The sequence below is a fragment of the Chroicocephalus ridibundus genome, chromosome 5 (genome assembly GCF_963924245.1).
Source record: "Chroicocephalus ridibundus chromosome 5, bChrRid1.1, whole genome shotgun sequence".
NCBI classification, from domain to species: Eukaryota; Metazoa; Chordata; class Aves; order Charadriiformes; family Laridae; genus Chroicocephalus; species Chroicocephalus ridibundus.
In genome coordinates, this window is record NC_086288.1 from 2,811,751 (window position 1) to 2,954,208 (window position 142,458).

General features: G+C 44.2%; 3 protein-coding genes across 13 annotated transcripts in view; all 3 read left to right on the forward strand.

The window, feature by feature from the left end:
- The first annotated feature begins 5,227 nt into the window (after positions 1-5,227).
- Positions 5,228-25,238, forward strand: QRFPR (pyroglutamylated RFamide peptide receptor). 2 transcript variants are annotated; one of them, XM_063336547.1, is made up of 6 exons: positions 5,228-5,808; positions 17,077-17,235; positions 17,779-17,840; positions 18,617-18,852; positions 20,439-20,536; positions 22,495-25,238. In XM_063336547.1, exons 1-6 carry the CDS (start codon positions 5,469-5,471, stop codon positions 22,896-22,898), a joined length of 1,299 nt encoding a protein of 432 aa, XP_063192617.1. In that variant the 5' UTR covers positions 5,228-5,468; the 3' UTR covers positions 22,899-25,238. The 2 variants fall into 2 exon arrangements, with proteins under 2 accessions (XP_063192617.1, XP_063192619.1); XM_063336549.1 differs by having other exon boundaries at positions 20,492-20,536; positions 22,495-22,632.
- Positions 25,239-42,194: 16,956 nt separating this feature from the next.
- TNIP3 (TNFAIP3 interacting protein 3) lies at positions 42,195-105,665 on the forward strand. Of its 4 annotated transcripts, none has more exons than XM_063337090.1 (12): positions 42,195-42,288; positions 59,510-59,595; positions 68,771-68,903; positions 78,845-78,934; positions 80,086-80,151; positions 81,490-81,621; positions 85,551-85,679; positions 88,997-89,113; positions 92,161-92,286; positions 94,277-94,432; positions 97,842-97,902; positions 104,834-105,665. In XM_063337090.1, the coding sequence occupies exons 1-12, from the start codon at positions 42,274-42,276 to the stop codon at positions 104,863-104,865; spliced, it is 1,143 nt and encodes a 380-aa protein (XP_063193160.1). In that variant the 5' UTR covers positions 42,195-42,273; the 3' UTR covers positions 104,866-105,665. The 4 variants fall into 4 exon arrangements, with proteins under 4 accessions (XP_063193160.1, XP_063193157.1, XP_063193159.1 ...); XM_063337087.1 differs by lacking the exon at positions 104,834-105,665 and adding an exon at positions 102,061-102,452; XM_063337089.1 differs by lacking the exons at positions 42,195-42,288; positions 104,834-105,665 and adding exons at positions 42,297-42,359; positions 102,061-102,452.
- A 17,817-nt stretch (positions 105,666-123,482) lies between these two features.
- Positions 123,483-142,458, forward strand: part of NDNF (neuron derived neurotrophic factor) — a 25,080-nt gene continuing 6,104 nt past the window's right edge. Inside the window, exons 1-2 of one of the 7 annotated variants that reach the window (XM_063336763.1) lie at positions 123,483-123,506; positions 123,822-123,973. In XM_063336763.1, coding sequence (XP_063192833.1) covers positions 123,954-123,973 — 20 coding nt within the window. In that variant the 5' untranslated portion in view covers positions 123,483-123,506; positions 123,822-123,953. Of the gene's footprint in view, positions 123,507-123,635; positions 123,974-124,294; positions 124,449-124,640; positions 124,674-125,684; positions 125,731-126,234; positions 126,262-141,918; positions 142,049-142,458 lie in introns of those variants that run through there. The other 6 variants (XM_063336760.1, XM_063336758.1, XM_063336765.1 and 3 more) reach the window with 6 other exon arrangements.

The window sequence follows — 142,458 nt, forward strand, 5'->3', positions numbered from 1 at the left end:
TCTTAGGAGAATATACAGGGCAGTTGTGGCAGGCATGCAGCAGCTGCCTGAACAAACACCCTGCATTGTGGAGAGACAGACTGTGCAGTATACCACTATGACAAACACTGGTGGATCTATGGTTCCTCTTCAAAGACAGCACTAGTGAGGCTGGGCTTCCCTACCTGAAACAGAGAGACTCATGCATGTAGTAGTTCTCGTTTAATTGCTGTTATCAAATGTGACTAGCAAGCTGTATGGGGCTGTAAGGTTTTTCTCTCTCACACACCCGTGTACGCGTTGTACATTAATATCACTGATAGATGGGGCTGGGTTATAAAACTAAGAAGTGGGGATCACTAAATCTAGAGGTGCACATGAACCCAACCATGGAAACATAAGGCTTCACAAGAATAAAAATTTTCAGCCAGCAGTGTTTATCAGCAGAGTCACACAATATGAGACAAAAGATTTTGGAGTTAACCCGCACACTAGGTTAATGTAATTTATTTTCTGTTCAACCACTCCAGCGTACTTTGCAACTGTATGCAACTCTATTTTAGATATTGATGCTTTTCTTAGTAAGTATTGTTTTGTGGAGGCTGCCTGTCACCACAAGCGACGGAAAGTAAAGCATGCACAAAGAAGATGAGACAATAGCCAGAAATAGCTATACACTCAGAAGACAAACCTTGAGCTGTATCCTTAGTTACCAATTAGTGTAGAGTTTTCCCTTATCTAAGAGAATTTACGGTTTGTTTGTCTAAATGTATAAATGCACGTAAACCTAAAGATGAGGATTTAGCCTCAGTGCTCTCCCCGAACATATGTTCTCAATAAACAGCAAAAAGTCTAACTAAATTTATGTTTCAGAGGCTGCTTTGACAACTTTAATAGCTACTTTATTTTTGACTCAACCTAAAATTACCTAATGACAATGGTAAGCTCTTCCATTCCTTTGAAGTATGATCCTAGAAGCTGTGGTACTAATATGGATTAGAGGCAAGTGCATCCCCAACATATCTACCAAAGGATCCAAAGCTAATAAGGTTTACTAGCCATTAGTTGCAGTGACTGTTTAAAAGCTGGTAACATGGATCTGCAAGGAATTACCTCTTCCAAAGTCTTTTGAAATGTCACTGGAGTAAAAGAGGAGGGGGAAAGGCATTCTTTCCATTAGTAGTTTTGTCATCTATTTCTTTTGCCTATGGAAATTTCTTCCAATGGAAATTTGGAAGGAAAAATTTTGTTTTATAATTTCTGTTTTAGGAATACACGATAAGTATTTGCTTTCTCGATGTTCAAAATGTGCTGTTGACAGTTTTTACAAGCTTTACGCTCAGTTTACAAAACTTATGCAAAGATATGTATGCACGTTCCTTGTTGCCGGCTTTTTTTCACAGCAGCCATACACTGATCTTATTGCTTGCTGTTAAAAGGGAAACAAACAGAGTGCAATTATAGCCTCTTTTAGTTTTGTAAGAGAAAAGGTTACCACCTGTGCACAAACTCACTGGCAGTATTTTTCAGTCTACAGAAAATTCACTGTCCTTTTTGAATGAGAAGAAAGTGTCATACTGATGAACCATCTAGGCAAAAAAAAAATCAGCATATGGTAGCATGAAGAAATGAGTGTTTTTGACAGAGTACAATCTGGTACAACTCATATTTCACCACTTTTCATGCTTATCAGTCTGTAGGTTTGTGACAAAAGAATATATAATTGCTTTGAAGTCAAAGTAAAATTAGTGGCAGACCCAAGACTTTATCTGTGTTCAAGTTGTAAGGCTGCTTCACTGGGACTCTAGATACAGAAGTAAAATATTTCTAGCCATTTAATTAGTTGGATGCTTAATTTTTTCATTCAAGAATAATGAAAAATGCACTGTTTCTGTATAGTCAATGATTTGTTAAATATTTTGTTTTTTTCAAACCCTGCTTTGTATTTGTAAACACATCAGTTTCACAAATAATAATCAGAGGAACTGGAAAGTGCCTTGTAATTTATTATTTTCTATAAAGGTGTGTTTAGGCCAATAATCATCTTTATTTTGCAGAACACTACAGCTTCTCAAATTTAGAATAGAGAATAATTTAAGTATTACAAAGATTATGTAAGGGCATGACCCGTGTCCCACTGACGTAAATATCAAAACTCCATAGATATCAGTTGGAAACAGAAGTGGATTTGGAGGTAAATGATAAAAGATATGGAAGACCATCATTAAAAACTGAAAAAAAGTCATGCAGGAGAATACAAGATACGTGTGTATATATATATATACATCTTGGCAAGCAACGCAGCAGTGAAGTTGCCCAAATCTACAAAGTAAGAAAGCCAATTAAGGAAAAAGAAACCTGTTTGTTTCAAAAGGCTGTTTTATACCTCTTCTGTTAAGAACCAAGGCAGGACTGCCTTCATACACGTGCACGCCCTCTCTTTCCAGTTCTAGAAAAAACACATTTACACAACAGGTCATTTTACTGAAGAGCTGAACGACAGTGGGGAGAGTGAGAGCAGCCCCACATTGCTTTGCTCTGTGGGCTGCAGGAAGCAGCAGGAGCTGGCAGCAGCCATGGGACGCAGGGTAAGGCAGAACAAGAGTTGCCCGCCCTGAAAAGTAAGCAACACTTTTCCTACTTACCGATCATTTGTAGCCTAGGGAAGCAGAGAAGTTATTTCGGTAATTTCAGCAGGTTTTAGATGAGGTCACTTTTTGTAACTCAGCCCTTTTTACTCCAAATATAATTTTGTTCAGGTCAAGGAGCTGGGTAATACGATTACTAGTGATTTGCTGTATCACTTGTATGATGTCCATGCTGTTATTGTTTCAGCCGAGAGGATCATTAATGCTCATAGAGAATGAAAGTTTCTGTAAATCCTACATTTATCTTCTTCATGTGGGTAAATATTCAAGATAAATGTTATCTGTAAAATTACCTGCATCATGGCTTTCTTTGCACGCAAAACCCAGCTAAATCTGCAGCAGATGTAATGGCACACTTCCATAGCCTACAGCTTCAAGATTTGTTTATATTACGTAGATTAACCGTTCAGACATTTTTCATTTTTAATGCTGTTTGATTACTTGTAATGAGCAATCATAGTAATAAAATAAGGATAGATGCAAAACAAATGTCCATATTAACCATAAACCCTGATTATTTGCAGTATTTAGGTGAGAGCTTATTCCTGTTTGTTTGTTAAGATCCTGATACACTTGGATGCTTTTGCAATGAATAACATAACACTGCAGTCCACGATGACAAAGACAGGCCTTTTCCATGTTTGGCCCTTCTCTATGTATAATAGGAATGAAATCTGCTGAAATGCATCAGGTTTGTTTGTTTGTTAATAGAAGAGCTTCTAAAGGAGGTTAATCATTGTGTGATTAACACAATGAGGGGGATGAAGAGGGAAAAGGAAAAGAAAAAGATGTATAGGAAAGGGTGTATGAATAGAGTACGTGAAGGTGGCATTAGGCTATACCTGCTGCAGTTAGTGTGTAGTCCAAGGGAAGGTGTTCGGAAAATTGAATCCATAAGTCACATAAGTTCAGTAAGATCATTATTAGTCTAAAAGAGTGAGCTTTTCTAGCCACCAAGGCAGGCCTAAGAGAAGGTGAAAGGGGCTGTCTGAATGTCAGGAACTAAGTCGGTCTGATGAGCGTTTACCTTCCAGAGCAAGGCTTAGAAAGCCTGTCAGAGAGGGAGCCTGATTACGTTGGTCTCGAGAGGAGAGCAGTGTCACCAAGGAAGGGTGACACGACCTTTTCACGACGGGATAATAAAAGGAATCTTAATTCTTTGCCATGGAGCTATATCTTAAAAGAGGATTGTCAGCATTTGGAGGACTGACTTGTGCACATTGGCGTACATACATAACAGCGCAGGCATGGGAACTTTTCTCCAGTGATTTCCACTTAACACAAATATTTCCTTTCAAAGATGACACTAAATATCTTTGCTCTTGTTGAGAACATTCATTTTTCTGAGAACTACTTGGTGCTGAACTCTTCCCTCTCCAATTTTCCTTGGCAAACCAGCAACTTAATACCTAATAAACAGACAGCTTTTGCTAGACTTTTCTTCACTCTGTATTATACTTCCCTGGTAACGGCAAACACATGTCCCCAGGGCAAGGAGCACCCTTTCTGTACAAAATCTAATTTTGCAGCAGTTTCCCAGGTGATGTTGTTTCCTTATGAAACATCTGTCACTGTGGGGAGGAAGAATTGTTGACAGAACAGTTTTCCATAGTCACTGCCACCTCTGGATAATTTTGATAATTTATTGTGTGACTGATTAAAAACAGGGTGTTGCTATTAAATGTATTATCATACAGTACAAAGGGGGTATACCGGCGGTAGCGAGAAAGCCATACTGGGCAATTTAAAACAGGCTGGAAGACAAATTAATGCGTATTTTCAACTTGACCTCTCCCTTAGACCTTAACTCCCATTATTATCCACATTTAAACTGCAGTGGCATTTTCTCGACTATTGTTGCAGCCAGTTAGCTAAGTGTGCCTTAGTAGCCTACGTAACCTTACCTAAGCAGCCTCGCCAGCTAGGCTGAGGGGAACGGGATTCTGTCAAACCTCCTCCAGCAAGAATGGTTATACTGTTGGTGAATGTCTGGCTGGGAACAGAACTTTCAGAAGCCTCCTGGCACCTCAGTGAGCTCAACAGCCAAAAGTTTGGAAAGTTGCTTTTCTGTTTTGAGCTTTGTCTCATCATCACGCGAAAGCCTGCGGCGGCGTTGGTGTGGAGGGGGCTGGAAGGGCAGATAAAATCCCCTCGCTGCCTTCTTTGGGCCGGGCACGGACCAGCTGCAGCGTGACCGGCTGTGGGCGGCCAAGCTTCCCCTCAGGCAGAAGGCCACGCACCTACTACACAGTCTTTTGTTGCTCTCTCAGCCTGATCCAAACGCGAGATAAGGCTGGCTGGCTAGTGCCAGCTCCCACCTGGGGCGTTTCCAGCCTCCGCTGGGGAGGCGCCCGCCGCGAAGGACGGCCCGCCGCCGCCGGGATCCGGTGGGGACGACGGGGTAAGGCTGTGAGGGGCGGCGGGCGCTCCCTCGGCCGTTTAACGGTCGTTGCGCTCCCTCGGCCGTTTAACGGCCGTCCCGCTCCACAGCGGCGGGGCCGAGGCGGGCCCGCTCTGCGCGCTGATTGGCTGCCGGCCAGCCCCCCCCCCCCCCCGCCCCTCCTGGCAGCCGGCGGAGGCTGCGGGCGGCGCCGCCGCTGCCGCCTCGAAGTTTGTCGGCTGGCGGAGCTGGTCGCGCTGTCGCTGCCCCGGTCCCCTCCCGTGGGGCTGGTCCCGGCTCTGCGCCCACCCTGCCTCCGCTTCTCTGCGCCGGGTCCGGTCCGGTTCCTTCGCCGCGCGCCCCGGTATGAGCGGCGGGGCGGGGATGGCGGGGCGTGGGCGGTGGCGGCGCCGCCGCCGCTGAGGGGGCTCGACGTGGGGGGGAGCGGGGAGGACGGCGCCATGCGGTCCCTGAACATCACCCCGGAGCAGTTCGCGCAGCTCCTGCGGGACAACAACGTGACGCGGGAGCAGTTCATCGCCCTCTACGGGCTGCAGCCGCTGGTGTACATCCCGGAGCTGCCGGGGCGCACCAAGGTAGCCTTCGTCCTCATCTGCGTGCTCATCTTCGCCCTGGCGCTCTTCGGCAACTGCCTGGTGCTCTACGTGGTGACCCGCAGCAAAGCCATGAGGACCGTCACCAACATCTTCATCTGCTCCCTGGCGCTCAGCGACCTCCTCATCGCCTTCTTCTGCGTCCCCTTCACCATGCTGCAGAACATCTCCTCCAACTGGCTCGGAGGTGGGGGCCGGGGCCGGGGCGGGCAGTCCCGGGCCGTTACGGGCTCGGACGTCGCTGGAGGGAGGTGGGGAGGCGGCGGACGAGTAGGCGCTGCGGTGGGACACCGTGAGGGACCCCCGGCTCCCTTCCTCCCGCACCCCTGTGAAGGGACCCCGAGGGCTGTGGGCTGTCCCCGCGGTGATCCTCGGGCAGCCTCGGCCGTCGGGGCCTGTCCTCCCGCTGAGGAGGAGGAGGAGGAGGGAGGGGGCTGCTGTCCTCCCTGAGGGCAGCGTTATTCCCGCGTACCCCTGCGGAGCGTTTTGTGCTTAAACTCTTGGGTGAAAACCTGAAACCTCTGCTCTCCCTGGTCGCGTTCAGGGGTTCGTGGTCCTTTATCGCAGGACTGGGGTGCTGTCTCCGCGTGTAGCCAGCTGCTTCTCCTTGGAGTGAAATAATGGCCCCGCCACTCCCTCAGGTTACGTTAAACCTAGTGTACTTTCATGCACTTGTGTTAAAAGTCGGGGTATGTGTGTGTGGGAAACTATATATCGTGTGGTGCTGATGAGATAGTCTTGCGGCGCTTTCTCTTTTTTTCCTCTAAGTAATTGTAATAAATAGCCAGATCCCTTAAACAGAAATGGCACTTATTTTATTATAGGGACAAAGTCAATAAAGCAAAAGCACAGCGCTGGGTGCATGACTCAAGTCAGAGGCACACCAGCTAACACTTTAACCATGTCTTATATACATTCAATATTGCATACGTATTCACTATTTTAGACAGAGTAATTGTTTATAATGATTGATTATTATTAGTCCTTTTTCTTTTTGTGTGTTTCCTTCTGAATTGTTTCTGAGGATCAATGATCTTCAGTTCCCTTTTCCCATGCATCTGTTTCCTTCTGGTAGGATCAGCTCCCTTTTCCCATGCATGTGTTTCCTTCTGGTAGGATCGATTATCATCAACTCCCTTCTCCTGTGTATCTGTTTCCTTCTGTTAATCACTTGTGGAGTCTTTTGGAGAAGTTCTCTTTTGTTTCTCTCGGTTGTTTTTCTTCATGATGTTTTTCTTCATAGTTGCTGTTAGTTGTTATCTTTGAGGTTTCTCATGTTTCCTAATTTACTAAAGGTTAGTTATCCTTATAAGTCAAAGATTTATAGCCTTATTATTATGGCGAAAGCCAACAATACCTTCACTATTTTTCACAGTAATGAAATCTGTCTGGCAAGTGAAATATCAGTCTTTAGTCAGCCTAAGTTCCTCTGACAGCGGTCGACTCCGAGTCAGACCTCTTTAACCTTTCGTGAGGAAAAAGAACGCGTCCTTGGAGAAATAGGGGAGTGAGACAACACGCAGAAATTATGTTGAAATGATGCATTATTTTCAAGATATGCTTGGGAATTACGTTGTATTTCTGTAGGTGTGAAGGACCTTTGGGCAAGCCTCCCTGATGCTTAGAAAGAATTATTATTTTTTTCTTTTTTATGCATCCTAGTTCCAATGTAGTAAAGTAACAAAAAGCCCAAAAGTGAAGCAGCACTGCAAATGGTATTTATCTTCCTTTTCTTGGTCTTAAAACAGTGTTTGACAATTATAAGTGGAAAAATAAGAGGGATGGTTTTGCAGCAAGTAGCAGACATCTTGTACAACCACAAATTGAAATATTTTTCGGAATATTTCAATAGGAACAGAAAAGATGTTCATAAAGTGACACGATTATGTTTCAATTTTCAAGGCTTCCTGTGCTTCTATTGTTGGGAGACAGTGAAGGTTACCTTCAGAACATGGAGATTTAATTCCAGTACATCCCAGGGACTAGAATGTAGGATGGGAATGGACAGGTCAGAGGAGATTTGAAAAGCACACGGATACCTAACCCAGTGAAAAATGGGCTTTATTTTTATCTGAAAAAGAGGAACTTAGTGGGGGAAGTGATGAATACAAAACTTCACGGGCTACTGATAGTAAGGACAACTGTTTTATTTTCTTACGAGCTGTCTTTGGGGGAGGTAACCACTGTTTTAAGACAGTACAGATGTTGAACCCGAAAACTAATAAGGATGTGTAAATAAAAATAATGGAATAAATTGATAGCTATACTGCTCTGCCTTCCTTTTGACTACTGTAGTTCCAGTTCTCCTTCCTCAGAAAAGAATATAGTAGAAAGTTACTGGTGGTATCAAAAGATCTCAAAGGGGAGAGGACTGAATTGAGTAGCTTTCCCTAATGACAGCAGATGTGATTATTCTCACTTCTAAGACCCTGGTCTGTCAGGGGGACCACGCATCTGACCAGAGTGAACTAAAAGTTGGGTGGGATGAAGCCTCCAGCTGAGGTGAACTACAGCAGATATGGCACAGGCATATGGAACGGTATGGGGCAAGTACGTATGTTTGCATTTACCTTCTGTTACTGAGGACGCTTGACAAAAATCTAGAAGTAGTGAGTGTAAACGGTTGCAACAAATACCTTCAGGTATTCAGTAGTTGGATGCTTTAAAGTATACTATTTTGTGGGTTTTACTGTACTTTTTGTCTACCTTTTTTGCTGTGCTAGAGCATCTTCAATGCAAGTGGATCCATAGGTCACATTGATTTTGATAGCAGCCTTTATGGTCCTGGTAAGATAATTAGCTTTAACTAACACAGTATTGGGAGGACATAATAAGTAACATGACTGATGGCTGTTACCCTTCACTGTTGGGGGGGGCGTGTGTGGCGGGGGGTGGGGCAGTAAAATGAGGTGTAAACTGATGGTATCCCAAGGATATCTAATTCCTGAGGTTTACAAATCTGAGCCTGCCAGTCTGGGAGGAGTCTTTTTCTTGCTAGCTTTACTGGTTTAATTTTCCTTTTGCTTTTCATTTTGTAGTCTGAAAAAGCTTATTCTCATCCACCTTAATTCAACACCTCAGAGCAGTGCAAGCTCCACGTCTGTTAAGAAAAAGGTGATTCGACTATGGAATATATCCCTGCTGGAAAAAGCGGTGCGTCCTGAGACACTTGATGCTAGAATTATCTTTGGGTTTCTGAGCGTTTAGTCACTTTATATCTTGATTTAGCTGTACTTGCATCACTAAAACAAGCATCTGTACTAGGTGATGTGAACTGAGATTAGTGTATTTTGTACTTGTCTTTGATTTGGAACTGGTTCTTTTTTTCTATGCTTCTGTGTTTGTGTTTCTTTCTCTTCTTTTCCCCTTCAGAAACCCAGAGTAGAACGTGAGAGGTGAGGGGAAAACTGCAAATGCTGTGTATTGTAGAGGCAGAATATACAAACATAAGAACAGCCACAGTTTCAGAGTAGCTGTTATCTTTTAAGATGTTATGGGAAGCTATCGGAAAGGACCCTTTTGGCCTTCCTAAAGTGAAGGGTGAAGCACTTTCACCCCAAAGGGTTCCAGGTGTGTGTAGTTTACAATAGGACTCCAAGGAGAATGTTGATAGCTGGTGATGTTAGGTAATTCAAATTGTGGATGGTAAAGTGGCTCCTCTAATAGGTAGTGTTATACAGAATTCTTTAGAAACAGAAGATTTCTCATGTTCGTTGCATTACACTTATCAGAACTTAATTCAGGACAGACATGGGAAAAACTAAAGCACTGGCATGACTTTTTTCTACTGTAGCAGCACCATATTGACCAAAACTGGGTGAATTGGTCTCACTTTTGATTCTCTGATCTCTTAAGAAACTGTATAGCTGTGTGAAACTCTAATAGTGACAGTATATTATTTTATTTCTGAATTTATACTTTGCAACTAAAATGACTGTAATTTCTAGGGGAACTTTTAATAAAAATCCTGCAATATAATTGCTCTCTAATGCGGAAGATACTGCAGAAGAAAATGAAAATTGTGGCTTTGGCATCAATAAACACTGGGACCGTATTTATTGGTAAGAGGAAAATAAAATGCGAACTTGAGTAAGGGGTAAATTGGTGCATAAAGCAGAGGTAGTCTTGGTGCAAACAAGCAATTGAGGATTTGCTCTCATCGTAGGTAGGAGGCAGCAGTGGTGGTCTCATTGTCATACTGATGGCAGCTTTGTTAAAAATAAATTTGGGCTTTCGCTGCTGGGCCAAATATTTACAGAATCACTTTATTTTCTGAGACTGTTTAGTTAGCTGAGTAACAGCAATATCTTTACAGAACTGCCTGGAGCATCCGGTCAATTACTTTTAATGTTGTGTAATATAATAGCCCTGGCAAAAGAGAAAGGCAAAACATCAGGTGATGGTAGACCTAGCACTATGCTACATCTTTGTTAGTGAATTTTGCATCTTACCAGATAGCATATGTGTTCTCAAGACAGGTGTCAGAGGGTGGCTTTTTCTGTCGTTTAGAGTGGAATGAATCATCTGAGGCACTATTTGAACACACGGCAGCATTTGAGATGCCCTTGTATATCTTGCCTGGCCTCCAGCTGCCACTCAGGAGCCGGGGTGAGCTGCTGTCATATCTGGTGCTCCTTAATATGGCAGTTTCCTCTTCTCTAAAGGCTTGGTTGAAAACCAAGTGGCATCTTATACCCAGTTGAGTATTTAGGGTGTTTTCTGTTCTTTACCAAACATCTTGTATGAAGCAGTGTGTTAACCTTACTTACAACTTTCCTGTATGAGAATGCATAAACATTCCTTACTGACGGATTAAAATTCAATCTTAGCAATGAAAATCACTGGGCCTTTTGTGTCTGTTATTCTTGGATACCTCTGTAAAATCTCATTTCTGTTCTTCAGTGAGACATTTGAAATTTCTTCACTCTGAATTGCTTCTGGAATGTTCTTTGATACTGAAGAGTTTCCAAATACTCTCAAACTCTGCTGACGTGCTATTAGGGTTAGTACTGGACAGTAACGCTGGACGTGAGAGATACAGTTATTTGAATGTTCAGTTTCAAAGCTTTTTTTAACCTTTCCAATTTAAGTTGTCTAGACTTGCTGTAAATCCAGTTGGGGCAAAAGAGCACTCCGCATTTGCCTCCTGCGGTGTGAGAGGTTATGGCTCAGGATTGATCTGCTTCCATAAGAGCAGAATGATTTTTGTAGTTCTGTCTGTAATGGTGAAAACTTGCCTTATCCTTCATTTTCCATGTCCTGCTATTGTGTATTTTGGGGTATTTGCTTGTGAGTAGGGTCAGGAATAAAATTCTTTATGAAAATGGTTTGAGAAAGGCGTATATGGTGAATGCCTCAGTAAAGGAAATAATAGGGGCTTTTTTATATATAATATGTTGGCAGGGTGTTTTGCTTAAAAGCAGCAAAACAATGCTGATAAAAGGAAACTTATTCTACTCACATGTTTGGTATAGGGAATTTGTTACTGCAAGTTCTGCAGTCAGTAATTAGTGTAAATATTAAACACAATGACTGACAGGAAATATTTGCTGTTGCATTAACTGGGCAAAGAAATAAGGCAAGTTTTAGCATGCGGATGGATTGGTTACTGTTTCATGTGAGGTGGTGTTGATGTCCTTTTTCTGGGTAAAAATAGCTGGGAATCTCTGCCTTGCATCGAGTGAACAGGACTGTTTGCCATGTCCTATTTTGTTCCCTGCTAGCGAGTCCCCTTTCTTTCTTCAGAAGAGATGTGGATCTCTAACCTCTATCCCTGACAAAAATACCCACCTGTACTACTCATTGTTTGTACCACGATTGCAGACAGTATTTTACTGCGGTAGTTTTGTGTTCTAGTAGGAGTGCTGTGCTGCACAGCTATCCTTCATCTTTACATATTTGTATTTGTTTTTACTCACCGATTGCTGCATTTTGAAACAAGCTGCTGATCTGAATTTGCCTGAGGACCGTGGCGCCCATTTCAGCGGCTTTGTAAACCCAGAGGCAGAGTAGCTGCATGTGAGCCTTGGAGAGGGAAGGGGAAAGGAGGGTAGACAGTGTGAATACCTTGGTCAGCTGGCCCAAGGTTTGTGGTTGATACTTTCAAATTGCAGGATAGAGGTGTGGACTCCGTCTTGCATCGATTAAATTAACTATAGGGTATTTGAGGTGCATGTTCTTAATTCCATGGGCTCATGCTATACTGTTTTCTCAGCTGCTGTAGTTGACTGTAAATAGACTTAAACTACCACAGGTCCACTACCAAGTTGTACACACGTGCTTTTTCCTTAGGCAGATGTATGTATAATGCTCTTTATCCTCTATATAGGGTAACGTGTGAGAGATTTGCGCATTGTGGATGGTAAACTACTAAGGATGCAAAATGCCTGTATACCCAAGAATCCATCTAAAACAATGCATTGCACAAGTATGAAAGACCCTTAAGGATATCATCTGTATGATGATGACTGGCTTGTTTTCTGCCCTGAAGTTACAAAGTATAAGAAAAGTTACCTTGCTTGCATCGAATGAACAAGCTGTGATACAGATTTTTAGTGCAAGGGCTTGGTCAACAACATTTTAACAGAAGAAGGAACAACTTAACTTTTATCAGAGAATGGTTTTAGGAGTTCGCCTTTGTTACCCTAATAAAAGAAAAAACTGGTCTTTTAAATGGTTGATGAAATGGCTAAATGATAGTTACAGGCACGACATCTGATAATGAAGACTTGTTTAAGGGAATATACCATTTATATTTGCAGCCTTCTGAATATGTTATCGTTGGGGAAAACTAACCATTGCTCATATAATCTATGCAGTTGCTAGGACTGCATAAGGAATACTTTTGGGAACCTCTCAGCTCCTTGAGAAAGAGAAGCAATTTGTTATTTTAATTCCCAGTATTCCTCTGCAAGTGATTTTCTTTCCCAACTGGAAATTGTCAGCATTAAATGCTGCAGTGCTGTCTTCACTAACAATCTATTGGAAGTATTTGCTGAAAGCCTTAGAAATCGGTAGACAGTTAAACATTTTGATACATATTTAAGACATTAGGTAAAGTATTTATTATTTAATATATTCAAAAAAGTCACACATTTCTGTACTGGGAGGGTGTAAGTGGAAAATGAGCATGCAAAAAAGGAGATAATTTTTCCGCAAGTCTTTCCAACAGAAAAAAAAATTTCTAAAGAGCTTTTAGAAAGTCTTTGAAAAATACTAATCAGATTCTTTCTGATTTAGGCATGTTAGATGCCTAAAACTACTTCATAGATTGCAAAAGAACTGAAGCAAAATTCTGTTCTGAAAGATTCAGCATAGCCACAGCCGGGGAAAAAAAAAAAGTGAACCAGAATCTGAAAAATAGACTAAAGTGTTCCCAGTGCCTAGTTTTAGCACAAGAAGGCTTCAGTGCTGGGATCATATCAGAATGCTTAATGTCCTGGAGCTGTGTTTATCTCTGCATTTGGAAGAATTACATGGGTGTTATGTATTTTGTGCAGTATAGTATAAAAACATCCCAGGTGTCTCAAAGACCTGGAATAAGTCTAGCTGTGTGTTTTGCATTGGGAAGCAGAAAGTAGCACTCTTTTTTTCCCCAGGCTCCACCTGTCTAGAGTTTGGCTCATTTAATGTTCATTAATGACCTCAGGTGTGGTGTCCACACAAATTCTGGAGTCAGGGTCAAGAATTTAAGCTTCAGTTTAAGTGAGGATCCAGCCAGACTATTCATAGGAATCAAACTAAACATCGTTCTCAAGAGTAAGTCGGTGATTGCATTAATCCTGGATTTTTAACGTTATGTCACGATTCTGATTTAGGGGCAGGGGAAATGCCTTTTGTTCTGAAAGTGGCTGGTTAACTCAAGGACGGGATACACATAAGCAGGCAACAGAAGAGGAATTTCTGTTTGGAAGTCACTCTCACTTTTTAATCCTCTATATTGTATTTACTGTGTGATCTATCGTTGTGAAGCCTGAGAGGGAATCTAATTTGGGTCAATTAACAGCAATACATAGGGAAGCAGAGTGGTCCATGCAGGCTGTTTTATCTCCTGAGAGTGGGTAACTAGGACCGGGAGCACAAGGATGTGAGGGTTACTGTGTTGGGTGGGCTTTAGCTGCAAAATCCTGCTGGAACTGTATATTCTGCCTGCTTTTTTTTTTTTTTTTTGCCTGCTTTTATTGCATTTCTCTTCATTGGAAGAAGAGACAAATGATGATTTTGATTTGTTTTCAATGATTTAAAGGCTGTAGAGGCTTAAGAGAAACAATTAGCAGGAACAGAACACGATTGTCAGCTTGGGAAAGAAGTGAATGATTGAGCTCGTCTTAAATTCTTTCACTTGATACTGAAGGTGGCTTTAGTAATTAATGATTTAAGTCAAATAATCAGCTAAGAAACATTTGGTTTATATAAATTTTCATGTTGTTTGGAATCTGCACTTCATAGATATTTCACATTTGAATGATTAACTGGAAAAATGTAACCCCTTTCTAGAAAAATATCTGTGTAATTAGAGATAGTTCTTTTATAAGGTAGGAGACTACTTTTTGGTAAGTAAGAGGACATTTTAAATGTAGCACTGGCCCCCTTTTCCCCCCTTCCCTTGTTCAGTGATTATAGCATTCAATCAATTTAAGGGACGAAAGAAGAGTTGCACCATCTGTGTTTTGGGAAGGCTTAGATCTAAACCAAAATGTGTGCTAGGTGGCTTGGAGCAGGTGTTTCTATTTCACCCAGCTGTGTCTAAGGAAAAACATCCTGCTCTTTCACATTTCTGGAAGTGCTACTGTCACTCCTCATTCAGCTCAGTAGGATCGATCTGTAGACATTATGTAAATTCTTCCTTTTATTACCTTTTTAATGGTTAGTTTTATATAGCTTAGGTGACAAGTCATTCTGCACTTGTCTTCAAAGAGATGAAATAAGGAGTTTCTGTAGGCTTTTCTCTTGGGGGTTCAGCTAAAGGCATAGTGGTAGCCCGTGCTCTTTGACAGTGTGGTGTTTGGAAAGAAATTGAGAAGATATCAGTAAAAGGCAATGAAAATCTGGGACTTACTACCTGATAAACTCAGGTATTCTGTTTGCTCTTTGAATAGTTGGGCACAAGCTCCAAATTCTACCAGACTCATATAACTTCAGTGAAAGTGGCTGTCTCATTTTGTTAAGTAGAGTGATAGGAGTCATACTTCTTTGCTTCCTAAGAATACCCTGGAATGCTGGGACTTCAGTGAAGGAATAGTGCATTACAGGCAAACCCCTATAAGCGGAGTATAGTTGAAGTGGACTTAACTTTATTTAACTCTGACTTTTTTCAAAGTATAAGAAACAGCATGTGGTGAAAGGTGGGGTTTTTTTGCCACAGCTCCAGCACTCAAACTCATTTCTTTAGTGAAACAAGAACTTAAACATTTCTTTCATGTACAAATTTTGCTTTTCTGTTCACGTTATTTGTATCAGGAGTCACTGCTACCTTAGTCAGCAAAGAAAAAACTTGAAACCGATAGTGGAAACTTTCCTTTTGATTCAAAGGAGTAGGATTTGTCTGAAGATAATTTTCTCTGCTTTACACCCGGCAGTAAGCCAGAGATTGTGTCTCATAGCCGCCTCTTTGGTTGTGTTCAACATTGGCCATGTGCAAAGAAGGTGTGATTTGAGCTTGCTTTTTGCCATCTCACTACAGAAGTTTCAACTCACTGGTTGAAGAACTAAAAATTTAAGGGATCTGGTGCTTATATATGTAACACACTGTACTGGGTATAGTGAGAAACTGATGAGATGCTGAGTTAATAAGATATTTGCTGTGTTTCATGAGGCATTTACTTCGTGTGTACTGAAGCCAAGGAAGAAGTGAGGGGAATTTTATTGTATAAATTGTAGTTGATGCCAGCTGCCGAGATGTCTTGTCTTGCTCTTTCTTACACCCTGGCAAAATACATGCTAAATGAGAAACAGACGTGCAGCCCAGTGCATCTTCCTCCATGCAGTTCCTACTGACCGTGCTAAAATTTCATTCACATAGCTTGAAATTGGGCTACGTGGTATATTTTTAGTCTATTTTCAGCCAGATCCGTGTGCATGTTATGGTGTTGCTGGTGTTGAATAGGTACTTGACTTCCATCCTTTGCCCCCCTGTCCTCCCCTTCCTTTTTTGGAGCCACAGAGAAAGTGATTTTTGGGGTAGTTAGAATTGATAAGACTAGTAGCAAACCTGTTCCTTCTTGTAAGATGCGGTGGCTTTTAGCCTGGCCTAGCAGATAGAAGTTTCCTTTTTCCTTGTGCCCTTCTTGGAGGGCAGGATTAAGTTTTGATAGTTTCCTGTTTGTTTTCTTTCTGTTTTCTATGCTTTTATTGCTTAAGATGTACATAGCATTTTAAAGCTTGACTTACAATTGGATCAGGTATTCCTTTGGCTATTTTGAGTTTATGGATTATAGCTGGGTAAAGTATAATCAATGATTAAGTCAGGTAAATAACCTCAGCTGTTGCTGAAATGAAGAGCTGATATTGAACTGTAAGAATGTGAGAGAACTGCGAGAATGAGGGCATACAAAATTATCTTGGGGTCAGAAATATGGTCAGAAAGTGAGTAAATGAGATGTGGTTTGGGAAAGGCGTTAACATAAGGTTTTTGAGAGAGTAATTTACACCACAGTTTCTGAGATGGTTGCGACTTGAGGATGAGTAATGGAGAATGACTAATACGTTAAGAGTTGAATGTGTACTTTTGGGAAGCTATAGCAGCAATGAAATCTAAAGATCTGAGCTAGCTGTGCATAAATGCTCACAGTGGGAACCTATGCAACTGAAAACGCAGTCAGGAAATTGCATTTAATTTGGACAGTGTCATTAACATAATGTGTTAATTAGGAAAGTGGAAGACTTGGAAAATGGAAAGATGATGAAGAGGTTTAATTTCTCCTCTTAGATTACACCTTTTAGAGGACTCTCGTATATATATCGTTTGGCAGAATGATGCATTAAGTGCCAAAGTATACAAATAGAGTGGTATTTCAATAAGAAAATGGAATGTATTTGCAACAGCAGAAAAGGTAAACTTTTAAACAGGTAACACTAAGACCTTCATGAAACTGGAGAGTAATCTGCCAAGATAAAATGATAATAAGTATCCCTGTAACTTTGCACGTTTGAAAACAAATGATGGAAGACTTGGTCAAAAGTGATATAGGAATAAGTCTCAGACTAATACAGAGCAAGCAGATGTGTCCTTAGAAGTCCAGGTTTTGCAGATGTAGTGTGTACAATAGAAGAATGACTACTGAAAGTGTATTTGATGAAGAGCTTAAATAGGTGACTTAGCAGTTTAAGTGTTAAAATAAATCCAAGAATATTAGTATATTCTTTTTGTACAATAGTACTTTAGCGATGAAGTCTAGTATTAATAGCTCTTTCATGAACTGCAACAGTTGCATACCTTACTTTCTGACTATTGCAGGTGCCTTCGCTTGCAAGATGGTACCGTTTGTTCAATCCACTGCTATTGTAACTGAGATTCTTACAATGACCTGCATTGCTGTGGAAAGACACCAGGGAATTGTGCATCCACTAAAAATGAAATGGCAGTACACCAATAAAAGAGCTTTCACGATGCTTGGTAAGATTTTAGGCATCTCCAGTAATCATGTGTATAGAGAAATAATCTTCAGTGTAGATGGCAAGATGGCATGACAGAACAGAAGGTACTGATATGACCAGTGATTCAGAGGTAGAGTTAATGATAAGTCTGGTAACATTTCTAAAATAGTTCAAGGATAGTGCCTATATGTATAATAATTACTAGCCAAAACCCTGACAATAAACTTAAAATCTGAAATCAAAGATTTACTTAACCAAGACTGTGATAAACCTTTGGCAGCCTTTGCTTTCCTTCCAACATACATAATGCTGCTCATGAAAATTAGTTGCCTTTACACTTAAATACCAATAAGTGAAGGTAGTTTGAGAGAAAGAAAACTGATAACAAAAGAGCTTGCTGTTATTGATGTGACTGTTGACTGATATGCCTCTTATAGAAAACTTTGTTCTTTATTTAAATTGTCTGCTTTGCCTGACTTTTGAAGATGAAGCTGTTAAACTGTTCATACCAAAAATTATGTTGCTTGTTTTACAAAGTATTAAAAAATGTATTTGTTTACAGGTATAGTCTGGTTGCTGGCAGTTATTGTTGGGTCACCTATGTGGCATGTGCAACGGCTTGAGGTATGTTAGGTGAAATGGGGATTTACGTTTTAGTATTTATACATTCTGTCCTTGCTGCATCTTTTTGTGCATTTAGCAATGAAATTGAATGAACTCCTAAGAAATGAGAGCGGGAGAAGAGAAATGGAGTTTTGGTTCTGTGTGCCAGCATGAGAAAGGCTAATCATTAGGGCTTGCATGCACTGGAAGAAGGACTACCAGCAGGGACTAGTCATGTTTACCCTCCCCAATTATGTCAAACAGCAGTAATTACATCTATGACTTCTAGTGTGGTTTCTTTTTGGTATATAGGTGCACTGGCACACAGCAGCGTAGGGCTTAGATTACTGTGGCAGGATGACATGGTGTTCCCCGAGATTTGGAAGAACTGTAATTACTTGAAAATGTAATTAGCTGTACATTTGTCAGAATCTGCTTCTTGTGAGTCTGAATGTTAACAAATCTTTTTTTTTTTTAAGTGACTTAATATGTGAGGTTTCTGTACACTCATCTTTACTTGTGAAATGAATAGCCAAGGTCTCCTTTCAAAATCCTTGGTAAAAAAAAAAAAAAAATTATGAGGAAGAGTGCAAATCAGAGCCTCTCCTGACCTCTGTTTGTCAACTTGGATCAACCCAACACTTGCTGTGTAAAAGTGCTTGGAAGAACTTTGTCACTTTGAAAAGTCTCTGTTGAATTTTGGTTGTTGCATTAAGAGCAAGGAATATTTGAATGTGCTTGGTTTTTATACTTGGGGTAAACACTGTAGTGACTCATCTCCTTTACACTTGTTACAGGTTAAATATGACTTTCTGTATGAAAAAGTGTATGTTTGTTGCTTGGAAGAATGGGCCAGTCCGATTTATCAGAAGATATATACGACCTTTATTCTTGTTATACTCTTCCTTCTTCCGTTGATGTTGATGCTTTTTTTGTACACTAAAATTGGCTATGAACTCTGGATTAAGAAACGAGTGGGAGATGCTTCAGTTCTTCAAACCATTCATGGGAGTGAAATGTCAAAAATATCAAGGTTTGTAAAGTAAAATACAGTTAATACAGTTGGAACTTTGACTTCTAGAAAGCTTTTTTTTTTTTTCTGACAGTTGTTGAAAACCAGTGCAAAAGAATAAATAAATCTGTCTTTCCTTATCTGTTGGGAAGTCTACAAGCATAGACCAGATTTTTAAAGCTAACTAGTTATTTAACACTTAGACATGCAATTTAAGGCAACTTAAACAGATTGTTTTCTTCAAAGTATAGTGTAGCCACACCTTAGAAGTCAAGCTCTTTCAATAAATCTCGTATTATACATTGTGAAATTCTTGTTTTTAAAAGGTGCAGGCCATGAGTTAGAAGATGAGTTGGGAAAAATGCTGCTACGTTATTTCCATATGTTCTATGGAAAGTTCTTTATATAATTCTGAGACTGTGAACACTGCTTTATGATCCTGTTATAAGTTAAATTTGCATACAGGGAAAAATATCAGAATTCATTTAAAAACTATTTTAGTGCTTCCGAAGAGTTTTCAGTGTTCTCAGATGTGTTTGTGTGAGACTACCCAGATGTTAATGCTCTATCTGAAAAGTTATGAAAATCATTAATTATCAACTTCGTTATTTAGCACTAAATATGGGCTACCCCTAATATTGCCTTGTGTTTTTTCTTCCTTTCATTTGGCAAATTGACCTGTTGCCTGATGTGCTAGAAACCTCTAACAGTTCTGCTCAATAAGGAGAGTATCACCTTAAGTATCGACTCTAAGGAGAATACTGACAAGCAGCTGAAAGATAAATGATTCCTTAGACATTTGTCTAACAAAGTGCCTAAGGAAGCGGATCCTTGTAAGTCAAAACTGAAAGAGGGTACAATCTCACAGGAGTGAAGGTGACATGTAATCTTCAGGCTATTCCTCAGCTTGTTTTCACACACTGGGGAGAAGATCCTGTAACTGCTACCTGTGAAGTGCTACTGCTTTAGCTTAAGTGAGATCCATCTTGGGATCTATAACCATAGTTATATGAATTATATATCAGTTTGGGGATAACAATAAATTCATGCATACCTTGAGTTCATGAGCTATTACAGTGGAGGCAGGGACCATATTTCTCTCTCTTATTCCAGCACTTTACCTCCTAGCAAAGGTTGAATGTTGCAGGCGTAGTTTCACTTACTGTCAAATTCTGTGTAATCAGGTGCTGCAGGTCAGTGCTCCCAGATCTAGGAAGAGATTCTTGTTTTTTGACCTATTAATGGAATTTCGTGTGCTTGTTTGTTTTTGTTTTTTTTCCTCCTCCTATCTCTTACTATTGCAATTGCATCTGCTTGAACAAAGTCAAAATGCCTTGCAAGAAATGCTAATGTCATTGCACCCTGCAGCTGCAAAGTGCATTGCCTTACCCCAAAAGAGAGAAATAAAAGGTGTTAATTGATGTGCTACATTTATATGATGCTGCATTTTTTGTTTCAAAGGGAATTGTGTACTTCTGAGCATTCTTCCAGGCTTTATTTGCATCTGCAACCATCAGAACACATTTACAGATCTAACTTGAAGCGACACATCTAACTACCAGTCAATTCTCAGTGATTCAGCATGGAATGTCTTGATGCAATTTCAGGAAGAAGAAGCGAGCAATTGTTATGATGGTCACAGTGGTGTTTCTCTTTGCAGTCTGTTGGGCCCCTTTCCATGTGATTCACATGATGATAGAATACAGTGAGTATCTGCCGTGTGTTATACAGTAAAACCTTTCTTAGTTTGTGGGTTTGGGCTTTTTTTTGTTTTGTTTTGTTTTAATAATGGAATTGCAGGTTGTGAAAAGCTAGTGCTGCTGCAGCATTCAGCTATAGAATTCCTTCTGCTAGCGAAGGTTAATGTTGTGCTTATAAATCCGGGATCACTGTCCCGGATACATAGCCAACAATGGATGAATTACTCTGTAGTCTATGAGTGATAGATCTGCAGTGCTCAGAGAAAATGGGTACATTTCAAAAACCCTCTTATCAGGTGTAGTGTTTGGGAGATACCTTATATCTGTGATATACTTGTTTGTCAGCCCGATCTCTTATTCACTGCTGTGTGAATAAAAAAATGAAAAAAGATAATCTTTGTGTCATGCTGTAGACCTTGCTGAACTTTGTTGCAGGGTGTGTGGGAGGGAACCCAAATTCTCTACCAGCTCTTTTAGAATGCAAGCTCTTTAGAAAGGCGATTGTCATCGCTTCTTAATTTGTACAGCACGTAATCCAGTCCTGAAAAGAAGGCTTCCTAGGCCTTACAAGACTCAAGAAAAAGGAAGACTTGACTATTAGGATAATGAGCATATCTCTGTAGATTCTTTTTCTTTCTATGTCTGTCATTCTACCCTTATTTGCTGAAAGGTCAAAAGTACCTGGCTGGAAGGTAAAAGTTATTTCCGAGTATAAAACCTCTTGAACAAGTAGCTTTTTGGTTCAAATTTAGTTCTAATTTAATGTGTGAAGACTTCTGCTTGCACCCACTTAAGCGGTCATACTCCTTTGAGTTGAACTGCTATGAAACAGTCACTTTACTTGCCCTGATTTTAATGAGGTAGACAATTTTAATGAGGAAATATAAATACTGGACAATACTGGACATCAAAGTGATAATACCCAATGAAGTCAGTTGAACTTTTTCAGTGTTCTGGACTGGATACTAGTTTGGAAATGCCCTGAAGTCTTGTTTTCTTTGCTTTTTGCTATTTGCCCCATTCTGTGGGGTCTTGCACTGTTCATCTCCCATCTCCTGCATGGGTACTGGGATAAGCACGTAGGACTATGCAGCAGGCTACGTGTAGGAAGAAGGGGAAGTTTTCAGTAGTTGTTGTACTCTGCTTGCCAAAGGCAGCAGCTGTTTCTTTGTCTTTAATCACAAATAAGGTTGTAGCAGATAAATCAGCAGTCCTGCAGCCAGTCAGCTGAACCAAAATGATGTTTATGCCTGGGCAGAATCAGAAGTTGTAACTATTAAAATTGTTTGGGTTGTGTACCATGTGAGGGTTGCCCATAACACTCCCATGAACTGTTTGCTCTCTTTTTCATTGCCAATTTCAGGAATTATTTCAGTTGCAACAAGGTCTTTATTTTGCTTGCCATGTAAACTTCTGTAGTGCTTATCCAAAGTTTGGTTGCTGAGTATTTGATTTCAAGGAATTCAGTCCTCTGAGATCTCAAGGATTGAAGAGTGAGAGATGTGACGAAGAAGATGCATTTTTACTTCCGTGAGCTGATCTGTGTAAGCACAGAGAAGGAAGCCGTGTGTAGTCAGTGACAAGGCAGGGATTGGTGTTAAAGTACTTAAACACTTGATATGAACACGAAACTCAGAGCCAGAACAAAAACTTGAATAAACAAGGCCTATACTTGCAGACTGGATGCTTTCTGTCGCTTGGCCAACAGGCAAGTTTTTTGGCTTGTAAATCACCTCTTTCGAATGACACTGTCCTTATTTACATATACACAAAGCAGGGCAGTGTGGCAGATCTTGGTATTTCCTTGCTGATGGAAACCCTGTTGCTAGTATTAAGAACCTCCAGCACGGTCTTTTGTTGATTTTAAACAAAAGCTTCTAATGCTAGACTGGATACAAATAGGCTAAGTAGTAGGCATTTATGCCATTCTCTGCTTACAGCGTATTTCCTTTTTCCTTTCCAGGTAATTTTGAAAAGGAGTATGATGATGTGACAGTCAAAATGATCTTTGCAATTGTCCAGATTATTGGATTCTTCAATTCCATTTGCAACCCTATTGTGTATGCCTTCATGAACGAAAACTTCAAGAAAAATTTTTTGTCTGCCATCTGCTTCTGCATTGTCAAAGAAAATGCATCACCAACCAGGCAACTTGGGAACTCGGGGATTACTATGAGGCGGCAAAAGGCAAGCGTTTCTCAAAGAGATCCCATTGACTCGGACGAAGCCAGGAGGGAGGCATTCAGCGATGGCAACATTGAAGTCAAGTTCTGTGATCAGCCATCTTCAAAAAGGAATTTGAAAAGGCACCTTGCTTTATTCAGCTCTGAGCTTACTGTGCATTCTGCATTAGGAAATGAACAGTAGCATCACAAAGGTTTTGAGAATGGGAAAAACATTCTCTTTTATGATAACTTTGAATAAGCCATTTAAAATAGTTTTCTACTTTGCTTGCTGAAATGAGGGGGAAAATATTTTGTGAATTATTATAATGTTGGATTAACGGTTGAGAAAATGTAATATATTTTATTAAGGATGAGGAGCGAAACTTTGGAAAACAATATTATTGTATGATTTCCAGGGGGGAAAAAAAATAAAATTATTTCCTAGATAATTTAGGGCTTGTTTGCCCTCTGCCTTAGGTAAACCGAACAACTGTTGCTTTCTCTGTTTATTCAATATCTGGATGCTGGTACACTGTTGGACCATACACAGCTGAATGCCTGAAGACAGGAACTATGGAGAGAGTGCACGCTTTTTTTTTTGGGACAACTTGGAAATCTGACGGGTCTAATATTGTAACATCTGCTCTCTGTAGCTCTGAGGACCGAGGAGCTTCAGATCTTCTGAGTTCAGGAAAAATGCAGACTGAGATGCAATTCTATTTCGGGGGGGGGGAAAGAAAGAGCCATACATGAAAGAGCCAGCCAGAAATTGACTCTGAAGAGATTAAGATTTCAACATTGCATGCATGTTCAGATTTTGTTACCAGGAAGCATATTAGAAATTAACAATGCATGCATAATTAATGTGCTGGTTTTACAGGTTAACTCCTAGGTACAAATTTAAATGCCAGTGTACTGCCCTATAAAATGCATTGTTCTACTGAAAAATGTAGAAGCTGAAAAAGTTCTGCACAAGACTGGGCAGATGCTGGAGGTGTAGTCTATAGAGCAAGTACTGAGTTTAATTTAACAGTCATCCTTGGATATATGACTTACGGGTTGAAAGTGCGGTGTTGCCATTTTCTGGAGGGATACAAGGGCCAGATCCAGAGCCTGCTGGGACTCTACAGAAGACTTTCAATTCAATATCACCGTCTTTTGACCAGACGCTTTTCTGAAGACATGGACAAATTTTTCTGTCTCTCCATCATCTTCAAGGTGGATTTATTACTGTCTAAGATCAGGGCCAGTGTTGGGTTTTGTTTTTTTTTTTTTTTTAGGCTTCACAGTAAATTACAGGGTTGAAATCCATATAAACTCGAAAAATTTTTGCTCTTAGTAGGTCAAACTGAAAAATCGTAAAAGGATGCTTATAAATGTGGGACTGGGGAAAAAGTGTGATCTAGAACGGTACTCTGTGATCTGAGCCCATACACGAGGCTTTGAAATGCGTAATGTGCAACTCCAGCTGAGGCTAGGTTGGATCCTTTAACAGTCTGTGAAATGTCGGTGCTCTCTTCTTGCCTCACCTGCAGGGCCTTGGTGCTCCCTTGGCAGTAAATTTTAGGATTCGTTTACATTGCTGCTTTACGCTTCATTGTAAATGAGAACTTAGTCTAAATTGTCTTAGTATAAGTTGGAAGTAATCTCATTCTTCTTTAATGTTTACAAATTTCCATTGGATAAGGCATTCTGATGCTCATTTGTGACGTACTCTTTCTTTACATATATATTATTTGTATTGTATGTGATATGCTCCCATGCAATGACAGGGGAAGATTCCTGACTTGTCCTGACAGCGAGGAATTAAGAGCACTCCTATCTACATAAACGTTATGTATTAGATAAAATAACAATTTTGGAGAGCTGTGTCTGGGTAAAACAACACGAGTGAGATCAGGTTCTGCTTTAGACAATCGTGCAGACGTGGTTCTGTGCATTACCTTTGAAAAATGCCGTAAGCAACAGCAACAATATTTGCCTGCCATTACAACTGTGACTTCCTTTGAAGACTATTTCTGTCTTAGCTTGTCTTTCATTTTTGTAGACAGGAGTCTTGAACTAAAAGTTTTCTGCCCTGAAGAACAGGGGCTGGCGGTGGTTTATTATCTTAGTTTTATTCAGTTGGTGTGAAGTTTATCTGTCTGGTGATGAGAACACTGTGTTTTGACAGATCCTGTAACTGAAAAACAATTTATTTAAGTGTTTTATTTATTTGCACTGCTAACTTCAGTGACATATTTCAACAAATATTTAACAAGAACTTCCAAGTATTTGATGGTTTTGTTTTGTCTTATCTGTTTCTTCTATTGTCTCATAAAATGTTATGTCAATGAGTAACTGCTGTAGTATTGTGTTAATTTTTTCATTAAAATTCCTTTTTGGCATTGCTGGGGGTGTTTTGCACTGGGACCATCTGCTATAAATTTCATTCTTTGAGTCTGTCTTTGCTTAAAGATTAATGTAAGCTTATATGTGCTTTTTAGTGATTAAATTCCAGTTCTGTTACAAGCACCAGCTGTTAACTGTAATCCTGAGATGCGATTTAAAGGATTTTACACAATAAGGTGAGAAAGGGGGGGGGGGGAACTTCCAGTCTCTTGGTAGGAGAGAAGTGGTAAATATTTCAGCACAGATATATGTGGCTACAGTTAGATTAAATATAAACCAAACTGCTAAAGACGGTTCTCGTACTATCCTTAATAGTAACTGTATTTATTTGTGCATTTTTGACACAATAGTTTTCTCAGAGCCAGATAATCTTGTGAGAAGTCCTAGCTGCAGGGAATAGAAAACCCTTTATCGACTTAAGCAGAACCAAGATTTTACCCATGCGGTTTCGTTTTTTTTGTTTTGTTTTTTTTTAATCTGTCAGAGCTTCAGCTTTGATTTAACTAGCAAAACAAAATGTTCTATTGAATCGTGTCAATTGTCAGTCCCGGCTAGTAGCCTGTCTCTTGCGATGGCTCGTACCATGCATTTCTGAGCGCGTGGCTGTAACTGAATACCTCAAACCAGGGAAAGCAAGCACTGCTGTCCTCCCAGCTTGCCTGCTTATTCCCATTTTATATTAACAGAATTGCATGGTGAATGTCAGAAAAATATTCTGGCTAATGATTTTACTGATAACCACACTCATTTCCCTAAACTGAGAGTATTTCTCACAACCGTTGTGCTCTTTGAAGAAAAATGCTTCCTCAAAAAAGTTTCTTTCTAATATCTTAGCTATGAAACGCTTACAATTTCTTTGACTTTGATCAAATTAAAGAGAAACTTATTTTTTTCCTCAGCTGTAAGGGCCTAAGCCTTAAAGTTATGATGAGATGATGTCAGGAACTGACATGTGGATGGAGACGGGAGCCTGAAAGGACACGTTCAACTGAACAGAGACTCTGGAAATTTGAATGGACCAGGAAAAAGTGTCGGATGCGTGGTCTTGGTCAACTGAAATCAGAGAGTGTAAGCAAGGAAAACTGTGAGTAGAAGGCAGTGAGCCCCCTTGGGGGACTGAAACAAAACTGTCTCTTGCTAAAGCTAGTTTTCTCTGGTAGAATACCCAGAAGAAATCTGTTTGGAGCAAATGGTAGTGGCGGTACGGATTTGGAAGGGAGCATGCCCTAAACGTAGGGGAGATGTTGGAGGGAAAGGTGGACAAATGCTTGAAGGCTGATGACGTGAGCAAAGGGGAGATGGGCTGTTGAAAAGCACACGTAAGTAGGTGTAAACCCTTGTCCAGGGTTCAGCTGTCCAAAGCTCAGTTACGAAGCACAGATGAAAGGCCTTTGCTTAGCTTTGCTGAAAAAGTTGTTTAAGCTGAGAGTACGCATCGTAAAGCCAGGTAATAAAACATGGCTTTGTTTGTTTGTTTATTCTAAGATAGTAACGGCAACTAGCAGAGGTGAGAAGAGTTCAAATTGAGACGTGAGGAGGAAGATTTTTTGGAGAGTTAGAAAATAGCAATTAAAAAAAATACTGAACATCAGCCTCTTCCAAGGAATAACGGGGGGGCAGGCTTGCTCCATGTGTTTCATGATTGCAAAGCCAGCAGAGATGCGTGATGCGCCTACGTCAAGGGAGTGAGTATATAAACACTCAGCGTGGCAATGTGTTAGTCCTGTCTATGTGATGATTACGTGATTAGCTAATATGTAATGGTTGTATTATGCTGCTCGCAGATTCATTGAGTGTGGTAGAAACTATGAAAACAAGTGATCCAGTAGAGGGGAAGGAACACCTGAGCGATGAGAGAAATAAGCAGTGTTGAAGATGAGGACTAGATTATTATTGCCCGGAAAAAAAAGAGTAAGTAGACGAAAGGATTTAGTAGAGCTGGTGGCACAGAAGGTTGGATAGGAAGATAATTATGGCAAGCTATATATTTATATAGAGTAGGGATGCTCTGAGTGTTACAAAAGTTGGGAAAGTTTAGAAACTACTTAGAGAGCAGTTTTGGGACCGGGACAGCATCTAAATGTACGGGGCGAAAGGCTGGGAAGAGTGAAAGCTGCCCTTTTGGTGCTGCTGTGAGTGGAAGCAGTGGAATGGAGCAGGAGCTCCGCCAGGGCGAGGAGGAGACGGAGCATTGGGAGCACAGTCCGACTGCATCAGACTTAGCTAGTGAGAACAGGAGGTGGTTTTCCTGAAACAGCAGAAAGAGGAGAATGAGAATAAGTTCTCTCTGCATCCTGGCTAGCAGATTACATCTTGTGTTTGTTTTAAGGTTTTTAAAGTCGGAGGTTTTCAAAGCAGGTTCTCCTTTATGTTTTAGATGAATTCTGGTTAACAGGAGCGTTCTAAACTTACGCCATTCTGAGAAACAGGGATTTAATGCAGAAACACAACGGGGGGTTAGATTGTATATATTCCTTCAGAAACATTCACGTAAAAATTTCTTTTATTTCTGTCTAAGCTGAAAGTGCTGCTTTGACACCTCAAAATTGGCTTCCAGGAGTCTTACTGGAAATTCAAGCCATCGTTAGCTTTCTCTGTTAAAGCTCCAATGAAGTTGATGGATTATGAAGCTATTTTAAAAATCTCTGGTGATTCGAGATGAGAGAGAATCCATGCTATTAATCTTTAGCTAATAATTTATTGCAAGTGGCTCTAGTTCCTCAAAACTCTCAGGACGTGAAGTCCTGCTCAAGTGTTACGCAGATTTTCTCGGATGCTGCAATAGATTCTGATTTCAATTGCTGTCTCCAATGCTGCTATTACAACGCGATGCTGTCTTTATCAGCTTCTGATTACTGCTGCTTGCATGGGTATTGTTTCCTGTTCCAGGATTTCTGGGTTTTGCTCTGCCTTGCCAAAAGTGGCAATTTTTGTCTCACTGACTTGTCTGTAAGCAGCTGCAGTGATTACAGCTGCCTCATCCAGATTTCGTTTTATAGAGACACGAGTATGTCTGTTTTTTAAAAAAAAAAAAAAAAACAAAAAACAAACTGATGCTTAAATAGTTATGATGTTTGCATTTGAGTAATTAAAAAAATAAAATCATCACACTGGAGTAAATTAGTGTTTAAGGCACTCCTTGACCTTATGAAACCATAGGTGAAGCTTGGTGCGTTTCCTCAGCTTGAGCAGAATGGTGAAATAGGTGCTTACCTTACCAAAAGATGCTGCTCGAAAAATGTTACTTGAATTTTGTTGAGAGATCAGCCTTCTGTGCAATACAAAGCTTTCTGCAAAACGCTCTTATTTCCTTAATTTTTCATTATTTTTTTTTTTCCCCTCAAAGCAGAAACTTCTGCTTATTTCTCGTTCTTTGGAAAAATAATCTTAAAACGCTTGCCCCAGGCATCATCCATTTGTGTCACTTGCTGGTGAAAAATGGGAAGACACCAACTTGAAATGTTCCCACTAAAAAAAAAAAAAAAAGGCGTTTCGAGCTGCATCAAAAGAAACAACTTTAGAACTTAAGTAATGCGTGCAAGTATTTACGTGTTTTTTGAAGCAGCTGAATGTATCTGGACAGCAGAAGCACTCTGTGTGTGTCATGGGTGAGGTGGAGACTTGGAGATACCCAGTAGGACTTAAATTCTTCGTTTTTCTCTCGTCTGCTCTCATTTGCAAAGGCGCCCAGATTCAGATAGGAATGTGAAAACTGCAGGTGCCACTGTGAGTCCTTTCCCTCTTTCAAAAAGAAGAAATCATTCGTCTGTCTCCGTGTTGTCTCCATCCTCGTGTGCTCATTCCTGTATAATTGCTGAGCTATAGAGTTATCGCTTTCAGGCTTCAGTTCTGTGTCAGCACAACATCTATTCATTTCTTCTGTTGTTCACAGAAGACACCATGTCTCACAGAGCACAGCCAGATTTTTTTTTTACAGGTGTCCTTTTATTAAGCACCTGGATAGAAACATGTAATTAAGATCAGCTGCTGAAGGCTGAAAGCCTGAACCTGTTTCTTACACACACTGACGACAACTTTTCCCTGAACCCCTTTTCTCTTGACCCCTGCAGCTACGTACCGTGCTGGCCTGTAACCTTTCTGGTCCCGTTGGTCAGTAGCCTTACCTTTTGATTTCTTTTGTTTGGTACAATCCAAGCTAGCCTCCTATAAATTTACTTGGAAACCTAGTGCTGTTTGTGGTTTTTCTTTCTTTTACATCTATAAATCTAGCTGTTTGTACTATCACTATTCAGGCGGTTCTGGTGGGTGTGATGGTCTTTTCTCGGTTGTTACTAGGAAATTATTACACGGCTTTGAAAATGCCCTATCTTGGAATTTTTTACTGTTGTGAATTTATGTAGATTTCTCTTTGTCTGATGATAACAGTGAAAATTAAATACAAGGTTAGCACGAAGCAAGCATTTACAATACTATGTCACCATTTTCTGATGCAATCTTATACGGTGCCTCTGAGAGGTTTGCTCGGAACTATTTGCAAGCAGTGAGCTTCCTGGGTTCGGTTGCCGTTTGTGGAATACGGTCAGTTTATGAAAGGGACCATATCCTAAAATGACATAGTATTTTGGTTACATTGAATGACTTTTTTAGATCAGCATTCCTTTCTTATAGGAAAATTTCTTTTTTCAAGTTTCTCGTTGTAATCTCTTTGTAGCTTTCTAGCTTTCTAGCTTTTGTTTGCTCTTTTCAATGGCAGCACCCATTTTTTTTCCCCCGAAGTTAATCACACTGAGGTTTCTTGGGAGTCTCTTTCGTCAGGTAAGTTTTACTGTTCCCTTGCCCATGGTCCTTCTCTCCTCTATCTCTAATCTTTCCCAAACATGCGTGATTAAATCGTATGCAATGTTTCAGCTGAGGCTTTAACGGTGCCTCATGGAATAAATAGCGGTCGTCCCTGACAGCTAGGTCTTCGTTTGCGCCGTTTGCCAGAATACAAGCCCCTTTGGATGCTTAACTTCCTCCTTGTGCAGAATTCACGATGCACAGTATTCGCTATTCACGAATAGTGTATAGTTACTATACAACTATTTAAGGAAAAATGGATCTATTTTTAAAAGAAAAAGGTCGGTATTTTTTTATTTCTTTATTTTTAGCGTAACTTTGCTTCTTAATTACCTTTTTTAGGCTGTACTCACTTGGGAGTCTCCCTAATGGACTCCCTGAAGCTGTGAGTCCGTCTGGCAAAGCTGTCCTTGGTCATACCACAGTGAAGCTCTTTATATCATGAATATCAAAGGTATCTTTTACTTTGCTCATACCTCCCAAGAACTTACTGATTTAAATCGTTGTTTCTATGATTATCGTAAATAAGAAGGTCAAGTTTGAGAGAGCGAGAAAGGGGCCTGAAGGCTTCTTAAATTTTTACAAGAAGATAATTTGCAAACTTATGCCTCTGCTTACCAATACTCGGACAACTAAGGCCCTGCTGGCAGACAAAGTCAGGACCAAACTTCCTGCTGATTTCAGATCAAGAAGTGGAGTTTATGAACAACAGAAACTCCAGCGTAAACCAGACCTGAATGACTCTTACTTGCAGCACAGTCTGAAGTAAAGCATTCAACAGAGGTGCGATGAAAGGCTGGCGGCATCAATACTGGGAAGGTTATTGGTCAGGTTGGAGCATACGTGCTTTCTGCTGCTGTGGAGAGTTGATTTCAAGATAGGTGGAAGAGCGGATATAGTTGTGGTAAGGTAAGCGTCCGAACGAATATATACTGAGTTGAGATCAAGATGGAAGCAGTGTCTTTGCATGGAAACGTGTACCCGTAATGAAATCTCTGAGTAGATAACGTAGAATTGGGTAATAAATTAAAAAAAAAAAAGGCAAAACAAGAACAAAATAAACTCTGCTGTACTGGGAAACATCTGTTCCACAAATCAGCTTTAACAAGCTTATGAATTGCCTACTCTTCATTTTAGATATCTTTCCCTGGTGCCCAGATTCCACTGTGAAGAGCGAGAAGACTGCTAACTGGACTGTGTTGGATTCACTCAGTGAAGAGGCTGAATTATAATTCCTAATTTGTACAAGGGCTACTTTGTGTATTCTGCTTTTTGGCATTCCAGTGACCTCCTGGGAACCTCATGCTTTCATAGGGTTACTGAACTCTTCAGTTATCTATTGCTTAAGATCACTCTTTCCTAACAATCAGCTTTGTTTAATGGGAAGTTGAGATTTGACTTCTGCCTTTTGCCTTGCTTTTTTTTTTCCTTGCCAAATCAGTTTGTTCTACTTTTTCACTTAGTCTCTGCCCTATTTTCACTAGCTTTACTCCTTTCCCTGAAGCAATTCCTTGAGTTCCCTGTGACCTCCTTATCTCTCTTATACAGATTAGAATAACCAGGCAATGAATTTTGATGATGAAGTGAAACAGTCCTGTGTTTTTAGAATTTGTATTCCATCAAGGCTGACTATCAGATGTATGAACTGCATTTCCAGTCCTTGTTTCAGGCTGTCTGCAACCTTGGGAAGACCTTGCCTTGCTGTACTGGTTACATTTGGCTTGCATATGGGAAGAAAACTTGCAATTATTGAGACACCTGCACTTATCTAACAAAAGGTTTACATGTATTAGGGGAGCTGGAAATCCACTGAGGAGTGCATTTGGCATCAGGCCTGGGTGCAGCTGTAATGACAGTGAAGGTGGTGAGATGGGGCAGCACGGAGAGAGGTGCAGCGATGCACGATATGGCCTGAGCCAGGCGGCACTGGTAGCGTTGTTATGGCACCTGTGGTAAAATAGATCAGCTCCACTTCACATCGTTGGCATAAACAAGAGATGTTTTCTGCCTTTCCATCTGGCCCACTGAGTATGTGAAAAAATGTAACTTGCGTCAGCTCAAGCTTCCAAATGCTGATTAATGCTCTTTTCCTGGTAGTTTGCGTGTAGTATATATTGTTATTTCTGAATTTGACTTTATATATTTCTAAGGGCATTCTATTTCTAATGCTACTTATTGACATATTTCTATTTAGATATTCTAATTCTTTGACTTTACACATTTCTAATTCTTAGGAAGTAAGGCTTCTCAATGATGTGCCACCTATACGGTGAGAGTTGATTTTTCGTGCTTCAAATAACAAGCGTGGATGTCTGTCTTGATTGTACAGATGACAGCTGAACTGTGGCTTATCAAAAGGTCCAGTAACTTTCTTCTGGGAGTCTGTAAAATACGCTCTGTGTAGTGTCTTGTGTATGTGGCAACAGAAATGTCATGTTGTTCTGCTTCTCACCTCTTGCTTCTCACATATGGTTTCCATAGGCACATCTGTTAAGCACCCAACTTAGCTATTATTAGGTTTGGTCCATAGCTGAAGGGTCTTAAAGACCATGCAATCTGAGAACAAATAGCTAGAAAATATATAGCACCTCCACGGGTAAAGCATAAAAATGTATCCTACTAAATATCACGTTCAAGCTGCGTCCTCGCTCAGACTGCAATTTTTGAAGAGCAGATTGGTCGTAAAAAAGGGCTGAAAAATCTCTGCCTACCGCGCTCCACGGCGTTGTGTTGTGGCCTCGCTCAGGCTGTAGGTGGCACCGTTGCTGCACGGAAGGAAAAGCCGCCTTGGGCTTGCTCTTCCATTCACCGTGCTCTTAAGAGAATTGTTATCCTACAGGCTATTGAAAGCATGTATTTGATGATAGGATTTAGTAAGGGTTTGATAGAGCTCCCCTCTCCCTGGAATTGGTATGAGGAAGAAACATGGAGAGAGGTGCTGGATTTTAATCATACTTTGAAACACATTGGTTACACGGCTCTTTCTGATTGCGCTAATAAAGGCTGGGTCTCTTATTTTGCTTCACAGTAAGAGCTGCGTGTGGCAAGGAATTTCTTAAAGGATTTCCTTATTTCCATCTTTGGGGTTTCTGTGTGTCGTGGTTTAACCGCAGCCAGCAACTGGGACCACGCAGCCACTCGCTCACCGCCTGGTGAATTGGTTGCCCAGCCCTACCTGAGCAGAGATTGTGGATTTCCTCCCTCTGGCCAACCCCTATTTATATATGGAGCACGGCGTCTATGGTACGGAATATTCCATTGGCCGTTCTATTGTTCTGTCTGTGTTCCTTCTCGGCTTCTGTGGGAAGCTGAAAAAAGTCCTTGAACAGTACAAACATCACCTAGCAGCAGCTAAAACAATATGCGTTATTGACAGTCCTTCCATACCAAATCTGAAAACACGGCAACCACTAGAAAGAAAATTAACTCAGCTGAAACCGGGACACTGATATTTTCTGTGATACTCCTAGCCAAGGCTACTATAGTCATGATGTATTTTGAAGGATACTGAGGTGGAAAGCCTACGCTTTTCCGATTTTGTCAGCTTAAACGTCTAAGTCCACTCTTTGAACTTCAAAATTGTTTTCATCCCTGCAGAAAGAGGATGTCACTGGCAGGAAAGGGAATGAGTCTGCTCCGATATGAGGGAGGGTGCAGTATGAGGTCCTTTGGGCTTAGCCACGGCCTGAAACAGTGGGAGGACAAAAACCTGAGCTAAGGAGTTAGGCATGATGAGTGAGCAAGGATCAATAGTATAAACAATCCAATAAAAATTGGTTTGGGTTTGGTTTTTTTTTTTTTTTGAGTCTTAACCTGAGATGTTTTAAGTTTTTCTTTCTGAGAGGAACATCTGAAAGTCATTCCCTTTGCTTTGGAAAACTTTTGTTTTCCAAAACAAACAAATACCACACTTAGGTCTGTCTGTCTTGTTTTTGAGATTGAGCACTTGAAACGTAAATTCATGAATGGATCTACAAAAAAACAGAGATCAAGGCCCTCTCAAATCCTTTAGACAACTCATTTCCAGACTCCCTGGAGCGTAGTAAAAGGCCTATAGCTGTATATGCGCTGCTTCCCAAATCTGGTGATATAGCGGGGGCGGGAAGCCAAAGGGGAAATGGGTGGGGGAAGGAGAATAAAGAGTTATTTATTAGCAATCAGGAGAAATCTTAGTTCTGAAATGGTGAACTTACAAATGTAAAAGGTCTCAAAAAGTGATCTGTTTTTATCACAATATCCACAGATATTCGTTAAAACGTGTTATGCACAAAAAACCCCTCTAAAATCTCAAAGGGAGTGGAGGAAAATTGCTATCAAAGGTAAAAAAGCGAAAAATACCCTTGTATAGGGAAACAAATATAGCAGCTCGTCAAGATCAGCTGTAAAATACAAGTCTTGGCATTGTGATGGAAGTTAAAGCTCCGCAAATACTCGGGCAAATGAACAAATTATTATTTGAACGTGTTAAGAGTATCAATGAAAGATAAGAATCCTGGCAATCCGAGGTAACGCAAACCACGAGAAAACGTGGGAAGTCTTTGTCATAATTTGCACCATGCTCATAAGTTTCTTCAAGGAGTTGTTGATGTACGTTTGTAAAGTCCAAAGTGGAATAAAACCACTTTACTGATGAGGGAGGAGGAGCACAAAAGGACATAGCCCCCAAAAGTGGTTCGTCTTGTTTGCAAAGTAACCTGCAAAGGCACTTGCTGAGTTTAAAGTAATAAGCTGTTTTGAATGGAAAAAGTTGATAATCACATGAAAAATAAGGCAAACGCTGTTGTGTTTGGTTTGGGTTTTTATTTTTTTAAAAATAACATATTAAGGAAAAGTTACTTTTCTTAGCATGTGGTATTCTCCTCTCCAAAGTTTTGAGATTAAAGAGAAAAAAATATCAAGCAAGCCATTAATTTGTTCATCAGCTTTAAAAAGGATTCAAAACAAAGCCAGCAGTAAAGGAAGCTTTAGTCCTACTTGGTTTGTCTTGGTACAAATTTGGGTCAGATGTGCCTGGAAAGCAATCGTATTTCAGTTTGCCACAGTTGCTTCTTCCAGTTAACGGTTATGGGCTTCCACTGATTTTTTTTTTTTTTCAGCAGCCATCTTCTTACTTCCAGTTTTTTAACATATTTTAGAGATCGTGAATGCCCCGGGAACTTTTGTCCCTAGAAGCTGTGCTGCAGTTGTTGGTATCTGGTTCATTTGTATCTGACAGATGACCCTGAGCTATTGAGAAACCTACCTCTGCGTAAAATACCTGAAGCCTTAATGCTAAATAGTCTTTTTTTTACTCATCCATGCAGAACAAGTTAGTTGCTTATTCTAGGAAAATGACTGCCACTTAGGGATTGTATTTGGGCACGTTATAGGCTGTTACTACTGTTAGCCTGGTTATAATGTACAAATCAATCACATAAAATACTTTAACTCCACCCGAGACCATAGTCACATTTTGTATTAACTGCACACTGGGCAAATAGACCCAACATGATACATGTGCTGTGCTTTTTATTAAATAGCGTCTATATTATACTGGTGTTTGTGGATATTCTATTATATATCCCAAAATTTTTTGTCCCACAAATCCAGCATTTGGCCTGTAAGAAGGAGGGCACACAAAGCCCTCATATTTCCCATATCTAAGCTAATTGCAGCTATATTCCCAATTTCAGTGGAAACATTTTCAATTTAGGTTTTTTTTTTCCTATTTTAGTTAGCAGCACGAGCCCTTTCTATGTGAGATTTCTAGTGGCATTTAAAATTACTTGATTTTAAAGGCCATGCATAAATCTAGACTTTTCTTTAACCGCACACCTTTATTTTTGATCAGGGTCTTTTTGTCCAGACTGGTTTGTGTTCATTAACATTAACAATGTTCATTAACAGTTACATTGCGTGCTATTGCTTTGCAAAGATTTGGTGGTTTTGCTTGGCCTTCTTGCTTCTCGTGAAGAACGAAAGAAGGGGGAAGCGATCATTTAAGGGGTTCTACCAAAGGAATAAGGAACAGTCCCTAAAAGCTAAAAATGAATCAGCCTTAGGCCAGCCCTATGGATTACAACACGGGCACGTAGGACTTGGCTGCCTGCATCATGTAGGGCTTTCTGTGGAAGCTGACATATAGCACCGGGGTGGGGTGAGTTAATTAATGTCTGCAGCAATTAACTGCAGGGCACTGGCTGCTAGGCAATAAGCCAGGTAAGTCATTACAGCTGGTGTACTTTGAGCCTTTTTGGAGCAGGTGAGCGCTAGGTCAGGGATATGCCTCCGCACCGATCGTCTGTGAGTAAATGCGTCATCTACTAAGGCTCTAAATCATCCTGATTTTTCAGAGAATAGGAAAAATTAGGCACTGGAATGTAATTTCTACTTGAGAGTTCTGTGTCAAAAATAGTTTTCAAATGTTAATTAACCTTTATCTCAAGTGAGATACGATTTTTATTAATTTTTTTTTTCAGGAAAGGGAAATATTGTGGGAGGCAGAATAATATTTTTTTTTTTATCCAACACAGTAGTTTGAATTCATACTTTGTTCATACGGCGTTCAATAGAAAGGGCCTTAAGCGGTAACTGTAAATGCGGATACTATCATGCCATCGCAGCTGATGGTAACGGATATTTGCAAAACATCTGCGTAGCTTTCAGGGATAAGTGTGATTGATAAAAGATGGGTATAAAACTGTGAACGATGAAAATGAAATTAAAAAAACTGTCTTTCCCGGTATTAGGATGGAACTGAGGCAGAGCTGACGGTTGATTTTGTTCTCTTTCCTCTATTAGGAGTCTGAAAAGGGGGGCAGCGTGTCTTCTGCTGACTCCCACTGGGTGATACGTAAAACCTGCCGCAAATTTTTTGAGCCAGTTCGTTAAGAGTCAATACCTAAAATTGACTTGCATTTCCCATCGACAGGTATGCACTTGGTTCGTTCGCTGTTCGAATTATTGCCCAGCTGCTTAATAGGCTGCAACCTAAAGGACAGGGCTGCATAAGTAAACACACTTCTGCCCAGATGTTAACTCTTTTTTCCTTGTTTTCAAAGCTGTCCGTAAGGCGTTTCATAGGAAGGGGGAGCAAAGATAGGGGAGGAGGACGATTTTGGCCGATGCCTCTCTAGTGACACCTTGTGGGATGTTCCACAGAATCGTCCGTAACTCATTTTTGAGACGGGAAAGGAACTGAAAGACTTGTTGGTTACAAAGTTACCCAAATATTCTACGTGGGATATGGTTAAACTTCTGCACGTATTTATAGCTTTTTAAGATTGTCTTTGTAGCTCGTAGTTAGTTGACGGGAGATGAAATACACAACATCAAAGATGCTGTTTAGCAACCAAGGACAGCAGAGAACTGAAAGATGAAACTTTTTGTTGTCAGATTTTATGGTGACGGTTAGCTTTTCCTTCAATGCCAAATCTTCAGATTTAAAATTGAGATTTCAGAAATGATAAAGCAAATTTATTGTAATAAGGAGTTAATCAAATGAGCTAAGCAGAAATCTAGCAATCCTTAGGATTTTCATTGCTATAGAAATTTCATTTCTTTATACATTATAAGCAAAAAATATTAGACTATGTGTCCTAATTTTACAGATTTAATTGTTGTTGATGTTCTCTACTGTTATCTCTTGGAATAACTTATGCCCTAACTCCAGCCTAACGTCTCACTTTATACCTTTTTCCTTAGAATGCTGGAAGGAGACAGACTTACAAACTTGCCTTTGGGTGAAAACAAAGCTGAAATATTCGCATGTTGTCTTCTTATTTTTTAACCCGTTCAGTTTAAAGTCTGTTGCTACCTCCTCAAGACATCCCTAGACATCACCAAAGTCATTTCTCCATTTTCCTCAATGTATAATATTACTTAGATAGACGGATCAAAAAGTTCATGTTTACTTCTATGGTCCCGAAAGTTTTTTGGGAAACCTGTAGTTTCCTCAGGTACTAGTCAGTCAGACTACGCAATTCGTTATGCACTAACAATGTCTGTACAGGCACTTAGCGACTTGTTCCTCCCTTAAATTGTCCAATCTTGTACTCGGGCCTTACAACACTTAGCGTGTTGGCGTGCTCCAGGAGCGTGCTGGGTAAATTGTCTCGTAAGAAACGTTTTTCGGTTGCCACAGAGGCAGTTCGGGTGGAGACTCTGTAGCCTGGTAAATAGGTCTTTTGCCATTAGTAGTAAATGCTCTAGGGGTCATACTGGCCTGAAAATGGAGTGTCTCGGGGCTTGTCTGGCCTTGAGCTGGCTTTTGCTATGGATGTTGCTTAATAGCTGGGCAGTTATTTATTCCTAACGTATCTGAGCTTTATCTGAGAACCTTGAGGTAGTAATTTAACAAACGGTAATCCTTTGTGTTAGTTGGGGCTGGAATGGACTGTGTTGTAATTTTCAAACTTAAACTGGTAGCTGGGTACGAGAGAGCTGTCTGGGTTAAGAAAACATAAAATATAACCCGGAGAGATCCCCAACAGCAGTGATGAACTCCTAGTGAAGGAACTTGGGATGCTGCCAATAAGCTGCCATACCCCTCCGGTGTTCCAGCACGATGAGGACCGGTGCTGTTGCCTTCAGGACCCAGAGGGACACTGAGAGAAAGAGTATAATGCCAGAAGAGAGGACAAAAACAGAAAAAAAAAAAAGAAAAAAAGAGTAGGTACGAGGAAGTTTGTATATGTAAATCTTAACTGTAGTATCAGCCATAAGTGTAAGTGGACTAATAATAATAAGTTGTGTCTTAGTTAGACTGATAAGATTTTAATTACTTTAACTTGTTCCCTGGATTTTTAGGCTAATATCATATACTTTTTACAGAACAGCTGCAAATAATTACTGTTCTTACTGAATTCTTTGGTTATACAATCGAACCCTCAGTCTTGCTCCCTGCAACAAAAAAAGTACCAAAACGTTTACCTGATCCTTCACAAACAGCAGTTAAAGTGGAAGCTCTGTAAACGGCCTTCTGGCTTTTGATTTTTGACACAGACTTTTTTTTTTTTGTTTGTTTTCTCCTAAGGTGAAAGGATGAAGGAATTTGAAACATCTTCGCAATGTGTCCCCAGCTACCAATGCAAAAAGGCTTCGAATTAGACTGGTTTTCTAATGACTTATTCTCAGCGAAGAGCATTAGAGGTAACGTATCTGAAATAAGCTGGTCCTGTGGGCTATAACTGACACAGAAGCTTATTTTTTCCTTGAAACATTAAACGCAATGCAGGCCAGCACAAAAGAAGAGAGCAGATGAAGGCATGTTTGACGGTTCAAAAATGCTTTGGCATGCCTCTTCAACTTCGTTTCCTTGTTTTCGACTACACCAAGGAAGAGTCACTTCCTTTTCATTTCTTCAGCTAGGAAAGCTAGTAGCTCAGCAGATTTAAAAATAATAACTATCACAGTTTCATCTTCACTGGCTATGTGCTGCTGGAGGTCTTCCTAGAATCATAACAAATCCATAAGAAGGCCGTAGGTTGAAAGTTGCCCTTTTCTTCTGCAGGGCACGTGAGTGATATGAAAAATAACAGTTGGATGCTCGTTTCTGCGCTGGTGAGGGTAATAGTGAACTTTACCACTCAGTTCAGTGGGTTCAGGACCACGCTGTAGATGCAGGGTAGGAGAAGAGAAGATCGTTCCCAAAGGTGCTCAAAATCCAAGTGCACGCAGCTGGTGAGGCAAACCTGGGCAGCGGAGAGAACAAGGTGAGTGGTAAAACCAGTCCTTATTTCTTTTGTGGGCTAATATTTGAGAAAATGAATATTTTGCTGAGCCGAGCCTGTTGCTCCCCAGAAATAGCAGAGTCCTGTGTGCATGTGGCATACCGGCATACAACAAGAAAACATCTATTATAAGACCTTCTTTAAAATAAAAAATAACTGTTAGTAAAGAATAAGATTAATTGTGGTAATAATAATAAGATAAATACTGTGGCACTGTATTATACAGTGCCACAGTATTTATCTTTATACAAGATAAAAACTAGGCACTGAACATGCCTTCCAAATTTCTGGTTCATTTACTTTTATACAGAGAGAGCATTTTTCTGCTCTCTACTGTTATTGCTGGGTAATTTGGTACTAAGTTTTGTGGTGGGTTTTTTGTTTGGTTTTTTTTTTTTTTTCCCTTCACAACATGTTGGCTTCTCCTTTGGCATAGCAAGACTTAGCTTCATGATGTAAAACGCATTTGAGTTGGCTGACGTAAAATTCAGTATCTGGCTCATAGTTAATACCAGAAAAAGCCGTCGTGATGTAATTCATTCAAGGCCTACGGGAAACAGTCTCACTGAGCTTATCTTTATGTAATAACGCCTTAATAAATGCTAACGTTTTCTGTGAAGGAAATACCTTTCATAATTAATTTTCTTTTCTTGCCGTTCTTTGAGGATAACTTAGATGTTGTCTTCAGTATAGCTCTGAAAACTGCTGCAAACCCTGAAAACATGCGTGTCGACTTGTTAGAGGGCTGATCGCTCCAGTTATTTGTTTTACGTGCTAAGTGCAGTAGAAATGTCTTTTAAATGCCCGCTGGCGGTGCTAAATGAGGGCATGAGAGAAATAGCACAATAGGGGGATTGAAGACTAGCAGAGTTCCTTTTTAACACTTGAATCAATATACGACATCACTGGGGTAATTAGCGTAACTGAACTAAAAATGCAAGGGGCAAAATTATATACATTGATTTCTGTAGGGAACGGCATATTTTATATTTAGGTGTTAAACAAATACACACACTCATGCTCCTTCTAGTGCGTATACATCTGATCTTCGGTCCATTCAGTTTGCTGGTTCAATTATCTTCCAAGAGAACCTGAGGGATGCCCTCAATAGAAAGTCATTGCTTTCTAGAAACGTGTTAAAAATAAGTTGTAGAGATACGCTTCCAATGTTGAATTTGCTCTTCCTGAGTCCGTTGGGTTATTATACATTTTACTCTGTGTGTGTATATATATAGTACTATTTAAAATAATTTTTAGCTTTTAAAAATAAATACGTTTAGATTCACTTTAGAGTGAAACGTTCAGAAATAGAAATGACGAGAATAAGTTGTAGAGCCATGATTTAGATGGACTCAGTACATAGCTTATTGTCCTGTCTGGCAAAGCTTTGCTGTTCTGCGGGAAAACCGGTAGGGAAAACCCCAAGTATTTAGAAAGCTTTAATCAACATCTCTCTATCCAAGAGTTCACCTTTTAGAACTTTCTGGTGATTTCCAGCTACTGATTTTAGGGACCTTTTACTTTATTTAGTGATACTGGAGTAACTGTTTGGGCTAGATGTGTGGGCAGACCTGTTCCCTGTTGCTCGCTCTCGTTTTGTGAGAAGTGCAAAGTTTGGGGATAACTGGAGTCCTCTGTACAGCGCCACTTACGAAATGGATCTCTTTTGTGTCCTCGAAGTTATACGCTGGTTGCGGCTTCACCCGTCTGACATCTCAGCCTGCTGCCTTGCCCCCCGGTCAGAAGAATATGAATCCCAGCTAACCCTGGGGGAACAGAGTGGGCGAGACTGAGCAGGCTAAAAGAGCCTGAAACAAGCTCTTAACACTAACAAAAGCCTGATCTCCAGCAGCTTGCCTCTTTTACTGACTGCGAAGAAAGAATCGGAGACTTCAAGATAAATGCTGTGGATTCTCTTCCAGCATAGCACAGCTGTACTGGTTATTGTTTTGTTTTGGTTTTTTTTGCTTTGTCTAAACACACAACCTTTCCCTCTGGCATTCTCTCCCTCCCTTCTTTAGCCACCCCAGGCCTCTTTGCTTCTGTGGGATTGCGCGTTTAGTTCTTTAATTTGACACCCTTGATTCCCTTGATAGTTTTCTTTGTTTCTGCGTCTTTTCCCTAGACGCGAGCGTTGGGCCATCTGAGCCTGAGACAAGCAAAAAGGGGTCTCTAATACCCGAATCGAGAAGTCAGTCCAGAGGACCCCTTCTATTAAAAAGCTACCCGCAAAAAGCTGCTAGGAAAGAATAACAGTTTTACAGAGGGGTGAGTCTCAGTCAGCAGTAATATCTTTTGTTGGAGAACAGAGTGCAGTAGGGACACGAAGCTGTGCAATTTTCTTGTGCGTGACTTGGTGAGGTAGCACTGTGGTTCAGTGGCAGAACAACCCCACTTTTACCCTCTGCCCGCTGATCTTCCTCCCCCGGTAACAGCGCTCTGTGAGAACCTCACGCGCTGGGCAGTCACCCAGTTACTAAAAATCCTAATTGCTGGCATTTGTATTCGAGGCAGAAGGCGTCCCCTCGTTGTACAGCCTACATACGAAACGTCCCACGTAGTTTGTAGCCACCCTCCCGCTTTCACTGTGTGTGGGAGTTTATCTTTACTAGAAACAGTAATTGCAAAAATGACCTTCATATTTACTGAAAGCAGTAGACTGCTCCGCTCTGACTCATGGAAGGAGCCCAGGTATTGGGTAATGGCTTGCTGCTTGATAACGTTTTTTCTCTACTGTCTTGTGTCTTCTGGTTCCGTGTCAGGTACGGTGTTGTAGGGGACTCGGATGATGGTTCTGTCTCTGCCAGAATCTCGAATGAAGCGAAAACTACAAAACCGCTGCTGACTTGATGAAAGCAGCCTTGAGTTGGGTCAGCTGGGTTTCAGAGCGAAGGCTCCCGGTTCAGCGTGTCTTCTAGTTTCGGTTTTAGAACAACAGATCCAGTTTGGATCATGCACCTCTAGGTGAAGTAAAAGACGTTACTTTTATTCTGTAATTGTATTGCTTCCCTAGTGGATCCTTGGTCTCCCTGTTTGCTGTAATCTTAGCTGATTTTTGTTTTCGGTAATGTTCATTGGTGTTTTACTTCAGCAGGAAATCCCCTTTTTTAAATGCCCTGTAATGAGTCACTGCTGCTGTTTGCTTCAAACTGAAGGGGATTCCAACTATAAAATTGTATTATTGCTAAAATATAATCCTGTTCCATTGCGTAGGTTGTAGTTTAAAACAGAGAAAGCTTTGGGGGAGTTGTAGGGTAAGCAAGCAATGTTGTTGCTGGTTTTGTTTATTAAATTGGGCATTAATGGCAATTCCAGTAAGAAGTAAGCAGCTTAGGAGTTTAATAGATCAAAACCAATCTCAAACTGAAAATATTATTCAGCAGTTATGTTTCTCTGAAGTTCTGTACAAAAAAAAAAAAAAAAAGAAACCAACCAAAAAAAAATCAAACCAACCCCAAACCATAATAGTTTGCGTGTTCCCAGTAATGAATATGAAGATTTGTTCAGCAAGAAGCACAGTCTGGTTTGGCCTTTTGTTTTGTGCGTGTGTATATTCATTATGGATCAAAACTGAATTGCTTTAAAAATGTTTCTTTCGGGCACGGAAGTTTGCTTTGAATTTCCTTCTTCCGTTATAAATTTGACTGTCCTCATATCTGTATTACTGTTGGTTTAGCCCCGGCTGCTTTAAGCTGCAGTCTCCTGAAACCATCGTCTATCGCTTTTTTTTTGATCTGGAGCAACTGCTGCAACTCTCCGTCATGCTGGAGTTTTGCTCACACTTCAAAGCCGCGCGTGCCTGTATGTGCACACAGGAGATGGAAATTTCAATTTGCAGTAGTCTTTGGTCTTGCCTTCTCATGCCCGCAGAGATATGCAAACAATCCAGGTGTATTCTCCAAACATTTCCTTTGCTCCCCCCCACCTTCCCTTTCAGCTCTGGATTTCCTTCCTTATTTTCAGAGTTTACTTGAGAGCTTCTACAGGCTATAATCCAGACTCCCCCATTTTGCCGGTGACAGCTGCCTCCGCGCTCAGCGCTAGGTGAGACAATTTGTTCTCTGCTGCTTTGGGACTCTGAAAGTCCTCCTGGCAATTATTTTTTTTTTTTTTTCTTCCTCGTCCCTTTCCGGTTTTATCTGTCATTTAAACAGAACTCAGAAATTCCAGTTTCATTCTAGCTGCCTAGGAATGTAAAAAAACCACCCCACAAAAGGAACCATTTGAAAGCAAATTGTCTTCAGTGTTAAGCTGAGGAAGGTGGTGGTTGTATGTTGAGACATGGTGGTTATTGAGCGTTGAAAAAGGACCATGGGGTTGCTGAAGGCCCCACAGTAACGCTCAAGTTTAAAAAGAGTCTCACTACTGGTTTTAGTGTATCACTGTAAAGGAAATAAGTTAATAAAAGCCACAAAGATGTACAATTTCCCAGAGCCTTTTGACTAATGCTTTAAGAGAAAGAACATTTGAAAAAAATACTCTTAACTGAAGGTGAGGGGATTTCCTTAGGAAGAATGCCTTTAAGGGGCCTTGCTCTGAACCAGTGACCTCAGGAGGCAGTTGTTTCCTAATAGCGCGAGGAGTGCCTGTGCTGACGAATGGGAGGACGGAGCTCCATCCCTCAACCCCCAAAATGCTTTTGGGTTTACCTCCCTTCAAAGGTATTTAAGTGCTAAAGACTCAGAATCTTATACTACTGCCCTAAATTGCCTAATTTGCTTAGCTGCCGCCCTCTTAGGGTAACCAGACCAAAGTCACTGGGCTACCCCACAAATCGGTGAAACACAATGGTGTGGTGCGGAAGGCACTCAGGTGGGTCCGCAGGTTGGGAATCTGCGCCTATGGTCCAGCTCAGACCCAAGCTTGGATAAAACGTGCCTACTGGGAACTGACTGGTTGAGTGCGCGCGCGCTTGACAGTTCCATATGGTCTTCAGATGCACGGCGTGGGGTCTGGCTGGTTTGGAAAATTTGGACCTGAGTGCTTCGGTCCCTTCTGAAAAGGGAAAAGATTCTATGCATCCCGTGTATTTTGAAATATAGCGCCCTGTAGCGTTCTGTTCTATAACAGTCTGTTCTACGGAAATTTGGAAAATAGCACCCCATTTATGTAGTGAGATCTCTACACAGACAATTAAGATCACCTTGGTATCACCTTGGTGCTTTGATTAAGCTGTGAACGGCTAATAGTCAAATATTTTTAATTTCTATGACCATTACTGTTTTTCTCCTGCGGTAGAACGTCTTATCTGCATAACCCTCTCATATGTATTCGATTGCATTTCAACGTCCATCCTTGATTTGCAAATGCCGAATAAGCTGTTTTAGGAAATCAGGCTGAACGCAACTCGAATGCTTGCAAACATTTGAAGGACTTGCAGGTAATAATAGGATATTTATCAGACCGATTGGCTCTCTGCTGTGGTTTAAGGCTTCCCTCAAAGTAGTACGCACAGAGAGCTGCTCGCAAAAGTTTAGAGTACGGTTATAATTAATAGGTAGATATTTACCCCTACTTTATGAAATACTCTTCAGTACTTAATCTTTTTTCTAAGTTTTAATTGGGAAAGTACATAAGGGAAGTAAAACTATGTTTGCTGTGGCATCCTAGTGCTCCAAGCACGTATCTTTTTTTTTTTTTTTTTTTAAAAAAAAAGGGAATAAAGAAAATCGTAATAAAAAAAGGACTTTATCTCCACTACAGCAAATGGCTTTTCCTTACATCATTTATAAAAATTAATCATTTTAACAACATTTTTCTTTACTGTTCAAAGAATTTTTACCTTTTTCTTGATTGTTCCCTGATGCCTGTACACTGCCTCTGTCTATGTTTTATGAGTAAAATCTGAATAACACAAGGGTACAGTTTCCATAAAATTAAGGTCATATGAGGTGGTAATAGCAGCCTAAGATCAGGAGTTCCTTCATTTTTATAGTCCTTCCTTTTAGTAACAGGAAACAGCTCTAAGGCAGTTTTCTTGTAGGTCGATATATAGGAATGTTTGTCTTTATAGGGGTTTTTTTTTGTCTGTGTGTGTGTCTCTGTGCTTATGCGATGGAGATCTGCATTAGAAATATTTGTATCTGGTTTCTAACAACGAGAGAGCTCTCTCTAATGTGGTGATTAGCTTTACCGCACACTATGTGTCTTGCAAAACCATACAGCAAACCTGTAAGCAGATATTATTCTTGATTTCACAGAAAGTAAAATTAGATTAATATGCTTTATGGTTGGAACTTCTGCTTCAGTGTTATGATGAATGTTAGTGGTTGTGAAAAGGTCATCAGATCCTCCAGAGAAGCTGAAAAAGTAGTAGACGGGCCACCCCTCACCACTCCCCTCTCCTCCGAAGTGCCTTTCTTTCTGTCCACGAACAACCAGGATACCTCCTATGAGATGCCTTCGCATCCCCTGTTTGCCTTTGGTCAGCTGCAAACGTAGGCGAAGGCATCTTCCTCTATTCGGCTGCCTGCGCTGATGGCAAATGCCAGCTCTCACTGGGTCTGTCAGACCTTACTTCCCTTTTTCCTTTTGGTTTTAACCCAGACTCTTGTAGCTCCTGTGCTCAGTTGACAATTTACAACCTATAATAGTAATGGTAGCTGACGAAGGCAGGCTAAGCTTACTGTTCAAAGGAATGTCTCTTCTGTACAATACTGGTTTACGTTATCGTATATTCCCTTATTCAGTATCATTCTAGTGTTTCCTTACCACGATCGTCGACTTCCAATGGTGCTTTAGTTAATGTGGCCAAAGCCTCCGCTGTGCTTGGGTTCCACAGAGCTCTATACAGAGGGACAATAGCAATACGAAGCAAGCAGAGTGGAGAGTGGCTAGTTTTTGTAAAGTTTGGGGTTTTTTTGATGTATTTTGAAACATGCGTTTTTGTACCATCTATCTTTAGGTCAATGTCAAGAGCGTGCACCTTGCGCTTAGAGTGGGCCACCAATGGGGTTTGTAATAAGCCTTCATTCTTTCCATGATCTTGAACTTAGCTTTGAACATCTTGCAGTCTGTCCTTGGCCCCCCTTCAGGTATCCATTGTTCCAAGTAACTCACTGCACTCCCTGGCTGCTGAGAAGAAAATCAGAGACCAGGAACCTACTCTTGTGGGTAAGGTAGATCATCTTGTTGAGAAAATTCTCTGTACTATTTTGTAGTCATATAAGGTACGTAAGTCTTCCAGGCTCTGTGCCTGATCTTATTGTTGCAGCTCAGCCAAGAAATAGCAAAGGCAGAAAAGTGTCTGCAACTTGCAGTTTTCAGTAGTCCCTGAATCTGGGTGAATATGCTTTGCCTCGTCCAAAAAAACCTGTCTCCATGAGGTAAAGGTCACGTATCTGTCAAACCACTAGATGCTGCTTTAAAACTTCACTGACGTGTAGAGTAGGAAACTTAGTACGGCTTCAGGGTTCACACAAGTAAAACTATGTGTTGATAGGAAAGAAATCATTCTGAAGCTTATGCAGAAAGAGAAATCCCTTTCATGGAGGAAATTTAGGATTGCCTAAAATTACATTTAGTTCCAGTTTGGACCAGAACTTAAACACTGCAATATTTCAGTACGGGTAGAAATAATGGCAGGCAACCAGCTGGAAAACAAGGTGGCCTTTATTGGCCAGTAAAAAGGTTTGTAGTCAAACGTCCTTGACACTAAGCAGCATGCTTAAAGTTTGCGGAATTGACAAATGTGATGGAAGTGATGTTCTGCTGGAACCTGTTGCTGGCCTGCTGTAAAGCCTGTTGTCGTACTTGCTATCGTATCAACTTCCTGAACAACTTCAAGAAAATCCAGTGAAAAAGCATAAGAGTATATTTGAGTAATAATAAAGAACTGATTGAATCGCCATCTAAAACCTCATAAGGGAGCTGTGGCATTTCCAGTTTTTCCGTAAGGAAGGGAGAATTTGTTGCGGGTGGTCTTTCATCCGTGGCTAAGCAGTAAGCCACACAGAGAGCAGGAACAAAATGGGTGGGAAAGTGCCTTGGCTTTTAGTACATCTCCAGCAAAAGCTGTTTTGAGTCCAAATTAAAATCAAAGCGACTCACTAAAATTGAGGGTAGAACTGGGTAGCAGTATCTTCCTCCCTGGGAAAGTAACTTCTGTGGGCACGAAAATGTATTTCAGTTCTGTCTGAAGTGTGGATAAGAGGTACCCTCGCCTTTAACTCTTCAGTTTACCTCAAAAACATGAGAGCTGGGACTGCCTCCTATTGCTGCTTCTTGATCTGGGGCACGTGAATCTGTTTAAAAAAAAAAAAAAAAAAAAAAAAGGATAGTGACCAAACTATTTCTGAGCGAAGCAGAAGAGAGTATTTTGGTTTGACAGGAAAAAATATACGTGCGTGGGAGCAGTTCTCGTTCGTGCAGCAAAGAGAGAGGAGGACAGCTGTAGCCGGCCGGCGAGTAACGCTTGTATGGAGAACAGCAGGCTGCCTTGTCGTGGCGGAATGAATTCCTAATGCCCGAACTGTAGTATCAAAGTATAAACTTAAAACGAAATCTCAGAAACTTCCTCGACAGCAAATCTGTCTTCAGCTTCCTCTCCAGAATACTGGATTCCCAAACTGTTTTGAGCGCTTTCGAAATTGCTTTTTTTTTTTTTTTTTCCAGTCTCCTTTTTTCCTTGTAGCGGTCTTTTCTCTCCTGAATAATACTTACATGGCAATTAAGCCCTTTACAAGTCACCTAGGATCCGGTACTTTAAGCTGCTTTCTTTGCATTATATGAAATTGTCTCTAACTCATTTCCTTATTTTTCCCCTATGGAAAGCCCCTAAACAAACAGTTCTTCAGTGGACAATAAAATAATTTGAACGGCAGCCATCCAATCTGGACTTGCTCTAGGTAAGTGGCTTGGGTATGCATAAGAAGCAATGAAATTTTTATTATTCAGTTTGTGTATGGTACAGCCAAAGGGGTTTTCCTCTTCTGAGCCGGGGGAGTGGGGAGGTCAGGTAAAAAGAGGCATATGTGATTTCTGCCGTACCCCCACAATTTTCCACTGGAGGTTAAGAGAAAGGGGGTCCCCCCCCACCCCCCCCGCTTCAATTTTTCCATCGACTGCTTCTCTCTGCCTCCACAAAACATTTTGTTGTGCCTGCTTTGCTGCGGGGAAAATGTCATTACTTTCACATCGCTAACATTTACAGGAGTTAAAAACGAAACGATATAATTGCTTGAGTCAAAGTGGCTGTTAAGCTGGCGCTAACAGGAAAGGAAGAGCACGCGTCTTCATCTCCTCCGTCTCTGGCAGCAGGAAGGATGCCGTTCCCTGGTAGTATCTGCAGAAGGCGGCCGTCGCTGCAGGAGGCAGAATGGCACATCCCTCCCCGTCCGTGCTTGGGGCAAGGCTGTTGAGAGGCGCTTAGAAGTAGCCCAGCACGACAGTAAATGCGTGCGGCTCAGAATGACTCCAGTTAAAATATTTGTAAGCATTTCGCCTTTTATTTAGGGAACACGTCACAGAAAAAAATTGTCAGCTTTGGTCATTTCTCTTAACTGATGGGGTGGTATGCAGCCTTGACGATAAGAAGGCAGCAAAGGCCTAACAATCCTGGCTTCGTCTGGTCCTGGATGGGGAGAAATCTGATAATTCCTCGCTTTCCCTGGCAGAAACCGTGGTGGTGCGGTTGAACAGGTGACGGATATTAAGCCCAGGAACGGCACGCAGGGAAAATTTTAATTTAGCCCCATCATTGTCGCTGAGCTGACAGAGGATGACAAAATGACAACGACGACCCCCCGAACTATTTCCAGTCCCATAGAAATTAAGCACGTTGGTCAGTCCAAAGTCGAAAGCTGTGTTTGTGTGCGGTGAAAGCCAAAAAGCACAGAAGGCTAAATTCACTGTACTCTGTGTGAATGCATTGCTGAGGAAGAAGTCATGCTATTCCCTTGTTACTCAGTCAGCCAGTGGAAAAAGCATTTCCCCTCAGAGCTTTATCTCGTGGCTTCGATTTCTTTTGCTGCTTGGCAGGATTTGAGTACAAGCCACTCGCCTCCCGAGACGGTGCTCTAGCAGTTTGCTACTGAGGTTTCGCTGGTGGGCTGCTTTCAAACCTCCCCTGTGGGGGCTGTTCTGATCTTTATAAATGCTGATTTAAAAGTAAACTAGAGATTAGAGTAAGAAACAGTGACTGATGTGGAGCTGAGTGAATAGTGTGCCGTTCTGAGGAATGGAAGATGGTAGTGCTATTTTATTTCATTATTTTATTTTATTTTAGCCAGGCAGACAGTAAATCTGAACTCTGTTGGTAAATGTCTGAACCATCAAACTAAAGTCAGTAACGTTTTCTCCAACAAAATAACAGCAGACACTACATATGTAGTGGAAGACTATTATTGCAAAAGAACGGAGAAATCACCCTGCAACTCCAGCAGTTAAAACGTTTATCCAGGAGGCACCAACACAGTTAAACTCCTTTCAGGGAAAGGCAGGAGAAAGGTTGAACTTTGGTCTCTCCCACATCCTGACCCTGTTTCCTCTGCTGTAATTACGAATGCCTCCGGAATAGTTTTGTTTCAACCAAACTGCAGTGAGTTGAACCTGAATTTGCAAATGATTGCTGTCTCCGCGTGTGTGTGAGAAGCAGGGGGTAAATGGTTTGACAGAAAAAGATCCACCCTGCTCTACTGAGCAGCTGTGATTTTTTTTTTTCTGCGAGAAGGATGCAAACGCTCTCAGGGCAGTTAGATCGCTAGTATTCCCAACCCAGAAGACAACAGGAGTCTCCTAAAAATGTCAGAACAGTTCCTACTCCTTGCTGCAAAACTGCACGGGTTTTGTTATCGTCAAAACCGAAACCGATAGAAGAATCAGGCTTAAAGATGAACCTTTTTCTAAACGTACCTATAATGAAGTCTTTCACTTCTAGGTAACAGTGTGACAATGTTAATTTTTATCATCTGTGAAACTTGATTAATCAACTCCTGTGGGCAGTGGACTGTAGCCTGAAATGAACAGCGCACTCTTGAAAATGCTGCATCACTTCTTGTCCGAGTGAAGGGAAGACGTTTCCGCAGTCTCCGCCTCTCTCCGCCCTCTTCCTCAGAAAGAAAATCAGATACGATAAGGTAACGTTTCTGGTTGGGGGCAGAGCTGAATGTCACTTCTGATGAAGGGACTGTAGCCGGTCGAACCGAGCGCCGATTCTGTAGGGAAACCTTTAGAATAAATTCTTGTTAAAATGCATTCCTAGAAATGGGTCCCTGACCGATCTGCCCCTTACAGTAAATTATTCTACTTTTAGATTAATATTGAGGTTCTATACCTTTTGAGTTGAGGCAACTTTTCCACCGGGCTAGACCGCCGCTTTTCCCACAGAGCGGCTTTTGCTGGTGCGTGGGCGTACCATTGTGTCACTGTTCCATGGTAACGTGAAGAACGAGAGGGAATCCTCTGTGGTCTCTTACAAGCAGTGCTTTCAAGTAGATCTGTGGGGGCTGTGTTGTTTTTTTTTTTGAGAGAGAGATGAATATGCTCTCAACGTTAGAATGACTTTAAGAAAGGGGGTTCCCTAAGCCTGGTGTGTAGGTTAAACCTTGAGAGAGAGAGAGATATATATATTTGACTCCAAACCACTTAGTTCTCATTTGATTCAGAGAGCCTGTATTGAGACTAGTACGCCCTAACCCAGCAGCACAGAGACGAACATCTTCCCTAAATACGGTGAGTAACTTCTGCGTTCATTTGGAGCTCCTGTCAGCGGGTCTCTGCCTAGCCTCACGACGGAGTCATGTGCTTCTTTTCCCTTGTCATCTGCCAAAGAGACCTCGAATCCCAGCCCTGATATTTTGCGAGGGTTTGGGTTTTGTTTTTTTTTCCAAGTGACTTTTTAATTTCTTCATCATTTTTATATAGAGTAGCTATAGCAGAATTCATTGGCTTTCTTTTCTTGCACAAAGCTGGATGATGAAAGGTACAGGAATAATGAAGGATTATTGCCGTGTACAGCATTAAGGCTATGTCAAGCAGTTATTTTGGGGTAAATCTAGTGATATAAAGATTCAGTGCACCTGTACTGCGTTTGACCTACGCTTCTTCCTTGGATAGTGCTTCTGCTGAGACCTTTGGAAGTTTTACCTGTTCCGTAGAGTTTGGGACGTTCCCTGTGCTGCTGACCCTGACCGGAGCAGGGACAGGATTCCCTTAACTGGGTCTGTCATTAGGAGATGGACCCTTTCTCCACATTTACTACAAATTGTTTTCTATAATCTACACAGCGTTTGAGGGTGGGCTAGGACCCTGGGCTAGGTGGTGGGGGTTTTTTTGCTTGACTTGTGGGTCATTAAAGCTGCATCTCAGAAAAAGTTTTGATGGATTCCACCCCTGAGTAAGGAATGCTTGGTGCCACAGTATTATAGATTTCAAGTGTTATGTTTCGGATTAAGAAGTATCAATGAGGTGAGCTATGAGGACTAGTGAGACGAGGTTCACGGAGAGGGAGAAGAAAACAAATGTGTGTGGTTTTTCTCCTCCTTGTTTTAATTACTTCTTTGAGAAAGACTTTTAAAGCTGTAGTACTTCTCTCCATTGTCGTGGGAAGCAACCCTTCTGTTTTCAGAACCAGTGGTGGTTGCTGCCAGAGGGCACACGTACCTGTTGTGCTAGGGCAGCTGTAAGAACTCCAGACCCCTCTACCTTCCCCCTCTCCAAATTAAGCAAAAGTTCTCGATACACCTGTGAGGATTACAAAATACCCCCAGCAAACCATTCAGAAGCCTGGAGAAAGAGAGCTCCTTAAAGGGTTGTCTTCCTTATGCTGCCAGCGGAGTCCTAATTTCTAGCCCCCCCCCCACCCTGCCCCCTTCGGATTTTGAAGCTTGGCTGGAGAGTACGATATTTAGATAAAACAGAGCTGCATTCCTCATCTAAATCAGATCCTTCTTGCTGTTAAACTTTGGTTCTTGTACTTGCACAGCTTTTTGTAGGTAGGTCTGCCTGTATCTTGAATTCTTTTCTCGCAGCCTCGCTTCCTTCCCAGCCACGTGGGCCCCGTACTTGGAACGGTCTCTTTTCTTTTACTCTGCTACCTCTTCATACTGCAGATACTCAATTCCAAAGCCATCATCATCCTAAATCTTTTCTCTCTTGGCTTGGATTGCACAAGAAAGTTCCATCGTTTCTCTTTGCTATCACAACATCACGGTTTCACTGTAGCAAGCTCCCCATTAAAAATTGTTCAGAAAAAACCATTATGGGCACTATCAATGAGTTATTAATCTTGCTTTTTATCCTGCAGCATTTTTCCTTCTGTAGTTTATCTCTTAGAAAGTTTCCCGTCTGTACTTTGGCTGTGAATGAACAATAAAGAACCATTTTTTTTTTTATTTTTTTTTTTTTTTTTACTGCAGAATTTGAAGCTGGCATTTAACAAAATACCCAAGTACTTCCTTCTCCTCTTGCCCACCTCCAAGTAATTTGTCAGGCTGATAAAAGTTGAATACAGATCATGCGCAAATACCATTGGAAAGGTTCGTGCAGTGCAATTCCATGGTATGTGCCTAGTTTGCAGGTGTTTTTCTGAAGATCTGTATCCTTGGCAGGTTTATGTATATTTGACAGCTCTGTGATTGCTTTGATGAATGAATTTTAAACAAACCAAAGATGTTTACTGTTGAGGACTTTATTTTATCAACGTATTTTATATATCGTTGGAACTAACTTGTATTCTATTTAACAGAGCGTTGCTTTCGCAGAATTTGCGTACAATAGGTACGTTCAAAGCGTCGTTGGCTTTGCCCCCAGACCTGTGTACGCTAATTGGCTTCAGTCAAACCTAATATTTTCCAGTGGAGAAAAGCTCTCTTCTAAATGTGTAAAAAAAGGAGTCCACGTGCAGTATCTGAAAATCAGCGACAGCCTGCGTTTAAAATTTCGAAGGGGCTCAAATAACTTTCAAACCATGGAAAAATGTTGGGATATTCTTTAGGTGACGTTTTTGGTTGTCATCATACATCTTCTAGCAACTTCTTAATATGTCGTAAAGCTCCCCAAAACAGAAAAAGGTTAAATCCTCCCCACCCCCAAACTTATAACCTTATAATAATCAGAGGCAGGTATTTTAGGTTTTTTTTTTTTGTGGCCTCCGCTGATGGGAGAGAGAAGATGACTACAGGAACCCAAAGAAGTACTGAGGGTGTTTTGAGGTACACCGTGTGTGGCTCTGATGGCTTGATGATACTTATGACTTCCTCTGGTCACTTCTTAGGCGACTCTTTTGCACGTCAGAAGTGTAGTCGTGATATTTTTGGCACTGAACTTATGCTTTGTAGTCTTTCAAATTATCTTGTATGCTTTAAACTCATCTGTGCAGATGTCTGTGTGGAATGACTGATGTGGTGAGCTCAAATGAAGAAGTCCGTGTCACCTGAGCCCTGGGCATGACTGTGGTTGCTTTTTGGTAACGTTTGTGCCACCGATTTCTACTTGAAGAAGGGATTTATACTCATTGGGGAATAATTCTTTCACTTTTAGATGTAGTGCTCGAGACCGTCACCCCAAAGATGCGTAGAAATTAAGTGAACCGATTTCCAAACGGAGAAATATGCCTGAAAATTGGTTTTATCTCTATTGTACTTTAAGAAAAAAAAAAAAGTGATATCTTGATTTTTAACAAGGCCACGTAGTTTAAAACGGTGTTTTGTACCCACCCCTTAAACTGGTTTGTGTGTGTCAACGGAAGCGTTTTCACCCACCCAGTGTCGGAGGACCAGCGCTCGTAAGACCAAAGATGTATAAACCAGGCACTGTCTATCTGTGCGGAGTCACCCTGCTACATCCCGTACAACAAAGCAAATGCAGAGATTACGCTGCGCACTTTCCGTTCCTGGACCGGCGCCAAAGAACCCGTGGTGCAGAGCCTCTCCAGAGTCCCATCTGCTCTACGCCGAAAGCCAGGCCTTCAGTTCTGGGTCGAAATAGCGTGTTCAGCCTTTAATTGGCTCATTCCTCAGTCTGGTCCACTTCAGGGGGTTCCTGGTGGTTTGGGGTTTAATTTACTTCAGTTGCTGCATAATTTGAGATGACCTCAAGGCACGTCAATAGATTGCTTATCAAGTTGTGGATATCACAGCTTCGGGGGAGGGCATCTGTGAATTAAGTTCTTTGGGGTGATCGCTGTTCTGAATCTACTGTTACCCTAACCGAGGAGAAATGTGCTTAATAGCGAGATCAGTTTTAAGTATCGGGCGTTAAATCTTCCTGCATCACACAGGGCAGGTCCCAGTTTCACTTTAGCTGAATGAAATCGGGCAAGACAGAGCTGAGGGATCTAACTACTCCTTATTTTGGTGTGTGGGGGGGGAATGAAGCTTCAGATTTTAAGTTTTGGTTAGAAACCGTCTAATATAGAAGTTTCGGCACTTTATCAGGAAATAACGGGGGGAGGAGAGAACTGGCGGCTCTTGCCGTATTTGCCTGTGGCTTTTTCTCGTGCTGCATTTACATGGCTGAAGTGGCGTTTTCAGTGAAGAGCATTGCAGGCAAAAAGCAGACAGTCATCTCGTGCAACGGCTGGTCCAAGGCTGGCTGCACCGCACGCTAGTGCTATTATGAGCACCAAACCTGGGAATGCCGAGGTCGGAGGAGATCACAGAAACGTTACGTGTCTGACTTCTTAAGGGGGGGGGGGAACACCAAAAAATCTTGACGGCTTTAGCCATGTTTCAGATCAGTTGCAGTGAGTGTTGCTTAGGACCTTGCGGCGGCGCGCTCTCCCCTCATTCATCGAATGCTCTTTTATTTCTTTGGTTGCTCTTCCCTTTTGATCGCATTTACAGTAACAACCCGTTTCTCCCTCCCACTCCTCCTACACAACAGCCACACACAGACAGCGTATAACCTGCCGGCTTGTTGATCAACAGCGTTTATGATTATAGATGTTCCACTTTGTTTCAGGGCTATTTTGCAATACGGGTAATACTTAAATGAGGTAAGTTTACTCAGCCTGGCCGTGACGGACCCTGAATCTTTCACAGTGCAAAAAATGGGTATCACTGAAAGGGTAATTTGTTAGTGGGTTTATTCCTTGTGGATAATTTGCTAGTATGTACTTCGTTTATTTGGCATACGATCTGTTTTCTGCTCCCTCCACTGTGGCAATAATGTCCATTTACGGTGGTGGTCTGTAAAATTGAATCACTGAGCCCACCTAGGCGGGAAAAACAAAACCAAACTCTCCTTTCCCTTCTCTGCCTCTTTTAGGCTGGCTCATTTCTGACGCTCATTTTACATTACGTTCGCACAAAATACTGCTTTGGCGCAACTGAAGAAGCAGCGAATTACTGAGCAGGTTGGGGGAACGTGAGCAAAGGTTTGGGAAAGTAGGATGCTCTTAAGTTAGAACTAGACTTGGAGAACGAAAAAGAGAATGGAGCAAGAGCATTGCGGGGTTTAACATTTACAATACAGACGCTCGCGCAATGCATTTTGGATAACATTTTGAAACTCCGGTGTCATGAGTGCCTGTCTGGCTGTGACCGTTTTTATAATTAAGATTTCATTAGAATTAGTGAGTCTTCTTGTCATCTTGAACGGTGTGGGTTTTTTTTTTTTTCTCTCCAGACATGTTTTTGGTATGTGAAAAACTTATTTGTTCTCAATGCAAATCAATACTCCAACCAAAAAGTGCTTTTTTGGCCTATTCGGGTGTATCTAGGAAGCACTTGGGGCGTGGAGCACTGATAAATTTGGTGGGTGGGTGAGCACCAATTAAATTTTGCAGGCTTTTTCCCAAGCATTTTCAGTTATTGCAAGCCCCCATGAATCTGTGAGTGAGTTTGCTCCTGTTTTACTTCAGGGTGTTCCTGTTCTTAAAAGCCTTGATAGAAAGCAGAAAACTTATGTAATTCTGAGCAATCCTTTACGCGACCGTTATAACCCCCTATTTTCTACAGAGCCTTAATTCTTTGAAGTAGCTGAATTTTATCCATCTTGGCTTCAATTTCTCTGATCTAATAAAAACCTACATACGGCATTAAATTGCCTCTTATCGCTGTAAAAACTCACAGTCGTTTTAATAACAAACACTCGCACATGGCACAATAACCCAGTTGTACCTTTTCCGTTCAGATTCGTAACTGTAGCTTTAGATTTAGCACAACTCATGCTGCCAACACAAGTCGGACTCATTGCAGTAAGTTTTTTGCTTGTGAAGAATAAAAAATGGGTTAAAAAATAATAGTAGTAATAATAGAAAAAAAATATATATACGCACATAAAGCCTTTTAGAAGTAACATGCTTTTCCAAAAAAAAAAAAAAACAACCATGAGAAATGAAAAGCAAGCGTGACTCTGCATCAACAGCCCCTTGTGCATCAATAGTTTGGGAAACGGCGGGTGCAAAGGTAAGCAGGTGGCGATGCGGCTTTGCTGGTGGTAACCTGACCAGGCTCGGCTGGGTGGATTGTGCCATCTGTCACAGCTGATAACTTCTTACTACTTTTTCCCCGTATCTTGGGCTGGATAGGTGAGGGTGGGTGGGTGGTGGGTGTACTCCGATGCTACTGAGACGAAAACGGCTTCTGAGAGCTGGGCTGGCTTGTGGAGACACGTTAAACCAAGGCGCCCAGCGCTGAGGGACGCGCCGCACAATCTGCGTATGACTAAGAGTCAGGAGATCCATACGACAGACCTCGTTGAGCCACAGGGGGAGGGGACCCCCCCCTCCACCACCTCCACCCCAGCAGATGTTAGGACTTCTAGAGAACTGCTTGTTTATGCTGTCCGGCTGTGCAGCTGGGCCAGGCAGTGATTCAGGAATTGTCGGCTTTTGCAGCTCCTTTCCGTGCATTTCCCCGGCCTGGCAGGGCAGGGGAGGGCCACAGAGAACCCGGAGCACCCGCTACGCAGGGAGCGTGCAGCACCCCTTCCCTGTGGGCCCCCCGAATCTGCCTCACCATCCTGTCCCCGCAGAACCAGGAAGTGACACGTCTGATAAAGAAATACCTTTTTCTATGTTCTTCGCTGCTTTTTGTTTGTTTGTTTGTTTTTCTTGTCAGTTTTTTTGGAACTTTGCTTCTTGCATGAATTGTACCGACATAGGTATCTTCAGCGGCCTGTTTTTCAGCGCACGCCTGTTCTCAGTGCATCGGCAAATGCATCTGAAGCTGCTGAAATGTCTAAGGCCAGTGGGATGAATTAGAGATGGAGTAGCAGTCTGAGTTCTGTGGGGTTTGTTTCGTTTTGTTTTTTTTTTTTTTTTCTTTTTTTAAATTCAGACAAGCATGGTCGTATTTCGCTTAGTCATTTTGTTTTATTTTTTTTTGTTGTTTCAGTGGTGGTAGAGAGTGTTCATACTAGACAAACATTTTTCAAATCTTAGGTTTTTAAGCTAGATACCTAAAAGTCAAGTTTTAGGCACTCCAAAATAAGGATTAATTCTCATTAGTATCCCGTGTCTGCAGCTCCCATTGAAATCAGATTAATATAGCTTTCCATACTTCAACAGGTTTTTGTTATAATTAAACAGACACTCATAAAGCTCAGACAAGCTGGAATCAAGTTTCATATGAAACTGAATTGACATTTTTTTCTTAATAGGATCCTTGTAATTAGTGATTACCAGATGCATTTAAAATGTGTGAAATGCCTGCAGGAATGGGAATTAAGAAGGGGGGAGGGATGCCAAACACTTCAGATCTTCTCCTGGCAACCTTTCATGTTAAATTTCTGCTCTGCACATAGATGAAGCAGCATGGTTTCTATAAAATGTTCGTCTGTGGTTTCACATTAAGTTGATGTTACTAATAGAGTGACTCGTAATTGAAAACTTACTTGCTTATAAATAGCAGGTTTCCATCATGATGGCTCCCCGCTTTATTTGAGTGGTCAAGTTGCTGTCCTTAATGTAGGTGTTATGAAACCTGCCAGTTTTCTAATTCCAGCAACTATCATAACGCTATTGTTTGTCATTTTGATCTAAAGTGAAGAATAAGCCTTCTGGGCTCCCTTTCTGATGAACTAGAGGTGTCCCACGTAGCCTGAAGAAACCTACCCGGGACTCTTACCAGCCTGCGTCACAGGAGCAGAATGACTCCTCTGGATGAGGTGGCCTGGGCTCACTCTTTGTGCCATCTGTTTTCCCACTTGTGATGGAGAGGTGGTGGTACCTCATAAAATTGGGGAGAAAAAAAAAAAAAAAAAAAACAAACTTGCTTTTTTTCCTCTTTGGAATTGTCATCCAAAAGGGAATATCTGCATGTGGACTGCTTAGTGTTATCCTGGTGCGTCTCCTTTTCCCGAGGAGGGGTGGGTTTTTTCTACTGTCCTATCTCTTTGGAAATGCACTGCTGGACAGGAGCTGGCCCTGACCAGAGGGAAACTTGTTAGAAGCTTGTATAGTTCTTGAACACCACGCTTGTCCACAATAACTCGCACACGGCTCCTTTTCTTTTCTCTCCACGTGATCTAGATCAGATCCATAACTCAAATTCTCTTAAATTTGGCGCAGTAGTTTTACTGGACGCTTCTGTGAAGCGTATGAATTTTCTGGTCAACGTGAGGACATGCTTGAATTATAAAGTCTTTAAGGTAGTTGATTCTTTTAGGATGACTAACAAAAGCCCTTTTTGGAACGCTTCCAGCGTTCCCATGACTGCTGGCAGCTTTGCTCCTTGGGTAGATTCTTGCCACCCCAGCCAGAGACTGTTATTGCTCCTGCCCTTGCCAACTGTCCCTGGTGGAGTGGTGGACTGAAGGGAGGATGATGCTGGGAAGGAGGAAGTAGATTCCTGCCTTGCTTTGTGGCAAGCATTCATGGTATGTGAAGAAGACGACAGAAACGCAGGCAAGACATGGTTGCCTCTTCTCATTGTAATCATGTACTTAATTTTTTTTCTTCCTAGATTGTTAAGCTTTTTTATTTCCCCTTAATGTCTGCTTTTTTTTTTCCCCTCCCTGTTTCTAATAGATTCACTGTGAGCAGCTGAAAAGGAAGAATAAAGGTGCAGAGGAGCATCTAGAATTGTGCCCCCATCAGCGTGTTGAGATGGAAAGGTATTAACTATCATAATTTTACGTAGAAAAATTTGTTTTATTTTTATTTTTTAAAGAGTAATTTACATATTGGAAATATATAGTTGAGTGTTTCCTACATATGTCAATCAATTTATCTTCCAGACCACCTGGGTTAATGCTTTTTTTTCTGCTTTAATCTCTCCTGTGGAGATCTGTGTTGGTTGTTTAAATGTGAAACTTGGCACTTTTCTGTATTGAGATGAGCAAAATCATAGAGTACAGCGTCGGTTGGAAGGGACCTCTGGAGGGCATCTGGACTGACCTGCTCAAAGCAGGGCTAGTTAGGCCAGGTTCCTCAGGGCCTGCTTAGGTGAATCTCAAATATCTCCAAGCACGGAGACTTCGCAACCTCTTTGGGCACCCGCTTCTTCACAAACTAATATTAATTCTACTGATAATGGCAGTAAGAGAGGCTGTACTGTAGGATATAGAGATAAAGAGGTCACATTATGACTACAACCTCTGATGAGGCTGTGATGATGGCAAAGCCTTTCGAAGGCTGTCAGTGAGTAATAAGGAGCTTTAAGAAAATTCACAGTGCTGAGTACTTCAGCAAATGCTGCTGTATTCAACAAGATAACCTCCGGCCAAAAAAGAAAATGAAATAAAATTTTGAGGTAGCCAAGAACGATTCAAAGGTAGCTTATATCAAGATATAGATAGCGTACGGATTTGAGAGAGAGATGAAAAGAAAAAAACTGTTTTAATGTAACTGTAGGTTGTTTGGGGAAGCTTAAGAAATAATACCCTAGCCTTTTTTCTTCCTGTAAGACACATTTTTCCCCAGGTTAGTTTATTGCGAAATCACTGGATTCGAAATCCCTCATGGACTGGGGTTTCCCATTTATTCAAGACGCTGTGAGCTGCTGCCAGCATCGTTTGAGTCCAGCCCCCGCTCTGTGAAGGGAGTGAGTGAGGCGCCAGGTTCCTGTCTGGGGATGGCAGCCCCGGTAAAACCACATGCCAGTTGCCGGCGGTTCGAGCCCTGGCCCCGTGCCGCAGCCAGCCATGCAGTGAGCTGCCTGCACCTCTGCCTCTCGGCTCGGATGCCTAACAGCTACCACAGGCAAAGAATTGGCTTGACTTAACGGAGCTGGTTATCCTCCGTTGGCTACCGCGTGTTAAATTTCCTGGCCGCGTTTCCAAATGGTGTTCATCTCTTTGTTCTGCTGGCCGCCGCTAGTAGATCGCTGAAGCTATCTCAGGTCTGTATGGGAGACACTGACCCAAATGAATCACGGATTCGTTTTCCTCCAAGGGTGCAGCCCAGCTGTGAGCCCGGGTCAGTATAGCGTTGGTGACGCATCCACCCTCTGGCCAAGGCTCAACTAGGAGGCAAAATGGGCTGTGCGTGGGTCTTGTTCTGTGTGCGGTGATGCCAGATTTGGCAAAAAGGAAAAATTAGCGGTGCAAAGCACCCGTTAAAAATGTCAACTGTGTCATTGCATCAGAATCTCAGCTTTCCGCAGAAATGAGTACGCGTAAGTTCTGAATAGACTCATGGTGCGCAAGCCATAGCTGTGGGGCGAGCAGCCGGTCCAGGAAGGGCTGTGGGAGGAGGACCATTTCAAAAAGGTGCCTTCTGAAGCTAGGAGAGCGTCCTAAAAAGGGGTGCAAGCTTTTCTAGCTATCGGTCTTCATTAGAAAAAGAGCAAGTACCTGAAAACATCTAGATTTGTCTCCCTTCTCGGTTTTTAACTCAGATTTCAGTTCTTGCAACACTTTCCTGCCATCTCCCACCCCCTTTCTGTATGCGTGCTTTTCAGTGGGGGGATTTGTCTGCTCAGAAAGCACACGCCACTCGGTGGTTCTGCTCGGCCGAGCTTTCCATTTGATTGATTTTCGTGGCAAAACTTCAGTTCCCTTTCCACGAGTGATCCGCATGCAGCTGCCCGAGCCCTGGGTGATGAGTCTGGGTGACAGTGCTCCATTTACTGCTTCTCCAGAGAGAAGTCGTCTCCACAGCCGTCCGTAACTCGCTCTTGGCTGATTTAAAGCCTGAGAAAGCTGGTGAAAATAATTTAATTGGCTTTCCTGAGGTCTGAACTCAGACCAAAAGCTGTCCATCGGGAAGAAATTCGATTATGGTCTTGGTGGTCTAATTAAGTAGGAGATCCAAGTGAAAGGGGAACGATGTTATTTTCCTGACGTGCAGGCTGCGTAGGGTACAGAAGTGAGGAGGCAGCGTTGAAATCCCGTCCCAAAAGACAGGAACCTCCAGGCACGGCGGGGAGCAGCACCGCGCGATAAGTCATGTGCCATTTAATATGAACCAGCTAATTGTCATCTTCTTGCCCGTTGCGTATTTGTTGAGGGGAATAGTCAAAGGCCGGGAGACACCCAAGTGCCTCAATGTCCGTAGCTTTACGTCTCTTTTCACTGAGACAGGACAGGTTATAGGTGCGGCTTCAGTTAATCACTGGGCCTTTTTTTTTTTTTTTGTCTTTTTGACTAATTTTCAGAGAAACCAGATGTCTTTCCATTAAGAGCACGCACCTCTTTTGTTGTTGTGATTTGTGTAATTCTTGAAATTAAGCAAAACTATTAAAGAATAATTGTTTCTGTTCCCATTAACAGCACACAACTTCTCCAGATGTGGCATTTGACAGCCAAACAGCTGCTGGCTATTAAATGTGCCTTAAAAGCTCCATTCCTTTGTCGTAAAGGGAACAGAAGTGTAGGGACGTTTATGGGGTGATAGGCAGATGTTTTGGCTACATCAGATTCGAGCGAAAGTTTAAGTGGTTTCTCGGCTATAGGCGCGGCGTGTCCGTGTTTTAACCCCTCTCGTACACCTCGCCTCATGGAGCTCTCTTCTTTGGGACTGGACTGAGATTATTAGATTATTTCTAATCTCACACTAGCCTCCCAAGCGATGGGGCCAGCGTTTTTTTCGCGCCATCCGGGACGCCTCGCTCCAAAGACAAGGCAGTTCTTCTGCGAGGGAGGTGGATCTCAGCTGCTGCTGCTGGCTGGCTTTCCAGCTAGGCTTTTGAAATGCTGGGTGAATTTTTTTTTTGGTGACACTCGAGTGAGTTAAAAAAAATTAAGTTGCAAAGGATTTGAAAGAATGTGTTGCATTCTTTTTTTTTTTTTTTTTAAAGCTTTCTTTTTTAAGCATATCCTCATAATCGTCAAAGGCAGGTGTTCTTTTTGTTTGTCCCGGCACTTGTACCCTTTATGCCCAATAAACTCTTTTTTTTTTTTTTTTATAGTGGTACGTGTGAGGTGGAATGTTGAACTAGCGTAGATCCATTTCAAGAGACCTGGTTTAAATCCCCGAGCCTCAACTCTGAACCGAGATCCGCACGCTGGGTGCTGAGTACTGGAATAGCATCACCCATCTTTAGGGAGCAGCACCATATTGTAATTATTTTCTATCAGCGCAGGATCTACTTGACTTGTAAGAGTTCACGAGGCCGCAAAGGTGTTTGGTTTTTTTTTTTGGTAACAAAAGTCATTTTGTTTTCTTGGCAAAATTTTCTTCTTCCCGTTGCTTGTTGGACCGCGGAAATTCTTTGTCGTTTAGTCTTAACTGGATAAGATTTTTGTATAAAAATCCCTATGTGTTTATATGAAAAAAAAAAATCTAAAAATTCTACAAAACTGAATTAAGAGAGCAAAAAAACCTGTAAAATCATGTGGAACGTAAAATAGGCTAGTTCTACAGATAAACTGTCATTTTTAAGAAGTATTCGCCTAATTGTATTCCTGTTTTAAGTCTGTTTCTAGTATAAATTAGGCTAAATATTCCATAATCCAGGCCTCATTTTCTCCCATATTCTAAAGGCCTTTTTTTCTGAAATGAAGTGCCTTATCATAAATAGGGGAAAAATTAGCTAAAACAGTTTGCCTTGAAATTTGCCACATTTTTTAATTTATCCCAGCCAGTTCATGCTCCATAATTCATAGGCAGAAATGTATTTCTTTCCATGGATCCGCTCCTGAAGGTTTAGCCAAGCAAGAATCCTACATCCCAAATGCCCACCCAAGGGGATGAAGCATGTGTTTAACCCCTAGACTCTGGAATTCATTTCCCGTCAAAATATGGCTCCGTGGTATTGGCGTCTGGCTGTAAATCCTGGGTTTAAAACCTTTTTTTTTTTCTTTTCCTTTTTTATTGTTTATGGTGTGTATTTGTGCTTTCAGCCATCACAGGAGAATGACCCCAGCACATCAGCCTTGAAATTATTATTTCAAATAGAGTTATATGCCTTCGGTATTAATATTTGGCAATAAATGCCTTGGGAGATGATGTAGGTAAATCCGTTGTTGCCACGTAACTGCCGTTAGTAATAATGCCGGTTTCCAGTGAAAACCAGGGAGAGCCAAGAGCTCGCAAACGGTGCCAGCCGCAGATGGGACTCTGCATGGGGCTTGTACCTGGCTATTTGATAAACGTGTATTTCTCGGCCATCAATCGATGCTGCTACAAGCCCAAAGCATGTGGCTCATCAACAGAGCTTGGGGCAGACCGTCCGGAGCTGAACTGGTGGCTGCTCCGTTATGAAAGCGTGTGTTAGCTGGAGTTGTTCCATCTTCTGCTGCTTCTCCCGACAGGATAAGGCAGCCTGCGTTGGGGTGCCCTTGACTCCATTAGAAGCCACTGATGTCCGCATCTCGCACTTCCTTTCTGGGGCCATCATATTCTGGTTTCCGTGACGGTTTTGGGCCAAATATAGGTTTTGCTCTGTCTCAGTTACGTGCATAATTAAATCAAATTCCCTGCGCGCGTACAACCGGCACTTCGCTGCCTAACCCTGTGAGGACAGACAGGCCAGCATGGTTTATTTAGCCGGGTGGCACCGACCTGCGTAGGAATTTCAGTTTCATTCACGTACTGGGCACGATTTTTGTTCTGGCTCCTGCCTATCTGAAAAACTGAATTGCTGTAAAAAGTATGCGACCGTTTCTAGACAATTAATTACAAAAAGCCGATAGAGCCGAGAAATTGAAACGGCGCAAAGATGTATCGTAGAGCAACAACTGAAAGGCATTTTAAAGGCAGGTGGGTGAATATGTGGAAGAAATGAAAATACCTCTCACGTGGCACGCAGTTAGTCTCTAGCAATGAAATCCTGCGTGGATATGGCAGCTTGCAAACCAAACAAAACAGCCCTAACTTCTTATCCTTGGAGGACACGGCCAGAAGAATATTGGCTACTACTTTTCAGATACGACGTGGGAATTATGAGTAAGGTCAGGTTCTCTCCTTTTCCTGCAAGCTGCTAAAACTTATGCTGGGAGACCAGCTTCCTTCGTTGTCTCTGTGGCTTCTGCTTCTGTGTGAAGGGACTTATTTTCCCAGAAAAGGAAATTTAGCAACTAACTCAACGTTTACAAAGAGGAGTTAATATTCTGATCTTTTATTGGCTTCTGCATTAATCATAGCATGCTACGTAAGTAGGATGAGTTGTGTATTTTTCGCATCTCCGTATACTTCAGAAAGGTTTTGCACATAGAAGGGATATAATTCCTCCCATACGACCACAGGAAAATGCTTTTAATATTCTCTGGTGATGGATTTTACAAGACATAAAAAACCTATTTCTCCCAAATTTGAATGGACTTCATTTTTCTGTGGGTGTTTTTTTTTTTCTAACAGATTGCCTATTTGCACAATTTAATTATTAAACCCCAAAATACCTAATTTTAGAAAACTTGTTGTCAACCGCCTGGAACAGTAAGGATATTAATGGTGTGGAAACATACCTGTGAACTTCACAAAACCAAAAGCGGTTTTGGAAAAAAAATTGCTTTCTGCAGAAGCTGATTGCCGTGTGCCCTCTAGAGCTCACCAGGGAAAGCTCAGGTACCCACCAAGAACGGTGGTTTTGGGGGGTAGCTCCCCATCACCAGTCTCTTGAAGACATATGCAAGCGCTCGGATCATCTGTGTGCTCGGAAAGTCTGGGCTCTAAAATGGATCTATACACCAGCTATGATTAACGTTTTACATCACTATGTATATATCCTTCCAGTTACCAAAGCGGCTAACATTACAGTACAGATAAACGGAGTAATAGTTTCTGTTCAGAAGACGTTAGTCTAAAAACCAAGGGAAGACTAAACGGAGTGAGAAGTCCAGTCAATTGAGGAATTTTCAGACCTCCGTTGACAATGTCAAAACACGTAGATATTACAGAGCAGCAATTAGTTCGTAGGGATTTGCGTCTTTTGCGGTTCCCTTTCTGTTACCCAGGCACAGCTGGTCCCTGCTCTTGCCCAGGTGCTCCTAAGCCTGGAAAGGAGAATGCGGGGATGCAGGGTGGGAGCAGCCAGAGGTGAGCATCACTTACAGCCACGGCGTAAGACAAACTGCAGGCAGCAGAGCAGAAGAATGAACGCTTCCTGGCTGAAAAGAGATATTTAAAGCCAACCCACCATCTTTGTAGGGTATTTCCCAGCTTGATTCGTGCTCTGATCTCAGGAGGCTGTGGTCACACATCTCCTCTCACTGTGGCTGAACCGGCAGCAGAGATGAGTGCCGCCAGCCTAAATACTTGCTGCTGCGCTCCTGCTGGAGAATCGCTGCCCATCTTTTACCATCCTCAGGACCACGCCTAGACATTGCTCCTTTATTCTGAACAGTTGTTTTACTCTAAGCTGCTTTGTTTTACTAAAAAAAGAGTTTAAGGAAACCCTGACCATTTTAAGCCGAGCCGGGTGAGTGGGTTGTGCTGGCGGTTGGGGAGAGCAATTTGCAGTAGAGAGGTAGCGAAGGGGGAAAGCGGCTGGGGCTGTAGGGGAGTTAAACTCTTCAGCTGGCTTTGCCGCAGCTGGAGCAGGGTGCGCGACTGCAAGCCCGGGCAGTAAAGCAAAACACCCTTTACCAGAAGCCACACGTAGGCCGGAGCCTTTTCTCTCAGCCAAGCAGTAACCTGGTTGCTCGACTGACCTCACGCGGGAGGTGTGTGGAGCAACGAAAGAGGAGAGCGATTAGCTTACCTTTGGTTGGTTGCCTAAGCACAGATAAAAGCGAAAAAAAAAAAAAAAAAAAAAGAGAGAGAAGATTTGGAAGCTCAGTCTGAAAATATTGGCTTGTGGTTTTAGCAGTTCTGTCCTGAATCTCTCAATAACTGCTCAGTAACATTTCGCCTCGCTTTTTACTTGACCCCTCTCCCTTCTTTTTGCCACATTTCCAGGGCTCTAAGGAGGCTGCAACAATAATTTCTCCCTCGCTACGTAAATATAATCTCATGCACTTTTCCTAGGACCGCATGATGAGTGACTGCTTCTGTGCTGCAGCTTTTTAATCCTTCCAAGCATCCTCAAAAGCACCAAACGCTCTGCACAGCGAATATCCAATTCTGTTACGCAGAGCGGTCTTAGGCTGGGTCAGGCATGGGAGTCCGAGTTGAGCTCAAGATGCTGTTTATAAGTGCACTTGAGAGAAAAGGGGTGTTGCTGCTTATGGTGCGAAGTTTGCGTTATGTAGTTGATTAAAAATGAAGGCTCTTAAGCAGAGCGCTTGGTCCCGCTGCCGCCTGAGGTTCACTGCCTGGGACCTTAGCGCAGAATCACTTAAAAAAAGAAAAAGTGGCACCCGTGCTGGTCTATCCAGGATTTGGCAATATTTAGTGAGCTGGAAAAGGGCTGGATTTCTTTCACCGGGTTTGTTGGTTTCCTTCTGTAGTTTTCTTCGCGAGGTGTTCTAGTGCTTCAGGACCTTCCAGTGCTAAAACCTCCTCGTCTTGGTTCCTCATGTCAAAGTCCTATTTCCCTATGCCATAAGGTCTACCTCTTGAAACGCACCCAAGTTATCTTGTTTCTGCCATGAAACTTTGTTTTTTTTGGGGGGCGGGGGCAGGCAGGCTTCGGGGCAACTCTGAAACTGCCATGGAATTCCAGCTTGGCCAACTACTAGGTGGCAAGTCAGAAAAAAGCTCCTGAATTTTACTTGTCCTTGTTTGCCACCATCGGTATTTTATTGTAGTACCCCTACAAGTAACGTTGCGGTCATGCTTAATGAAGGCATTTCTGTTACAGCCTCTCTGCGGTAAATATCAAGCATAAAATGAATGGTTTTATGTTATCAGCGTGAAATTTGCTATGCTTATTTACTCTTAGGATTAGGACAGATGGGTTGGTTTGTTGGGTAATTTTATCGATGGCCCTTCCAAAAAGTTTCCTCAGAACCTGCCGTGCAGTCCCGGTGGATTGCTTATCTAAGCTGCAACAAGTATGAGTGACAAATTCTCGTGCTTTCGGGTTTTCTGGTAGTTGAAATGAAGACTTTAGTATTTTCTGCCTAAATCGAGAGGTGATCTTGCTGTAAGAGGTCGGTAATGCTTTTGGGCCTTGCAGTTTGCTTCCTGGTCATGCATTACTTATACATGTGAGTTGGTTTAAGCCGATTAGGAAACGAAGGTCTGAGCTTTCAAAAGGCACGAGTATTTCTTGAAAACTTGGGTTGGATCTAGGGGCTTTTTTGGGGGGTTTGTTTTAATTATGCCTCAGTCCGTTCTCTGGAAGTCGCGTTCCACCATTGCCGTGCGTCAAGTAAATCAGCCCTAAATGCTAGTTAGTTCGGCAAATTTGGAGCAAGTCTTGTGTGTCCTTAGCAGAGAGAATGAAAGAAGCGGATTTTCCCACCAAATGAATATCATCTTAGTGTTCTCAACAGAGCAATTTTTACAAGATATGGATGTTTTTAAAAGGAACTTTCAGGAAGTATAAAATGCACCTCGACGTATCTATTATGAAGTGTTAGAGCAAATAAAGCGTGCCATCAAAAAACTTTGTGAACTGAGCACCTAATTTTGGAGTTCAATTTAACCATTTCAGTTGCATGGTCGTTAAAGTTGAATATAAAATTCTTGAAACGGTGGGTGGGTGGGGTTGAGGGCAAACGACAGTCTTCATATAATCCCCCAAAGGGTCAACTTGGATTTTGTAGACGCAAGGTAGTGAAATTCCTAAAGAGCGCTTGTTTAAAGATTTTAAGTGAGTGAATTTCTGTCACAGAGGACTTAGAGATCGCCTGTGTGACACTGCTGTAGCGCTCTCTGATGGTGTACCAGGGAGTAAGGGGGCAGGAGCTCCACGCAGGACTAGCTCTGCTGTCTGCCTTGTCACGTTCAAAAGACAAATTTACATTCCCTGCGCTTCAAGTTTCGCTGTACAGTTTAACGTTGCGATTTCTTTCTGAGCAGGTGCGAAAGTGAAGAGCTTGATGTTGAAATAAGGAACCTGATAGAGAAGAATAACACTTACCAGTCGCGGCAGGACCCTGAACCTATTGCCCAAGAGAGTCCCAACGCTCAGAGCACTTCATGTTCCCTTAAGGTAAACGCAGTCTGCTTTTGCAATGTTTATCTGCCAGGAAGGAACATTCAGGGGATGTTCCCCGGGTGACTTGATTATGCATGAAAACTTTTTGATTTCTGAAATGATGCAATGAATTTGCTACACAATAGTTGGTTGTTTGGTTTTTTTTCTGATACGGCTACTTTCTGGTATGAGGAAGACTGAGCGAGAAGCTGTGTTTTAGAGTGCTTTAAAAGGTTGACTAAATCCACTGATTATCCAACGGGCCACCCTCTGTAGCCAGATGTGCCTGTTGGATAACGCAGGTCCACAAAACTGTATACCCCAAGAGCACTGACATTTTCGTTGCTGCTTTTGGTAGTTCTGCTTTAACTGAGGTGTGGGGGACAAAGAGCTTTGGGAGTGTCAGAAGGGCTTTTAGATAAACAGGAAGAAAGGAGAAGAAAAACGGCGATTCAAACCCACACTTCTGTGGTACTACAAAGAGAAAATCTTAAGCCACCTGCTAAGCTGGTCGCCTTTCCTTGCAGCGAAGCAGCGGTTAACAAGCATGACAGAAACTTGTTCTATGTTTCCCTCTCTCGGTTTCCCTCCTCTGCGCTGAAATAGCAAGCTGCTTTTTATCGGGCAATAGGAAGGACAAAAGGAAATGCCTGTGTTCTGCAAACTGGGAAAGGGAGGAGTGAGAGGAGTGACGAATGCCATCCACCTGCAAGGGACGTGACACGCTTACCTGCCTGTGTGACTCCGCCGCGAGGTGGGGGGGGAGGAGAGCTCCGAAGGCTGTGCCCCGATGCTTGATGCAGGAAACTGAGGAGGAGGTAAAAGGAGAGATGACTCTTGTCTATGAAAGCCGAAATTACACAGAGCTCCTTTCACGTGTAAACCACCATCTCCAAAATGACTCATGACCTCGGGGCATGAAACTGAGCGGAGCCTAAAGAGATGCCCCGGGGTCAGAGCGGTGGGATTAGAAACAGTGAGAGAGAGAAGCCACGGGAAGGAAGGGGGATTCCCAGCCTCAGGGCAGGAATAAGCGCTGCGAAACAGAAGTCAGTGCAGAATCAAGCAGCACCGAGCTACGAAACTATAGGGCAGGGGAGCAAGCCACAAATGGCCTGTGGAAACACCTGGTCCCCCGTGTGAGCCTCTCGCCAACGGACGGGGATGTAGGAAAGGATCTGGTGGATGTGGGAAGGAAAAAGAAAGGATGTGCTCACCTCAACGGTTTCCGTAGAGTGCTTCAGCGCTCCATGTAGAATACCGTGGCAGTATTTCATCTGCAGTGCTTTTACGCCTTTTGCATTTATAGCGCTTGTTTGCCCTTGAAAGATCCGTGTGTGTGGTTTGCATAGCTTAAAGGAGAAATACTTCTGCCCTAGAAATATACTGGCTATATTTTATTTATGCTTGTAATTAAGTCGAACAGCGTTTCCCTTGGCTGGTTATTGACTTGGACTTCAAGTGAGTGACAGCTGTGATGAGAAGCTCCAACAACCTCAGCATGCGATGCTAGGAGTACCTGTATCGGACCGTGTGTTTTCGAAAATGACGTAATATTTTTAACAAACCTACTATATGCTTTCAAGTTACAAAGGTTATAAAATAGTATTAAAAAAAAAACCCATAAAATGCCAGTTCATGAAATTGAATGCTGATTTAGACTTGGAAAGAGGATAAAATTCTGTATTTAGGAATTGGGAAAAACTGAATAATGAAACAAAAGTGTACCCTTCCCTATAGTGTTGGTCATTCACTAGGAAGTTCTTTGGCAGAGCCAGCAAGTCATTTTTATTCTGTAACTTTTTTTTTTCTGGAGTGACGAATGTAAATTGCACACTGCAAAATGGCATTTCCTTCTGAGCTTAAATCACTTTCGAGACGGTTATCTGGAAACGTCTGTAAACAAATGCCCTTTTTCACCAGGATTTTGTTTCCATAAAGACATATAATATTATTGTGGTTTTACAGGCAAATATTTGAGAGAGAGCAAACGCGGGTCTGCAGAATGGACTAATCCTGAGCGCGTCCTTCGTCCTACGATTCTTTTATCCGTAGTAGTTTAATTGCAGCTTGTCACGATGCTGTGTTCCCCGCGCCGGGAGAGGGGAAAGAGCCAGGAGATTAGAGAAACATCCTTACGGGCAGGTCACAGCAATTAGAGCCCGTTGGTGTACTTGAGTCCCTGCCACCCACCTACGGTTTATTGGTCTAATCTAAGGGGTGTGAGTGCCTGTGTCCCTCTACGTAGCTTGTCTAGGTGAGCGAACCGTCTGGGGGTTTTTAAGTGTTAAGCTGAAATGAGAGGCGAGACGTTTGTGTGGAGTCGTCATTTTAACACTGATTTAAGCTCTTCTCAGTTTATGTTCGCTTTTGCTAGAGCCATTGACCGAAAAAGGCAAACATACGATGCTTCCCCTCTTAAACGTTTTACTGATTAGAACAACTGATAATTTCTAATGCACATCTACGGATCTGTTCCCCCTGTCTTCTGTAACATCGCTTACTGCTGCGATGTGGAGCAGGACTTTATGTAATTGAGAAGGATTGCGAGCTCCAGTCCTGCAGAGGCCAGCATCTGTGACAACGCCTGTCCTCGAGACGTGCCTCGGGAAGGAAAGGGACCCTTGTTCTATTTTCTACAGAGGGGGGGAAATCGAGGCCAAAAGGATCAAGAAATCTGCTATTTTAATATAAGAAATCAAAGACAGGCGTTTCTTATCACGCAGAAAAGCATTTTCTCGTTTCAAATTTAAGTATAAAGCTGATGACGTTCAACTGGCATAAGCTAGACTAAAGATTACGCGTCAAAATACAAATATTACTAAAAAGTACTCATGCAGAGTGTTTGCAGGACGTTTAGGGCCTCATCAAGATTTTACACCCAAGAAGGGTGTGTTTTGGAGGCAGTGAGGGCGGATAAAGCTGTCGAATAGGAAGGGAGGAATAGCAACCAAAATAAGTAGCTTTCTACGTCTTGCTCTAATTTTACGTGCTTCCCCCATATTAAGGCACAAATTTACATCCGCATGTATTTTTCTGTCGGAGCAAGTGCAAAAGGTTGATGCTGACATGCAGACTTGAGGGAAAATCCCTTTCTAGCACGCGTCTCTGGGTGAAGTGCACGGACCAGGTTTAGACAGGAAGAGGTAGATTCTTCTGCGTTGGTTGGGTTTTTTTGGTTTGTTTGGTTGTTTTTTGGTTTGTTTTGTTTTTTTCCCCAAGTATATCTAGTCCGTTTTGTCGTCATCAAGGAAAGATTCACTTTTTCTTGAATCAAGCCTTTTAATGGTTCTTGGTTTCGCTGCAGTTACTGAACAGACAGAGTTTTCGGAAGTGTTGAGTGGCTTTTGTTATCTTAATTTGTGAGTGCCTATTTTGTAGTCCTTTAACAGGAGCCTTTCCCAGAATAAAGATACAGCATGCTGAAAATGAGAACTTTTATCTTCTTGTGATGCTGATGCTTGTGAGAGAGTTCAGTGTTGGCCACAGCTCCGAGGCTTTGATTTTGCTCCCATTGCAAGCGTCCCGAAGATGACTAAAAGGCTTTTACGCTCAGAAAGGTCAGGTCTTCCTAGAATACAAACTAAAATAATTCTGAATTTTTAAACAGGGAGACTACCCCCACACACACAACCTCGAAGCTACTACTAATGACAGAATATCATAGAAATAGAATAGAAATTAATAAAAGGCTTCTAAGCGGTTCAGCCCACTTTGCCTTCGCGGCTGGGGTTGTGTGCTGCCGCCTGGGAGTTAACTTGGTGCATTTCTGATGGGCAGCAATCCCTGCCCGGTCCCATTTGCTTCCCGGGAAGCTTTTTCCACACCTCGTAGCCGACATGCTTCTTCCTGCTCCTCACAGCAGTCTCTCAACAGGAGCTTCTGGCTCCCAGCTCCCTGCCAGGCGTTCCTGGCAGCCATGTTCCGAAGTACCTGAAACTTTTCTTTTTTTTTTTTTTTAATTCTCCCTGAGTGTGCTCAAATTGATGGCCATAAAAGAAAGGATGTTTCCCACTTGGCCCCAAGACAGCTGTGAACAAAAATGAAAGAGAACTCTGGTACCACCTGTCGTAACGATCAGAGCTTGCCTGATGAGTTCTGAAAAACACATGGCCAATCCTCTTCTGTCACCACTGCCTCTAGCGTGGACAAAAATCATAAATGGCGAGGATGTTTCTTCGTAGGCTTAGTATGTGAGTATGAACGGAGAGGAAAAAAGGAGTGTGAAGAGTGGGAGAAAGTTGAGTCTTGCTAAGAATTCGTGCTGATTAAGAGAATTTAAATGTCTTAAATGAAAACTCACAGACGTTAACAGAAGGCTTCAGACTATTAGGCAAACCTGCTCGCTATAACATTTTCTTCATACATTTAATCACGTTTGGATCAGTCACTGTAAAAGAGAGAGCAGCGAAAGCCAAGGGCTCATGTGGACGTTAAGGAAGCATTTTTATAATACACAGAGAAAAGAAATTATCAACCATCCTTCTGGGAGGAGCCAGATCTGATCAGCTCGCCAAAGACAGAAAACGATCACTCTTGTTGTATTAATTTCATTTTCTTAAGCTACCGAACTTCGCGTGCTCTTCCAGAGAGCAGACTCTACTCTGTTTCTCTCCTTTGTTTTCCACGTTTACCCGAACGATGCTTAAACGTAAAGAAAAGTCTGTTTACATTTAGTGGTGGCTGACGCTACAGTTACAGGTCGCAGCCCAGCAGCAGCGGTAATGGCGTTTTGTTTCCTCGTTTGGGATGGGTAGAAGGAACGTGCGAAGGAAGTAACTTCCTGGAGAGAGAGTGGAAGTAGAAGTAAGGGCTTAGAAATGGATGAAAAGAGAACGTAAGTTACTAACACTCTTGCTCTAGAACGTGAGGTGGACCCCAGCTAGGTGAAGGCCCGTATGTCTGTGTATTTTAGGGAGGCTATGAACAGTAACGCAGTTTTGTCCGCCGCAGACTATGATGTGGTTTTACACGTGTTTATGGAGAAATCAGAGGCAATTATACTGTAAGAGGTTGCCAAGTGTGTATTTCTCCCCTCGGAGACTGTTCCCTGCAGTCGTGTTTTCTCATGAGCTTTTTTTTTTTTTTTGTTCAGTGTAACCGGTAAATGCCATGACACAGACTGACTTGCTCATTTAAAGAGGAAGAGATTAAATAATATGGGAAATTAATGCTCATGCAAGCAATTAGATAGGGATTTATAAAACTTGCTGACCGGTTTGTCACTGCCGTTACATCACGTTTAGCAAGTCTTGATTTTGCACGTTAGCGGCACACCACGGTAAAATCTGATATTTTTTTTTTTTTTAGTTGTCTGTGGCAAGAGAGTGACACCACCTAGCAAACATACGCGGCCTTGCCTTTGGACAACGCTGCTAAGTCTGAGTTTTCTTCAAAGTTTACTTGCCTGGCTTTTTGTGCAGACCTGTTCCCGCTTCGTAGCCACCCTCTTCAGCTATTGTTTTTGCTTCCTGTGGAGTTCCCTGTGGCTGCGTAGCACGGGGACAAATTTTCCTCCAAAATCTTTAGTTGGTCTGGTTACGTTTTGCAGGCTTGAAAATTTTAGCAGCCTTTTGAACATCTGCTTGGATCTGTAAACAGTTTTTTAGGTTTGCGGCTGCATTTACAGTCTGGCCTTAAACTGCAATTCTCCTGGCAATTTAAAACTGCGTATTTGATTCAATAGCTTCAAATCAAGTATAAATGCCTTAAAAATAGTTTTCTCTTTTTGACTTCTGAAGTCTGATAGTTGTAAAAAAAGAAAAAAAAAAAAAAAAAAAGAGTCCTCCTTTCAAGGATTTTTATATATCTCAGGCTTCTGAAGTGCTGCTGCACAACTAAGCGGCTCTTCGTTGTGTGGCAGTAGAGTGATAAACAAGTGTGCTGTCTTTGTCTCCACAATACCAAAGAAAATGAATGTTGTCATCTCCTTGTCTTTCTTTTCAGTGCTATTAACTGTTCTCACAGAGAGAGGCAACAATTCTGCTTCAACCCCTCCTAGTTTTTGCTGGAAGAGCGCCACCGCCTCTGAAGAGCTTGAGCTTTTGTTCCCTACTCCTTGACGTTTTCTCTGTTCGTATAGATTTCAGACATGCTCTTTTTTCCAATACCCCGTGCTGTTCTTACGTGGCAATCAGTACAGAAAGGCGCTTGCGAGGGAAGGAGCAAGGAACCCGTCTTCCACCGAGCTGCTGGCCCAGCTGAGCCGCATGTTGTTACCCTCGAGACGTATTTCCTATCAAATCTCTTAAAAGGCAATTTGGCTTTAGGCATGGTGCGAAGGGGCATCAGCGTTGGCTGTACGAGTGCTAAGCTTGCCTAGCTAGGCACTGCAAAGTACTTCATCTCATTTCTAGTCTGTCACATTTTGTATAAAAACCCTGAAAATAACCCTGAAAATATAAATAACCCTGAAAAGGAAGAGCTAAAAGGGTGCCTCCTCTTCTGCAGGCGGATAAAAATCTATAGGACAGTACCAGGCCAGCGCAAGGTGGCGGGACGTTGTGAGAAGGCAATAAATAATTGCCGTTTGTGCCGTTTTGTGTCTAGTGACAGTACCCTCTCCTTCAGCAGCTGACTCTTGACTCTTTGTGCGCCCGAACTTCGGTAGAGTCAGGACACATGGTTACGCAGCGACAGCCTGCTAGTGGATGCTGCAGACGTGGCTGTGCCAGGCAGATGGAGAGACCGTGGGTGAAAGGCGACATCATCATTCTCTGATGTGGCGCTAACCTCTGGGCGACCTCTAGCATTCAGTTGGCCTGTTTCCTTGTGTGTATAATAGGGTTATTGCCTGCTTCCACAAAGAGCTTTGAAGTCATTAGGTGTAAGCCTTGGTTTGCTCAAAGACTGGTTTTGGTATAGGTACAAGATGAAATTCTTTAATTTTCTAATGGGTTGGATGACTCCGATGTATAATGTAAAATGTCTTTATTAAAATAACATTTAGGTTTTAATTTCTCTCTCTATACCCCACGAGTTTTCCAGCCGCTCAACAAACCAGGAAAAAATAAAAAGAACTACAGGGTAGGGAGGATATATTTCATATGCAAATATTATAAAGCAGGAGCTTTCTTCCAAATTGTGGTTTGTGTCTTGCAAAAGAGGAGTTGCTTAGTCACACGTTATGAATGAGAGATCTGGAATGTGGCTGTTAAGTTACAGCATTTCCCAGGATTACTTTACTTTGTCTAAATCCTTTTTTTGGAAATCGAATGAACTCCCACGGAGTTATATTATTTTATGTCAAATTTGACAGGCTAGCTTTCATTCATTCCCTTCTTTGAAAAGGAAATAAGCAACCTCTGCCCCCGCTGAAAACGCCTCAGATCCAGGGATCTTTCCACAATAAGGAAAACGATTTTTTCTTTCATGCTTCCTTCTCAAATCCATCATTATTCTGAATTCCAAGACTGAAGATGACAATACTTTGCGCTTTTCCGTTTTGTCCTGGCTTCGTGTGTGAAGTCTGTGGAAGCTTTTTCCTTGCTAGTCTTTCCTGTGACTTTGGCTCGGTAAGGTTAACCTCTTTTTCCAAACTCAAAACTAAGACGCAAGTTTGAAGTATTGGGTCCATTGAGTACTCAAGTGAAAACTTGAGTAGCTTGAAGCTAGATCCATGCTTACGTAAGGTGAGTACTAGAACTGCAAATACGTCGCCCTTTGGAGAAGAATAGCACCACCTGTCATTCTTCAACTTTGTGTAGCTTTTCTTCGGGGAAAGTAAATCAATTTTCCCGTTACGGTTTTCCCCTAAACGCCGTGGGGTTCGTGTAGGTGCGCTCTTCCCCGTAGCTGTTAACAGCTATTACTCCTTCGTAAGCACGACTCGCTAATTTTTCGATCGTGATAGTTCACGCTGTCGTAGTGTCACTGAATACTTGTCGTACTCACGTAAGTCCCTTGTTACAATTGGGAGCAGGGATAGAAAACCCTGTCCTCTTATTTACTGAAAAAACATAACCTTCCTTCCCTTACACATGCAACTTCCTCTCTCGGGGCCAGTCGATTGCGATTTACATGCACGCTAAGCAGAGTGCCGCCTTGCCCGGCATATTAGTCATAGGCAGTGTGCTTCAACCCTTCTGGGAAGCCCCAGCCGGGAAGGAGGAAAAGGTTAAAAATCAGAATTCCGCCCTTTATTTCTGAACCTCAGCCACTTCCACAGGCAGCACTCACGGACCTTCTGGGTCTTAATGCGATTCTCCTGCTCCTTTAGCCACTGTAAAATATCTGTTTCGTTGCTCTTCTTCTTCCAAAGACCCGTAGTGAAACAAATGCTCAAGGCCACCTTGGATGCATGTGGGCAGGTGTGAGTGACATGGAAGCCCCAGCAGACCCACTAGAAGTAAGTGACTGTTCTGGCCCTCCTCCGAAGCGCTCTCTGATTAACAGGAATGGCTTGAGCTGGGGCGGGGACCGTGCGTGTCACTTTGTAGATCGGCAATTATGGGTTCATTTTGGTGTTCCAGTAGATTGGGCTGAATGATTTACGCTGTTTAGGAGTAGAAGGAAGCGTTAGAAGTATTTTTGGATACGGCATTCTTAGAAAGAAAACCTTCCCTAGTGTTTTGTTGTTGGTTTGGGTTTTTTTTCCCCAAAAAGCATCTTGTCAATTTAATTTGTTGTACAAAGGGTAGAAAGTGGTTCATTTCAGTTACCCAACAACTTCTGCAAGCAGCATTTGGGCCAGTCGGTGCCAAGTGTATATATAGTGGTTAGATTTGTGACTTGTCCTATTCACTTTGATAGGACTCTATAAATATGCTTTTAAATGCGTGCCTAAGGCCCAGACTCCAAAAACAATTCAATGCATGAATAACTCCGTTGAATTCCAGGTAATTGCTTCAGATACTTTACGTTAAACATGTCGATGAACTTCTACAGGAGGAGGGATTAAGTGTTTTCTGGCATGGAAGTCAAGTGCTCCACGTTCGAGCTCAGCAGGACTGGCCACGGGGCAAATACGTGGTCAGGATTTTTGCCCGTGGAAAGACACAACAAAACTGTACTTTGATCTTCTTCATTGGCATTTGGCATTAAATTCTCTAGCTGAAAAAAAAAATAAATATTATTTCAGGGGATTTAAGACCTCAGAAGTGCTCACACTTTTATTCTAGTTTCTCATATATCGGTTGAGAATTTAGGTGGAAAAAAAAAAAAACCCTGACCAGGTATCTGAACATATTATGGTTTATTTTTACGAGCATGTATCTTTTTTCCGGTACAGTTTTCTTGATGCGTAGGTATATCTATATATGTCTAATAGATCACATGTTTGTTTTCATGACGCTCCATAGAAACTTCTTGGAAATTATGATCTATGATATTGCCATTATAAAAATGAGGATTTAGTCGCTGCTGTCCTGCATAGACAAAACACCACACTTTTTTTTTTTTTTTTTTTTTTTTTAAAGGAATAATTGCAGACTGATTTCCTAATTACTCCAAATTGCCTATTCATTTTCTGTATTGCTTGTTTTGAACCCATTGTGCTCAAGTTTATTGCCTTGGGCCTGCAAGCACTTACCACGGGCAACGCTACTAATTGTTCTAGTTCTTGTAAATGAAGGGAATTACTTACGCCCACTTCAACTTATGCTCAACTCTTGTGGCTTGTACTACTTGTTTGTACTACCATCTGTAAGATAATTGAAATCCTGTTTTGTCTTCTGTGTCTCAGATGGTACAAATAGATCTTCCTTTATTTATTTCAGTGTCCGTTTGCAGAATGCTTCAATTAAAACACAGGCTAAGCAGGGTTAAAGCAGATCTGTGCTTCAGAGTCTGCTGTCAGCAGGTGTAAAGGTACTGAAATACAAATGCAATGTAAGAAAATGTTGCTGTTTCGGTTTCTTTACGTGCACGTGGCGTGGTGGATGGGAGCTTTGTATGATAATCTTGACTCGAAGAGAGGATGCTGAAAGCATTCCTTTTTGAACATTTCTTTTCTCCAGTCAAGGCACGTATTACTGACCAAAAAGAACACTATGGCAGGCAATTCTCTGGAACAACAGATCGTGTCACTGGAAAGACAGAGACGCCAGGTAATCTTAATTTACCCTTAACCTTTACAGCTATGACCTCCGAGACAGACATTACAATATCACTAATATGGCTGGGGCAGGAATCACTGAACGTGTCATCACTGTTACGCTGTTTATGCTGCAGTTGGTTTTACCCCCCTCAGCCCAGCAAGGCCTACGTTTTTCCTGTGGGAATCTCATCCTGTGCTCTTGTGAGACAATTTCTATGTGGGGACGTTGTGTGTCTGTGATTTCTGTGTGGAGACATTTCTTCACAGCCCAAGTGTGCAAGTGCTTAAAATTATGTTTCAATTAGTTCCTATCGTCCTACTTCTCTCTACCAAGCAAGGGAGAGCTCTATTTGGAGAACTGTTCCTGAAAACAAATGATGACTTATTGTAACGTGGCTATGAATCTAGAAGAGCAGAGATTTATACAGTACAAAAGGCAGATTTTTTTTAAAATGAGGACTACTGTAAAGGCCAAGGAACCACTGCGAGTAGTAGCCAGTGGTGTCCTGGTCGCGGGTAGGAGCAAACTGGAAGCTGTTCTTTTGCTGAACATCCTAAAGAGTGGCCCTGTATCCCACAAAGCAAAATGCTTCAGAGGGACGTATATTTGGCTTTCTCCAGCAGAAATGCACACGTGCTGACTCCTCTCCTACCACTTACATGCGTGGTGTTGGCCAGCCTTCCCATCTTGCGTGCGTACCCTTGCTTGGATTAGTGGTGCTGAGAAAAGCCAAGCGGGGTTTGCACCCAGTAGTGATGGCAGTCAGTAGGAGTCTTCAATTCGTTTGTCTGAAGTCAGGGACCTTCTAATTGGAATTATGTTTATGGAACTTAAAGCAAACTAACAAGAAAGTCCTTGGCCGTTTAGCAGTTCTGTCTTGGGGATTTGTACAGTGTTGGAAAGGATTCACCTGTAGCTGCTTCTTGTGTATTCGACTGTTACTTCCTGAACGTTCCAGTCCTTTAACTGAAATACCAAAGCACTGGCAGGTGGGCCGTAACTTGCCAAACCTTAAACTTGCTTTCTCTGAAATGAACTGGCCGGATGAACGAGGAGGTTGCGAACGCTCGTAGCTGGAGGATTAGAATGCCAAGTCTATTTCTTATTTATTGACAATGTTGAAATAAGGGTTATTTACTGTGACTTCCTGATAATTACAGCTTCTGGAGGTGAACAAGCAATGGGATCATCAATTTAGATGTATGAAACAGCTTTACGAAAAACAGGTAACAATGTTGACTACTTCTATTGGAATATGTATGCCAACTGCAGATAGTGAAGTCTGTGCTTAAATGCCAACCAGCCATGGCCATAATAAACATCTTAGGGGGGAAAGGCATCGTGTTTACTTTGTCTTTAGCTCACAAATTAAAAAAAGCTTCATCGCAGAAAAGTGGAGCTAATGTGTGTACAACCTTCAGTAGGACAAAATAGCAGGGCGTTTCTAAAATAGTAGGGACCGGGGTGGACATAACAGCAGCGATCTTCATGCCCTCCACGAGGTAAAAAAAAATAAAAATTGCCCACGTTTCAGAGCAGAATTCAGTGCAAAATTAGCCTGCGGTACCTGGTGTGCCCAGCCACTGATCTGCATCATCCCGTAGCCGTTGGGTCTCATCCCATCTCTTGTGGCTGGCTCGTGAAGCCTGGGAGCTCACTGGGGCCCCCTGTAATGAGGGAGCTCTCAGATTAATTCCTCCACGACGGCTGTTTTCTGTAAGCAGAGAGACTTTTTTGCTTTTGAGAAAGTGTTCCGTACAAAAGCTTTTCATTAAAAAAATAAATTGTAAATGAATCCTCTTTATACCCGTAATTGTCAAGCTGATGCTGGCGTGGCGTTCATTCCTGCTTGCCGCTGCGTGGCATCTTTGTTTCCCTTTGCCTAGTGAAGGTGGCTGCTTACGGTTTTGCCTGGTGTTCCAAAAACCGCGTTGGTTCTGACACTTCTCACCTCCTGTTTCCTTCTACGAAAAGGAATTTTGCAGAATGGCCTCACGTGCTTATCAGGAAAATTTTCTCTCTCGTGTTTTCCTCTAAGCTTTACGGAGAGTGGATCATTTATTTGATTGATTTTTTTTTTTTTTTTTTTTTTCTTCCCCAAAGAGAAGAGGAATTTTAAATGGCTCTTCCTCATTTAATACGGGACCCTTTTATGCCTCTGGCTAGATCGTTTGTTTGCGCAGTGCTGCAGGAGTCCAAATTGCAAAAAGGGAGGAAAAAAAACCAAAAAACAAACAAAAAAAAAACCACATTAAAATGGAAAATTCATTTGGAGGAACAGACCTATGGTAGCTGTCCTTTGGCAGCAAAGCGGTGCAAGACCCAACTGGGTTAACACCGACAGGGAATTTGCCCAGGATCATTAAGGAGCTCCACTGCAGACAGAGCAGCGGAGCTTGAAGGTGGAGAGGGGGAAGTCAGTGGCTGGGGACTGTACGCGCAACCGGATCCACTCCTTTGCGTTGATGTGCTGGGAGCTCAAAAGGGTTTGAAGGCGCCTTTGAGGTGCTGTGCCTTTCAGGGTCCCCAGTCAGCCCACCGTGCTCCTGTCACTTGCTTTTCAGCTGGCAGAAATGAAAGCGAAACTGGACGCGTCGGAGAGGAGAGTCGGCGAGCTGGAGGAAGAGAGACATCACCAGCATCCCGAAGGCGAGAGGTCGCAAGCCCTGGGCAGAGAGAAACTGTTGCAGGAAGCGGTAGGAGGCTGCGCGCTGTTCCCCGGGTTGTGCTTAGTGCCGAACGCTCTCTTGCCTTTCCTCTTTCTCATCTTGCAAGTGGCAGGGCGTGGGTCATTGCACAGCCATGAGATGAGATTGCAGTGTGGAGCGCTCTTCAACGTTGTCCCCGAGGCAGTGGCTGATCTTCTGTCTGATCAGAGAACTGCGGGTTCTAGAACTGCACCTAGAGAGAGAGTCATTGCAATAGAAACCAGCAGAGAGCACGGCATTACTGCGCGCAGGGGTGTAAAGAGCAGGTTGATACGAATACTGCAGAGATTGCCTTCCTCGCTGTTCGGTTCAAGGTGAATGTCTTTGTGAACGGAAACGGTACAGTGAGTTCAAATGGAACGGGAATGTCATGGCAGATGTCGCACAAAGTGCTTGGCGATAAATACTTGAAGGAACGAATTCAGCTCCGGACGCTCACTTTTTGGTGTTGACAATACAGGCTTTTTATACGCATGGTGGTAGCTATCTCAGCTCCCCGTAAATATTAGCGATGGAGTCGGCGCAGTTGTTAGGGCTGAAGGTGCCGGGGCTGACCGCTCTAGAGCAGCGTTCACCCCTCCCTGGGAGCGGTCGGGCGCCTCTTGCAGGACTCCTTAGGCACTCGCGTAGGCATTTGCCTCTGAAGTTAGATCCCTAAGCTGAATTCCCGCCGCGGTAAAACCCCCAGCCTGAGCAACTGATGTATATATCCCCGATGTATACACGACACTTTGTGTATGTAAGCTTTTTATCAGCACCGCGGAGTGGTGCTTCCTGTTCTCATTCTGCTTCGTGGTGGCACGCGCTTCAAAACCTCTCGCGAGTGTTTTCTGGGTGGCGCTCCGATGGCTGATGTCGGGCTTCTCTATTCGCTTGATAACACGAAGCAAACCCCAAAACAAGCGGCAATCGCATCGCTTGCAGGCTCAGATAAGACCTAAGCTAGCCGCTGCTGGAAAAGAAATGCAAAGCCCTTAGCTTTTATTCTCGTAAGCAGAACATTCATCTTACTTGCTTATCAATTACGATACGGTCTCAGCTAAGCACGTGCCTGAATTCCAACCAATAGGACTGTTTACAGGTTTTAAAGCAAACTGTGTTGTTATGCACTTGCTGGATCACTGCCTGTATTTGCTCCAAGCGTGGATTCCGTGCGAGACAATCCATCTTCCTGTTCGTCTTACTAAGGTTTTTACTGGCTGCCCTTTAATATATGATAGGTGTGAAAAAGAGTCTTAGCTACCTTTTTGAAAAGGTAAGGATAAGCAGTACGCTCTTCCAATTTTTTTTACTACATACACGAATAATGAGCGAAATGACAATATAATCCAAAACTCTCTTATGGGGACAGGTTAACCTGCGTGGAACTTCAGCCTTAGATCAGAAGTTTCCTTACAAATTATATACTCGGCCAGTAAGTGCTTCTGTTTACTCTGAATTTCTGTACTTTTTGGATGTCATGCAGGAATGCAGGAGATCTGCACCTTGGCAGAGGTAGCTGCTAAAAGTAGAGGGTTTTTGAATGAGCAACACGGATTGTGACGCCCGCGTCAGCAGCTGCGCCAGCTCCAGTTAATCCTGTGCTGCCCACAGGGCAGGATGAAGAAACAGCAGCGCCAGGGGAAGATTCAGAAAAATGCATAAGGATATGTTCAACTCTGAAAGCACGTGAGCGGGCGTCTTGCTTTCAAGTTCAGCAAATGCAGAAGAGGCCCAAGCTGACAGATCTACCGAGATTAGGTTTTTAGGGCTTTATGGTTTAGGGTTTGTTTTTTTTTTTTCTCTGTAGCAACTGTCATTCTTCATACCTACATTTGGTTTTATATATATATATATGTGTGGGTGTGTACATACTTTTTTTTTTTTCTTTTCTTGAAAGGTAACAACCCTTTCTTTTTTAAATGTTCTACTTATGCCCCTGTAGCCATGGAACTGGGATTGGGCCGTACGGGACAATTCTCAGAGCAAAGTAATAAGATGTTTATTCTCTACTTGCTTCTCTAGTCCCAGCAGCCTGACGGTACCTTTTAAATTTCTTTACTCAGAGTGGCAGTTCCCTGGGTGTTCGGCTGAGCCATTTAGGAAAAACAGCAGCACCAAACAACGCAGGTTGCGTGCTGCTGCTGTCTTACAGAGCTATTTATTTATTAATTTGTTTTTAATGCGTCTGGAGGGATGGCTCTCACCGAACGATAACGTCGTGAACTTTTAGCTGTCCCCTAGGTCCTCCATGGCCCTCAGAGGAAAACTGTTCTGGAGGCTTAATTGATTTTTTTTAATTATTTTTTTTTTTTTTGTTCTCTCTAGGCATGACCTATAGACAGGAATCAAAGACCAACATAGTCACTGGGAAGCCTAGGTGCCATAAAACCTAAGAGTCAGTGTCGAATAAGAAGCAATAAGACAAAAGAATTCAGGTGGTTGGAAAACCTGAACAAACTGGAAATCGCTAGTTATAAAAATAGCCCTGTTCCCAGAGGCGTCAGCCTCCAAGGAGGAGGATGTGTGCTAGAAGCTAGGAAAAGAAGATGACAAAGATGAAGAGAAGAGCAGAGCTAAAAGTCTATATGGATACTAGTGGTTTGTTTTTCTTTAATATTTTAAAACATACACATACGTACCAGCTTGAGCTAGCTGCTGCTGGCTGCGTTTCTGTACTTAATGCAAAGACATCCTGCTAATCTTGCCCGGTTTTTGGCTAAAACGAAATGTTGCAACTAACTTGGAACAAAGGAAGAGAAAGCCACCTCGCACGTAAGCAACAGTTTCCTCAAGGGTGCTCTTCAGCGGCTCGGTGAGCACACGGTGATGCGCTTCTCATGAGCCCAAACCTTAAATGCCTGGTCGCTGGCTGCACAGAGAGATGCCTGTTGCATGGAAAAAGAAGCATTCCTATGATGTCGTGTGCATGTGATTGTTGGATCTCTTTTTTTCTTTTTTTTTTTTTTTTTTTTTTTAAATCACATAAAGCAGCTGCAGAAGAACTTTTTTCTTTTTTTTTTTTTTTTTTTGTAGAATGGGCCATTCTGTTTTGTATATTTAAACAGCTTTGGTTTAAGGCAGTCTGGCAAAAGCGGGTGAGGGATGCGTTACCCTGCGAGAGAAGCTTACACAGTGCCGTTTGCTTCGGGGGCTGATTTGGATCTTAGCTCCCTTCGCTGTCAATTGAAAATAGCCACATTGAAAGTGATCAGAGAAGAGAATCAAACTTAATGTTTTACAAATCTGTCCTAATAATTCCTATAATCCCATCTCGGAAGACTAGTGTGTAAATCCTGTTGCAAGTAGGGACACCTACCTGGTAGTTTGCTGGGGTGGCAACAGCGTAGGCACATGCACTAAGAAGGGTCAAGTCAACGACTGCAATGAGGTGAAAGAAAGTGGATTTTTAAGCCTTGCTTGGTAGCTTGGTGTAATTCTTGAGCAGGCTGAGACCTGCCTCAGTCTCTTGTGTAGTGGAAAAAGCCCTCAGACTATGCAATAGGGAGATATGGTTCTGTCTTTAATGTTGTATGACACTGGGAATGGCTGGGACGCCACCAGCGTTTAGCCCTGGCCTTCCACTACGAGTATGTAAGGAGTAATGCAGGTTTGGGATGATCACCTGTACGGTACCGATCTGCTTGGCCTGCCGGCTTTCTCATGCCTCTGTGCGACTGCAGGCTGTAGAGAGCAGGGGTTTAGTCTGGTGTGTTGTCTTGGTCTCATCATATGGTGAGCGGTCAAAACTATTTCAACAGGCTTTATCGTATCTGGGTTTTACTAACCATCCGCCTTCCTGTTGCCTCCCTTCCCAGCTGTGTTTGGGACAGCAAAAATGCAAGGCATCTGCCAGACAGCAGATATTCTGAAAATTGTTCTTGAAAAATGGTTCCATCTGCATTTCAGCAGCATCTCTCTGTATTTTTGCATCCCAGAAAGAAACAAAGGTCCTTAGTGAAGCTCTCCGAGAAATGAAGGAAGAGAACAAGCTCCTGAAGCAGAAGAATGCCTCAATGATGAGGAAGAAAGAACACTACGAGTGTGAAATAAGTCGCCTCAACCAGGTATGAACAACAGTGAGCCGCTGACTGGGACCTCTTAAAAATTGTTGTTGTACATATACGCTGTGTTTGAGAGCAATGGCTTCTCCTCTCAAGATGTGCTCCTGTCTTACTTTTTTACACACATACATGTATATATTCATGCATGGAACTATTATGTGTGTGTATGTCTCGTTGAGGAAATTGCCGTAAAATAGCTAAATGGGAGTTATTCTTTTTTAACAAATGTAACTTTGTTTAATCAAAAGATCACGTAAAGCAGTGGGTGTTTTCTAACAATTTTGTATTTCATGGTGAACCACAAGCACTTCCTGAGGAAATGCGCTGCAGTAACCATTGCTGTGTAACTTCAAGCGATACGCAAGCTGAAAGGGCCGTGATGTGCAAAAGTCGAGGCAAAAAAGTAGCGTTGCCATATTAAAAAAAATCTGACGGAACGTATGATCCTCTAACTCTTTTTGAAATGGCATCGGCAGGACCTGCTCAAAGCCTCAGTGTAACTTCCATTCAAGGTCTTGTTTGTAAAACAACTTATTTCAATGTTTTATTTTGCTGTCTTATCTTGGGATGTGGTTGGAACTAGGACGGATGGGTAAACAGACCATTCTTTTAAACAAAACATCAATTTCATGTAACACCCTTTCCCATGGGTAATTTACTGATTTTTTTTCTGTATATTTCCATCCTTCAAATCTCTTGTTGTGAATGCACCTAAGACTGGAAGGGACCCTCTGTGCCCTTTTAAGTCTAGTCTCCTGGTATGGCAGGTTCAGTGACTTGAACTTCTTACAAATTCTCTAAAATCAAACAACTTTTTTCTTAAAAATACTTAACTTCCTTCTACTGTACTTCTGTTGGAAGGCTGTTCTGGAACTGCAACCCTTCTTTCGTTAGAGGCTTTCCTCTGCTTCAACTGGGCTGAATTTATTCCAGCCAGATGATATTCATTTGTTCTTCCGGTAGGGGTGTGGAACAGACCTGCTTCTGTCATCTCTGCGAAGCAGAAGTGTCCTCCAGTGAAAATACGATCGCTCTCGGGGCCGCTTGCTCTGCCCTTACAGCTACAGAGACCAGTTGTATTTTCACTAGAGCTTAGCTGAGCTGCCCCAGCTCTTTAGGTCTTTTAAAATACAACTATGCCTGCTAATATGCATGGTTTTTTGATCTCAGTCATTTTAAACGGTTTAGTTCTCAATTTATGGAAGATACTACGACTTGTTTCTAAGTGAGTTAACCTTTTTACTTGAAGTACATTGACCTTTTTACTTTGGGCTTCATCCAACTTTGATCCAGTTATCGAGAGTACCCAAAATATAGAGTCCGATCTGATCCTACTGCGATGTCTGCAGCATGAAACTGATGTCGCAATGCCGTAATAGTTTGCAGTGCTAGATCCTAAGATTATTGGCTTTCACGTGGCTGTTTCCTTGTTCACCATATAGTTCAAGTACAAGCCAAATTTCGGCCTTATTTCATAACTTTGCTGCATCTCAATTGTTATTTAAACGTAGACGAATAGGCTGTAATGTATTCCACCTGATAAGAACTTATGAAAGACATCAGGTTAAGGAGCCCATTACTTAATGCCTTCCTCGGAGGTGCTCAATACTCAATTGACAGGCCCTGGGCAACCTGACTTCCTTGTCCCAGCTCTGAGCGGCAGCTTGGACCTCTGGAAGTTGCCCAAATGAGTCTCGTGATTCTGTGACTGTCAGCGAGATCGAGATGTATCCCACATAGGCAGGGGAAGAAGAAAAGCACGCTTCGCTTGTCTTTGTCCTCAGCAGGACACTTCACAAAGCCCGCACCTGGGAGAGGATCTGGGCTGCAGTCAGCCGGGGAATGTATCATACGTACCACGATGCTGTTCGACTTGGCTGACTCTGCTGCTGCTGGCCACCCATGCCCAATCTAAACACTAATGTGAAACTTGTCTTTATTAATTTTTTTTTTTTCTATTTGTGCAGCGCACTGCAATGTCATAGCCTAAAAGGGATTAGCAGTGGCTCAAAGGGGGCAAAAGCAGGATTAATCAGTAGGCTCTCTGCATCTTCATCCTCCCGTGTTTATGTTCACCCTTATTTATGTATTGACGTGGCGCACAAACTGCCGCTATTATACCTGTTTCTCTTCTGCGCAATTCTTAGGGACAGTAGCTCATCAGATAAAAAGCCTTCCTTTTCTCTTCTGTGATCTCCGGGGGAAGTGCTAATTTTTATTTTTTTTTTTAATTTATTTTCTTCTTGGCCTTTTCGTAATTAATCCTAATCCCTCGGGTTACCTGGGATACGGGTTCTCCTGCTGGCGCGTTTCCCCCTCTGCCCGTTCCCCCCTCCAAATTATCTTCCCCCCTTCCTGTATGGTGTGAATGGAGCGTGGCTAGCGAGGGAGAGCTGGGGACCATTAGTGGGAACTGAGCTTCCTAAAATGGCTGAAGTTAGCCGAGTCCGTCTCTTGCGTGAGAGACGCTGAAAAGTACTGAATGGTGAGTATTGGTGCTAGACTTAAAAAAAAAAAAAAAAAATATATATATATATATATGTGGTGGGTGGTTATAGACAGAGAGGGGTAAGGGTCATTTAAGAATTATTCCAGTCCAAGGGAGAGTTGTGTGATACTGTTATAAATAAAACGCCATCAGCAAGGAACTGTGGCAGAATTTGACTGAAAAATAGAGTAAGAGTGGCGTGTGTATTCGTAACTCCCTCTAGTGACAAGCTGCAGAGACTACATGACTTCCTCTCGACTGGAGGGTTTGCCGCGGTTCCAGTTGAAGAAGTTTGGACTCTTTAGTGCAAAAAAAAAATGCTTCAGCCAGCCTTCACCGAAGTCACGTTTTTCAGGCAATCTTTGAATGTTGCTTTTATGTCCTTAGGATTTTTGTTTGCTGGCTTTCGGCCTCAGCTGAGTTTAGACACCTGTCTTTGTTTTCCCAAATTCTGACTTGCACGGGGAAACGGTGTTTGTCAATGAGATTTGCAGCTGTGATTTCCGTTGGTAAATGTTGGTCATAGCTACAAGCAAAAGCAAGGTCCCCTAAATTTAAACTGTCTCAAATTCATGAATGTCGAGTGGGCACGTTGAAAATTTAGACCTAGTCATGCATATCTGTTATTTACGGGGTTTATATCCGGTGTATATAATTGAAGTAACTGCAAGTGAAGGGAAATCCCCCACGAGCCTGTGACTCAACCTCATCTGTTTATTTAGAGAGCAAACGTTCTAATAGTTAAAAAGGTTTGGGTTTTGTTGGGGTTGGGGTTTTTTTTTTTTTGGTGTGGTGAATCTCTGCGTAGTAGTTCTGCTCTTTGACACTGCAGGCCCTTCGGGATGCGTTGAAAAAGCAGCACTCGCCGGTTCTTGGGACTCCTGCAGAGAAGGGTGACAGGAACAGCCTTGAGGACATGAGAACCCAACTTGAAGTTCTCAAACAGCAGGTGAGAACAGCTGGAAGCAAGCCTGGATGGATTTCCTACAGCATAATTTTGCCTTCTCTCCCAAGAATTGCGCCTGGTAGCCTTGCTATGTAGAACTTTTGAAAGGAAGAACCAGTTGAGCCACAGCCCATTCGCATGGCGTTTCCTAAGCTGCTGCCTTCACAGCAGCGTCCACGGAGCGAAACTGAGTCTTTGCAAAGGACCGGAGCAAGGTCTTGTGTAGGACTCGAAGCAGCAGAATGGCTCTCCTGACTCTTGGCGACCATCCTGCCAGTTCTCCGCTCGGGGCTGAATGGCATCCAGAGGGAATGCTAAATTTCATGAGTCACCGATTAATCTCTTGATTATGTCTTCTGCTCCTTTTTTCTTAGAAGTTGAAAGTTTAGTGAATTATCTGACAACAATAGTCTTGGAAAACGAGGGCGTTGTCATTGCCGTTTTTCAAAGTGCGAGGCAAAACATTTGCATCCGTAACCTGCATACAATCACTATAGAGAAGTGTATTTATTTTTTTTTAATCTTTCTTCCGAGCAATTCCAGGGCTTTGTGCGCTCTTTTTCTTTCTGTGTGAAAGAATCTGTTTAAAAACACGATACTTTTCAGATAACTTTACATTTTAGGTCTGTCATCCTGGACAGTGTTAGGGTTAACGTTATTGACACACAAATGGATGTGATCAGAATGGGGATTTTATTCAATGGGAATAAAATACTTGTTTCTGTCACGTTTGACAGCAGAGCCAGATTTTGCTCTCTAATGTAATGCTTCCCACATGCTGGAGAATAAAATCCAGCACTTGATTGTACAGTAATGACTTATTTCGTTCTACGCAATAAAACAGAGTAAACCAATTTTTTTTCAGAATTCTCATGGGGTATCCATTTTATGAATGTCTTTTTCTCGTTGTGTAAATCAGTACAGTGAGCCCAGGCTTCCCTCTGCACGAAAATGGAGCAGGAGGCTCTAACTGTACAGAGGTTCTTGGGACAAACAGCGACGTGGCAGAGTCTCGCCGGTGCTTGGCTGTCGTCAGCCCATCCCTGGCCCCTACAGAAGAAACGAAGGCACTGATTCCTTGAGAGGCGTCCCCCTCTTTCTCAGGGCAACAGAATACGCAGCAAAACCGTGACAAAGTGATTCCTTTGCAGTGTCAGCAGATCGTACGGCTGGGGAGCAGGAAGGGAGGTGGAAGAGCAGAGAAGGGAGCAGGGAGAGGAGAAATGAGGAGATCCTGAGGAGATAAGCGTGTAGATGGCCAGGGATACAAGAGACCTAGATTTCTGCAAGCGACAGCTTCGCCTCTGCTCCGGAGGGTCAGGGGCACGCAGGCCTCCTCCAGGCACAGGCTGCGGAGCCGAGTCCCTGCGTGGCCACACGGCAAGTCTTTGTTCCTTTTACGCGGTGTTACTCAGGAAGGGGGTTATATCTAGCGGGGGACCGTCGGTTCCGAAAGGAGAGGGGAAAAAAAAAAAAAAAAAAAAAAACAACCTTGCAAAAATTAGCTGCATCAGGCAAGTTGCGAAAATAATTTCGAGAGCCCTGTGTTGACTTTTTTTAGTCCCCTGAGGTATTAACGTTTCTCTAGCCCTCCTGTGGAGTCATAGTGCTGCTGCCAGCAAAAAGAAAACTGGATCTGTACGATGGGCAGGGCGTGAGCCACAGCAAGCAAGTTCTTCGGAAACAGAATGTCAGCGGGCTTTAGTGGCCAACCAAGAGGACATGAAAGGACTTTCTGAAAGTTCTGGTGGCGGTTCCCACCCCAATCTGCTTTGGCTGTTATTGGTCAGTGGAAGTGACACCAACCTCCGGCTTCTTAGCAGGTCGATGCCTGCCTGTTAGATGAAGAATTAAGCCAGTCAGCTTAACACCAATTAATTTAAGGATTAGCGTTTTGCTTCGGAATCCACGCGCTCGCTGCCTGTGCCTGGGGTGGTCAGGTATATTTTTAATGGGATGAAGCGCTATGATTCCTGGCGACATAAAAAGAGCTAAGCCATTGCGTCCTTCAGTACTTGAAAGGCAGCTTATCTTCTAGGAGCAGGGTCAAACCTTTGTATTTCCAGTTTGAATTGTGTGCGTAACATTCCCCTCTGCTTATCCACGGGGACCGGTAGGTTCTTTGGGCTGCAGTTTGAGAGGATGAATTCAAAGTCCTGTATTGCAGATAAAAGGTACACGGGCCAATTATTTTTCCCGTATACGGTTTCTAACGTCTGGGGCGTGATAGCCTCCTACAGGTTTTGTTTTCCACAGCGCTCCAGCCAAGGTCTAAATTCCTTGACGGCCCTGATTAGTCCAAGTCTTCTGGTCATTCATATGTGCCCACGGCTCTAAATACTATCACTTATTCTGCGCTTACTAGTCCTTTGGGCCATACCTGGGTTAGACAGCTAGCGCGCAGTGGGTAAGGTCAAGGTGTAGACAACAATGAAAAGGCGTAAAGCAAAGCAGGCTCAGGGTCAGTGGTATTCAGTGGGCTATAAAAAGGCAGGACGTTATTTGATGGTAGTGGCTCATCCTGTGGTTGGATTAAGGTGATAACGTTCTGTCAGACTGCATACTAGAAGTCATTTTTTGGTGCTGTACCAGCACCTCCTGTCTCCACCAGGACACCAACTGCTTGCATCTGAGATACAGGGGGGACTTGAGAGTGCTCATAATTGAAAAGCAAGCTGGAAAAAATGATGGTGAAGTGTTTGTCGTACTACTTAAAAAGATCGGCGTCTGGAGTATTTGCTATCTTATTTATCGTATTTAAAACTGATAACGCGCCAGTCAGCCTTTTGCATTACAAGGGTCTACGGCTACTGAAGTGTGGGCTGTTTCGATTGACAGGTGCCATTGGAGAGTAGCCACTGCTTGTCACTTTGGTCATACAAAAGATGAGGGGGGGGAACTTTTCGTTGCAAGATGGTAAAGAGGAAGGTGCCTTTCGGAATGCACCCGGCGGTTTGCTCAGTGTTTAAAAAGCAACCAAACAACAAAGCGGATGAAAACTTCCATTGTGGCTCCACTGAAATTCACATCCTTGGCCATAATCATTGCAGGTACAAATATATGAAGAAGACTTCAGAAAGGAGAGATCTGACAGAGAACGACTTAATGAGGAGAAAGAAGCGCTGCAGAAAATGAACAAGAGATTGCAGTCTCAACTGAATAAAGTCAACGCTCAGGTATGAGTCAAAAGAAAGTTACCGTTGCCAGCACATGTGTATTTTATTTTTATTTTCTCACTTTCCACACAACCCAAGGCTTTCTGGCTTCCATTAATTGCCATTAGATTTTATACGAGGTCACCACCTGGGATGAAATCATTCTGAAGTAATGCAATAAGAATATAAGAAATGATTAGAGATTACTTCCAAATTAAGTAGATGAAGGGGATATTTATTGCAAAAACTCCTCAAACATCTTAAAACGGAGTGGGGGGAACCAAAAACAAATCCATAGGACTTTTGATTGTTTCACTGGCGCTTGATATGAGAGTTGTAACATCAAACCAACTTTCGAAATAAAAGCTTCTGTAATGGAATCCTGACCTTTGCAGTGGATTTGCAGAGTAATGTTAATATCACTGAGGGGGAAAAAAAAAAAGTTTCCATGCAAATTAGCCGAGCAGCCACTGCAATAATTTCTTTATTGCAACATCCTTTTTATCTCTTCAGAGTAGTGTCAGTATTCTGTTCACAGACACTCAGGAAGCCATAGTAGAATCATGGCATGCAAAACTCTGAGCTTTCCCAATCCCCTTTAAAAATTACGAAACTTCGAGGTTTCCTGTCTTGACGAAATTGTGCAAGGTTTTAAAAGAATGGCCGATTACCAAAATGTTCTGTGGTGATTTATTGTCCTCCCCAAACATTGTTGCGAAACAGAAACTTCGGTATTGGCTTATTCTCAACCAAGCCAGGCATCGATACTCGTAGGGTCTTGCAATAGCATCAGAGGCGAGGGGCTGGAAGTGCCCCTCATCTCCATTGGCCTCAGCGGGAGCCAGGGAGCAGGTTGGGCATCCTGCAGCAAGGTCCCAGACTAGGCAGTGCTTTTATGGGTACTTGGAGGCATTTCACGCAAGTGTGAAAATAGCAGAGAATGCCACAATTCACTGCTCAGGGCATCCCGGGCGTATAGAAATACCTTGGGGAAAATCCGTTAGCATCGCGTGCTGTAACCTTCGGGTATATTTCCCTCACCCACCAGCCCACCCCTGGGTGGTTCAATAAGGTAAAGAATTTTTTTTCTTAGGAGACAAGAGTACTGGGACACCTTCCTCTATATTTTTGCATTGTCTAGAGACTGTAAAAGCCTACGTTTCTTGCACAACCCCAACGAGTCAATGGATGCTGTGAGACCTTCTCACAGCAGTGACAGTGAAGAGGGAGGCTACAAATGGGGCTAAAAGGCCTTTCCCTGCTCCTCCCTGTCCACTCCAGACCAGCGGAAATGCCAACGGCACTGCACGGGTACAATATACTCAAAGGGCCGTGCAATGCCTGGGTACAACTTGACCGTCCCCACATCGCATCGACGGTTTACGCTAGAGATCTTTTTGTTTGTCTCATCCTCCCTCGGGATTTGATTAAACAGAGCTTGTGAAGAATTTTAAACGTGAGAGGAATCGCATAGAATATTTATTAGTTTGTTTTCTTAAGTCAAATTATGTAGTTGCGACCCACCTTTTACCCCTCCTTGTACTGTCCTTAGGCAAATTCCTATTGACTGCTGGGGCAGAGAGGGCCTAAGAAAAGGCAGACCCAAATCTTGAGGCCATTGAATTTGTTCCTTTACCAAAATTATTTATTTTTCTTGTTATGCAAGTGCCTGTAGTTCTGCTTCAAGCTATTGAAAGCTACTATGTGTAACGAAAATATTTCTTGAATATAGAAAACACCCAGAAATGTGCTTGCCATATCTTGAAGTCAATGTTTTCTCACATAAAAAGTGCCAAGGCTCTGGTGTGGCACAAGTCAGCTTTCTTAAATATTTTTTTTTTAAATCACGAACGGTCTGAAGGCTCTAAACAAGCCGCATTGTGACCCATGCTGAGAGAGGAGGGTTTCTTCCCTGCTGCTTTTCGCTGATGAATTTGTATGCGAATATTCTGTTGGTCATCGTATCCTGCTACTAATGCATTTCTTCTTGCTCTTCTTATTTTTTTGCCAGACAAAAGACCTCCCAGTAGAGTCTGAGAGGCCCGGCTACCCACCTCCCCTCTTCTTCTCACCCTGTGCTGGGAGTTGTGGCTTGGTTCTTCACTATCAAGATCCTCGAGTGGTACATTCGGCGTCTCGCAGGGCACGTGAGCAGCAGCAGCGCTCAGTAAGGTTCCCACCGTCTCCCGTTTCACAAGGGCGCGCTTCTCTTACAAGGAGAATAACGTGTTGCTAGCACAGGGCCGTCCTCACCAGTAACTAAATCTGTCGTTTCCCAGTTTGTTGTTGGCACTGGTCTTACAATTAACCCTAGGTCTGGCACAGCCCTCCTGATTTCTCTACAGTCTCTCTTCTTACTCGCTGCCCCAAAATGCTGATTTTTCTCGTGATAGTCATGTTCTTTTCTTCCTTGCTGTTCCAGCGTCTTTGGTACTGAATTGCACAGAGCGCTGCGATGTGCGAATCGAAGCATAACCAACAGAAATCTGTGAACAAAGAGGAAAAAATGCCGCAACTTAAATATATGGTTGATGAGTTATACTTTAGGTATATATTCTTATATATTGTAAATTTACTTTGGCAAATACCGTTTGTCTCTAAGACCACTAAGAAGAAAAAGGGGACTATTATACATTTGTTTTCAATGATACTGGTGGTCATTCCTTAATTTAAAAAAAATAAGGTTGATTGGACTCTAGCTGATTTCTTAGGCTAATTTACTTCCACGGCACATATCCAAAGCCCTTTCTATCTATATAATTACCCAAACTCGTAAATATGGATCTGCTCTCTGGAGCCCAGTTGCGGGCCTTCACTGTGAACGATAGTGACAAAAACGCGAACATAGCTTTGGTCAGCATTATTCGGGTCTCTTCCTTCTACCTGGTCTAAGAAAGCTTGTTGACAAGTGTGTCTTATTTCCACGTCTTATACTCGTCGTTTCTTTCTCTGGCCCCGTCTTTGGAAAATGACTTTCCTTCTTCTTCAATTACGGCTTCTGTATTCGTAGGTAACGTAACTGTCCTGCCATCAGGCAATACTGCAGTAGCCAGACAGCGCAATCCCAGGTTCCCTGGGGCGGGCGGACGAGCTATCAGCGGGATTCACAACGCTGCCATTAAACTGGAAGGGTGGAATCCCAGATGCTGTTGCTTGTGCCCGGTAGTATCTTCCCTCCGGTACCCTGCTGTGAAACGGGATTACGTGAGGACTAAGGCTCTACAGTGAGGACGAGATGCTCTGGCTGTGAATGCTTTAAGAATGCGATTTTCCGAAGCAAGCCCGCGTATTTGCAGAAAAAAATAAGATAAAAAAATAAATTAAAAAAAAAAATAAAAATTAGCAGAAGTGGAAGGTAGAGTGTGGCTAACTCAGTGGGAAATTTTCCATTTTTTTTCCTGGCACGCAACAGGGTCCAGTGGTCCTCAGCATGAAGGAGAATAGCTTTGCACTAGGGCAGGTTAGGTAAGGGGCCGTTACCTATTTCAAGGAAAATACTGCTTCAAAGCCTGATACTTTTGAAGTGCTTTGGGTTATCTAAGTGGGCTGCGCTTGTTCGAATTTAGTGAGGATGCGTTTAAACATGGTGAACGTCGTTGGAAATACATAATATCTGTTTCTGGCTATAAAGCTGTCACGTCTGGAACGATGCTCGTTATTTGAGAAATTTATAGCCGAATTTTTGCAAAAAGCATAAAAGGCTTTCAGACTGTGGGAATCCAACGGAAAAGCTGTGGTCAAACAAGTCCTTTCTGTGCTTCGGGAGTGTGCTTATCTGCCTATTTATCAGAGTTGGAAGTATTGCAGAATGTTTTTTCACTGCAATTTGGACGCTGTCCCAGGTTATTTTGGCCCTTCTCCCTCCACTTTCATCATCCAGGTTGCTAATTCTGCGAGGGATCACCGGGTTTACAACTTCGCCGCTCCTGCCGGCGCGCGGGGGTTCGGTTTGACTGGTTGCTTTGTAACTCCCAGTTTCATTCTGAGTTTTCTTTGAAATTTTTTGTCCGTGTGAGAGCAGCGTTGCTGCTCCAAGCTTTTGATACCTCCCCGAGCAATTTGTTAGCCACGAAGCAAGGTGTTAGAATTTAATGAGTGTCCTGAGTTTAACCTACGTAAGTCCTCTGTGTTTAGTCTGCGCTTTTTCATTCTTTTTATATCTTGCACCTTTTTCATTCCTGTTTACATTGTTAGTAGAAACATTTTGTTTAGTCTGACATGGAATACATCTCTTGTTTCTGAAATTCATTCAAGTTTGTGTAGTGCGAGTACGTATGAAAGAGAAGAGGAGATCGGAGAACAGAAAACCCAACAGAAACTCGAAAAAGCAAAGCAAATAAGTGTATTTTGAGCCATCGGCAGAGAAACTACCTGTGCCTAAACGAAGCAGAGTCTTGCTTTGTATCAAAGCCTGGTTTGTTTGCCTGCAAGCACAGATTTAGGTAATCGTTCCTGTGGATGGTATAATTTAAGTGAAAATAGGATAGCTCCTTTTTTCCTGACAGCGTATGAGGGTGATTACTGCTATATACAACTACAAATGACAGCCTATGTAAAAGTTAAATCCGGTTTCTGTATCTCCGGCTTCATCCTGCCATCTTAATATAGGCAAAACTTCCTTAGAAGCCTACAAAATTTCTTCCCTGCGAGTTGAAATCTGTAGGAGTCTCTTTGGGACTACTCAGGATTTTGTCCGAGTAATTTCTGCAAAACAAGAATTATTTCCCCAGTTTAACTACTTTGAAGCCGTGATTACCTGGAATTCGACCAGCTTACGTGTATTACTTAAACCGGATAGACGGCTTTCATACAGCTTCAACTGAGATGTCTGGTCCCTGAATTGTTTTCTCTCGTAGTAATTTGCTACTCGTTTTACCACGGTGTGTGGTATAAACTATAAGGCAGTATTTCTTTCTTCCAGGATTTCCCTGGACAAAACTCTATTGGCGTGGATATAACCTTCCCAATACTTCCTCTTGTAAGAAAGACGGGGATTTTTCCCCATACCACAGCGTTTTCAGGAAGTGATTTGATAAAAGCTAATGTTGTAATAACACTAATGGTAACCTGTGGGGACCGGAGGAGGACAGAACTTTATTAAATGGGTTATTCCTGCCACGTTGAAACATATTACACGTGTTACACGCATTTGGACTGGAACAGCTTCACCTGTCAGGTCGAGGTGTAGCAGGTTTCTCTCTGGCGTTCTTTGCTACGGGCAATGTGATGCCTGCCAGTATCTTCTGGCGCGCTTTATTCCTTAGCCCTTTTAAAATCTGATTTGTTTCTCTTAACGTTTCTTTTGATTTGTGGGCTCTAGAAAGGTTTACGCCAATATTTCCAACGAGTGCGGCGTCTAAACCGCGTCATAAAAAAGAAGCAAGCTGAAAGACTCGAGCAGTGAAAATATAAAGCTAAATATAAGGTTTTTTTTTTTTTTTTTTTTTGCAAACTACTCTTGTATGACTAATAAAAAGCTTCACAGGACAATTACGTTTTTATCATGTCACTATTCTTTTGTTTGAAGTGTCCATGAAGTCCATATTGCTGTAATAATGTTTTATTGTTCTGTGCAGCCAGACTATCAGTGGTATGTTCCTGACCAGTTTCCGCCAGATGTGCAGCACAAGGCAAATGGTAAGACAACAGCTGTACGGAGCCTATTTTAAATGTACTTTTTTTTAAATGGGGGCCCTTGAGGGATGTAGAGTAAACTTTTCTATTTATCTCTTGAGTGCTTACGCGACAGCTTTGCCTCAGAGAGCCGAGGGTTGTGTATGTGCAACACAGGTGACATTTCTAATGTAATACCGTCTACATTACGGCTTTCAGCTTCATTGCAATTCATAAAATGTCTCTATTACACATTATAGGATCACACGCTGCCTCATTAAACACCTAATAATAGTCCTAAAGAAAAGATATCCTCACCGTTGTCCTTAGAGCTTCTGTTGCTCCAGCTAAGGCTAAATTTAGTAATGTGCCGAACCTGGGGGCCGAGATCTGCTCCAATAGCTCAAGGTACCAGGTCTGAAAATAAAACTACATAAAAATGGACAAAGTTAATTTCTTGCCAAAGTGTCGGTGCAAAATCTCTTTTGGAAACCAGGAGGAGTATTTAATATTTGTACCTGGATTTGAAGTCACACCAAGTTCCTTGGGTGTTTTGAAGTACTTGTTTCAGACCACTCAAAAGATGGATGCCAAAGAGCAGAAGGAAGAAAGGGACATCATTCTGGGTGGGAATCCGCCCCTCCAGATCTTCTCCTTCAGAAGCTCCCCCAAAACCACGCCCTTTCTCTTCAGTGGTTGAGAATTATAGAATCATAGAATCATTTTGGTTGCAAGAGATCTTTAAGATCGTCAAGTCCAGCTGTTAACCTAACACTGCCAAGTCACCACTAAACCATATCCCTCAGCACCACATCTACACGTCTTTCAAATACATCCGGGGACAGTGACTCAACCACTTCCCTGGGCAGCCTGTTCCAATGCTTGACAACCCTTTCGGTGAAGAAATTTTTCCTAATGTCCATCCTAAACCTCCCCTGGTGCAACTTGGCATTATTTCCTCTTGTCCTATCACTTGTTATTTGGGAGAAGAGACCGACCCCCACCTCACTACCCACTCCTTTCAGGTAGTTGCGGAGAGCGATAAGGTCTGCCCTCAGCCTCCTTTTTTCCAGCTGAACATCCCCAGTTCCATCCGCCGCTCCTCACAGGACTTGTGCTCTAGACCCCTCACCAGCTTTGTTGCCCTTCTCTGGCATCTAAAGTTTTGTGTTTTGCTGTGTTCTCGTGCCTCGTGGCCCTTTTATGTGAGATGCCATCTCGGATGAATGATACCTCATCCTGTGCTGTGCAAGGGGACCAGCGAAGCTTGCTGGCGTGCGCTGCCGGAAAGCGTGTGTGCTCCATCCGTCTGCCATTTCACAGTGCGAGTGGGTGCCATATGGGGTGGCAGGGACTCATCACCAAAAGCTGTTTTGTAACATCTAGAAGAAGAAGATGGCTATAGAGGAACTCTTCTGTTATTTATTGTCATCCACATTTGCACAGAAGAGAGGGCAGGGTGGGAACGTAGCTCGCCGAAACGGAGGATGAGCCTCCCACAATTACACGGCGACTGTGTGGAGGGTTCTGATGTGGTCATAGGGAAAGTAGCGCTGTGACTGCAAGAGAGGACAGGAGATTAGTTTTGTCGTTCCTCCCACTTAAACTCTGAGTGATTTATTGCACCAGAGAATACAGGGAGGATGTTTATAACAGTGAATGAAACGAGTCCGGCCACCAACTGCAGCTGTGGTCCAGGGCAGTGCACTTAAGGGATCTGAAGAAAAGAGAGTTCTTATTTACCCTGCTTGATTATATGACTTGACTTCTGGTTCCCTGAAAAAAAAAAGTTTTTTTTTAAATCCGTGATCTGTCTTTCTGTTACTGTTCCTTGTGCAGAACATCCAACTACCTCCTTGTCAATGGGACAGTTGAGTAAGGTACTTGGAGACTTTTCTCTTCCCCTTTTTTTTTTTTTTTTTTCTTTAGTCCCCATAATGAGGAATTCTCAATGAGTCCCATCATAATGCTGTGTAGGATGTCTGCTTTAACGTCTTCAGGGCTCTTATTCTTTTTATCTTTGCTGATAAAACAAAGATTGTTTTATTAGCCATTGATGACGGAAGTCCAACTTCTACTATCAATTAAAAGGCACTAGCCTGGGTTTGTGTATTATATATAGCCACCCATAATCTTAAATCACCTTGGATCTGCATTTCAGTCGGTTGTTTTGAGAAAGGTTTCAAAGATAGAAGCTCCAAGAATCTGTGATGAAAGTATTCTTGATGTTCCAAATTCTTTGTTCTGTTTCGTACAAGTGCTAATTACAGTGGTGGGTTTAAATGAGCTAGTACGCGTAGCAGCGTTGCCGAGTCTCATTTCTCATCTTTCATTTCCTCATTAGGTGATAAACTGACCAATAAATCTTATCTCTTCTGAGATAGGGCTTCGTTATAGAAAAACAAACCGGCAGTGCAGCAACTTTTAAGCATGAGGCAGTTTCCTTTAGGAATGCTATTTTGATGTTTCTGGGGAAAAATCTTCAAGTTTTCCTTAACGGTGCAAATTTTCCTTTGACATTGGGTGTTTTTTCTTTAGGAATAATTACAAAATACAGGTCACAGAGTGTAACTTCAGAGCTGAACGCTAGAGAAATGAATCAGGAAACTGCTTTGCTTTTTTTTTTATGATATACCATCAAAAAAAGCCTCTTTTAAAGATATCTGAAGTCTATGAGAGTCTCTACATCAACTCTAACTCTCCATTGGGAAGCATGGAAACTGCTTTGGCCTGCCAGGGCTCGTGTGGGCCAGTGAGAGATGACTGAGGACGTAATATATAATTTTCCAAAAAGAACGGGGAAAAAACGTCTGTCCTTGATGATGTGTTGAGCGAGTTGATGTATTCCACGCCCTTGCACGTTGGCAGCGCAACAGGTACTAAAGGCACGCCCGTGGTTCGGGATGGCTTTCATGCCAGGCTGGACTGCAGGAGGCAGCCGCCTGCCATCTGTATGTCTGCAAGGCCACAGGAAGGTGAGGGTTTGACTCGGTTCCTTTCCTCCTGCTCTTTCACACTGCAGACTCGGCAAGAGTTTAGCTTTCCATGCCGCCACCACTGGGATCCAAACAGAATCCAGAAGTATCCAATAGGCGGTTTGAAAATAGGAGGATGTGGGCTGTGTTCAGGTTTATTGGCCTGATTTTACTAGCGTTTTCTTCCCATTTGTATCCACAAAGTTTCATGTTGTACCTCTCGTGAAACTGCTTAAAAACTCAACTAACTTATACCAGAATTCAGCCTGTCTGTGCACGTAAATATTTCTTCTCCTTATCTTTCCAAACATGAAATACTCTGGCTGAGAGCAGGCAGGGAGAAGAGATGGATAGGAAGGTTTTGTGTCCAGCCATGCTCCGTCGGTGGGCTGCAGCGGAGATCAGGCCGCCAGGGAAAGACCACTCAGGTAGTCCTCACAGGGCAACCACCTGTCTGCAAAGCGGGCTTTTAGGGGAAAGCATCGGGCTTCCGAAAAAGCAAAGGGCGTTTCCTTGAAGGTCACAATAAAGAGAGGAGGACAACGTGGAAAGGTAAGCGATGGGAGGCAGGTAGGGATTACGGAGGAAGTTGATGAGATGTTGTCTCGCTGCCCCAGCAACGTATTTCGAAGAGAATAACTCTTCCTGCCCACCCGCCGGTCCCTCCCCAGGTTCTTTGCTGCGCAGAAAGCCCGGTCCTAAACTGCGCTTAAATTCTTCCAGCTCAGCCATGTTTGATCAGTAGTTCTGCCTTTGGAGGGACATTAACTCCTAGGTCTCTCTGTGCTCTGTCACTCAGCATTGCTGGAACTCGTTTTCAATCTTTTTGTTCTCAGTTGTGGTTTTTTGATTGGGTTTGGGTTTGGTTTTTTGGTTGGTTTTTTTTTCTTGGATTTCCCCCCCCGCCCCCTTTTTAAGGAGACATGCAGACAGATTTTGAGCAAGTGTACTTAATGTCGCTTTATTTGGCAAGCCGTGTTGACTTCCTTCCTTATCCAACTGTGCAAAATTGAAAAGACAGTTGAAAAAAAAGATCGATTTTGGAGATTTTCCCTGAACCCAGCTTTTTAATGAAAAATTCTCTGGAAAAGAGGTTTATTACTCAAAGCCTGCTCAGAGCAAGAACCCTTTTGCATGCTGCAACTGCTGGCATGTATTGCCTTATTCACTTCCAAAATTAATCTTACCATATTTGTTTTCTTGGCAGAAAAGATTCTCGGTACATATAAGAACCCTAGTTACCCCTTCGGAACATTAGATATAACTACGAACTTTCTTTCACCTAAATTGTACGTTTTGATTTTGGATCCAGTTACGATGCCAGACGCAGGGAGAACCCAAAACGTAGCCCTTCGCCCACCTCTCCGTTCAAGCTCTGGAGCCTCGCGGGAGAGGCGAGAGCGGCCGCTCACCACCTCATCTTGGCGCGCTTAGGGAAAGCAGCAACCGGCCTGCAAAAGCCCTAGGGATGCCCAGATAAACGCATGAAGAAGCACGATGTGTCTGCTTGCTTTCATCATAATATCTCTTGTTTCCTTCCACACTCTGCGGCTTTCCAGATTTTTGCCCTCAAGGTACCTGCTTTGCCGCTAATGGTATAATTACACCTAATTGGAAGAAGAGGAGGGAGAAGTGTGGGGTTTTCCCCTGAAAAGAATGACGTCGGGGGTGAGGGAGGGAATGAAAAACTGGAAAAACGGATTTGTTGGAGGTCTCCAGTGAAAACCAGACAGGGAAAAAAAGGTCAGTGAACTGACATCTTAATTTTCCTGGAAAAAAATCCCAGATCCTAAACATTTTTGGTATCGGCCTGTCCTCGGTGCGTACATTTCGTGAGGAATTATCAGTGCTCCCAACTAGTCAAGGCAGATTTAATTAGCAGCTTGCCATCCGCACTGGGAATGAACATGTCATTATTTTCAGGATTTTTACCGGTGCAACTTGATTTCTGTGGCTGCAATCTAACAAAAAGAGGCGCCTTTCATTTTGAACTCCAGAATGTGAGAAGTTACCTTTTTTTTAGACAAGTACTGCTTTTAGAAGTCAACTTGAGCGAAAGATCTGCAGTTTTTCAGAGTACCAAGGCAGAAAAGTCTCACGTGAAGAGGAACACCGTCTGTAATTTAAACAGCCCCATGATTTGACAGTTTTATTTCTGTGAAACAAAGTATCAGGATTTATCATTCAGTACCCATTAGATTTTAAATGGCTTCACGCACACGGGCATTATTTTTTTTTTTCCCTTTGAGAATGAAACATGGGGAAGAATCAAGGCATTTAAGGGAACATTTCTTAAAGGGGACATCGGTGGTGGTGGTCTTCTGGTGATGGGTGACGTGGTGGTGTCTGTTTTTATTGAATCTTCCTCTCTCCTGGTGACTTGAAGCATGTCTCTGCTGCCTGGAAATACCCTTAGTTTGTCATTGATCACCTAAGGAAGCGATGTAAAAATGAATTCTGTGCCGTTTGCTTGCTAAAGCAGCAGCCAAGTGCTACCTACCCTCAGTATATGAAGCCCGCTTTCCTTTGACCTATTGTACGTGTTTTGCGTGTTGGCGTGTTGTAAGTACTCTGTGCTGGGCTCTGAAGCCTGCTCATACTGCGAAACATCCAGAAGGTTTTCCGAATGGTTAATGCCATCCTAGGTGAGACGCGCTTTTTGTTTTTGGGAACTTCGTGTTATCTTATCTTTGCCTTTCCTCTCTGGCAGACCGTGCCCGCGGTGCCTGCTGGGATATCTGCCCGTTTGCACCAGCTGGGCAAGAACTTGAGGAACCAAAAGCATCTTGGCATAAGCAGGGTGACCTGCAGTTGTGTCCCTGTGGGACTCGGGACTGGGAAGAAACAAAAATAACTGAAGGATGCCCCCCACTGTAGAGTTGCCTGAGGTGTTTGAATAGACAAGTGCTCTCTTCCTCCCTGACCCCATAATATTGTTACAGGAATACCAACATTTGACGTGGAGCTTGGAAGCACATTTCTTGTTAGAAACGTTTTGTTCCACTCTCTTTGCTGTTAAAGGGGTCTGTTTACACGACGTGGACACACAAATACTTGCACTCATCCTTCTCGCACAAAGAACCAGTTTGCTAATTGTTGCTCTTCCTGGCTTTTGTGAATAAATAACGTCAATTTTAGCTCTGATGCTACCTGCGAGGAAAAGGTGTCACCAAAGTCGGTGATTCTTGATACTACCGCTCACTACAAATGTGGCCCTCTCGGATAAAGTTTTCTTTCGTACACGTTTGGATATCGTCAGCGCGGTGGGCTTGGAAGGGAATGACGGGGTTAGTGCATAGTGGCTGCAGAGCAATTCTCCCAGGCAAATTCAAAACCTCGCTGGAAATATTTCACTCTCGATGTTTCTCCTGTGAGCGGAATACTGTGTGCACTCCTGTGTGTGTGCTACTAGCGATGTGTTACAGCGTTTCCAGAATCTTTTGAAACTTCGGGAAGGAAGTATGTGTTACCCCGGCAATAGTCTGTTTCCTTTCTTAGGTTTTATTTTGTTTTCCTAGCTCGCCTGAGTTACTATCAAACACATCTTTGAACCACAGACACCTACTTAGCTGTAGGTACTACTGCCTCATTCTTCCCTCCGTCACACTTACCTACTCTCTTGGGTGCACCTCGTGCTAACGTATGCCTAGGAGCGCTGCTGAACGTCAGCTCTTCCTTTTAGAGGTCTAGAAAGATCTTATATGGGGGCTTTAGGTTACTAGACCCTACTGTTTGCTCCGGATCAACAATTGCGACTAGATGAAAGTGTGGAGAGAGACTACTAGGGCACTGTATGGTACCCATGCTCTCTTTTCTTCTTCACACTTACTGCCGTTTGTACTGGATTGATTCCAGACTTGTAATATGATGTCCGGTATCGGCTCCGGGGACGCGTGTGTGTTATAAAAGAGAGGGAAGTTAACCATAAGCGAGTTGTGTTTCTCCATGTCAAAATAACTTGTATGGACACACTTTTGCAGATTCCTCCTCAGAGAAGGGAGCCCATTGCTGACAGCCTATGACCTGGAGAAGCGGAGACCAAAGGCTGCAAGCGAGTCTTGTAACTTCAGCATTCTGTTTTGCTCTGGTGGTTCGGGGGTTTTTTTTTTTGTTTTTGTTTGGTTTGGGTTTTTTCCCCTTAGCTCCTTATCTCTTGAGGGCATGTTATTTATGCCCGGTGAAATCCCTGCGAGGACAATAGGAAAGCGGATCATACAGGCTAGTGATCCTCGGGATCCAGTTAAACTCTGCTGGGAAGCGTTATTGCCCTTTGTTCTGAAGATGCCGTTTGTGCAGCTGATGAGAAGCTGTGAAAAAGCCTCATGAGAAAAGACGCGGCTATTGAGAGACAGTCACATCTGGTTTGAATGCAAGAGCTTATAAGCCAAAGAGCTTTATGATATTAGTTTGTTTGTTTGTTTGAGAATTATGGTCTTTTTTTTTTATTTGATGCCAGGGAATGATTTGTTGATATACCATCTTGAATTTTGTACTCTCTTTCTTGGTTGTTTGGTAAAAAGGAAACCCGCTTCACGGTTTCAACACATTTGTGTAATGCCAGGCCAGGTAGAATGTGCTTCCTCCCCTTTTTGAGGCAAGGCCAGCTCTCCTTTTGTTTTGTCTCCGAAGTTATAAGAAAAATGTAATGACAGAGTTGTGGTTTTTCTTTTTTCTGTATGTACTTATTTGTATCAGAAGAATTTTAGTGGAAATATTTAACGGTTTTAACTTCTCGGTGCAAATGGCTGTGTATTTCCAAGTTATTCTTGTAATGAATCTGCGCATCGTTGTGTAACTTCTAACCTGAGAATAAAACCTGGCTTTTTAAAAGAAAATGTATTTAGACTATGATATTTTTCAAGAAACGGTGGTGAATGGATGTTTGGCAAACATTAGCCGATAATCTGCTTGTAAGACGGTCTCTTCCCTTCAGGCAGGTACCTGAATCTGCTGGGATCACGCCTGAAAGAAGGAACGGAGATTTTTGCACCATGAGGCCACATGAGGTGTCCTGGCTGCTTTCCTTCCAGCTCAGAAGTACTTAATATGAGTTTAAGCTCCCACACAAGCAGCTTGTTGAGCTGTACAAAGACGGAATCATCAGGCCGAGATCGCCTGCGTCTGTCACTTCCGCTTTCAGAACAGGTATTTCCATTCCCATCAATGTACAAAGGCCTGTGCGTCAAAATAATAACCTTACAAGATTAAACACGTTCAGCATTTGATTTTTGGACCCAACGGGGAAGAATCCACGGGAGAGGATTTTTCGGCTGTTACATTTTACAGCAATGCTGCTTTCGCTTATGCCGATCAAAGAAACGACACTCCTAACTTATAATACGGACTGGGGAAGAACGCAAGCAAAGCACTGAGCAAACCGGCCTCTGGAGAGAAACTGCTTTCTCATAAACTATTGGAAATTAGAGTTTGAGAACTCCAATTGAGAATTAGAATTCCATCAGCTACAGAATAAACTCCGGAGTCTCTGTTAAAGAGATAGGAGTTTTTATCTCGGTATGAATTTGGAGCTGGCTTACAGACACTACGGCAGCCGATAGTTTAACCAGCAAACAATATGACCGCGCTGCTCCTGATTAGTGATTTGGCTAATCAGGGTGAGATCATGGAAAATGCTAATGCGGTGCCTTCGGAAAATCCAATTATAATGTACCCGAATTCAATGCGAGCTCTCAGCAGGTGACCAGTGCGGTGGGCAGAGCACCCCGCGCTCAAAGACATCGCGATTCCTCAAAACAGACCAGCTTCTGTGTGCTCGGTGCGGGGGGTGACAACCCCCCGTTTCATTCCTTTCCACTGTTTTCCCCAACTAACCGCAGAGATTTGTGCCTTCCATTCATTTGTGGCGCTTAACTCGTTACCTGACAGCTTCTTGCGAGCATTATCTGGCCCAAGCAGATGATTCAACACGAGCCATTCACAGTAAGAAAATAGAGTTTGCAGGGCTATCGGTTTTTTTGGCTTTTTTCATTTTTTTTTCTTTTCCCCTCCTCTGTTTAGTCACAGGCTTTTAATGTTTGACTGGCTTAGGCACAAGACTGTAAATGTTGACTCACGCAGATCCTAGTCACGCTAAATTGTCCGGGGGGGGGGCTATTGCTTGTATTACACGGTAGAGAATTTGTATCTCTTAAAAACCCACATAAAATGCCTGTGCGGTTGGTTTCTTCTCTTGATTTTCTTGTAATGACGGATGTTTCCCAAATGCAGGTGCTGTCGTCTATTTGAATTAGCGTGGTCAGACTCAAACACCCCCAAAGGATACACTTTTTGCAGTGACCCAGACAAGTTTGAGGGAGCGAGTTATTTTAGTTAAAATCAACCGTAGTACTCCTAACAGTACAGTTCCTTCATAAGGCTTTGCCGAAACTGGGTATCAGCACTCCCAGTTCTTCCCATGGCCTTTTAAAGAACTTTCTGGCTTATCCCGACCTTTGTAACGTATTTTATTTTCCTAACGCCCACCAAATTTTCCACCTGATTCTGTCTATTTAGCTTTCTCCGATATTTTTGGGTGTCAGTTGCCAGGCAGACTGATTTCGCAGTAAGGCCTAATGTGTTTGTGAAAGGCCTTTTCCTTTTTCCTTCCTTTTCTTGTAGGAACCTCTCAGGCTTTGGGAATATTGGAATTCCTAGGCACGCTGCAAGAGGAGCAGTTAATATACAGAGAGTAACTTTCTTTTCGTACCGGACCAGGCGCTCATTTGAATATACAAACCTGTAAATGCAGTAATGAGATACAGCCGCAGTTTGTGGGCCCTCCCCGATTTCCTCTCTCACGGTGGCTTGAGGAAACAAAACAAGCATAAAGGGATTTTCCGTCAAAAATTTTCAGCACTTTAAGGCGATGTTTTCACTCATCCAGCAGAAAGACCAAGGTGTCCTGCATCGACGCTGGCCACTCTGCCCACCAGGCGAGCCACATCGGGAACGTGTGGCTTGTATCCCTGGGCGACCGGCTCAACTGCCATATTACAAATGTTTACGAGGTGATGAACCTTTAGGTATACGGTGAGGAACTGACCCATAACGAAGATGATTACTCAGCGTGTTACAATGAGGTGGGGAGGGGAGGTCCAGGCCTCGGTCGTGATCAGCCCTTGGAAAGCCTGATTACTTCTGGTGGGAGCGTGCACGTCGATAACGTGCTTCTACAGGTTTTAAATTGCGAGTTGTGACACCTATTGGACACACAAAACTTTAATAAAGAACAGATTTGCAGAGAACGTTTTATGTATGTTTTGGCATGGATTTCTGTAAGACTTTTCTTCTGAACTGAACTTTTTCCATTTGGTTGCAGTATTATATATTGACCACGTTGTGGAGAAATTTTCATTTTTATGAATGAGAGCGAGTCTTCATCTGGCCAGTTAAATTATCTGCTCACAGTATTATTTTACATTGTTTCCAACACAATATGCTGGATTCACTAAGTGATATTTTGATTACCATAAAAGTAATTATCCAACATTAAAATAGGAGCATGTTTGAACAACTCACGGAGTCATTGACACAAATGAGGTACCTAAAAGCTTGGGGTCTTTGGGGAACTTTTGTCCCATCCTTTTTTCCTTTTTTTTTTTTTGGGTGTAGCTAGTAGATGCGACACCAGCATTTTGCTGACTTAAAGTTTTTTGGTTTGATTCACCCCTGTTTTCCTTCCCAGGTATTTTAAGCTCTGTGCCTTGTCAAAAAAGTTTGTTGTTTTAAACCGCTCTTTTTTCTTCTGATGGCCTGAAGTGCCTTTTCTATTTATATAGATTTTATATTTCAGTGTATTTTCTGTTCTATTTCTATAGATATTTCTTTCTACTCTCATACATACATAACAGGTGGCGTGATATGAAGATTTCATTGGTGATAAGTAAATTGTCTGTCTATAAATCACGGAATAGCATCCCTTCCTAGTCTCCGGCAAAAGCTGGGAGCAGTTACAATTGCCTCAGAAATTCTAGATACCAGAGGAAGTGGATTCATGATAACGCCGTAGGTGCCCCAAATCCACACCTATGCTACCCTATAATAGGAAGGCTAGATATCACAGCTGAGGATGATTTGCTAGATTGCGTGCTAAATCTTGGATCATGTGACTGTCCTCCTTGAATCCATTCACCAATTTTTTTTTATCTTTTACTGCACTAATATTAGATTTCTTGTCCAAACAATAAACCTTCTGTTCTCGTTCATCTCCCAGATGATAACGTTTCACACTCTCGGTCTCTCCCAGTTTCTTATCTTTCTTCTTGCCTTCCAGAGCATGGCTTTTGTGTCCTATACGAGATGATGTTGCTGTTGTGGAGTCTTCAGCTTCTGCCTGCCTTCCTTCCAATCGTTCCTGTAACCCTACTTCCCAGCTTCTTCTCGGTATGATTGATTTCTAAACCTTCTTTACTTGTAATGGCTTTTTTGAATTCTGGCATACCATTCTTTTAATAATGTCTTTTAATAATACCTAGGAGAAGGTCAGAGCTTTGTTTTCTAGATCCACTGGCAAGGAATGCTATTCCGCAATCCCATAAGGGGGATTAATGTGTTATCTACTGCTATGCAAAGTGTTACGTTATTATATATAGTCTCAGGGATTACAGTAAGAACACATCATCAATGAAAATATTTACTTCTGAGATGAAATGAATTACATAAATAGTAGAACTGGAAAATCACGGTGAATGCTGTGGATGCAAGAATGCGCTGTACCCTTTGGCTCTCGTTCCCACACCCAAAGGCTTGCACTTCATTAGCTCCATGTCATACTCCAGCTTCCTCCCTCCCAGTCATTGCTCTGTCAGCATTTCACTTTCCGTGACAACTTGTTTTGGGGGGGAATTAGGATTTTGAGATGTTGAAAATTTCTGGTCTTCACCCCCCCTCTCCCTTTCTGTAGTCTAGAATAGAATGAGAAAAAGCTGGTGTCATATGCCGTTACCTTTCGGTCAAGCAAGCTCAGCTACTCCAGCTTCCCCTATTCTTCCCCCTATAACAGACTAGGAATGCAGCACACACTAATGAGCTGGAAATTCTGCCTTGCCCATACCACCCTGTGCTGAGCACAGAGAGTATTTCTAATCGGGTTGAAGTTCTCTCTCTTGTTTAAAATAAATAAATAAATAAATAAAAAATCCTCCAGTTTAAAAAACGTTTTCCGTGTTTTAACTTTGTTATGAGAATGACAGAAGGATTTGCCTGAGTTTTGCAGATGCAAGTTTAAAGGTCTGTAAGACACCATGGGGTGGAAAGTATTTTTTTGATTAATAAAACGCTTTCCCACCAGGAGCCAGGATGCTGGCTGATGCTGTGTTTTCACTTACGGCAGCGACAAGCCTTGCTTCCACCTGCCCTATAAATGGGGAACACCCAGGTGCTTCCTGTTCAAGGGCTGCTGATGGGAGAGCGAAGGGTCCGCGCCAGCCACCGACCGCGAAATGGGCTGGTGGTGGTGAGAGCAGGGCTGAGGGCAATGAGGGCAGGCAGGTAGGGTTTGTGATGGGGCACGGTTCCCGAGGCAATCTGTCGCTGGCTGTAGGAGTTCAGATCTTGCAAGACCGTAGATTGCGACTTCGTTGGTCTAATATGAGGTGTCAGACCAACGGGGGTCTGGGGGGTCTTCCCGTGGCCAAGGGAAAGGATTTGGAGAAGGGAAATCTCGTGGAGCGAAGGCAGGATGCGTGCCACTAATGTTTGTATCGCATGACCTGATTAAGAGAGAAGTTACAGCTTTGACAGAGGGTAAAGCACCTTTGTCAGCATTTTAATCATCAGGTTGGTTTCTTTCATTTAATTATGTGGTTTAGTTGAGAATAGAGAGGGAGATGTTTCCATTTTCTTGCAGGAAGCTTTCATTTTCTGCCTTTCTGTGTTCAGGCATCTGGTATCTCAGCTCTTAGTCGCGTAAATCCCAAGTTAATCCATTTAAAGCAATGGCATTACCCTGTGAAGCTGGCAAATGCATAGGTCCTTTGCAAGTTATTCACAAAACCCACTATCTCTTTGACTAAATACAGCAGTCACATAAAACTGTTACTTGAGGCCTAGGCACAAAGCACCAGCCAGATTATTTCCCTATGCTAAAAGCTGGGAAAGAGCTGCTGCTTTGCCGAAGATTGAAAGAAGAGCTGGCCTTTTTGTAATTCCTGTTCTTTTCCCCTCTTTCTCCGCAATGCCAGATTTGCAGCCTGGCCTTTCTAGTCATGACCCAGCATGGAATCTGTAGAAATAAAGCATCAGAAGAAACAACCCTGGTTGCGTTGAATGGAAGGACCAGCAACGGTACCAGAAAAACACGGCCATCGACACCAAAGAGCAGGGCGTTTCAAATAAATGACCTGTTCAGACACCAAAACAGCTTTAGAGGGGCAGTGAATCTCCCGGTGTTTTCAGGTTCCTTTTAGGAAGGAACATTATGGCTGTACAGGAGAAAAGCTGACCTGGTATAAAAACGCCCTCTTAACATTGGCAGCAGCAAGGGAGTAATTACTTTATTCCCTGTTATAATTCCCCTGTGCTCAAGAGTTAGTTGAGGGTGGGGGTACCAAATGGGACTCGGAGCCGCCGGTGATGTACTTGCCCTAGAAGGGAAGGGAACTCACTAAAATCGGGTTTGAGGCATGAATGTTGCACGGCAGTTAGCTAAAAGCAGGCTTGAGTCTGGCTGCAAACGCCAGGAAAATTGGTTGCTCGCAGGGATTGTTCCTAATCCTCAATAGCGACAATTAAAATTCAAAGCGCGTGTCTGACGCCGTTATCTCGCTCTTCGTGTCTTCCGAAGAGACATCTGACTCCCCTGAGGATTTGGGTGGGGTTGGGTCAGAGCGCGGCCGCCGCTGTTCTATTTCTGCCTGATAAATTAATAACTCAGGACTTCGGAAGACAGCTGAGAAAAAAGCTGCAAAACCAGAAAACCTCACCGCCCAATCCAACCCACGGCGTTACCGGGTGACCTCTGTGAACCACAGTTCTGCATTACAAGATACCTGTTGGGCAACCAGAGGGGGGCGGGGGGGGGAAGAAAAAAAAAAAAAAAAACAGAAAAAAAGAAGGCAATTGATCTGAATGTGCTGTTAATTTAATAGTATTCCCATGGGGAGCCTTAGACAGTGCTACTATTCACATAACTTCCCCACTGTTCCACAGATGCTTGTGACAGGCTCCACTTTTCACGCGCGTTCCTCTGAAGTCCTTTTCTTCGGAGTCACAGCAAACCATCTATTTGTATTTTATGAGTCAAACGAGGCTTATGGAAAGCAGAATTCCCACTGGAAGTGAACTGAGGAAGGTGGTACCGTACCTCCAGGAAACTTTTCCAAATAATTGAATTCTTGTTAATGGAAGTTTTCGCTTTGATGAATGCAAACATTCAAGCTGTAGCATGTTGTGAGGCTCTCTGTATCCGAAAGCACAGATAAGAGACGTGGGAAAGGCAAACAAAAAAAAGCTTTGAGCAGTACCAGGGAGGGGGAGGATATTAATAAGGAAGGAACATCCCTTACGAGTTTCTTGTTTGTTCTGATTCATTCAGCCCATTCCGCCCAGTTTTATTTAGTTTCTGTATGCAAACATCACCACTCTCTATAAAGAGCAGTATCTCATTTTGGTTTAGAACAGCTTAATCTTACGAAGATTGTAAGCCTTTCTTCATCTGAGAAGAAAACGAGACCGACATTGCACCTTGATTTATGTATGCTACTGAGGCATTAACGCTGACACGACGCTTCACGAGTACCAAGCGGATGCCACTCATCTTGGTCAATCATTCTCAAAAACATTACATTTCAGTTGCAGGCATCTAAATCTCCATTAAATTCTTCAGGCTACGTTAAACTTCTACAGATTGGTCCCTGAAATTCCGTAGACTTCTGCCTCCGAAGTCACCGCAGAGCCAGGCTGGTTCTGGCTTTGCCGAACTGCACGGATTTTCCTTGCTCTGTAGGAAAAAAGTGGGTAGATAAGTCAGGTTCTTCCGCATCGGGACTGTTTGTGCAGGTGGGTGACGTTCGCACACGCGTGAACCCGTCCCAGTTTGTGCTCACATGAGTACTTTCACATTTATATTACATACGTAGAAACAAGTGTTCAGCTATGAAGGTTTGGCTGTAAGAGCTAAATATATAAATATACGTGCTCTTTCCTCTAGGAAAGAGATCTAGCAGCGTTGCTAAAACTTTTAAGCTGGCCATGTAACAAAAGTTGGTATGCCGTGTCCCCGGACAAGAGCGTTGCAGAAAGAGAAAACGAAGATTTCTTTTTCACCTGGAGTTCAAGTGTCACCAGCTCTAATTTTGAAGTCTTCCCAGGCTGAGAAGCTTTGCCTGCGTTAATGATGCATTGTACGCAGGGCTGCCAGAGTCCACTCCCGGCCACCACGCTTGCTTTCTCAGCACCGCCTTTCTGTTTATCCACGGGTGAGGGAAAAGTGCATTTCCAGTGATTTCTATTTGCACTTATAAAAGAGTACGTGGGGTTTACTAGAACAGTTTAATTGGGCTCCAAACTGCTCTGTCCTGCTCACAAAAGCGTGCTGTTGTTCCACTTCTGTTTTTTCCTTTTGGGGTGAAGGGCCTCCAGAGCTAAACCGCCGTCTCCTCTCTGCCCACCGGCTGTGGAAAGGCCGGTGCTGCACCTTTGTGAACGCCGCTGGAGTGAGGACAGGCAGCGGACACCTTTCCTCTCCTTGGCATCCTTCACCCAGTGGCATGGGGTGTTTCGGCAGGAGGGAGAAGGTCGGTGCCTCTCCAGCGGAGCTGTGCTCATGGCCAAGAGGAAGCCTGGTGTTGTATGAAATGGCATCATTTTAGACAAGCCTGAAAAACCACTCCTGGCAATTTAAACACCTTTCCTTGGTAGTGAGAAAGTACGGTACAAAAACTGGCTGCTGCAAAGGCTTCCCAGGCCATTCCCTCACGTCACAGAGCTGGTTTCCGTTGTGCTCTTCATTACAGGGAGTGGATGATTTTTTAGGAGTTCCCAAACACGGGTATGGCTCTGCCTTACCTTGCACGGAGGGAAGGGGCCTAGGCAGAACAGGTCCATGCTCTTCGCCTGCTTTCCTACAGAGCGGTGTTTATAAAGCTGTACTGACCACACGCACCCGTGTACCTGTGAGCGCATGCATGTGTCCGCCAGGCCTTCCCAGTGACTTTGTAACACCTATGAAAGGTCATCTTTGCCAGCTTCAGTCAAATGTGGTAGAAAGCCAGCAGGTCTCAAGGGTGTTGGCTTCCTAGAGGTGGGCAGGTAGGAGGTAGGGAATCTCTTTGTTCAAGAAAACCTCAGTGCGAACTCCAGGCTCATTAGACATCAGAGAATCTGCACAGGACCTCAGCCAGGTGAGACCCGTCCCTAGGAGACCCAGTTTCAGCGACCCAGGGCCACGCTGCCTGTCCAATCTCCATCCCTGGTCCCACAAGTTGCGGAGCCGGTGAGATTTTTCTGAGGGAGAGAGGCAGGCCGTAAAGACTGAACACGGGATGTGTATGTTATGCACTGTGGACGCTCAGATAATTACGCCATTAGTGTGATGTTTTTCTTGATATTACGGTCTACGTGATCTGAATCTCGCAGGGCTAGGCAGGCGATCACCTTCTGCCTGAGCGGTTATACTACAGACCACGCACACGTTTTTCTTTTGTGGGTGTTGTTTCCATTAGAGTATTGTGTTTCATACTCTTCATTTTGTGTCGGGACAGCTGTCTTTCAGAAGGCTGTCTGATAAAGCCAGGAAAGGCAGATAGGTGGGTAAAAGTGATCAATCTTTATTTCCATTACGGTCGTATAACGGAAGACGAGGTTACGTAAGGTTACACTCACGTAACATGAGAGGTTGGTTTTCCAGTGTTCCCAGTTGGCTCGTGTTTCAGTGAAAGAAAGCTCCATCTTCATTCAGTGCTCCGAAGATGTTTCACAAGGGGAGTGCGTACCAAAATAGGGTAACCTCACGTATAAAGTTAAGCCTGGTACATCCCTCTATTGAGGGAACTGAGGCTTTTATATTCCATATTTTTGGTAGTCGTTCATTGATGAATTTGTATGTCGGTAGAACAGTAAAGTAAGAACGTAAAATGTCAGCAATACGTGTGTGTATTCAGGTACGCGCACATAAAAATCAGGGCACGTTCCGGAGATGGAATACAACCTGTTTTCATTAGCGGGTTCTTTGCCTGGCTAAGGGTATCAAAATATAGTCACTGCTGTACAGACTCCTCTCTGCTTTGGAGACCATAAAATTCTTCAAACAGCTGTCGATGTGACTTTACGCTGGGAAGGAGCTTTATTGCTTCTAGAGGGCATGAGCACACAGAACATAGGACGTTTGTAATCCAGATCCAGGCCACTTCAGAGGAAGTCTGTAATGTCATTGATAAAGCAGGAGAACGTTGTAAGTTAGTGCATGATAAATGAGTAGATGGGCTGGCAGCTAATCTGGACAAAAAATCCAAATGTCGTTCTTGATGTCAGACTGAAGTTGGCGCAGCTGAAGAGCTTCGAGGCTGGTCTTCCCTTGTTTCAGCAATGGGACTTTTGTGGACTTACTTCCGTGACGTGGTCATCATCAGCTTGATGGTTTCATAGGGAAACCACGCTGTCTTCTCCAGAAAAGTGGGACGTAATACGCAGCACCTGAGGATGCTGCCTTGTCTGTGTAGGGCCAGACATTTTCGGAAGGGGCGTCGCGTTGCCGTGGCTAAGCTGTAGCTAGTGCTAATGCTGTCTCCCTCTTCAGTTCTCTGTCATCCCATTTCTTTCTTGACAGGAGCCAAATAGCATTTGGAAACAAATGTGCTGCTTCTTGTCCTATTTTCAAAGATTACGAAGGCGATGGGGAAAACAAGTGTCTTCTGAGCTGTATGTTTCCTAGTTGGCTTTCGCTTGGTTTTACAATGCTGCTTGCTTTCCCTTTCTCCTTGCTGAGCCAACACTCACGAATCTTAGAAAGCAACCCCGCACACTTGAAAGACATGTTCTCTCAGCACCGCTGGGGATATTCCCAGGTAGGGGCTGTCCTGACTTCTGGGGACTTGTCCTTGGCACAGCTGATAGCATCAGCTCTCGGTTGTACGTGAAGGCACCGCACGACTGTGCCCTCTCTGCCCGCGTTAGCTGGTTAACACCGCGCAAACACTCCGTGTACGGTGTGATGGAGCCCTTTTCTCTCCCGCGGGGTGCACGTTTGCCACAGGGACCTCCTTTTCCAAGTTTGGATTCTGATTATCCCCAGAAACATTAGCAAAAGAGGAAGGAGAATTAAAAAAAAAAAAAAAAAAAAAAAGACCTACCCACGGACCCTAGGAGAAAGTAGGTTCCAGTAAGAAACCTGGGGCTTGTGAAATTTTTGCCTGCATGTTTCTTGTATTCGGTGCAAGAGTTTTTTAAGCAGTGATCTGAGTAACGTTCCTCAGAGCCTTCGGGCATAGCAGGTTACGGCGTTTACAGGTAATAAATGCTGGTTCTGCGTGGAGGGGTGGGAGAAGAAACTGAGGTCAGAAAATATTTCATTGGCTTTGACGGAAAACGTTACAGCTGGTGATGAGAAAAAATAAGTATTTTTAAGCAAACAATTCCCTTTGGAATAGTAGTAGCCCAAAAGTGTTTCCAGCCACTTAGTTCAGGGGTGCTCTTTCTACTCTGACTCTGTTTTAGTTGCCTCCCTGTGCTCCTCCAGCTGGTGGTGTAAAAAGGAGACAAACGATTAAAGAACTGTATCCTGTCAATTCTTCCTTGGCCCATACGGCTTCCGTCGTAAGCTCATTTGCACAAATTTCTTAATGTCTTGAGGCAAGCTCTCCCATGGGCTTTCCTGAGGACCACACACAGTTCTTTTCTTGCATTTTTCTGTTAATTGCCCATCTTCTAACAAGCAGTCCTTGCGCTTATCAAGTCGCAAATAGCTTCTTTTGAATAGCTCTGACGTGCTTAGCTACAAGGAAAGAGAAAGCACCTCTGTTGTGCCTCCTGCTCCTCCCGACATACGAATACTACGGAAAAACCAGACAAATTAGTCGGGCTTGTTGACTACACACACGCGTCTGAGGCTATGGGCAAGCCTTTTGCATGGCCATATGAATCCTGCTACCCTGCCCGATTTCCGGAGGCTCCTACAAGAGACAGCGCAGTGGGTGCTGCTGAAGGCAAAGGAGTTAACGTGCGTTCCCACGTGCTGTATTCTTTAGTCAGAGACAAATTTCTGCTGTTATAGAAGACGTTGGGTTTTGAGCTTTGCATGATTGTGTTCTATATCATTTCGATCTTGCGTGGTTTTAAATTTTGCTTTCCTGGCCAACGCAATTTATGACAATTAACTTTTAATCTTCTACATTGGCCTTTATCATTTATTCAGTTGGGATGGGAAGCAATTATAGATCTTTGAAAGAGATGTCCTACTTAGACTCAGCAAAATATCTTTAATGGGATCCGGTGTTTAGTAAGAGAGGATTAAAAGCTATGGTAACATCCAAAAGTGCAAACTTGGGAACTTTTGTCATTCCTGAGCTGTGCTGTCTCCCATCCATGCAACTAGGTGCAGTATCTGGAGAAGGTGCTGAAGGCTCAGGGCTTCTGTCACTGGTTTGCTGTGTGACCAGAAACAAGTCCCACCTGGCTCAGTTTCTTTTCTAAAGAGTCACCTAGTGCCATCTGGGATGCCACCGGGTATCCCAAACACCTGCAGATACAGTACTGGGCAATTGGAGGCTTATGCCCTTCAGTACGGGCAGCTGTGGCCAAATGGGGCCCCCAGAGATGTCTCAGAGGGTGCTAGGTGCCTCTCTTCAGGAAACTGAAGTAGCTTTTAGTCTCCCTGTGTCTTGTTTTCTCCATCAGTAAAGACTGTGGCGCTGGTTGCATGAGGGATGCTGTAAGGCTTGACATCGGAAAATACATTTAAGACAACTCCGTGGGTTGTTTTCAGAGCACAGAAAGTCAGGGACTCTCTCGCTGACACAAATCTGGTTACGACTTTCTTCTGTGAGAGCGGAACAGCTGAGCAGGGTGAGCTTTCACTTAGTCGTCCTTTGAACGCGCAGCCAGGGTGGAGCAAAGCGAAACCAACTCTGTGGCAAGGTGCTGACGAGCGGCCCTCTCAGTTCTCCTTCGAGGGCTTCCGTAGCTCTGGGTTTGACGCTGAGGACCCAAATCCATCCCCTGATGTAGATTATGGCTGAAATTCCCACGTGTCATTGGGGCACCTGCATTTGGCCCTGGGAGGGCTGGATGGGATGCTTCGACGTTTTGGGAAAGTCCACCAGATGGAGCTCTTGTTTGAGGGATAAAGCTCCGTCAGGCCGCAGAAGCTGAGAAAATAGGACATAGACCTCGGTTTTGTTGGATTGTTTCACGTACCGGGGTTGAATTGAGCAAGCCTGGCTTCCCCAGCGCTTGCTTTTAATGGGAAACGTTTGATGCTAAGGATGCGGAAAAAGGAAATGTATTTTTGTGGCTAGAAGTGCTTGAAGCTTTCACCGATGTTTTCATTTTCTTGTCGCTGGCTTATTTTGCAGAACTATTTCAGCACTTATTCCCTCAAATCTTTCCGTCCCTTAGTATGCTTCCCGTATTTAATTATAATAATTACATCCCTTAGCTATTAAACCCATGTAAAACCCAAAGCACCGTAAAACTTGCTTACTGGTTTAGGGGAAAAAATTATACGATTGGGGTGTGAGAAGGAAAAGTTTTCGACCTTAAACTTAGTTACCTAAAACACAGCTAATAAAACTTTGGAGTGTGGCAAAGAAAGCAGAACTAAGTGTGTCTTAGTCTGTGAAGCTTTTTGAAGTTGCCACTGGGACTGCGCTCCTTCGGTCTGCACGTCACCTCTCAGTTTTGTGCCTCAAAAGCTTTTACAAACACATTTTTTAGGAGACCGTTTGTTATTCGTGCAATCAAACAACTGCGCTAATACATCAGAGAGCAATGTAAACGCTCTGGCTACGAGGACGTTAGGCTTATCTTCAACATGGGTGGTACGAGCGCCGATGAGCTTTGGCCCCTGCTCCATGCAGCGTGAGGTAGTAATAAGCCGTGTTCTTCGTGGAGAGCAAAATATCACGAATTTCACCTTCTAATGAGACAGTCAAGTCATTGCAGCCCACCTCCATTCGGCATAACGCAACGTGGCTGACGGCACTGGGGACATCCTGGGGGCAACGTAGAGCTGAATTTGACTCACTGGCTATTGGATTTATTTTAAGCTCCACCAACCAACCAAAAAAATGTGTTCATACCCAACGGCCTCTGGTTTCAAACAACACGAAGCAGGCCTACTGCCTCGTACCGTGGGACTGCTGGGTTTGTGAGACGAAAAACAGTCAGATGGTCTTTTATTCTAAATCACGTAGGGTGAGCTTCCCTTCAATAATGTCTTTAGAAGAACCGTTTTGTAGCTCACCATCCTACTCTGTTGTTGCCTGGAGCTCTCCTCTGCTCTGTATGAGTGAATGCCAGCGCACAAAACGTCGCTGCTAATTGCTGGGTACACTTGGTTAACAGTTAACGTAGCTGGATGTGTACTTTAAGTGCTGTGTGGTGGCTAGTTTTAGTTTTACAGTAGCCTGACATTGCATCGTGCTTAATTCAACCTCTTTTTGTCTCGGCACAGCCCGTAGCGCAGGCTTGGAAAATGGACGAAGTTGAAACCTGGGGCTCCCCAGAGGAGAAAGGTCAAGAGTTCCTTTCCTCGTTGGCCCTTATCAGTACAGATGAAATTTTAGCTCAGATGTATTTCAGATGCTTCCAGCAACGGTGTCGTCTGGTCAATGGCTGACAGTTTCCCTTTTGCTCTTTCTTTCTTTCTTAGTGCTTTCTGTCTATTAAGTAAATTGCATATTCCGATTTCCTAGGGCTCGTGGGTGTCTGCTGATTAAATACACTCAGGGACATGGGTCAACGCTTATTCGGGGCTATTAGATCAAGAGAGAGCCATGCCTACTCTTATGTGCTGTAAATGTACAAAAATGCTCAGAGTTCTGAGCATCTTCACGTTACACTCGCCTTGGAATCTTACAGGAAAGTCCAAAGGGAAAAATTGTTGTCATGAGGGTGATTCGGGTGTTCCTGCTGAGTAGAGTTTCTAATATTTACATTTTTTTTTTCTTCTCGTCGTTGGTTAACCAGAAGAGAAAGACATCTCGGTCTTGAAATGGCAGCTGAGGATATCGAAGGCTGGTCTTCACCTTGAGGGAGGAAGGAGAAGAAGGAGGAGGAGGAGGAGGTTGACGCCCTGGATTTTTCAGTGGCCTGGAAGGAATGAGGACACGACAGACTCCCCTTGTCTGTCCTACAAATCCTTCTCAGTCAGGTGTCATCAGATGAACCCAAAAGCAGTTGTTCAAATCGGTTCTAGCTTCCTGCCGCGTAAGTTGGAATCTTTTTACTTCAGGTTGGTACTTAAGGGTCCTCAAATTCCCAGTTACCATCACTACTTTTGCACTGAGGTTTTATGAGGAGCAGAACATCCTGTTTACCCCACGTGCGTGCAGAAGCTCTATCTATAACTGAAGTTTAGGGCATACGAAGCATTCAATAAAAAAAAAAAAAAAAAAAAAAAAAAAGTGTTCAAGTTCAAGTACCATTTTGGAACAGCCGGGGAGAGAATTTGTTGCTCTGTTGTGTGAGTGTGTGATACTGTGGTCAAAAATAGCTACTTGAATAAACATGACATGTCTAAAACGATTATTCTTTGAAGACAGGAATATAACAAGAACTTGGGTCTGTGGGAACACCTAGGCACGTAAGAATTAAAGGGTGCGTGTTCTACATCAAAGTATCCTATACTTCATAATACGTCTAATTATCGTACCATTCTCCTTTATTAAATCCGTTCGTTTTAATTAGAGAAACAGATATTTTGCATCAGAGTTCAAGGGATCTGTTGGGCACTTGAGATTAAATCAATGGTTTGTGATCAATTTTATCTGGAAAGCAGATTAGATTATTTAAACGATGCAAAAGGGCATCATCTTTCCTGGTAGAATAAAGTTATGATTAAGAAATAATGCTTGGAGCATGAGAGCTCTGCTTGTTATTATTTTTCACTGGCAGTTTCGGGATTTTACAGTGAAATAGTTCATCTTTAATCTGGTTTGATGATATTCTATTAAATTTGGCAAAATAAAGCAAGGGCTACAGTAGTGTCTAACAGCAGGTGTTTTCCAATGCCGATACGGGAGATGCCAATGCCGGCTACTCGGACCGTATTTGAGATTTGTGTTTTATTTTTGTGCTGTTGGAGCAAAAAAAAAAAAGCAAAAAAAAAATCTTGTTAATCAGTTCATAAAACAGTAGGATTAAAAAGAACGCGCTGGAGGTGTAAAACAGTCAACACCGAGAGATTTTTAAAGATTAGTTCAATAAATAAGACGTAATTGGATAAAATAGGCAAGTAATGAGTCAAGGGCAGCCCCAGTGTGTAGTTTCTTGGGGTCAGCAGCAATGCGTCCGTTTACACCGCAGCTGGGTAAAGCCTAGAGGGCACGTAACAGGGTGTCGCGAAATTGCATTAACCACCCTCCGCCGTCGAGGTGTCTTGTTTTATCCTTCTCTCACCAGCCCTTTTAAGTGACGCAGGAGAAACACTGAGTTAAATCGCAAGCCGCACGCCAACCGCTGCACGTGCTTTTGATTTTTCTCAAGGGTAGGTGAAAGAAAACGTCTCGTGTTAAAACAAGAAACCATAACTGAGGCACGAAGGGAGCCGGCAGAGCGCTTGCAAGGACGCTGATGGCTCTCGGTGGAAGCGTGCCGGGCGGCGCGTTGGTCCTGGCCTGTCTGCCCGCCCAGGCAGCGCTGGGCGAAGCAGCGGCACGCTTGGGAAAGACACTCTCACGGGGTGGTGGCGTTTTGGCCAGCCCTGAAAGGCCGTCGCCTCTCACACCCACTTGCTGCCTAACGGGCAGAAGGAAAACTCTACCTCTTGCTCGGGTGAAACCTGCGGCTCAGCCTCGGGCGAGCAAAACCTAGTGAGCAACATCGGCGTTTCTACCGATGGCAGGAGCATCATCTCCACGCTTACGGCAAATCGGTTTGGGTTTTATGACTTACCTTCATGCCGTCGCTGCTCGGGCTCCACCTGGGCATTTACGCGATGCTCCGCTGGGGAAGGCGGGAGCAGCCACTGAGCCAGATGCTTCCCAGGTGCCTCTGGAGGCCCCTGGTGCCCAGCCCAGCCCTCTTCTGAGAGAGCAAGCGCTGTGTCGTGCTGCAAAACAAAAACCCATCGTGGCCTACGAGGCCTAATTGATTGATAAGCCTGGTTTAGCATCTCAGTTTCTGAGGTTAATAGATAAAGATACCCTTTCCCCCGCAACAATTGTTGATCCAATGGATTACTGATAGCAGGTCTTCAGATATCTGCGTCACAAGGAGAACCACATAATTGGGTGAAAAAAGTTATATGTACACGCAATTAAAGACATGCGTGCAAGCACCCACAGTGTCATCTGTCCTCCATGCCAAATGCACAGCAGCACCGGGCGCTAAAATTTGCAATGAATTATTTAGATGATGAATTATCCCTCTTCCTCTCCTCCTAGAATATCCAATTGCCCGTTTCCATATTCGTTTCGGAAAGATTTATGATTCAGATTTATTCACTGGACAGCTTATTAAACATTTCCTCCTCTTTTTCTCTGTAAGACATAGCACACATCTTGTTTTCTGGTAGCACCTATCCATCTGCTCTAATAGGGTCTCCCAGCATGGTGAAACCACGAAGAGCACAATTGTCCGTCCAGACGGTTTACAGTCGCCTTTGTTGAACCAATTACAGATGTTCCACGTTTTGGATATTTATTTGCTCACTTAAGTCAAAAGAGTTTCAGCCCCCAAGTAAACGATCCACAGCTCCAGGCAGAGATCGCGACTGCACGGGAATGAGCGATTTGGTTGAAAAATGACTTGAAAGTCATTCTTGCACCCGTTTTTGCTGGTAAAACTTGGTTCCCCGGAAACCTTTGAGAGGGGGGAAGGAGAAGATGAGCACCCCAAGCCAAGCCATTTTGGGGTTTGCCAATCTTCTCCCCCTTTAGTTTCTCAGTTTCGCCGCCGTGGCATAAGGAAGGGCATTTTACAGTCAAAGACTTCTTGCCCCGGATGCGGTATGTTGCCGTGCCTGGAACCTGCTCCCATAAAGACTGTACAAACCCCGAATCGTCTCTGGATTCCGGGGGGTAGCATTTCAATACCAATTTCCTAGGTGCTGGGATAGTACCTGGGACAGTTAAATGGATTTAAAAGGAATCACCTACCCACAAGAATTTTCCATATTTTGGGCTTGCTTTGTTTGGTTTCCATGTAACTGCCCGCCCTAGTACCTCCCAGGCATTCACGTAATTTTCAGCATTTAAACCCCAAATCCGCCTTCCATATCCGTGTTTAATACTTTTGTACCTTGTCAATTTTGAGAACCGTGAGTCTTGTTCTGAAAAGTGTTTCAACTGTTCCTCTGGCTGGGAGTCGCTCCGCTCTGTGCTTTAAGTCACGACTGAGATTTACAGTTGCGATAGGGGCGGAACCGCAAGCACACCCCCACCCCCCCCAAAAAAAAAAAAAAAAAAGAGTTATCTATACGCAGAGGAGTCGGTATTCACATACCTCGGTAAATAACATCCCCGGGACGTCATCTTGCTTCCCCTGAAATCACAAACAGTAATACCCTCTAAGAACAATAGCACTAAAACTGTCCTCGGGTTAAAAATAATCGGGTTTGCCTGCGTGTGAAGCGCGGAGGCTTGAGAGCTCTTGGGCTGGGTAGCAATATTTTACCTCTAATGACCTCACACCGGAGCCAGCCATTTTTACAGGCTCTACGGAACACTCTTGTGCCACGAATCGTAGCCGAAGGCAGCTGCCTGCCTTCACCTGAGCACATCCCTCTCTGCTGGCTCCAAAGGCTTGGGGAAAAAAAAAAAACTAGCGAGATTGCAGCGGGTTTTCTTTACTAATTTGGGCTTTCTTCTTTAGTCAGAGTCTCCCGGTTTTGGATGATTGAGTCTCCGTGTCTTCCACGGCAGAAGAGGAGCACGGGTAGTTGCCGAGATATTTTTTTATTGAGGTGTTGAAGGCAAACGATCCTCTAGAAGGGAAGAAGGCGGGATGCTGTGTGCGAATACCAGGTATTTATAGGTTCTCCTTAAACGTGCGTAACTTAATCCTAAACTTCTGTGTCTTTCCTCCGTTCCCCAAACCCCTACCCTGTTTGAAAACGATAAATATAGTTGTGGAACATGTAAAAACGGGGAGGTGAAAACAGAAGGATAACTGGATGGGGGCTCCCGTGGGGCGCTTTTTCTTAAGCCTGGGTTTCTTTTGGTGAACTTAAATTTTTGGAGCAGCCCCTGGGGCAGAGCGCTCGCTGGCTGGCGGTGAGCGACCCCCGGCTTCTCTGCGTAGTTGGCAGAGCGGGAGGTAAGCGCCAGTAAGTAACGGCAATGAGCAGAGGTCTGGACAGCCACGCGTCCCCGAAGACACGAGCTCTTGGGGGCTGTGCCTTCACGGAGGGAAGCCGATTGTCACCCTCCAGAATATGACGATCTGCGTCCCTCCGCTGAGGCTTGGCCATCAGATTCGCTCGGCGGTTTGCGAGAGGAGGTGGGTTTGATTTTATTTTTTGCTCCCCAAATCTGTTGAAGCGATCACCTCCAGGGGAGTCGCCCCATCAGCCGCTATGGGTAAGGACTTGTTTAAGGCTTGTGCAGCGCTTGACGTTTTTATGACCGATGTGCCGAAAAAAAAAAAAAAAAAGAAACGAAGAGGGAGAGGGGTTTGTTTTTAAAGGGCAAAGGATACTTCCCGCCTTTCTGTTGCAGCTCCCAGGTAAGAGAAATGCCCCCCGCTCCCCGACCGAAAACGCAAGGAGGGAGGGAGAAGGTGAGGGGCTGCACACGCAGCTTCGAGACCCCTTTGGCCAAATTGCAGGCGGGCTCAACGAATCCCATTTCTCCCGCATCCCTGCCCATCTCTCCATCGCCGTTGGGATGTTCCGCAGCATTCCCGCAACCCCCCAAACCCCTTCCAGCAGCGGCTGCGTGAAGCGAAGCGGGAGCGCAGCCCCCCCCCCCCCCCTTTATCTCACAGCGTACCCTGTGTCCCCCCCCCCCTCCCTCCTCCGTTTCCCACCCCCCCCGTCCCGACTTCCAGCCAGGATAACCCTTCCAAGATGGATGTTGAGTAGCTCCTCGCACCGCAGCAGCGGAGGGGAGGGCGGCACAAAGCCGGGGGGGTGGCGGCGGTGGTGGTGGTGGGGTGTGGGGTGTCTCTGTGTGTGTGTGTGTCCCCCACCCGGCCCCTCGGGACCGGGGCTCCCCCCGGGCCCGCCCCTCCGCGGAGCGGGGCGGAGCGGTACCCCCCCCACACCCCCCCCCCGCTTTTCCGCGGGGCACCCCCCGCCCCGCCGGCAGCAGCGAGCCCCGCCGTCCGCCGCGCCGCTCCGCGCCCCTCCGCGCCCCTTCCTGCAAACTTTTCCCGGCCCCCGCGGTTCCTCCCGGGCCGTGCCCTCGCCCCGGGCGGCGGCGGCGGGTACCCCGGGGGGGGGGGAGGGGGGGCGGGAGGGTTTGGGGGGGAGCTCCCGGCTCCTTTTCCCTGGTTTTTATTGTTTTTTTTTTCCTCCCCCCCCCCCTTTTTTTTTTTTTTTTTTTTTTTTTTACCGCGGGGAGGGGTGGGGAAGGGAAGGGGCTATAAAGCGCGAAGGGACGTGCGTGACACAGTCCCCGCTGCAGCCCGTCCCCGCCGGAGCAGGGGGTTTGGAAAACACCCCCCCTCCCCCCCCCCCAACACCCGCCCCGCAAAAAAAAAAAAAAAACCCACCAAAAAAAAAAGCCTCCCCCCCCCCCCAACCCCGCGTGAAGGACAGGACGGGACCGGACGCCGCAAGGTAAGGCGCTGGCACCGGGGCGGGTGACCGGGACCCTTCCCGATTGCCGTCGCGGGGGCGCGGTGACATTCCCCCCCCCCCCCCCCCCCACCTTTCCCCCGGCTGCGGGACCCCTCGGTCACAGCGGGGCGGGGGACGCGCCGCAACGAGCGGCCGCCCCCCCGCCGTCCCTCCGCGTCCCGGCACCGCTTCTGCGGGATGCTGCCGGCAGGACCTCGGCGCCCTTTGGGATTCGCCCCCTCCCCGCCTTCCCCTTGGGTTTTCCTCCCCGTTTTTTGCTTCCTTTCAGCCGGCGGCGGCCGGTGCCCCGCAGCCCAGGCTACCGCTGGGAGCCCCGGCTCGCCATCCGGCGGGTGTGTGCCAGGCAGGCGACGGCTCCGGCTCCGCTGGCATCATACTTGGTTTTCGGGGGAGAAAAAAACAAACAAAAAAATCCCCCCCCCCAAAAAAAAACCCCAAACCAAAAAACGAAAGAAGAAAGAAAAACCCGTGCCTACCAAAAAAAGTAGACAGGAAACTCAACGGTGGGACGTAAGTGCTGAGATTTGCTAAAAGTGCGGCTCGGGTCGTGTTTTTATTTCACCAGCGCAGAGACAATAGCTACGCAGCGTCGCTTAATCACTTGCAGACAGAACTTTTATGTGTTTAAACCTCCACAGTTAGGGGCTAGCGCGGATTTTTGAAAAGCGGTGGTTCTCTGGGTGGTTTTGTTCGGCATGCATTTAACACTTGAGCGGTAATGCGCCCCGATTCCTACATCCCAGTTAGCTCCGTGCCAGGGACGAGCACGGTCTCCTCCGTGCCGTGCTGCCCAGTGCGGCTCTGGAAATCGTCCTGGTGGGCACCTACGTGAGCAGGGCAGCCTCTGCAAGGCTGGTTTTCAGAGAGAGCGGGTTGTGAAGCTTGTAGGGTCCCTCGGATTTTCCCTCCCCACCAAAGGAGCTGGTTAGCGTCTAGTTACAATCTTTTAACGAAGGGCTGCAATAGTGTCGCTGTTCTGGTGGCTTGACTGACCTGCGGGAGGCGAGCTCAGAGGGGAGGCAGGATCCCCGGCATAAATGCACAGGTCTCCCTGGCCCCGCCGGCTGTTTGCGAGCAGGTACCGGGTGATGTTCGGTGACACGAAGGTTGGCACCGTGTCTCCATCGGAGCCTCCATGCCTTAGGATGGGCTGCACTAGCCTAGGCGCACTGATTTCACGCTTGGTCGAGCCGGTGGAGTTGTGTCTGTGTGAAACTGGAAGAGGCGAGGGCCATTTGAGGGGGAATTCCTCCCTGGTGGCGAGCGATTTATACGCTGGCGAGTGACCCTGGCAAGGCACCGCTGGCTTGGCCAGAACCCGCGTTCCGTAAAAGTCGCGCTTTGGGTGTTAGACATTGTCAGCACCCTCGGCCGTGCTGTAAGGGAGCAGGGAGAAAAAAACTTTTGTGATTCCGTTCAGCCCGCTTTGAAAAATCGCTGATTCTTAGCTATTTTAGGAATGGCATTTTGGATTGCTCCTTGTCAGGAATGCCTCATCCTCCCGGCCTCGCTCTCCTACCTCGTAGCAAAACACATACCTGCAAGAGGAGAGCTGCCGAGGTCAGCTTTCTAGTACCACTAAAAGCCTCCCTGAGTACTTAGAGTAACGTCTAGAATTCAGAACTTGTTAACACTCGAAGAAGGCGAGGGCTTTTTAAAGCACCGAGAGATTTTATGTCCCATTTCAACCACTGAAAACGTAGCAAAGCGGAAAGGTGCGGTACCCCAGCGTGTGTGGGGTAGGGTATGGATGTGCGTGGGGTGCCGTGGCTGCGTTTCATCCCGTTGTGAGGAAAGCGATACCTGTTCCTTGTGCACGTTCTGTGTCAGCAGACGACGAACCCGTCTTAATTTGAAAGAGCTTTATAATACGTCTGAAACACCCCCTTCAGCCTTGTCACATTTCCACCATGAGGACTGCGGGAGCATCACGCTCTCCCTGTTTCTGCGCGGCCCCGCACAGAAAACCCCTTGATTTTTTTATTTTTTGTTTTGCGCGGCGGCGGGTGGGCACCGCCGCCTGCCATCACAGGCCCGCCGGACGGGTGACATGAGGCGCATGTCCTGCGCTGGGCTCCGTGGCGCCTGCGAGAGGAGCCGGCTGTTCCCTGGCAGGCGGTGGCACAGGCGTGACGCGCTGCTGGCGTCATCGGCCGGCGGGCTACCTCACACCCCAGCACACCCCCCACCCCCCGCCGCGGGGTGTTTGGGGTTTGGTGGTCAGCTGCGCAGTCCGAGAGGGAATTGGAACGCCCAGTGGGATGCTGATCCCGCAGAGATTAATACGGCCCCCCCCTTTTTTTTAATTTTAAGAAGGTTGGCGGGGAGGTGAGGCCAAGCTGCGTAGGATCGCCCCACCGCGCCTGTTTTGTTGTGGATGACTGCTTCGGAAACACCAAGGAGAAGCATTTAGGTTTCCCCGATGTTTATAAATACAATGTGGTGCAAACTGTCAAGCAAGCTGTTCAAAATCACGTAACGCCTGCGCTGCCTTCCCTCTTCGGCTCGAATGCCTTCACCACATACTCGGCGTTCATCCGATGTTTAAAGCTCCCGGCACGCAGCTCCCGGCCCATCTGCCGCGGTTTTTCCAGCCTCTCCTCCTATTTAGAGGGGCAGGAACGGCGTCTTCAAGTCCTCTTTGTCCTCCTTAGAAGGTTTGTCCACCTAAAGCTTGTCCACCTTAGAAGTCCCCTGAAAATGAAGGGATAAACCCCTTCCCGGGATGTTGCCCGGGAGCTGAAGTGGGTTATTGGTGCCGGGGGGAGCAGGGGCTGCGCAATGGGGTTTCCAGCCTCCGGCCGTGCGGTGGCCGCCTGCTCCCCGTCCCACGGCTTCGGAAGGGCTGGACGGACCTTATTCGCCAGACCTTTCGCTCTGAAGCGCGCTGGGGTCTTGTACCTTAATATATATATAAAAAGATGAGATGTTTATTAAACTCAGGCCCTGCTTTTTCTTCTCCGGCCCTGCTTTTTCTCCTGCAATTTCTGTTCCGAAAGGCTGGTAGTGAACGGTTTATGGAAAAGAAATCCTGATTTATTTCTGCAAGTGGTTACGTTTCGAGCTGGTACCAAGCGGTTTGGTAGGAGACCACCTTTTATGCTTCCCATGGCAGTTTAAAAGATTGCTAGAAAAATAATCCAGAACCTAAGTAGGTTTGGATAAAGGCAAGCCAGGACTGTACGTCAGGGTATGCGGTGCTTTTATGCAGCGAAGCGGCGGATTTTACCACAGAACATCTGGGGGCTGGCTTCAGTTACAGCACAGATTTTAGCGGGATAACAAGTCTTGTTTGGCCTCGCGTTCATTTTGAAGTCACTAAACTTTATACGAATAATAAAACTCTTAAGCCCATTACTTCACTGTTTTCAAGGGGCTGTTTCAGTCCTCCTTTCAGGGTCTCGCACCTTGCCTAGAGCTGGGTTTATTTTGGTTTACTAAGTGGGTATTCGTCTTTTCAGTCCCCGGCTTGCTTTTGCAGGAGGTGGATTTAGTAATTTGTAGTGACGGACACACTGGAGGTGGCGGGTTTCCACGCGACCTCGCCGAACGCGCGCGTTTTCTGCATTAAGGGCAGTGGAAACGGCGGGTTTCTCATTCAGTGCATTCAGTGGGGCCGATGTTAGTAACGTGGAAGGCTACAGAGCTGCTCCGGGCCACCAGTTCAGCCACTCGTGAGGGTTACAATAACGGGGGAGGTTTTGCTTTCTTTTCCTGTTTGATTCCAAAATGCAGAGGAGAAGGACAGACCTGGCTGGAGGAGGGAAGGGCCGGCTCCTTCATGTTAAGAAAATACGTTTGCGAGCCCTTACACGAGGGCATGCACTCCGGTGGGAATGCCCAGCATTGAGGATGGCAACTTGGACTAATATATTTATCAAGGAATACATGTTTGGAATACGAGGCTTGTGTCAGAGTGTACAGACAGCCCATGAGACTGACGTTTGCCTCGCTGACGGAGGGCTCAGTGTGACGCCGAATGCTGTTGCGCTCTGTATTTTGGCGTCACTGACTGCATGGGCAGGAGCGAAAGGTGCATAAATCAGAATGACGTTGAAGGAAAAGAGAGCGCCTGAGGTAAGACCAGGGAGAAGGGACTCGAGTGCTGCTCAAGCTCTGCTAAACGACGGGCGGTGCAGCGAGTGAGCATCGCCCTGGAGAAAAGGCAGCGTGCAGAAAGCCGCGTTCCCCACGCTGCATTTTACATCGTGACTGAGAATACGCTACTGCTACCCCAGAAACCTTCGTGAGATCAAACAGGGAGAGCTTCTGCTGGAGAAAACGACTCAACTAAGCTAATGCTTATGGATGGATGGAAGGAGCTTTGAAGGCCGAGGAGACGTTACGTTTGAAAACTGTAACGAGATGTCATTAGGAGAGGAAGCATTTGCCCGTAGATCAGGAAATAGGTCAGGGTAATAAATCATAACTCCAGGAGAACGTGCTTAAAGCTGGAAATAAATTAAGAGGGACAGAGAGAGCAAATATTAAAAAGCAGCTTGTTCTTTCGGAATGAATTTTCTAATTTGCAGCGTGCAAGGACACCCACCGAACGGGAGGAAGATAAATGTTAACACAGAGCTGTAACGGGAACCAGCCGAAAATCTCACGACTGGGGAGGTGGCTTTGATTGCGCCCCGGGGAGCGTGTCGGTCACACGGGACACACCAGAAGCAGGCAAAGCGTGACTTTTTCAGACAGCCGATGCTACAGCTTCACCAAAAATGTGGCGATCTTCTGGGGGACGTTGTGCAGGTTGGGGTTTAAATGCCGTTCGGGTAATCAGCGCCACGAGCGGTCTGAGGACCCAGCCTTGAGTCCGCAATTGCTTCAATAAGCGAAAATACACCCTGAGTTACCAGAGGGATGCAGGCGAATCGCGCGCCGAGCATCTTTCGGCGGCTGTGTCCTTCCCCCCCCCGCCTCCGCCCGGGTAGGGGCGAGCACTCGGGTAACCACATCATTTTCAGCATTTCTCACCGATTGCTCAAGAGCACACGGGGTTTTTCGGGTTTTGGCCCGAATCAGGACGGCTCTGCTTTTAGGGTAATTAAATTCAGTAGTTGGGAGGGAGGCTTGTTGCTGGCGCGACAGCCAAGATAAGAAGCAGGGGGTACTTACGGCAAGCACCTGGAAATCTGAAAAACAAAAGGCAATAATTTATCTTTCCTACTTCGTTCCCCCCTCCGCGGGTCCGGATATGAGTGCCCCTCTGGCGTGACCCTCACACGCTCACAACGTGACACGCCACCGAGGCCGGCGCTTCCCCTGTGATTTACAGGGGAAAAGCATTGTTCGCCTAATCGAGCATATTTCTTTCCTTTTTTTTAATTTTATTTTTTGTTTTATTTAAGAAAAAGTAACTTTAAAGGGGTCGAAACTTTATTAGGGTGTGAGAAAAAAACGACGCTTTTCGTCTTTCTCGCTTTTAACTTCCTCGGTACCAAAATAGGGCAGCGCTAGACCAGCCACCGCTCCTGCGGCAGAGGCTGGCGGGGAGGTGGGAGGCGGGACGGGATCGCAGGTTCTTCGGGCACATCCGCAGGGATTATTGAACAGGGTAGACGGTTTTCACAAAGCAACCAGAATATCGCGAAGGCGTGAGCTCGCTCGCTCTCTCTTTCTCTCTCGCGCGCGCTATTTTGTTTAGGTGCGGCAGATTTGCCGCTGATTTGTTTATAGTCAAACAGTCTTAAACGTGTCTCAGCGTTCTGAAATCCAGGAACCTGATGCAAATCAAGCAGTTTACAGATCGGGATGATGATGGTGCGGGAAAGCCAAGTGTCTCGGGGCTGCCAGCTGGTCTCTGTCTGCGAAGGAAAACATCAGTGAGCAGCGTTAACGGTTTCTAGTCCCCGTTCTTTCTCTTCCTTTGGCTACTAAATCTGCGTTCAGTTCCCCGTGGGCTTTTTCTCCTGAGTAAGAATTACTTACTTGAGTATGATTTGTAGGACTAATAGGATCTTACCCTTATTTGGGGAAGACCCTCGGGGCTCTCTCAAACTGATTTTTCAGTAACGAGAAATAATGAATAAAAATCTAATAGTCCTAGCGGGCATTAAAGTTACAGTTTTGCTGGGAAGATTTAATGTCAGTCAATTAAAACTTATAATCCTGTTATAGTACAATAGTTGAAAAAAAAAATCCTACTAGGAAAAATAAGTGGGTTTTTAAGACCCTTTCATATCATGTGAACAAGTCTAACTCAATTTAACATTTGAATTAAGCGGGTATTTTAAAGCAAGAGTGTAAGATCTCCTGCAAGAGTGTGATAGCAGGGCGGTGGGCTCAGGGAAAGCAACGTGCTGTGTCAATTTACGGAGCAGGTTCTAATTCCCACTCATTTAAGAAATAAGCGGTTCCAAAGCGTTTGTAAGAAAAATTGCAGGCAATTGGGCCTTTAACTAGAAAATGCCGAATTCATATAGGGCAGCGATAGGTACTTCCAGTAGGCCAAAACAGGCTTCTGGCTCAAGCTCGTGCTCGCTGGGCTGGCGGCCGTCCCCAGTCGGCGCTATGGGCTCGGTGTGATGTGTCTGGTCGGGGATTGTGTGGATCCCGACTTGGGGCCCTCAGTGGGACGTGGACGTGGGGAGTGAAGCGGGACCTTGGGGGCATTGTCCAGCTCCAGCCCAAACCTCTTGGGCTTGCTGAAATGCCTTGAGGGGACAAAGAACCGCCGAGCCGATACTTTTGTGAATTTAGAGCTTTTTGGGTTTTACCGTGCAACGTTAGCGGTGGTGTTGAAATGACACATTGTCCTTTAGCAGTAACTTTAATTCCAAGGGTCTCGCAGCCATTTCCAGTCACTAGCAAAGAAGTGCTGGGTCCCACGCCACCGCTCCCACCACGTCTTCCCCCTTTGGGAAAGGAAATGCCCTTAGCATGCGTTTCAGCCATCTCTGAAGGCAGAAATTCCTTTATTTTCCCATCTTTTCCCTTTTTTCCCCTGCTGTCAACCGAGGATGTATGGTTACCATAAGAAGGCCCGAAGTCGTTGGGGTTGTTTGGATGTTCGCTCACCCATGACGGTCTGACCTATCTGCCCGCGTGTGTTCCCTCCACTTTTGTTCGCAGTAACTAGATAAAGGACTAACCTTTCGCCTGCCGGCCTGGACAAATAAACACCGGCCCAGCAGTGGAGTGGAGCTGAAACTGAGCCTTTTGATAATCTGATTTTTGAGATCCCTTATCACAGCTCTGCAGTTGACCTCGGCAGGTTGACCTCTTGCGGCACGTCCCTTCGGAGTGCCCATCTTTTCACCCTTGGGGAAGACTTTTCAGCTTGGTCGTGCAGAAATCCACCACTTAGAATACTCAAAAAGTGTTAGAAAGCCACCCTGAAGACCGGCAGCTCCCAAACACGCTCCTCTCCTGCTTTGGTATGAGGGGCCGGCGGCTGGTGAGCTGTGATTGGACTCGCAGTGTCTTGCGATCTCTTCAAATGGATGCATGTGGCAGCTCTGATCTCCATGGCCGCCCTTCACTGTCTCTCTGGGCGTGTACTGGTTTGCCCTTTGGAGGTGAATCCTTTCTCCATCGTATGGCTCCTCAGCCCTGGAGACGTTCAGTGATGCTGGGTGAGCAGTGCCCCACGGTGCCCACTGAGCAGCTCAGGGCAGGCACACGGGCTGCATGGGTCCGTAGCTCCCCTGACACCTGGCCACGCTTGCCCCAAATTTTTTGTCCACTTCTCAGGAGCTGCAACAGCCTTGAGTAACCTTGGGAGCCATCCTGCACCATACGGGCGCTTTTCTCATGAACATCGGGCGTGCTCGCTGCTGCCGTTTGTCCCAGTGACTAGCGGGAGGACTGGGAAACCGGGGCCAGAGCCTCCAGCCTTGGGTCTTGGTGGGATGAGTCTCCCCCACCTCGCCGTGGAAAGGTCAGGCTGTTGGGGGAAGCAGAAGTGTGAATTTTTCTCTGGAGGCGGTGGGAAGAGGTACCGCAAGGGGTGCCCTCCAGTAGATGCGTCGAGGAATTTGGAGCGGCTAACGTGCTTTGTTAACAATTTTCTCTAATTTACTGAGTCGCCCTCTGTAGGAATCTGTGTCTTTTTTAAAGGAGGTTGCTAAGGAAATAAGTGCCGGTAGAAAAAATGTAGACGGTGTTGAGCGTTCCTGCTTTTTCCCATCCCTACCCATGTAGCATATAGAAGTGAGGACGCCAAGGCGGCCATTTTCTGAGCGACACACAGGAGAAGCGGTGAGGCTGATCTGTGGTGTAGGTCACTTGCCCACGGGCCACCCTGTGCTCTCAGCCACCGCAGCCCCCAAGGAAGCCGCCAGAGATCATGGTGCGACCAAGAAATTGGCTGTGCTGCTTTCTAGGGAGGGATGGGATCAGCGTGGGGGACGATGTCCACGCTGGCTCTTGGAAAGGCTTTGCCGCTGTGACTGCGGCTGAGGTCTGCCAGCTCCGATGCTGAGCGCGCTGGTAGAAATATGTAAATATCAATATCTTTAGCACCGCATTTGATACTTTCCATCTTCAAACACTTGACAAACGTTTACATATTTTTCAGCCACCCTTTTCCAACTAGGGAAAAATGAGACCGTCATCTGTGAATTGCTGGGACACGTAACAAATCGTTAGAAGAGAGCACCTTAAGGGTTCATTAAGTACTTGTAGGGCCTAAGATTTCCTTTCCACGGCAGATAATACTAAAGCTGAATCCACTTTCGGGCAGTAAGTTCGATCAGAAAAAATTGGATTCCGATAGTAATTAAGGAACTGGAAGTTTTGGGGGATGACCTATCAGCATACTGTGTATTACCGTGGGCCTAAGTAATAGGGGCTACCCTCTGAATTTGGTAGAAAAAGTCATAGTTTCTTTGAAGTGAGCTGAGGATCTGAATCGCATGATTCAGGTGTGACTGAAAGCAACGCAGGGATAAGACTGGAAAAACAGAGGAAAGGAGAGAATAAAATAGAAATAACGTCTTTCCTCCATTCATATAAATTGCGTTTTCTCCTTGTCCCAGATCTAGTTGACTATGAGTGTTCCTGACTTGAAAAAAAACCTAGAATCCAACCTTACAATTGCAGCTGGTGCCAGATGCCGCTACAGTTTCTATTCGAGTTCCCGTTGCTGCGTGTTTGCTCCAGGGCATCCACCGCCCCTGCCAACCGGTGCGGGACACCGTCCTGCCGGCAGCGCGGGGATGCCACTGGGGGGGGTTGGAGAATTGCTTCTGGGGGCACGAGCGCTGTCAGAGCGGTTGTTGCTGGAGTTGCCGTCCCGCTTCGCCCCGCCAGCTGCCAGAGGGCTTTCTGCAGAGCTGTTGCTGTCGCTCTCCATGTTTGTCGCTGTCGTTACTGGGGGTTACCGGTTACCCTGGAAGCACCGAGAAACCCTAGGCAGGAAAAAGGAGGACAGGGCGAAATGGCAAATGAGAATTTCTGTGGAGCCGCTGCAAGAAAACTCTTGCGTGTAGAGGTGGGGCAGCGGGCACGAATGCTAACGTTCTTGGGCTGGCTGTGGTTTGCGATCCCATGTCCACGTGCGGGTGGTGTTCCTGACGCCAAGAAAAACCGCAGGTCTGTTGGAAGCTGAGGGAACTGGCCTCCGTGCACTTCAAAGGGTTTCAAAGTAGGCAGCAATTTCCCCTTTTGTAATCATCTACCGACAAGCAGAAGGGAAGAAGCAATTGCAGTGTGCTCACGGCACAGCTTCCCGCAAAACGTGAGCGCTCCCGTTGTTGCTGAAGCCGCTGGAGTCTCGGAGACCCGGAGCACCGGCGAGTCACGCCAGTGACCCGTAGCCCTGTCCCTGTCACCAGCGCCCCTGCAGCTCCCTGCCTGGCGCAAGCCCCTTATTTTCTCCCCTTCACCAAACACCCTGTTGGTCGTGGGCAGCTGCCATGCAAGCCACGGTCTCCAGGCCCTAAGAACGGCTGGAGCAACTTTAACTCCTTCGTTGGAGAATATGACTTTGGTTTTACGTTTTGCCGCTTCGCCAAAGGTCTTTCTGACCTCCAGACGTAAGCCCCGGCAGCGTGAGGATGCGATGGCGGGATGCACAGACCCCGGTTCCACTCCTGCTCTTTATCATACCCTCACACTTCAGTCCTCCCTGTCCCTCCTGGGTTTTGGCAAGGGCGCTTGCTCATAATGTCATTCAGAAGTATTCCAGAGAAACAGTGGGAGACTCCGTTCCAAAGACCAACATGCTTGTGTTGGTTGTAATTTGTAATTGTTCGTATGTGTTCCTCCCCGCTAATCCCCGCGCTGAAATTCATTACGGAGAGGCAGGAACATACACTCGGAGAGCTGCGCTGAAGGCAGGATGACTTGGCCGAGGAAAGTAGCTATTGTTTTACGATTAAAGGAAGGGATTATATTGGGATTTCCTTGAACAAGGAAAGTCGCTGCCCCACTTTTATTGCTTGGAACGAGGGGATAATAATTACTCTCCATTATAAAACACCTCCAGATCTTGCGATGAAAGATTTGTGGTAGAGCTGCGTGGTATTCGGGGTTGTTTATCTTAGGTGGCCTGGAGTTGCACAAACTAAGATTTCTCTGCCTTATCTTTTTTCTCCTACTGGGACTCCAAACCCTGCTGAGACTCAGGGAAAAAAAAAATTCCCCTTCTCCGAGTTGGGCATCTGACATGGGATTTTCCTCTGGAAGAACTGGTGCCAGTCACCCATCCCGTGACGCTTGCGACGTCCAGCTGCCTGGGGATGTCGTACGGGCTTGGGAGGATGAGCAGGTAGGATGGTGAGGACACAGGCCATGCCGTGCCGGCGCGGCCAAGGGATGTGGAGCTCGGCACAGGGTGCGAGCCGCCGGCTGGCTGCCACCCGGTGCTCCAGCACATCGCTTCTTCCCCTGCCACCCCCTCGCAAGGAGGGGTAGGAGAGAACAACCGAGCATTGTAACCCAGGGCGCCGGGGGCTCGCTCTTTGTTTGGTTTTGACACTCGCTGCCGAGGCGCGCGGGTCGAGGTGGCTGCGAAGGAGAGAAGTTGCCGGTATGTGGTCTCTGATTTAAAGAAGAAAAACTAGGAGGCATTTCCTCAAGTGTCCCAAATGGCATCTCCTGGCTCAGCTGGGTTTCGAAGCATCCAGCTACCACCAGCTCCAGGATGGCGATCTTTCGATGTAATCAGAGTTGAATCTGTTTCCACTAAAAGTGGAAAAATAAATAAGGCTCAGTTTAGAAACAAAAGAGTCCATGTAAAATTCGATTTTTCATACCATATCTCCCCGAGTGTGTTTGGTTTTCAAATGTCTGATTTGAGACAGCTCCGCTTTTTACAATGTTACCCCTTCGAGCTTAACCTCTCCCCGAAGCCGTAGTTTGTTGCCACTGTTGCTCATTAAGATTTGGTGATTTCTTCATACCGTCTGATTTTCACGTAGTTGGATTTTTCTTCCCCACGCTACTGTGATTTGCTTCGCTGCAGCAATACTCCCAGCAAAGGAGAAGGGCGGGTTGAATGGGAGTCGCAAGAGGCAGTCGGTTAATCCGCCGGTTATTGACACGGTGGACCCTAAACGCTTCGAAGGCACCGTTGTAGTCCATCGTGTCCGCGCGTACTTGGGGAGCTTTAATCCACGGATTACAGGTCCGTAAACGCTCCTGCCCTCCCAGTTACAGCTGCTTCTGCCAACGGGAGCTGCCGCGTCCAGCCAGCCGCGGCGCTATGCAAAAATATTGCTCTTTAAAAATCCACGGAGATGGTGATACACCCCGGTGTATCTCGTGTTCCTCGTGTCCCCCCGCCTCCGTTCCATAGGGAAAGGCCGTGGGCTGGTGCAGGTCTCCGGCGGAGGGGCTGGCTGGGGCTGACTCCCGCAGCCCTGCGTGGCCCGGGCTTTTCCCCGGGCACGAGGCAGGACCAGACAACAAGTTTTTCAAGAGTGCTGCTTTATTTTATTTAAAAAAACAAACAAACAAACAAAAAAAAACCCAACCCCAAATGAAAAGCATACCAAACGTTTTCCAGATCCTTTAGGGAATAGTTAAGTATTAAATGGCCGGCCTTCGCTTTTCCCCTCTGGTCTCCCCGTGAACAAACAAACCGAGCTTATAAATACTTAAAATTTCAAAGGCGTTATTTTTCCTTGTTTGCACGTTACAAATAACTAAAGGTAGTGTGATCAAAATAGGTGGGTGCTTTTAAAGTCCTCAGTTGCAGAGGTGCTGGCTCTGTACGCTGGGGGGCACGTATTTGCGTTGTATATCTCTGGAAACGAAGTGTATAATGGCAAAGCTCACGGCCTCTTTGATTGCAGCGTTCCTATAATAAGTCCAAGAAGTCACACAGTGCCCTTTTATTTCCGAAGCCGGACTTAAATCCCGTCAATAAATCTACAGACTTATTATGAGATGCAGCACGGGTAACGTAAACAATCAAAAAACCCCTCCCAACGCACCGGAGTTTAAAAACAGGATTAAAAAGTTAACCATCCGTACGATAAAAAGAGAAGAAATGCAACACAAAAGCAGTGTGGCAGGCAGCGCCTTGGAATTATCCGCACGAAATTACGGTCATGCGCTTCCCACTTTATGTAATGAACTATTAGGCTTTATTTATTCCAGACGCATTTGCTTCAAGTAAACCCGGACCTTTTGTTTTGTTTTGTTATCGTAAGTCCTTTCGCAGGTCTCTGCGGCCTGCAGACGGTTGAGAAGCAAAGCAAATCACTTCCATAGATCAAGGTGCGTGATGATGACTTGTGGGGAGCGCTGCCATCGCACTGGTGAACCGAACACTCTCGCTCCCTTTTTATGGAGTATGTTCGGTGACATCGAGCCTTCCTGGGGGCGTGTGTGAAAGAGACGCACAATGGAACCCGAACAGGAGCACGCAACTGCTTTGACCCCAAACGAAATGAATTCTGGGCTTGCCGGGTGGGATTTCTGCGATGGGATGTAAGCGGGGAGCCTCGGGTAGCCCGGTTGCAACTGCTGTATTTTGCTGGGGGATAAAGGACGTTCTTAGGGCAGGCGGAAAATACCGTAAGCTCGATGTGCAAAATCAAAAACGGGGTGATTTTATCGGCCCCTGAGGCCGCCCGTGTCTGGCTTTGGTTGAGGATGCGCCCACTCCCTTTGGTCCCGCAGCCTGCGGGAAGAGCCTGCAAGGCGCTGCCCCAGCTCCGGCTCGTTTGTCCCCCACCTCAGAATCTAAGCCAGCTGCAAATCCTGTTTTCCTCACCGTTTCTGCTTGGAACCGCCGTTTACCTGGGTATTTGCAGGCCTTTTGTATAGGTGAAGCTCCTTACGCAAAGATTGTAAAGGAGGGACAGGAGGTTTGTGTGTGGGGGATTTCAGAAAGGTCGGGTAAGGCTCAGTGCCCGAGTGGAAATCATTAAAAAGCCAGGAATGAATCGTAATCGTCTATGATCCCATTTAACGATAATTTTCATGTGTGTGCTTACAGCTCAACTTTATAAAATGGCCAGACTGCTGCTTTTGTTTATTTATACTTTCTGAACGCAAAAAAAACCAACCCCACCAAGCCTCTGGCAAGGTGGTAAATTTGGAGGCATTTAAAATAATTGCTATCCCCCCTCCACAGGCACAGCACGCACTTTTCCCATCTGTCGATCCACGTAGGTAAATACGTACGGGTTCGTTAAATAAACCTCTCCCGAGGCGGGGCCGTTGCTGCCGGAGTGTTTGTGCAGCCCAGGAGGTGCTCCCCGCCGCTTTCCAGCTGAAAATAAAAGGAAAACCCGGCCGCCCGCCACCACCGCCGCTGCCCCGGCATCGGTCAGTCTTCCCGGCCTCGGCGTGCCGGTGGGCAAAACCAGGTGGTCCTGTCCAGCTGGAAGGCAGCCTGGGAGCCGGCCTAGCTGGGAGGAGACGGGGTGGATGCTCCCTGCTCTCACCCTGGCTCCCTGGAGCAGATCGGTCTGCTATGCGGGGACTTTTTCCTTTCTTTTGGAAACGAAAGAATATACAAGCGGGTCATATTTTCTGAAGGACGTTTTTTTCAGTGTTGCTCTTGCGGCTGGTGTAGAGCCGCTGGCGTCCGCGTGTGCCAGCCCGGCCCTTCCAAGCTGCGGTGGGATTTTACCTTCCCTCCCGGGCCGTGCCTGGGGTTGCCGCGTGGCATCTCTCTGGGCATCCTGGCATGGCCTTGACCCCCTGTGCCACGGTGTGACCTCCCGGGGAGCAGGGTGCTAGCTTGGTCCCCAACCCACCGCTCCGCCCCTGCTCCTTGCCCATCAGCTCGCCCATGGGGACGGCAGGAGGGTCACCTTCACCTAGGGTTTAAGGCTCGATTTAGAGAGAATTTGGGGAAAAAGCGAGAGGTAAAGACGGGCCATTAGAGGGCACTTTTGCAATCCCGGAGAAGGCAAACGGTGCTTATTATTTCACTTAGGACTGTTTATTTTGGCGCTCTCTTAAATTCAATGATAAACAGCAGGCAAATCCCTCCAGTCAGCAGGAATATATCAATAAAATATTGACTCAGAGTTTGAAAGAAAAGAAAACAAGACGAACTTGTAGAAAAGGGAATAAAAGGCATTTTAGGAGGTGGCATAGTCTGGAGAAGGAAAAAAAAAAAAAATAATCACACAACACCTTTCACGTGATTTGTTTGGCTTTACAGTGCAGCGCTTAGGCCTCGGCTTGTTCCTGGCTTCTAAAAGTGAGACCGGCTCGGAGCACGGCACACCGAGGCAGGAAAATGGTTCGTTGGAAGTTTGCGAGGGATGGATGGGAGAGCAGGAATTCCCAGTCTCCCATCTAGCCCCTTCCAACCCCTACCATTCTGTGTGATTTTCCGAGGAACTCTCAAAGTCGTTGCGCAGCCATGAGCTGGCCCGGAACGAAACACGGGACGAATAAATGAATTTTTTGCTTTCCTCTTGATGTTTTGCCTCAGTAAACTATAGAGGATTTAGCTTGAAATTACAATGAGCGCACTGCAAAACAGAAAATCTGCTTATTGACTGGTGTGAAAGGGTGGTGTAACACTGGCAGCGCCGTTTCCGAAAACTCTGAGTGAGTTTTGGATGCCTCTTTGCTGTTGAGGTGTCCCGCTTTTGGAAGGGTCCTGCATGAAAATTGGGCCTGTTTGACGCCTCTCAGGTTGGATACGTGAAAACGAAAGCGCTCCCAATCCTATTCGCTTGTGAAGGAACGAAGATTATCAAACTTTTCTTTTGCAGTGCCAGTTGTCAGTTTGCCATTTCGTGTATGGGATGGGCCGGTGGTGCCTGCCCTGGCTGGGCAGGGATCACACGATTAACCTTAATTCTGTCTTTTGTAATTATTTTCAAGCCAAAATGCTTTTCCGGTTAGCTAAAGAAATGAGAGACGAATCTGTACCTTTTCGCTACACCGCGGTTGTTAACGGGGACAGAAACGCTGTCTACAGGAGTTTTTTTAAGTGAGTTAGCCAGTGAAAAGATTTCAGAAGTGAAAGTTAGCCTGGGTAGTCCTATAATCACAAATAGTTTATTTTCACAGAGGTTACATAGCACTGGAACTGACTCTGGGAACAGACGAGATTGCAATTTCAAGGGGTTGGGGGGGGAGGACGCTGTCTGCAGAAAGTGTCAGAGTTTCTTACCTAACCAAATAATCTGCTCTAACTGTTGTGATTAAGTTGGAAAGAATTTCTTCCCTGTTGGCCAACGATAATACTTGAAAAATCAATAAACAGCCTGTTAGAGCACACGGAACTCATCCTGCTTTGTGCGAGAGGAGGTTTCTGCTGGCTTCGGTGACTCAAGTCCCCAAGTATTTTGACTTAATGATCTTTGCTCCGAAAGGTCAAATGTCATTAACTTTGCTGATAAGTATCAACGCTTCAGTCTGAATTCGGGGAAATATGGCTGTTGTCATCAAAAGCAAAGTCCGGACATGGTTGGGATGAATTTTGACCAACGCTGGGAAAGCCAAATGAGGATTTAACTAGAAGTGGCAATTGCGTGTCTTAGGTAGGACCCTTTACTCCTTTCCCTTCCGTAGGGCAGAGCACTGCAGCAACCTGTTACTCAAACATCCCAAATATAATGAAGCACACAATTCCCGACCCGTCAGCGCCCGAGATGAGCTGCTCCAAGCCCTGCAAACGGGGAAATGCGGCCATGCCGTGCTGTTGCCAGGTTATCGCCGAATAAATAAGGGTGCAGCCTTCTCCAACTGCAAAATAACTTCGGGCAGCCTCAGCACAGGCTTCCCTGCGAGCCGGCGGGGCCAGTGACCCGGGGCAAGCTGGCCACAGGGCTACCCGGCACGCTTGCCACTCACTCGCAGAGGGCATGGGGCTCCTCCACGGTGTCCATGCCCACCTGGGACATGACCACGGGGGATGCTCTGCCAGGTGAACCTCAAGCATTCGCTTTCATCTTTCCTGTGGTTTTCCACTCAGGAAGGGGAGGATCTGGCTGCAGATGTAGGAATACGGGTCGGGCTGGGAAGGGGGAAAGCTCAGGAAAGCATAGGTGCCTTTGGTGTGAGGGAAGGCACGAGAGAAGGGAGGCGAAGATAAAATTGCATCCCGGTGAGGGAGCTTTCAGTGCGCGTCGCTTGTGGCTTACGGTTACTTTGGGGTTTGCTACAGATTTTCTCTTCCTTCCTGCATCGCCAGTTTCAGTGGGAAAATGGAGAGATGAAGGACAGGGAGTGAGCGGGACGTGGCGAGGGATGGAGGGAGTGGGGGAGACCTGTGCCGTTGGTGGAAGGAGCAATTAAATAACAATGATGTTAGAGGCAGAGGCAACAATATGAGAG

Bases quoted from the DNA above. Each gene is read 5' to 3' on its own strand.
- QRFPR (XM_063336547.1), top strand. From the start codon at position 5,469: ATGCGGTCCCTGAACATCACCCCGGAGCAGTTCGCGCAGCTCCTGCGG. The intron at 17,236-17,778 runs GTAAGATTTTAG...ATTTGTTTACAG, and splicing joins AAGAGCTTTCACGATGCTTG to GTATAGTCTGGTTGCTGGCA. The intron at 20,537-22,494 runs GTGAGTATCTGC...TTTCCTTTCCAG, and splicing joins TCACATGATGATAGAATACA to GTAATTTTGAAAAGGAGTAT.
- TNIP3 (XM_063337087.1), top strand. The intron at 81,622-85,550 runs GTAGGAGGCTGC...TTTGCATCCCAG, and splicing joins AGAAACTGTTGCAGGAAGCG to AAAGAAACAAAGGTCCTTAG. The intron at 97,903-102,060 runs GTAAGACAACAG...TTTTCTTGGCAG, and splicing joins TGTGCAGCACAAGGCAAATG to AAAAGATTCTCGGTACATAT.